Raw genomic sequence first — 144,179 nt, 5'->3', positions numbered from 1 at the left:
TAAAATGTATTTCAGACATACACGATTTCCACCCAACAGCAACGATAAACTACTAGTAACTACATCATCAATTTCTCCATTCTGCCATCATCAACCCCCATCCGCGCAACGTAGCTACTTTCTTTCAAAACACCCGTGTTGAAAAATCAAAGGAAACGTGCTTTTAGGCAAATATTACTCAAAGCTTGCATTTCCAATGAGTGGAGCTGGATATAGAGGCTAGCTCAGCTTAAAGTATCTATTTCCTGCATACCAGCATCTATCCAGCGCAGTTCCCTCATGCAGGCCCTAGGGTAAGACAAAAAAAGGAGTCATGCTCTGGGGAATGTTTTTGAGTGGTGCAACCACTCCTACAACCAGCTTGCAATGTCCTCGTACGTGTTTGTTTGTTTGTGTGTGTGTCTGTCTGTCTGTCTGAGCATGAGTATGTGACTTAATAATAGCAGTAGGGGGCGCCAGAAACAGTGAGAGGGGTAGTGACTCTAATGAGAGTGAGAGAGAGAGAGAGAGAGAGAGAGAGAGAGAGAGAGGGGGGGGGGGGGGGGGGAATTGCACCACTCAGTTCACACGTGTGTGATTTTTTTAAATCTCTGTCAGCTATGATTTCCATGCTCTCACACTTCCTTTGTAATTTCTTTGGCTGTGTCACTGTTATGTAAGCCCATGAAAAGTCAACTGTAAGGGTCACAGAATGCTTCTATCTATATCCCCACATTTAGTTGAGAGGGGACAGTTTTGGTTAATGGGGGTTTGTGTCAGAGGGATTGTACAGTGGTTTTTTCAGTGGTTCTCCAACATTTTCATGTCAAGGATCCCCGAATGTATAGGCCGCGCGGACCCGAACATTGCTTGTGCCATGGGCCACCATAAAAGTAGATTCATGTTAAAAATAATAATAATAATAATTAAAAAGGTGTAGATTATTCTAAACATAAATATTTCAAAAATAGCAGATCTACAAGCTCACAACACATTGCACTGCAACACGATGTGAGCTCGATCTGCTATTTTTGAATAGCCAAACTGTAAAACAGATTATATATTAAAGCAGCACTATGTAACCTTGTTAATTAATTAATTATAATTTCGTCCAGTATAGAGTATGTTAATAACTTAATACATGTTTTTAATGCTCTTTGCCGAGCTTATGCCATTTAAATAAAGGCTTTTTACTTGACTGTAACAGAGTTCCTTGGACCTTTTTGTGTATTACCATGTTAATATAATATTGGGGTGGTTGTATTTTGTCTCCCTGCTCTTCTATTGAGACATTCAATACTCAAGACTCAATTTATCCCCTGAGAAAGAAGGCATTATTCTCTCTTCGCTTAATGGTAAAAAAAAAAATCAGCACTTGTACATGAAACCATGTTCAATTCCCGGGAAGAAGAGGACAGTTCAATAGTGACGCTTTAACTAATTTATCTGGGGACCCCCTTGAACCCCCCCAATGACCCCTGGGGGTCCACAAGACCCCACTTTAAGAACCACTGTTTTTTTTGCTCATTTGTTTTGGAGAGGGGGACGAGAACGGAGGCCGTGTGGCTGATTGATTTGAAGCAGACATTGAAACAACATTACACGGACATGTGGGGCAAACAATAATAAGTCCCACAATGCAATGCCCCACACTCCCGCATAGCAGATGTCGGTTGTCGTTCCGTTTCACCAACTCAACTTGTAGTATAATTCAACTGAACACAATGAAGAAAACATATATTTTTCATTGTTCCTGTGGTTGATTTGGCATGGCCTACATTAGTTTCATTACATAAAGAGACTTTGAAATACACTTTGTTTGAATTAAATTCAGCATAAGACTCATTAATGTGGACAAAATAAACTTGTATTTCCCCTACCACATTTACAAAACACAGCATTCTAAAGAAAACAGATGTTTTAATGGTCTGCTGTTCTCCTCAGGCAAAGCAGTTATAGCTTAGATTCTCAACAAAAAAAGAGAAGAAAAAAAAGATAAACTGAAATAAGTAAAGCTCAAACAAAGAGAAGAACTTGGTCATAATCATATAAACCCTTTCATAAATACATAGAGTCATTGTTTGTGTTTTGTCAAAGTTCTGCTTGGCTGGGGCTCGTATATAGTTTTGTGACGAATGTCTGTGTGTTTTCATTGGCCCTGCAGACGGATCCAGACAGTCAGCAGTTTTTCGTGAGCAATGTTAAAAAGGAATGAAATCCAAGGTCTGGCAGCTGGCAGTTTTTTGAGAGATGGTAATCCCACCACCAGTCTATAAAGAAGGAGGCCCTGGGGTTTCGCCAGCGGGGGAGGGGAAGGGGGGAGAGGAGAGGAGCGAGAGCGAGGAGAGGAGAGGCCCAAACCAGCTTGTTTACTGCATGATAATCTGGAGCAGGCATCTTGATTGTGTGCTGGCAGAACAACAGCGGCCGTGGCACGACCGCATAGGCCGCGCGGCAATTACACTGCTCTCTTATCTGGATGAATAACAGGCCAGCGGCGACGCGTATGCATGCAGCAGCTAGCGGCTCACAAGCAACAGACACACACACACACATATATATACTGTATATATATATATTTATTAGTGCTGTCAGGCGATTAAAAGTTTTAATCGCGATTAATCGCATGATTTGTGTAGTTAATCGCGCGATTAATCGCAATTAATCGCAAAACCTTTTTTGCTCTAAATTCAATGATGAACTGAAAGAAAACGCTGTATTGTAGAGCTCCGATCAGGTAGCACAACATTAATGTTACTTTTTTTATTTACCTTTTTTCCACATGACGTATGAAAATTATTATTTTATGGCTTGCCCATTTTCTCTCTTTTGAATAATTCTGTGCAATTAGCACATTCAACACAAACAACTGTTTCCATAAAACAAACTAACATAGGCTACTTCTCTATAAGCAGAATCATGAATAGGCCTATTTAATTTATACAAAAGAAGAGAGAGAGCAATGTGTTTGTGGCTCAAACTTTGTCTAATATTGTTTTAGAGCAGTGGTTCTCAAACATTTTCATGCCAAGAGCAAAGGACCCCCAATATTTTTTCAATCTACAAAAATAATCCCAAAATCGCTTATAAATTAAATTAAATTACTTACTAATCGCATATTTGGCAACACTGGCCAAAAACGACCAGTGTTGCTTCTTTTTGTCTTATTTTGTATAGACCTAGGTGGCTTGTCTCTGCCATAGAGTTATACTGGCAACACCTCTGGCTTCTAGCCCTAAGCTTCTAGCTAGCTGGTGCGTCCATTAGTGTATGTCATTGTGTAATTAAGTGAACGTTTCGTTAACATTCTTGTAAACCATGTTTGTTCTGTTCTATGGACCCTAGAGGACGCAAAAAAAAACGGTTTACATTTGTTTTTCCCGCCCTAACAATATTTTATCACCATGGCAATACATGGCAATGTGTAGCAATATTCCGTGTCTGTCTGTATTTCTGTCAACATCATTTCTCCAAATCTGCCAGGCCGATTTACACCAAATGTGGTCCAGGAGTGTATGATGTGCTCTGGAAGACCCCATAAAACCACGATCGGCCCATAGGTGGCGCTACAGCACCAAATTCAAAACGAAATTCATGATTATTCACAAGGTTGTTGTACCATGGGCTGAAGCACAAGCCCAGAAAGTTTTACCACAATCCACCAATAGGTGGCGCTACAACAACAGATTCAATATGCAATTTCACAAGGTGCATAAGCTACCTGACCAATTCTCCACAAAAACCTTGAATAATCAGTAACGGACAGTTTTATTTAAAATCAAAGGGTTTATTTACGAACGTGTCATGCTCAACTGTACAAAGAATCACTGTAGGTATCATCGTCATCACTCTCAGCATCATCTTTTGTATGATTATCACATGAACCCTCAGCAGCCTCACATTTGCAGAGCTCTGTGCATGGAAGGTTATTAAGTTTGCAAGAACAGCGGCCGCTACACTTGCTGGCAACACATGCACACTTGACGAGTTCAACAACGGCCTCTGGTGCAGGTGGAACCTTTGAGACTACAGGGACACACCTTCCATCATCTTGTTGCTTCCATCCTAAAGAAAGTGGATCTAAAACCTGTGACTCAGCAACGATGTCTTGTGCCCATACATTGGCTTGCCAATGTGCTCGCAGAATGTGTTCGACGATGGACCCTTGCGTTGGACATATCTTTTCAACACCCTGATTGCCCTTGAGCTGTTTAAACATGTGCCACCGAAGTAATTCAGCTGATTCATACCCAGGTTTGAAGAGCTGACACACAAACTTTTCACACCCGGCTAAAGGCTCATACATAGTCTGGTTTTACGGTGGTGGGGTGAATCCTGGCAATGCGGCTGCTCGTTTGGGGCCAATGGCCGTGTAGATTGGTCTGAGTTTTATCGTCCGTCTTTGATCTCCTGTGCCCATGATGATTGCACTCTCTGGTTGAAGGTCTAGTACCCTTCGAAGGGCAAGTACCAAAACATCAGTGTCACATGAGTATATATGTGGCGTTTTACCTAAACGACTCACTGCTGCGGCATACATAACCAGTAACGTATCCGCCTCTTCTTGTGTACTTGTGATGTTCACCATTTTTGTGTTTGTGGACATGACACCCTTGTGTGTGTGTGTTGTGATTGGTAGCTTGCAAAGATCAACAGCTTTTTGTGCAAGGTAGAGGACGAGGTTGGCCTTGGTTTCCTTGCTTCCGAGGAAAGCCTTGAAGTCTTTGACTGGTGTGTTATCCTCTATTTTATACCCCTTTTCTTGTGCTCTTCCTGCTGTACGGAGATGTCTTGTTCTGTCCTTCATGGAGTTTGTCACTGTATAGTTGTCAAATAGCAAGTATAGATCTGTGTAGCCTTGCGCCTTTATGTCAACACTCCGAGTGAAACATTCTACATTTTATTTCACCTTTCCGAACAACCATCTCCTGCACGACAGCCATGCCGTCAATCAAGATACTGGTCAACACTTCTGCAGATGGGCTACTCTGCATGTCTATGGATTCTTCATTAGATTCCATCTCTGAAACCACTCCTTCCAAGAAATGGCACCTTCTCCTTTATGAATCTTGTTCATAACCAGATTAACACACCCAAGCATGGTGAAGCTTTAAGTTATTGTTGATTATATAAATACATATTGCTTTGTGCACTTTTAAAAGCAGTGTCTTCATCCTTTGTTTAATTTCATGAAAATCATTCTCCTAATTCGGCCGATCGTGGTGATCTTTTTTTGGGGTCTTCTACAGCATATCATACACTCCTGGACCAAATTTGGTGTAAATCGGCCTGGCAGATTTGGAGATGATGTCGACAGAAATACAGACAGACACAAAATATTGCTACACATTGCCATGTATTGCCATGGTGATAAAATATTGTTAGGGCGGGGGAAAAAAATGTAAACCGTTTTTTTTGTGTCCTCTAGGGTCCATAGAACAGAACAAACATGGTTTACAAGAATCTTCACGAAACATTCACTTAACTGGATTCTGCTACATAACTATAACTACATAGGGTGCGTCTGGCTGCTGCCTGCTGCTCGACTCGTCTCTGTCTATGTACTGTCAGTCCCAGCTCCGTGACTGGGAGATGGGACTGGGAGATCGAGATGGGACTGTGGATAGCCTGGATAGAACTTTCTGTTACATTTAAATCCATAAACAAGTACCACACAACTGAAAAGTATCGCGACTGTGACCGCAAGTTAGAAACGTGTATGGCTATAACGAGGCACAGCTGTTTACAATGTGATTCAACAGCGGGGGTTTTGCTTTTGCTTGGTCTGGATGGATGAAGCAAAACCTTTATGAAATGTAAATGGAAGGCTGTTACTCCACTTAAAACATCCTAACAAGGGGTCTGGGAAGGGAGTGCATTGCAGGAACCAGTTTTCCTCAACATCCCGCCTGCCAATCGCTGTGTCTTTTTTTGTTGCGTTAATGCGATAAAAAAAATTGTGCCGTTAATAAGGTGTTGCGTTAATGCATTAATAACTTTGACAGCATTAATATATATATATATATATATATTTTTTCTATATTGGAGAACTTGTACCCATGTCAAGAAACCCAAAGCCACAACAGCTACGTCGCTATTGCAACACCCACAACACCATCTTACACACTACACCCACACACACTCACACGGCAGTGACGTCACACACTTACCTTCGCAGTGTTGCAACGCTATCTCCTCCTATCGCGCCGAACGCCAAAACTCAACACCACCCGCCAAACACTGGCACTGGCACTGCCACCAAAAATGCCTCCCTTCCACACTCACGCCGCCAATGCATTTGTTTACTACAAACATTATCGCCCGAAGCACCCACACCCCCGGAACACTGTTGCCCTTTCACCACGCTAAATTCGCCAGGTCTATGCAAGCGAGCACAAATTACATGTGAGAAAATTCATTCACAAGCCCACAAATGCCATTCAAATGCCATTCAACACACACTACGACTCGCTTACAATTCGCAAACCTGGCAACACTGCCCTGTCTTCTAATAGGCCCACACTAGCTCTCAGAATCTGATTCTGATCTCCCGCAGGAGAAAAAACGAGGAAGGGGAGAGGAATTGTAGCCTCACGATTTTGCTTATTCCTTCTAAATCTCTGTAATTAAAATATCGCCCTCTCAGCGAATCTCTTAGTTACATCAACATTGTACTTTGTCAGTAGTTTGTTTGTCCCTAAATATTACGATTACACGGAACGCTTTGGCTATTTTCGCCTGCCAGCCAACTGCTGAGTACACACACCTGCACACACACGCACCAAATGAATATATATATATATAATCATCTATACCAGGGCTGCCCACACTTTCTTTTTACTTCAGAGCTACTTTCAAAACAACCAGCTCATATACCCACCAAATAAAACTATCATCCCATTGCAGAAAATAGTTACAAAATGTAATTGAGGCTACATACAGTGGTGTCCCCTTTGTCTGTACCAGGCTGACTTCTATAGGTTTTGAAAGGTACCTTTATTTATTTGTATTTTTTTTTACCCAGGGAAGTAGCTGAGCACAGGTGCTCATTTTCAGCAACGCCCTGCACATCGAAACACACACACACACACACACACACACACACACACACACACACACACACACACACACACACACACACACACACACACACACACACACCCACTGTGTAATACAATGAATGGACGGTAGGTGGCAGTAGTACAGAGGCCAGAGAAACTATAAGACAAACGCACATGGAATGGGAAATAGAGGGGGGGAATGGAAATGGTAGGGTTTTTATTTTTGGTATTTGACTTTGCTACTGATGATTGTACGCAACAACAACTATTGCATTGTGTGTTTGAGCTGACAGGCCCTTTTTTATGTCAATCAATCAAGTCATCTCAGGTCATCTCAAGCGGCAGATGCAAAAATAGTTTTTTATATTAAAATTATATATATTTTTAGGGCCATGTCATGTGCTCTACCTGCAAAGCCTTTGTGATCTATAACTTTTGGGCACCGCTTAACGTCAGATCAGGAGTTTTGTCGGCCAGCGCCAAAGATGCTCCCCGACAGCATAATCGGAGCAAATACCGGGCAGTGTGTATGAGCCATAACGTGTTGACTACACTACACTACACTAATAAGGACACATAATAATAACAATTTCCTTCTTCCCATAGTGCGCGGCAACGTAACTCTGGGATGAGCGGCCGCAAAGCGGCCGCGAAATTCTAGTATATATATATATATATATATAGAGAGAGAGAGAGAGAGAGAGAGAGAGAGAGAGTACATTCAAATGAATGGGAACAAGCACTATATAGCCTGTCAAATTTGTGGATCTGTGTGATTGTGTGAGGCTGGTTGGTTTATTGTCTTGGAGAGAGAGACATTATTTTCAATCCTATATTACCAGTAAGACCCCCTGAGGGCGAGAAGCGAGCACGAATCCGCCAGGGTGACGGCAGACTGCTGGGCGAGTGCTGGCGCTGTGGCATGGGGGGTCAGATCAATGAATTCTGTACTGGCCATATATGGAGTGTGTCTTGAGTGTACAGTGTTTGATGAGGTCAGATCAATGTATGGAATGTCAGAACAGGTCAGCTCCATACGAAGATCTAAGGGTGAGAGCTTGGGCACAAGAGCTTGTAGATCTTCTATTTTCAAATGTGGCTATAGGGCTGAAGTGGTTAATGTATGTTTTCATTGATTTGTAATAATTATTTTAATCAATTTTTTTTTGTAATTTTTTTAATCTTTGACCTGGTGTCAATTGCCTAAGCCAGGGGTCTGCAACAGGCGGCTCTAGAGCCGCATGCGGCTCTAGAGCACACCCCTAGTGGCTCCCTGTAGCATTAAAAGTAGCAATACATTATTTTTCATTTATGGTTTCTGTAGGAGGCCAAACGTGACAAGCATTCTTAATATTTATTCTACACATTTTTACAAAATTGGAAAACGTAACTAAACTAAAGTTTGCGTCATAGCATGCGACACACTCAGTGTCGTGCCAGCCAGGTGTCTATTATAAACAAACCAGTGGGTGTGTGAGGCTGCTGCCTGCTACGCTACTACGGCTTCTACAGGGAGAAAAAGAAAGATAGCCGACGAAAAACAGAGGATTTAACAGTTCGTGGACAGAGGCTGTGGCCTTCACAGCCAATGCAGATTGACTGCCAGTATGTTTAATCTGCAGTGAGAAGCTATCAAACAACAAAAAAAGTAACGTTGAAAGACATTTCCAGTGAAAGCATGCTAAATTCTGCTAGTTTTGTTGCAACCCGGGAGATGATAAAGCTTGGCAAGCTGCATTATAATGCATACATTTTCTTTGCGGCTCCAGATAGATTTTGAATTTATTTTTGGTCGGAAATGGCTCTTTCAACATCTTGGGTTGCTGACCCCTGGCCTAAGCTGTAATCCTGGGTGCTGCTCTCCCTCTGCCAACCTGGGGAGAGTCACAAACTGAGCTCATGCTTCCTTCATTGCCTGAGCAGGCCGCTTCTCATCACCTGGCGTACGGTAACGTACGCACTTCATACACAAGCACACACACACACACACACACACACACACACACACACACACACACACACAAAATAAACATGTCTACGACGTAGACATGCACAAGCACAAACACACAGACATGCAGTTGTGCTATCAGCTATGAGTTCACTGAGTACAAACTTAAAGCAGACCCTTCTCTGTAACCACAGCTTTGAAAGCTATATAGGCCTATACATTTTTGCCACAGAACGTATGGTTTGGGACTCAGACCTCAAACTTGGTTATGCTCAAATCTCTATCCGGAGAGTTAATGTATGAATATTACGTATTGCTCTCTTGACATGCAGGGGGAAGAAAACATGTGTGGAAAGAGATTTTCACTCTCTTTTACTTCCACCTGACACCTGTTAAATGTTTCAGACACTTTTAAGATGTCAACAGTCCGCTTGTCAGAACACACATTTCATCTCTGGCTCTCGCAGTGAAAATAACCTGGGCGTCTTGGGGTAAAGTATTATGTCCACCAGATACATCCCATTTTCAATCATTTAACTTTTACTCCACATCTCAAAGGCAAATATGGTAGCCTACTATCACTCCACTAATTATTTAACTTACAAGTTCTACTTTGTAGATTTATATTATTATTACAGAACCACTTCAGACCTACTTTGGCAATTTGAAAATAATCTTGCAATGGGTCTGGCGACTCTGGTCCACAAGAATCGCTAACCACCATGATACCCTTGACCTACAACACCAGAGGGAGTTCAACAAACCATGTGCAACCCAGATTCGGCACAAAGGCCCAAATTAATTCCGCTCCTATGCCACTAAAATGTGGAACGCCCTACCAACAGCCATTAAGACATGTGAATCCCTTGACTCCTTCAAAACCGCTCTCAAAGGGCACCTATGGACGGCTGCAATTCGAAACTGGCCCCCGTAAAATGTGAGTCCCCCAAACCCCCCCCCCCCCCCCCCCCCACACACACACACACACACACACACACACTGTGACACACACACATTTGAAATGTTTATTTATGTCCACATAATGAGAAGTACAGGAATACCTTGTACAAAGGACATAAACACTGCCAGTGCAGTTTGACAGTGGGAGAGCAGCCAGTTACAACGTGCATGGACGGCAAAACATTGTTACATACAGTACAGCTGACATGTCGGACACAGGGCAGCAGACATAAATCATGGATAAAGGAAACAACGCCTCCTCCAAAATTAGCGGCTTCCTATAATGGCTGAAACTGAGCAGTACCTCGCTAACTGCTTGGCTCTCCTTTTGGAAAGGCTGGCCATTTGTAAGCCCCTCACAACCAATTTATGCACATGCCCTCGGCTGCCAAAGATAAAAACTAAAAGTTTACATCTGTAGCTGTGAGATGGTCTGCACTAGCTGCTGATACTTCAGCACTTTGGTTAGAAAGGCTTCTTCCAGGCTATAGTCAAAGGTACAGCCGACCTCGAGAATGAACACCTCTCTATGATTTTCATTTACAACAATGACATCAGGGGTGTTCGCTGAAATGTTAGAGAACACAGAATCATCATTACACAGGTTAAACATCCTCTGCTTCACAGTAGAATGCTTATAAAGCATGATGGAGGACCTGAAAATGGAAGAGATGTCTTTCGATATCAAATCCACTATTCTGTCATGCCTACTTATGTAAAGGCCCCTGTAAACATGGCAACCATTTAAGATGTGGGACATGGTTTCAGCTATTTGTTCATGGCCATGATGGATACAGTGAGGAGCATGATTGCCTGGAAACCCACACCCACACACACACACACACACACACACAGCGGCGGGAGACACATGGTTAAATGCTAGACAGCTCGGCCTTTAAGGCCATAATAATAAAGTCCAACAGGGATTGCACACAAACCTAAAGTGCATTATGTTCCGTTTGTACGTTTTCAAAGCAAAGAGAAACCCGTATCAGGTGGTGCCCCTCGGAATGACCCCTGGCCTAACGAACTTATGAAACCTCTCCCACACAACATATTAGTGGTAATTGCTCCGTTGACCCTGGGGGGGCGGGGGCCATCGCTGTGTTCCTCCGCCGCTCTGATTAATCGAACGCCGAGCGGATCTCCCTCACATCCCTTGACAGATGTTCCTGTGAGTCATGTGTTTCCCCTTGAACCCGGGCACTAATCAACACCACCTGACGGACCAAGAAGTCACAGTGTAAGATGTTGTTGGCCTGGCGTCAACCATCTTGAAAGGTCTGTACACAACTACACACACATGTCCACCGCCCTCGCTATATACCCCCCGGCCCCCTCCCCGCCACAGGCACTGGCACTAGCTGGCAGAGTTAAAAGCAGACATCACAATTTCCCACAACCCCCCCCCCACCCCCCCCACACACACACACGTTTGTATTGCTTGCTATAATTGTCAGGAAGTCAACATTTTAACTCATTATGACCTGAGGCCGATACTACAAATGGTAGTACATTGGAACTATCCCATTGAGATGAGATGAAATGAGCACTTCCGCATTCCAATGTTACAATGGGAGTCAACGCTAGTGTCGCCACTCTCTTACTATAATACTCTGCCCCAACCATAATATTTTCCTAATTGTAAGCCTACCTGTATAGTTGTAGTATAGTTTTGTCCAGTTGTCTAAGTGTTGAATGTTTACTGGACCACAATGAAAACAGTCCTATCAGGCTTTTTGTCTCTGTCTTTTTTCTGGCATGTTATTAACTCGTACTGCCTGTACATTTATCAATCAGACAGACAGGCAGACAGACAGGCACAGTCGCACGCACGCTCGTGCGCACGCACATGCACACACGCACACACACACACACACACACACACACACACACACACCACTCCCGGTCATTCATTCAAGCGTACGTGGGCCGAGCTCTTATTTCTTAAAAGCTCCTATTTTCTTCTTTTTCCCCCCCTTTTTTCTTACAATTACATGATTACATCTATACAGTACTCTCTTGGTGGACAATGTAATCACAAGGAGGGTCAAAAGGACACAGATCAAGGTTCACCAGATGTGTACGCACAAGCTAGCATGCAACATGGGGACAGACTGGCTCCCTCTCTTCTGTAATTACCACAAAGTGCAGCGTAGAAGCTCAAAACAAAGTCTTTGTATTTGTATTCTGTAGAATGTAGCTGGAGAGGGGGGGGGGGGGGGGGGCTCCACCACAGCTATTAGATCATAACAGCTTTGACCTCCCATAATGGAGAAAGATAAATGATATGTTCCAGGGTCTGTGTTTAAACTGGGATTGTCTTTCATCTGGCACTGGGACTCTGCCAGGAAAGATTCCCGCTGTGGGGTTTTAATGCTCCCAGCTATAAGCCCAAACATGTTTGTTTATTTTTACAATTCAAGACCCCTCCTCCCTGTCTCTTTCCATATACCTCTCTTTCTTCCAGTGTCTTCTTCTTTCTCCTGTTCTCTTATGTGTGGGAATTCCCGTCGTAGAATCGTGAAAGAAATATAATGCCTTGTGGTTGGGTCGGGGGCGTGTCTATAGTGGTGGTATACGTGTTCTCTGGTTGGCCAGGCAAGGGTTAAACCCTCCCCTCTCCCCACATGCACGCGTTTGTTCCCCTGGAGGTGGTGACCTTCTATATAGACTAGGAACATCTGGATACCACTTGTGCAGCGTGTGGTTCACCAACAACTTATTTAATGCTGTGTTTTTTTCACGTCAAGGAACCCCCCAAATAATGATTTGGTTGCCGGCCCCATTAGAAAATAACATCTAGTTATTTAATGATCATATACACTCGTCGATAGACATGGGTTCATTAATAACCCAAGATTCTCAGGATTTTAAATTCCTCTTTAAAAGTTGCCAAAACACTCGCGCTCAAGCATCTTATATGCTGTGCACTTCTTTGCCACGCTGGCATGTCACAAAAGAAACAGATGCTGCGGTTAATTGATTCATGACGGGACGTTGTCGTCTCCATTCCTAATACTTAATTTATGCTCATATGTCACACGAAAGTGTCTCTCGCTGGAAATACTCGATCAGTCGATCTACAAGCTCACGGCGGCCGCGACGCCGTGTGACCTTATTGCAGGTCGGTTATTTTATGCCAGCGATACTGTTGCACGACAAAGCATATTAAGTTAGGAGGACAGGAGTGGCGCGTGCAGGGTCACCCGCAGCTCCTTCACCTCTCAAGTCTTTTCTCGTCTCCTCTCATCTGTTTCTCCTCTCCTCTTGTCATCGTGCTTTCCTCCAAGATCAATTTATAAGGCATGATCACGCTCTGCTCTTTGCTCTCTCTCTCTCTCTCTCCTCCTCCTCCTCCATGCGAGCCTGGGTTCCAGAAGGCTTTCTTTTCCAGACAGGCCCAGAGAGGAGCCCCCTCATGTGTAAGAGGATATCCCACCACAGGCAGCTTGCAGCAGGACTGCATGTGCGACGGCCGGGGAGCTCACTGAAGTGACTGGCTGCTGTAGGCTACCCGCAGCGCTGAACGCATAGCAGGACAGACACAGACACAGACACAGACACAGACACAGACACAGACAGACAGACAGACAGACAGACAGACAGACAGACAGACAGACAGACAGACAGACAGACAGACAGACAGACAAAAGGGAGATATGAAAACATCATTACTGCAACTTCAAACTTCATTTGAGGCCCCACTATACACAGACTTGCATGCGCACGCATGCACGCACACACACACGCGTGCATCTGTCTGGAGGAGGGATCAGCCACACAGCCACAGCCTGCCTCTCCCCAACTGTGTGTGTGTGTGTGTGTGTGTGTGTGTGTGTGTGTGTGTGTGTGTGTGTGCGCGTGCATGCGTGCGTGTGTGCGTGAGTGTCCGTCTGACCGTCCATTCTGTAAAATCCTAATAATGTAATATTATACTGTATATAGTGCATATAATGTATAGTGCATTGTGTGCACCATTTATGTAGGTCTCCAGAGTTTAAGGATATAGGGTGTCCTTTGTGTTAGATACATAGATAGACCTTTATATGATCCCATGGGGAAATCCTGGTGTCATCATCACTCACAGTACAGGTAAGAGTATAGGGCTAGAACTAAGATGAACGAAGATAAAAGTGCAGAAATGCAATAATGATAAAAACGGATGAAATGAGGCTATAAGCCAGACCCTTTTCAGAACCTGTGGAGTTCTGTGATCGTTTTTTGTTCATCCGTTATTATATTAACCAGAACCACACGTGAAGGGGGAGGTAACCTATACATCACAACAAAAATAACGTGGAACAAAGTGAAAATTGCTAACAAGCTCACAAGGTTCCGGGTTCTGGGTGGCTAGACATATACTACCTCCTGAGCAGATCATCTGAAACCCAGCCCTAGTGTATGGAAACAAATCCAGAACCTGTGAAATACTAATAAAACAAAACGGGGTACGGTTTGCTTTAGTTCTTAGTTCTGTAGTCGGAAAGAGCAATTGTGGTCTGATCTCTAGCCATTTGCACTGTCTTGGACTTACTGAGTTAATGTAATGATTAAACTAGAAAAAGTTGTGCCCTCGGGGCACAGGTCCCCACTCTCCACCAGGATAATAGCTTTTAAATGAGTTTTGCAAAAATTGGCCTCATGATGTCGCTATAATAGGCAGTAAGGCATACATCATCCTACAGTTTTGTAACCTCGCCTTGCTAAACAACAAGCTGCCTGTCATATGGTCTCTCTCCAACATCATCCCCAGTCTAACGCCAGGGCTCCACTGGGCGCGTCTGCGGCGCGTCTCCGTCAGTGTCGGGAATGTGCCCTTTTAATCAATGGAGGGTGGCTCCACTGCCCGCGTTGCGTCGCGTCTCCGTCACCATAAAATTGAACCGGTTCGTTTTTTGACGCACGCACGCGTGACGCACGCGTGACGCAACGCGCCCAGTGGAGCCCTGACGTAAGGCTGGGGACCTCTCAAAGCCAGACAACTACAGAGGCATCAGCCTGACGTGCATCACTGCAAAGGTCTACAACCGTATGATCCTGAACCGGATACGGCATGCCATCGACCCTCAACTGAGGGAGAACCAAAATGGTTTTCGAGAAGGGAGAACTACCATGGCCCAGATCATGGCCCTAAAGGAGAATCATCGAGGAGGTTAAATGGAACAACCTGACTGCCGTCTTGTGCTTTATCGACTTCAAAAAGGCATTTGACTCGATTGTCTGATATCCCTCCCAACTTACTCCGGGCAATAGAGACCATGTATGCAGGAACAATAAAGGGCCAAGGTGGTGACCCCAGATGGCAACAGTGAGGAGTTTGACATCTTGGCTGGGGTACTGCAAGGTACCCTTCCTCTTCGTCATAGTCCTGGACTACGCGTTAAGGAAGGCCATCAATGGACGAGAGCAGGATCTTCGCCTCACCATAAAACCAAGGAGGTCGAGATGACACACAACAGACCTGGACTACACGGACGACATCAGCCAGCTCTCTGACCATGTGGAACAAGCTCAGGAGCTCCTGACCAAAGTGGAATCAGAGTGTGCCAAGGTTGGCCTCCGGTTGAATGCCAAGAAAACTGAAGTTATCACCTATAACATCCCATCAGAGCATCCACCTCTGACAACAACAGGAGGCACTGCTTTGAAGGAAGTCAAGGACTTCAAGTACCATGGGCTCATGGGTCAACTCAACCGAGCAAGACCTAAAAGTGAGGAAGGCACTTGCATGGAGGGCCCTGAACAGCATGGCCGCAGTGTATGGAACTCCAACCTCCCCCGTCAAACCAAACTGGACCCTGAAGCCAACCCTGCAGAATTCTCTAGATGGGTGCTACACCTGAATGCTGCGTGCAGCACTCAACATCAGTAAGAGCACACATGTTACCAACACAAATCTGTATGATGGAATGCCAAGGGTGAGCCAGGAAATAGCAGCCGGGAGAATGAGACTAGCAGGACACTGCTAAAGACACCAAGAGCTGCCAACAAGTAATGCTGTGGGAAGTTACCAACACACGGGCACCGGTCACGAGGACGTCCCACATTAACATATGTGGATGTACTCAAGAACGACACAGGAGCGCAAAGCACCAACGAGCTGGCCAGATGTATGGAGGACCGGGATGACTGGAAGCAATGATGGAGGGCTCGCCTGAGGACGACCTATAGAGAGAGGACAGGTCCGTGTTGATCACATGATAATGTATACCGATTTGCGTGATGTATGGCTAATGCAGAAATTGGCCTCATGGTGACACTATAAAAGGGGCAGAAGTTAGTGGTTGGCATCCAGGGAGTGTGTGTGCACAGTTTGGCATCGACCGGGCCAACGGTGCCGGAGATTAGCTGTACACAGACGGACGGACACACGGACGGAGTGCAAAACCTCCTCTCCCCATGGCCATGCCTTTGACCTGGTGCAGACAACAATGTCCAGATTGACAGTGTGGATACTAGGCTGGTATGTGTACACTGTACAGTATCACCCACACCCAGCCTACACAGTGTCTATATAGATATTATGTACTGTGTATATACATAATATATGTAAAGTCAATCAACAGCAGGCATGCATAATGATCAGAGAGTACCATCGGTTAATGAGCAATGTACCATCTGTTAACAGTCAAACATTTACAGCAGTTAACCACTTTCAATCTGGCGTCTCTATTTTGGGCATGCATGCCATTATAGGCAACGTTTTTCAAACATTTGAGAGCAAAAGTAACATATCTACAATCTCCCAACATGTCACAATCTGACATAATTTATTGTTATCTTATATATCTGCTATCTTTGCCACTTGACATAGGACAAAGTAAACACAGCTTAAGTGGTTAATGGAAGAGAGGGCCAGATCAGTAGTTCATTGTATATAATACACATGATGACAAAGTTTAACTGTACTGTACTGTACTGTACTGTACTGTACTGTACTGTACTGTACTGTACTGTACTGTACTGTACTGTACTGTACTGTACTGTACTGTACTGTACTGTACTGTACTGTACTGTACTGTACTGTGAACCATGGACAATGTCCGGAGCACGTAGGTTTTGGACGTTTTGGGTTGATTAGTCTGATTAATCCTTAACACACTTCATTCAGGCCAGTAATCGCAGAGGGAACTATTAGAGCTATGAAGGGGTTTTACAAGGCAGGGCATTAGTAGCCTCACTAGTCTGCATGTGATAGCGATCAACCGACCCACAATGCAAATATTGTCTTGGTCTATCTTAAGTTTTTAAACCCCATGCAAAGCAAAGCTGCTTGTAAAGTTCCGAATCCCTGTCATAACATGTTGCAATGCGCATACTGTATGTGTATGACTGACATAATGTTACATGTTACGGTTTACTCTGCAAAAAAGACTAGCTCCGGTCTATTGTATAATTCAGTACTATTTTGGGAAAATACTCCAACTGGGTGGTACAAGTCCCCAGGCAAAATCAAAAAAGTTTTATGCCAACATTCATGAATGCCGTCGTCCCCATCCCGCACGCACGCATGCACACACGCACACATGCACGCACGCACACATGGCACGCACGCACGCACACACACACACACACACACACACACACACACACACACACACACACACACACGCACAGGAATGCAGAATTAGCACCCTAGCTGTAATATAGTGGGACCCAAATACCACAAATAAGTACAATTGTAATACTATTACTTGTGAGGGAACAAAATGTCCTGAAAGGAAAAGTGGAATTCTGGAAATAGACCAATTTCCTGGTCCTCCTCAGAAGAGAGAGAAATTGCTCTTTTAAGATTGAAAAAGATTTCTAGAGTTACAGTAGTATTACAATTAGCACATGTGCGAGTGTGCATGCTTAAGAGAGAGAAGAGAGAGGATATTGCAACATAAGGGGAAATAATGTGAAGCAACATGAATTATTGTAGTACAGCTGAAGAAATGCAATAGCAACGTAAATATTCCAGATGTTGAGGGATGATAAAGGCACCTCTGCAGCTGTGTCAGCTATGAAGAAAAAGCAAAAGGCTTTCACAATCTACAGGAGAGGTAGAGCACACAAGACAGTGGTGTCTGTTTCACAAGGTCTGCGTATGGAATGCAGACACCTTTGCTCCCACTCCCCTGGCATATCCAATGGCAGGACTCAACTGATGTTAGCTAAATAAAAATAGAGAAGAATACTGAATACGGTATATGCACAGTAGCCATTTTGGAAAGAACTCTTCCATCATCTTACTTCCGGGACCCTTCGCTACTTCCTTCACAGGTGTTACCACTATAAGGCTCTAGTTCATTTACTGTACAGTGGTTCTCAAACTTTTTAATTTCAAGAACCCCCATAACTCTGAGAGTGTACAAATGTACACTCTTAGAGTTACACACCCGTATGGGGCCATTTGGAACACACTCAAGGACCCACTGATGTAGCAGAGTGTTAATGAGTGCTAACATGCAGAATAGCAGCACCCTGACGGAAAAGAGCCTTAATTAGTATCATTGGTAATACCTGTGAAGGAAGTATAAGGAAGAGGCCCGGAAGTAGGAAGACTTATTCTGTGTGCATAGAGCCTATTAAAATGGAGGAGAATACTGAATAAGGAAAGAAAAAAGTCTTTAATATATAAAATGGCTTTATTGCTACTTCTTTTGAAATTACATTTTTCCTGTACAGTCCTCAAACATTGTCATGTTGCCTTGACATGAATACACATGTATTGAGGCGGACTTCAGGCTTAAATCAATTAAAACCAGTAAGATGCCCTGAGGGTGAGAAGCGACCTCGCCCTAAGGGCAAGGTCGCGTGCACGTATCCGCCTGGGTGACTGCAGACTGCTGGGCGAGTGCTGGCGCTTTGGCATGGGGGGTCAGATCAACAAATGGAATGAATTCTGTACTGGCCATATATGGAGTGTGTTTTGAGTGTACAGGGTCAGATCAACATATGGAATGTCAGAACAGGTCAGCTCCATATATGGAGATATAAGGGTGGCAGCGTGGGGAAGTGTCTTGAGTGTACAGGGTTGAGGGCCCACTATCCAGGCCTTAATTTACATACAAAACAGCGCTGCCAGGATCCTGATGAGGGTGCGTAAGAGAGAACACATCACACCCATCCTCAAATCACTTCACTGGCTCCCCATCGCATCCCGGACCGAGTACAAGATTTCCCTGCTGACACATCAGTGCATCCATGGTACCGCCCCCCCCCTACCTCAAAGAACTCATATCCCTTCAGTCATCATCACGCAACCTCCGCTCTTCGAACACCAACCTCCTCAAACCCGTCAAAACCAAATTGCGAACCATGGGCGACCGGGCCTTTTGTTCAGTGGCCCCTGACCTATGGAATGCTCTTCCGGAACAGCTCAGAGCACCACAGTCTACAGACACTTTTAAGAGAGGACTTAAAACTCACCTTTTTAGTAAAGCTTTTCCATAAATTAGTTTTTAACTGCCCTCTGCCTTAGCCTATATGTTATGTTTTCCTTTTATTGATTTTTGTTTTGTTTTCATTTCATTGTAGCACTTTGAGGTTCACTAGAATGTAAAGTGCATTATAAATAAAATCCATTATTATTATTATTATTATTATTATTAATTTCCGGGCCTGTTGAGAACTCTAGTTTTAAATAAGATATTGTTAAATGTTCTCAAATTCTGTATCCAAGCTGTACGTACCATTGAGAAGCATCCGTGTGACTAATTAAAAGATCCCCTTTCCAACAAGATTTTAGAATTTAAAGACAGCTGTATGACATAGCTATAGCTGTATGCTGACTCTGGTAAAGATATTGTGTGCCTCCCTGACATATTTATAACCATAACTTATAGGGTTATAAATGAATTCCATTGGTTTACTGGGGCAATTGTGTTATGAAATACCCTGAAGCCTGCTGGTGACGTGATCACCAATAGACTGGTCTTTTCCTTCCCTAATTACTGAAGGGGAAGTAAATGTTGGTTAATCATAAACACCCTCTGTACACTGTGGCTGGACTATCAACCTGTAATATTAAAGCCAGGCAAACAGCTTCACGAAACCGTGCACTTCGGACCGCTCTGTTTACAGTCAGGACATTAGGAAAGAGCAGCAACTAAAAAACAAGTAAAGGACAGGTATGATTAAGTTCAACTACATCTTCATCATTGTCACAGGTCTACGATGTAAAGAATTGGTGAACTTCTTTGCATAATTTGCAGTTGTCAGTGAAGGGGACAAGAATAGAGAAAGAACGAATGAAAACAGGTCAAATATTCAGGTCAAATAACAGGTCAAATATGAGTACAGTGAATATACAAAAAGCAAGGTGCATGGTTAAAGAAAAAGAAATGGCAATGAGAACAGGCAGTTAAAATAGAAGAAGATAATAGTACTTGATACTGTATAAAGTGCATAGTTAAAAGAACAATAGAAATAATTAGCAACAGATATGGAAACATCATCCCTTTGTGCTTATAGTCGCAAGTGCATGTAGACATCCTTTAGCAGCAGATATAAGACATGTCAGTGTAATGAATGATGACATGGCAGCATAGAACCGCTGTGGCCCGTGGGTGCATGTGAAAGGAGAGTGAACACAATGTTCGGAAATCCCCAGGAGCTTGCGCAAAAACTTGACAATGCGCCTTTATCCAAAGGTACTGGTGATCTGCAAACATTCTCCAACCGTTCTCCGGCAGTTCTCTCGTCCGTGTGCCTCCATGAGGCCAGCTATAGTCTCTAAAGTCTGAATAATACTTTGTATCACACACCAGAAATAGCCGATATACAAGCTCACAATGCCTCGCTCATGCAATGCGTTGTGAGCTTGTAGAGCTGGAGGATGGAACATAAGATTAGGCATATAACTAAGACGTAGTCTGAGAATGTTTGAGGACTGAAACCTCATCACAAAGGAGACGTGTTTGCCTGACCCTGCCTCCACTCCTCCAATCTATCAGAGACCAGGGCCCAGTTTGTTCGGAGCCCAGATGACAGTGTTTGCTCTCCTTTATGGCCTTTCTGTTTGTTTTCAGCTCCACTGGAGCGCTGCGCCACTTGGTCTGTGCAGCACTCAAGTGCTGCCATGGTTGGGGTCACCAACCTGGGGTTAGGCCCACCCAGAATGCAATGTGTCAGCCAAGGGAGATAAGAGATCTACTCGGGTGGTTTAGTGTGCAGGAACTCCTTGTTGCATGCACAAATGCTCACATGGACGCACGCATGCACACATGCACGCATGCACACATGCACGCACACAGGCAGGCTCACATACACATGCACACATGCACGGACGGACGCACACACGCAAGCACGCACACAGTCAGATAGACAGACATACATACATATAAGCATTACGCACCATTTATTGTGGCACTGAGATCCCTCATAAGATATCCAGATATATGCCATTAAGATATTTTGGGTGCATCGCAGGTCAGTAGAATTCAAGAATAAAAAAAATCAAGAGGGTTTATGTCATGCAGGTACATGCAGTGAAATGCCAAATTACTGTTTTATTGAAGATTTTAATGTATAGAATGCTCATTATGCTCAAAGGAATACGCCTACAAAGAAAATAATGTACTGTTAGACACCCTGCATTTACTTTTCTAAATATATTTCACCTTATTATTATGCCTCAAACCATTACAAAGTGAGTGACACCCACAGCCACAACACTACCGGTAGATCCCGAATTTAGGACAAATATCCATCCAACGATCCATCAAGAATAAAGTATTCGGCCCAGGCCGTAGCGTAACGGTCTGGGCACCGGACTGGTGATCGACACGGCCTTTACCGCATGTCATCCCCCCATCTCTCTCCCGTTTCCTGTCAGCCTACTTTCTATCCCTTAAAAAGTCAATAAAGGCGTAAGCCGCAAAAAAATATCTTAAAAAAAAAAGAAAAAAGAATAAAGTATTCAATAAATAAATAAATCAAATTGTTATTTAAAACAGGCTACAATAGAAACACTCATAAAAACATGTGTTATGTTATGTTTGTTATCTTTTATTGATTATACTGTAGCTCTAACAAGCACGTCTGCAAAAGCGCACAACAGGGTCCACAACCAACACTGGGGCGAGGCACATGCATACACATATAATGCACACACACACACACTGTAATCAAAAACAAAGATTGTGTCCTAGGTTGAAGTCACCTCTGGAGCCTGTCATAGAAATTGTCCAGACTAATTGAGAATCCTTTGAACATTGACACCTCAGAAGATCACACTTCTTGAGAAAGCGATGCCTTTCTGTCTTACTGTGACGTCTGCTCCTGTTCAGTCACGTCTAGTGAGATTAGCTTTATTCATTTTCCAATGAAGAAGTCTGCTCTTATTACACCTCGAACACCTGCCTGGCACTAGACAGATGGAAGGAGCAGAAGCATGGTTGATGGGATCAGACTCATAGTAATTACTTGCGCAAGCAGAGCGCGCAAGTAATAGTTTCGCCCGGTCCGTATGCCCTGTCCCAGCCAACCCGCCACTTTTGATGCGTATGCAAATAAAACAGCAAATTGTGCCTGATTTGCTGGGATCAGATTACATACATGACCATATTTCTTACATCATCATTGAGAGCTAGTCATACATATACTATATATATGTAATTTGTAAATTAAAATAGCAAATTGTGCCTGATTTGCTGGGACCAGAGTACATAACTAGCTCTCAATGATGACGTAAGAAATATGTGGATTAAAGGACCCAATGCCATAGTGTAATTGGTCTTCGATTGTGACGTAATGACGATATGTTTTAGTGTTGGGAGGATTAAAGGTAATGTTCCTGTGTATACATGTATGTAACCTGGTCCCAGCAAATCAGGCACAATTTGCTGTTTTATTTGCATACGCATCAAAAGTGGCGGGTTGGCTGGGACGGTTTTTGGCGCAAAGTAACCACAGTATACGGCTAATCAACTTACAAATTACATATATATAGTATATGTATGACTAGCTCTCAATGATGACGTAAGAAATATGGTCATGTATGTAATCTGGTCCCAGCAAATCAGGCACAATTTGCTGTTTTATTTGCATACGCATCAAAAGTGGCGGGTTGGCTGGGACGGTTTTTGGCGCAAAGTAACCACAGTATACGGCTAATCAACTTACAAATTACATATATATAGTATATGTATGACTAGCTCTCAATGATGACGTAAGAAATATGGTCATGTATGTAATCTGGTCCCAGCAAATCAGGCACAATTTGCTGTTTTATTTGCATACGCATCAAAAGTGGCGGGTTGGCTGGGACGGTTTTTGGCGCAAAGTAACCACAGTATACCGCTAATCAACTTACAAATTACATATATATAGTATATGTATGACTAGCTCTCAATGATGACGTAAGAAATATGTGGATTAAAGGACCCAATGCCAGAGTGTAATTGGTTTTCGATGGTGACGTAATGACGATATGTTTTAGTGTTGGGAGGATTAAAGGTAATGCTCCTGTGTATACATGTATGTAATCTGGCACCACTGCCGTATCAGGCACAATTTGCTGGGACGGTGCATACGCATAAAAAGTGGCGGGTTGGCTGGAACGGACAAATTACATATACATATACATAGTATATGTATATGTAATTGGTTGACAGTTTGTAGAGGTCGAAAGTACTTGCGTGCTCTGCTTGTGCACTAGTTGGCCATTTATGGCCTACTAGTGCAACAAGCAAGTATGCACTCGACAGAGTGCAGTTCTAGTTTGGGCTGTGATGATGTGGTCTGCTTGACTCTTCTACAAGCTCGCAGGCAATCAGAAAGTGTGATCCTACGCGAAATCGGTGCTTGAGTGCTTCAGATGTTCTTCAGTAACCTCGCCTCACCAGGCTTTCCACCACCTCGGAGGAAAAGCCTGGTCTCTGTTTCAAAAGTCTGTATGATCCGGTCGGGAGCGGATGATATCGTTACGTCATGTAAAGTCAGGAACAATCAAATGGAACTTATTTTTCCCTCAAACCGGAAGAATAACAATAAAAGCTCTCGTAGCCTGTAGCTTTTATTGAGAAAAATCGGTTTGAGGGAAAAGGAAGTTACCGCCCCATTGTTCCCATGACGTAACGATATCATCCGCTCCCGACAGGATCATATACCCTAAATGAAATGGTGCCCAGGCTAGTTCTTCAGTGGTTCTTTGCTCGTAATCATATTAGGGGAACCATTTTGGTGCTACATACTAGTACCAATCATCAAATGGTGCTATATAGCACCGGTCTTTAAAGGTTATGTACCTTTAAGCTATAAGCTTCTGCCTATAGGCCTACCTTTTCGATTGCTGTAAAATTTAATGTTTAATTGTAATGTCTCTCTGAAAAAAGATCGAAATAAAGTATTCATGTGGGTGCTGTATAGCACCTTTAACGATAGGGGCTAGCACCATTGTGCAAATGGTGCTATAGGCTATTAATAAGCTACTTATTGATGATGAACTAACATAATTCATGAGTGACATTTGTGCACCTGTTTTGTTTGAATTTGGGCAGGCCCCATAGACACACACATATACTCAACTCCATTACACAAGTCATTCTCCCCTCCATAGTCCATACAAATAATTAACTGGCCATTTAGTGACATCAGCAACAGGTAGTGGCATTCTACAAGTCTTCTGGACAACATGCTACAAAAATAATTCACACATTATTGTCTCCACCAGGCCGAAGGCATGTGGGGAGGGTATGTTTTGCACTCCGTCCGTCCGTGTGTCCGTCCGTCCGTTTGTGTGTCCGTCCGTGTGTCCGTCCGTCCGTGTGTCCGTGAGCAGCTAATCCCGGCCACCGTTAACCCGCTCGATGCCACATTTTGCACACACACTCCCTGGATGCCAACGATGAATTTGCGTCCTCACCTTCGTCTTCAATGTTTGGGTGTGTTCGGAAATGTGCACTGGGAGTGCACTTGCCTATTAGTTTGCATTGCACAGTGCACTCAGTGCGCTATTTCCGAACGCGCCCATTGTGTTACGCAATGTTTGTGTTTACACAAACACTCAAAATTGTCCATTCATTGTCAATGGGATTAATGTTTTTCTTCTGGACATAGGAGGGGCTATCGCCCCTTCAAATATTAATATAAAAAATATTAATTTAATGCTCTAATGCTTAATCCTAGGGCCAGCCCTGGTGCACAAAAACAAGTTGATAATAAACCAAGGTGTTTGATTCATCTAAACATAAGCAATACTCTTCAGAACAGGTGCCCTCTTTATAAACATGCAAGGGTACCCAACAACAGCCACACAGCTATGATTAAATAAGCTAATAACACCTACAACGGTTGTTGGGGGGTATTAGTTCAGCCTACTTGTTGGAGTGACGGGTCACATGAGCCCTAGGGGGATGGGCACAGAGTTTGTGAGGGTGGTGTGTGTGTGTGTGTGTGTATGTGTGTCTTTAAGAGTTTACTACCACCACCACCACCACATTCACTCACACAACTGAAAGTTTGGTAACTTTGGGAGGCCACAAGCGAGAAGTGGTGGGACACCGACCGATGGACTGGATGAATAGAAGAGAGCGAGAGAGAGCGAGAGAGAACACGGGGATATCAACAGAATGCGAAGCAGCAACGTGCCATTATCAACAGACCGAGAGAGTTTTGCTTGTAGTAGCGACTCGAGGACCGGAGTTGCGCATGATCCTGCACTAAGTGCAGCTTGACTCTGAGAGAGAGAGAGGCTTTAACATTTCTCAATGGAAGGGAACTTTGGTTGGCAGCGCTGGTGAAAAGCAGAGATTTTTTTTAAGGAGGCATGAACGACTCGGTTCGGTGTCATTTCGATGAGCTTTTCCTCGCGAATCTGCGAAGTAACCCGAGAAAGCGGACAGAGAGCCACTTTAAAAAGGACCGTAACAAAGTATGGGAGACGAACGCACGGGTTTTATTCACATTCACAAACTGAACGGTCGCAAATGGCTCATCGAAATCCAGCGAAAATAATAAAGGGGACGTTATTGATATTACTATGAACTGAACTCGTTGTCTCGCTTATTTAGATTCTCTTTTCCTGTATTGTTCTTCGGTTCAGTTTTGCTTTTTTTAAGCCGTCTTTTGGAATGTTTGCGAGTTGCGTCCCTCCGGTTTCATTCGGTATACTAGTGCTGTGCGCTCTGCTGCTCGCTACGGGACTCAGGGGTTCTGAACTCAGGGTTCGGGTTCGACTCACCGACGGTCTGATCACAGAAGAGGTGCTGGAAGCGGACAGCGACAAAGACATCATATCAGTAGAGTTCAAACAGGGAGATGGGACACTGATCACTTTTGTAGCAGACTTCAAACAGGTGAGGGGTGTGTGTGTGTGTGTGTGTGTGTGTGTGGGGGGGGGGGGTGTCCTGACATCAGAATGTAGGCTACTAATGACCCTTGGCTGTTGTTTTCGCCACCTATATTTACGTAAATTACATTCTAGTAAAGTGGAGTCAATATAGCTGCTTTTACTGCAGTGCCCAAGGACCCCCATCGGGTCCCTGAGTCGGTTCCAGGGGTGCCCCCTTTAAGTGACTGATAGTTAATCTGCTTTAGTTAATAACTTAATAATAGTTTAACGTAACCATTATTGGGCTACTGTGCAATTAAGTACAACTAAAGATAGTACAATAATGGCTTATACCTACATACATAGGTCTATGTCCTAAATACACTAGATACTAGTAAGGGATTGTGGACATACCAAGTCATGTCTCAGTCAGTCACGATAAAAATGTCCTTCAATTGGGTCCCAGAGTAAAAAGTCCTATAAATAATCGTATTAAATGGGGTTCCATAGTCTAATGCATATCAAATTAGGTCCCTTAAGATTAAAAATCACACCCGTGTGAAGTGAGGGGCGCTCTTATCATCTTACAACATCAATTACAACATAATTTTAAAGCAAAGGGTGCTAATGTTTGTTTAAGTCCTCAAAACAAACATTAGATTTATCTTTGTCTATGGCGTTTTCTTAAACAAACATCATTGTTAGCTAGCGCCCCTAAAAAATCACACCTGTGTGAAGTGAGGGGCATTCATATATTAAAGTCTAACTCATGTTGATTAGGTGATGTAAAACAAACCGTGCCAACACAAACATTAAGAGACAATATGACTATGAGTTACTTTATAACGTAAATTGTCCCTTCATTGTCAATGGTGTTTACAAAACGAACATTAAACCTGTGTCCCCTCAAAAAGAAGGTTCAAATTTGACAGCCACTGTCTTACAGCAATGACATCACTCTGCATTGTGCATGCCCATTTGGCCTGCACCAGGATATCAATAAGCTTTCCTCAACAAATCTAAGAAATGTTGCCATGTTGGCACTATGATTACTTTTCCACGTGGGTGTTAAGATGGGCACCACAAGTAGCCTACACTACAGGATGAAAAGAGTAAATGCTTTCTCTTTATTAGTCTGACTCTGACTTGGCACTAATATTGTGACTTCTAACATTTCTTTAGCAAATTCCAAAGTCTGTGAGGCAATGAGGCTTGATAGCCTTTTGAGTTAAGGAGAATTGTCCCATATGTGTCTTGGACACACACCAGCTGCCTGTCACATGAAAATGAATACAATTAATAGTGCAGTATTAAACATGCCTTTGTTTTTAACAGCATATGGTGCATTCAAGTACATTTTGAAAATACATGTAAGACACACACAACACACACAGCCCCTACACACCTATCTAAAGCCTAAAGAGAAGCTGCCCACAAACCTAGGACACATACTCAGCGTATGTGTTAGGTTTGTGGGCAGCTCAGAACCAGTAACTCCCACATGAACAAGTATAGCAGCTCACACACGGGACCCTATCTTGCGTGCCTTACCCTAGACCAGTGGTTTCTCAAACTATGGTGCGTGTGAGCGCCCTCTAGGGGGTGCACGACATGAAAAGGCCAATGGTGGTGCTATAGTTTTATTACTTGCACAAGCAGAGCGCGCAACTAAGTACTGTAATCGGCTGCGTTGGCCGCCGTGTGTGTGTGTGTGTGTGTGTGTGTGTGTGTGGGGGGGGGGGTAAGAATGGTGGTCTTGGCTGTTGATGGTGACGTAACTAAGGTACGTTTCAGGGTTGGTATAAGGTCAATAACGGGTCTAAAGGATTTAGAACAGAAAACATTAGTTAGTAGCAGTACTAACAGTACTCTGGTTGCGCACAATATAGGCCATATGTACATTGCCTGCTTGTGTGCAAAGCGCAAGTTGGCAGCTCGACAGAGTGCATTTATAGTTTTAAATATATTAACATATTATGCCGAGTATATGCAGAATACAGCCTATGCTGCTTATATATGCCATATTCAGGTTCATATATGTGGATGAATAAGAAATATATGTCTCTACATAGCTTATATTTCCATGTGGGGGATGCGTCAGCTGGGTCGGGACATAACAGGGGGTGAATGGCCAAATAGGTTTGGGAACCGCTGCCTTGAAATACCAACAGTCCTACAGTCATTAGTCAGACACACCCCATGCTGCACAGCTGCAGGTTAGAAATCACCCGTGCTGCAGGTTAAAAATCACCCATGCTGCAGGCTAAGAATTACGTGTGGCTTCCGACATTGTAGGACTAATGACTGGTCTAACCAATGACTACCGGTAGTCTAAACCAAAAACTGTCTAAACTAAGTACTGCACCCGGTTACAACTAAAACATGCTGCGGGTTAAAATCCACCCGTGCCTTCCTGTGAGGTATGTCTGACTGTCTAACTAAACGCATGCACCCGGGTTGTGAGTTGTATTTACTACAGGATCTGATCTTGCGTGCCGCCTTACCCGGCACGCAAGATCGGGTCCTGTGAGTGTCCAGAGTGCATACATGGTCACCGTCTCCCCCACAGATATGCACCCCACCACTGACTCCATAGCCTCAGTCACAACTCACGACCCAAGTACTCCCAGAGACGTGAGTGGGCCACCTTTAGCATTCTTCTAAAAGTGGTAGTGTGTCAAGTATCACTCACTGGGGGAACATTTCACTATCTCCTTCGTGATGGTCTGAAACCTGAGAGGGTTTTCTGTCTTCAACAATCACTACTACCACACGTCAGAGACACCTACATAAGTTATGCTAAGTTATGCTCCTGTGTCAGTGTCGCAGAACAGAAAATAGCGGATCTATAATAAGCTCACTACGCACCATACATTATGAGCTTATAGATCGGCTATTTCCGGTCCCTGCCAGTGTCCTACGACGAAGTATAAATCGGAACGTGAAAATGTCAGTCCCTGGGTGGACGCAATAACCCAATCACACACCGTGGTAGTCGTGGCACTCTGGCGACTGACGGTGCTGAAGGCATGTGTCTGTGATGGTTACCGTCACACTGCGGGCTGACAGGCTGGCGAGATGTAAAGGGGGGAGATTTACCAGGATTAAGTGGGCATGTCTGACCTTTTTGATCTGGACGTCTGCTTCACTAACCAAAACAGCTAATTTAGACTTGAAAGAGAAGAGGCGGCCAGGGCCAATCATTGGTGACACGCCAAGACAAAGACACGCCGGAGCAGCAGGGAGCCACGGGTTAGTTCTGAAGACCCAAAGGTTTTAGGGAAGTAGGCCTCGTAGGGGCGTCCGGCTTTACCGTCTCGCATGTGTAAAAACGCTCCTACAGATGGTTCGGGTTATTTGAATCAAGTCGTCTTAGATCACTTTGGTTTTCTGCTTCCTGATTTAGCCTATCAGTTCCACTCGCAGGCGTCTCTCTCTCTCTCTCTCTCTCTTTCCATTCCTCCATGTGGTTTTCATCCTGACTCTCGCAACAGTATCTCCAAGATTTATGGAAAGTTGGATGAACTGTGACTTCCAGCTGCCATGTGAAATTTACGGTCCAGAGGAGCCACATGTGGGAAGAAGAGTGTTTAAACAGGGACGTCAAACAATGGGGGAGGGGGGGGGGGGGTTCATAAAGAACTGTAGCAGCCGGAGGAGGGCAGTTGGTGGGGTGGGTAGATATTGCACAGGTCGAGGTTCTTGTCGAGGTGCGATATGTGTTTCGTCCCCCTAAATCAGTCGCTGTCTGACCGTGGTTAAAACCACTTTCACCCTGGGGCGATCGGATGGTTAGTGATGGGCTCTAATGTCTGGCAGTGAGTCCCCAGTTCGATTACTGGCCGGGTGGATCATTTGCTGCATGTCACTCACTCTCTCTCTCCCTGTGTTTCCTACTATATCAAATAAAAGCTCACAAAATGACTCAAAACCATTTTGTTTTCTTCACAAAATAACCGATCTACAGGCTCACATGTTGAGACCTGGGAGCTGGGAGTAGGTTGGCTATTTTAGAAAACATTCAAATAGAGCTCGAGTTGTTAAAGCAGTGTGTTGCATTACACGGCCCTCCCCAAGAATAATAATTCCGCTGAATGTGAGATTTGGTTTTTCCAGGAATCTTTGTGCACGCGTTTGATTGTTTTGTGCCACATTCAAAGCACTTAACAGCAGGATGTATCCCTGACCCTGAAAAGTACTTGATGGTAAAGAAAATAATGTGATTGGCGTGGAGTTGCTCACGGTAGTTAGTACACACAGTGTATATAGCGAGTGTGAATCATCCAAAGTTTGCTGAGTTGCTCAATGCTCTGTGGCTTCCCGTACGGCCGGCTCATTGTCCGTGGGCAAATGTGTAACGGCAGGCAGACAAATCCGAAAATGTGCTTCCCTTCCATTTGAAGTAGAGATTGTTTTTTTTCTCCCTCACTGGACGCTGTGGGAGGAATTGGTAACGCACACGGCTCTCTCAGACCTTGAACAGAACATAAACTCCTCTCTTGGAGGATAATCAAATGAAAATGTCTCGCATATTTGAGAGGTTTTAACAAATGGCTATTGGGTCTCTATACCTCTCCAGATGCAGCGACCTTTAGTCAGAGAGCTCTAATCATTCATCAGAGCGTTGGTGCGCTGGCCGTGTCATAACGCTGTGTCACTCAGACCCCAAAATACTGTGTTTGATCAATGCAGGAATGTTGGGTGACTTCACCGACATCCCAGATGTAAAGAAACTTCAAACATTTTCCATGTCTGAGGCATGTTACAGTAAATCTTAGTTTTATGTGGTTCCTTTCATGTATCTCTTTCCCCTCCAAATATTCCTCCTTTTTTTTGTTGTTGTTAAAAGCAGATGAGACAAAGTAAACGGACAAACCACTGCCACCACCCTATAATGATGCTGGTTGGGTCAGGTGAGCAACAGATGTTTTCAATCCACTTGACACTCAATCTCACACTATCATGTTGAACGTCTGGGGCTTTAACTGTAAACAATGGCGCAGAGCCGTGAATGAGCACATCACAGCTCTTTTAATAATAATCCTGTTTTTTATCTTTGCCTTACAAACCAGATAGTGTTTCAACCAGGACTTGTTTGGCCCCGAGGCCAGCTCATCCTATAACTGCATATATCCTGAGCTGGATGCTTTTTATGAATACAGTATAAGCTGGCCTGAAAATGAATTGGTGATTCTTTACACACGCAATTGTGTGAGCGTCTGTGTAAAAAAAAAGAAGAAAAAAGGCAGCAGAGTCAGGGGTGGGGTTGGGAGGTTAGGTTGGTTGGCCTTTCTGTGTGCCCTCCCTTTGGGATATATCTATGACCCACTTTGGCAGGTGCCCATCCCTAGTTCTTTCAAAGCCTTTTGCATGTCACCCGACAACTGGACAATTAAGTGGCTGAAAACTTGAACTTGTGATACTGTAGTGCTTTTTTTCTTTTGTGTAGGTGACTTATTTGCAATTCATGATATCCTTTTTAATTTGTGGAAACTAGCCCTCGGCGTGGAGTTTTTTCTTGCTCGTCGGTGAATCTGTTTCAAATCAGTGCAGTCACCATGTCGTATATGCTTTGTTTGCTGCCGTTCTTCACGGCCACACCTTGCCTCCCATCCTTGACACAACTCCCTCCCAACCCCCCCTCCCACCCCACTGCCTTTTGCACAAACTTGTTAAGTCCTTTTTTTTATGGACCAGTGTCACCGTTTCCCAGAAATGTCTGTGGTTTCAGATGCCACTGAGGACACATTAGATTGCAGAGGCACAAAAATCTTCCTACCACCCCCTGCTGCCGTGACTCATCCTCAAGTGACTAAAAGTCATTGAACTCTTCCATCCACCCGTGTGATAAGTAAAGCTTATCTCGGTTATAATTTTCACATTCCACTGCGTGATTGAATAAAAAGTGAACCTCAAAAATGTTATTATTATTATTATACTTATTTGAACAAGCATCATGATGCTTAAGACATTCTGTTATTAGGCCTTTAAGTGGCAATGGTCCTTGAAAGAGTTGTACTCCTACGCAGGTTTGTGTTGGCTATGGCTCAGCTGCATGTGGGGGAGAGAGGCAGGCAGGCGGGCGCTGCACAGATACTGAGCTTATTGCATAATGAAGCACAGAAAGCAATTCATGGGAATCTGTTGAGAGAACCGACTCTCCCTTTTCTACTGTCTGTTGGGAAAGGGGCATGGCAAAACGAACCATCTTAGCGTGTAAATCTGTTATTTCTTTGGTAAGGTGTGTGTGCGTGCGTGCGTGTGCGCAAAAGGCAAAACGAACCATCTTAGCGTGTAAATCTGTTATTTTTGAGTGGTGCAACCACTCCTACAACCAGCAATGTCCTGCGTATGTGGCAGTGGTCATGAGCACGAGTATTTGACTTATTAGTACCAGTAGGGGGCGCCATAAACTGAGAGAGCGATAGTGCTGTGTCTGCTGCCTGCTAATGAGAGAGAGAGAGAGAGAGGGGGGGGGGGGGGGGGGGGGGGGGGGGAATTGCACCACTCAGTTCACACGGGTGTGATTTTTTTGGTAAGATCAGTTTGTGTGTGTGTGTGTGTGTGTGTGTGTGCGCGCAAACTTTGTCCTAACACAAACATCAAAGGTATATTCAGTGATTTCACTCAAAAAACCTTAGGTTTCGTTTTTGGCTGTGGGACCCAGCCTTTCGTCCAATCGGGATAGAGAGTCAAAAACGAAACCTAAGGTTTTTTGACCCCCAGGGGTTAACTGGGGACAGGGAGGAACTCCTTATATGGCCAGCACACTCTATAGTAGGGAGGATTATCACAACAAAACAAAAAAATAAGTGATATTTGAATTAAGTGAAATCACTGAATATACCTTTAATTGCCATTGACAATTAATCGACAATTTTCAGTGTGTAAAGAAATTTGTGCCCCTCACTTCACACGGGTGTCATTTCTATGTTATTTTTTGGTACGTGACACCTGTGTGATGGAGAGTACAAATTAGCCCTAAGCTTGAACTATTTGGCACTTTGTGAGCCACACGTGTGGCGAGCTTCTAGATCGGCTGTTTTCAGCTAAATGGTGTGGAATACAAAACAAAGGAGGGGGCCTACTAATAGACCATTGGGGGTCTATGGAGTTGAACAGGTTGTTTTTGTTTTGTTAGAAACAATAAGGGTCTGTGAGATATCCAGTTGTTTTTCCAGTTTGTATTCATTTAAAAGAATGTGAGTGTATGAATAATAATTACTGGCTTTTGGCAGCGTGCAATATACACACATTATACCTGAAATAGCACATAGGACGATGATAGCCTGTTTGTTTAGGATGAAGACCGCTGGGTGGGTTTGTTATTCACTTAATCTGTTTCTGTCTTTTCCACATCGCTCATTGTCGAAAGACGGTTTCCGAACAGTCACTACAAGAGCCCTTTCTCCCACCTTTTGTTCTCTGCTGACTCTATATCACAGAGGGCCGGTCGGCTTCTATGGGTTCGCTGTGGCCCCTTGGAGGCCCCCACCCCCGGGCCTCCCGTGGCCCCTCTGGTTGATGTCTTTATCCTTTATCCCTGATCCCACCAGCAGGCCAGATGTTGGCCTCTCTGCTGCTGATAATGAAAAGGCTTCCTATTGACCCATTCCCACAATCTGTCCCAGGCGGGAGGTGAGAGAGGCCACGACACTCTGGGAAAGACATTGGAAGGACTTATTTCGGAGCCTCCCTCCTAGTCCTAGTCCTAACCCCCCCCCCCCCCCCCCAAATCGTCCCTGTCAAAAGATTTGGGACACCGTCCTTCACAGTAGTGCAGAGTGGCTGTATAGCTTCTGCTATACCTTATACTGGGACCACTCACCATGGCTTACAGACAGTTACAGATAAGCAGCCAATGGAGAAAGTTAATCACTTAAGCTCTGTTAGTTGGTTGGTGATTAGTTGGTTTATTTGAATTGCAAACCAAAAAGGATGCATGTTGGTTAAAGCAGTTAAAGTGGCTTGTTTCTATGAACATGTCAGATCAGTCTCATAGCATGTCACTTTTTGTGATCTATGAGCTTGTAGGTTTGCTATTTGTGAACATTTTGCAAATATATATATATATATATATATATATATATATCACTCATTCTTGAGATGAGGGACAAAAGTGGAAAAAACATGTCCCACACATAAGAGCCTTATTTATGTTAAAAATAAATGAATTCATAAAAATTAAAGCACTTGCAAAGTTAAATGTAATACAGTTGTGTATTATTATGCCATTAATTTCATTATAATTGTTTTCATATGCCATCTGAATTAGTTAAAAGCATGCACTGTACCCAAAAACGCCTGTATTTAGCCTGTCCCCAGCAAGTGGTCACAATTTCAAACTGCTAAAAAAGTGTCTAATACTGTCACAATCACATAAATATACATACTAAATTAAAGTAGATTGTCAACAACATAGCAAACAATATACACAGTTCATTTTAATTTTCCATTAGATATTTCATATCAAATGTGTGTCCCATGTCTCCCGTCAACTCCGTCAGGTTTTTTTAAAGTCTTAAATTAATCAGAAAATATTGTCGACAGATTTAGCCTGAAGACTCCTTTTCCAAGTCCCGTTTATATTTGTTGCAACAGTGGAGCACCTGGTCTGACAAGCATTCAATTGTTTGATATTTTAAACAAACAATGTTGATATCAATGAGGTCACAGCTTTTACATGTCAACTCCGTCAGGACATTATTATGATCTTTGTTAAGAATTCCAAAATAATGTTTATTATTTTAGTTTAGGGTTAGGTTTACAACAGAGGGTTAAGATGAAAACAAATGACATTTTGTCAACTCCGTCAGACGTCAACTCCGTCAGGTTTTGTGTCTGACGGAGTTGACATGTATCTGACTGAGTTGACAAAAGTGTTCCTAAAACAATAAAATTATAGTTTTTGAATAATGGGACGTATTCTAATTTGGCACACAGTTATTGGTACTTGGTACTATTTAGATTTGTCCTGTGACCATGGCAGCCATTGTTTTTCAAAATGGCCGCCACCTGCTGTTATTTTACAATAACTCAAGTTTTAGACCACCTAGGATCTTGATTCTGGCGACTAATAATAAATTTTAAAAGATGAGGAATACAGTGGTACTATTTAGATTTGTCCTGTGAACATGGCAGCCATTGTTTTTCAAAATGACCACCAACCTGCTGTTATTTTACCAATAACTCAAGTTTTAGACCACCTAGGATCTTGATTCTGGCGACTAATAATAAATTTTAAAAGATGAGGAATACAGTGGTACTATTTAGATTTGTCCTGTGAACATGGCAGCCATTGTTTTTCAAAATGACCACCAACCTGCTGTTATTTTACCAATAACTCAAGTTTTAGACCACCAAGGATCTTGATTCTGGTGACTAATCATTACATTTTCAAGGATGAACTTTCTCTGGGAGGGGTCAGGGCTTATTTCAGGTGCAGGTTGAGTTGCTACTGACAGGACATTAAAAGGAGGTGGGCTTTCTGGCCTTTGACTTGTCCCTTTCAGGTACAGACGCACAGTTTGACTGTCCACTGCAGTGTGGTGTTGTATCTTGGTGGCCTCCTGCCAGTGTTTCTCCATCCTTCTCATGAGCTCTGTGTTCTGGGGCTCTGTTATAGTCAACTTAGATTGTCTTGGCTGGAGATTGCTTTCCTGCAGGGTCCAGCCCAGTCTTGTGCAGATGGCTGCTGGCCCACCTGGAGGCCCCAACCTCACTTGTTCGGTTGGTGTGATTAGGTGGGGTGGTCTTCCCCAATCAGGATGAAGGGTTTGACCCTTTCAAACGGCAGTCTGGCCAAGTGTCTGTATTTAGTTGTGAGGCTAGATACAGGATACGATTGCTCAGCCCCAGGTGACTTGAGGTGAAGGCTCCTTTGATTTGGTAACATTGCTTTGGTTGACATGCTGGGGACACAGAACGACACTGATGCCTTCAGTGTCTGCACATCCTGCCTGATAGTCCTGAAGGCAGATCTTCTGTCTTCAGTCTTTTGCTCACTGTTCACTGCTCACTGTTCACCTCAAGCAGGTCTTCAAGGTGTTTGCCTTTGTACAGGCTATATGGCTAGGACTCGTGCTTCAACCACTCAGAGAACTCCAACATGGTGTTGGTTGCTCCTGGGCCGCAGAGCATTGTGCGGCAGAATTCAGCTCTTATCTCTGGTGGCAGCTTGTTGAGGAGTCGTGCAACATGTGAGCCGCATCTAAGTTCTGTGTCTCCCTCTGAGCCTAGGGTAGACACTTGCTATTTTCCGTAACACTAATTGGTGGGGCTGTCCAAACTTGTTGTTTAGGTGTCAATCGGGTCTCTGTTGGTGAAGTCGGGTCTAGGTGGTCTAGAAGATGAGTTAGTCAGGGGATATTAATACAATCTGGTAATAAATTCCTTATCAAGAATTTTCTTCACCAATGTGTTTGGAAGGGTGTCTACTAACATATCCCACATTGCTTTATATTCAACCACCCTAGGGGAACTTTTGACAGCTGCTGAAAGTTGGGGTACCATCAACAACCTATATAAGGCAAAATGTTCATTATGCTTTAAGTAGCATGTGACATGTCAAACTAGGGAGTTTTCATGATTCTGAATGCATTCCAAGCATTAGCTATGCACGAAGAACACTCCTTGGGCTGAAAACGGCCATAGCCGTCATCACAAAATGAGGTCAGCACATTTGGGCAAGTGGATATATGGCCGAATTTAGCCCAAGGGGTTTGACCCCTAGTTTGGCCATAGACTCCCTAGTTTGGCCATAGCCACTTGGTATGGTACCCAACTTTCAGTAGCTGTCAAAAATGCCCCTTGGAACAAAACAATATTAAAATAATTGTATTACTTAACTTGATTACTGAAAGCCATTATAAGATAACTGAGGACTTTATATTATTGTTGAAATTATCAAATTCAATTAAAAGGGATTTTAGTGTGTCTGACGGAGTTGACATGAATCAGGTATTAAGTGCATAAATGTCCCATTTTAGAAAGAAATGTTATGCGAAAAAGCTGTTCCTTCTCAAGATTGGTAGTTGAGACCTGTGTCTACAAATACATCTATTTGATTTGAATGTATCTTAAAAATAAAAATAAATCTAGTTTGAAAAAAGTTTTGTCCCTTATCTCAAGAATGGGTGATCAAGAATGGGTTGTCGGTTACTGGGAAGTACTGTCTGACGTGAAGAATTTCCACAGAATCTCAAGAGGAACTGTACCGGATTGCCTGGTTGAGTCACCATAATGATTAAATGTGCCCATAATCAATCAATGTCCTGTCTGCTCGCTGCTCGTTCATACATGTTCATACAGGTTGCAATGAACAACATCATGAGTTTAATCTGGAAGGTTAATTTCCCCCCACACCAAGACCATAACCATATCCATATCCCCCCCTCCCAACACAACAGTGGTCCCCAGGTTGATTCTCAGTCAGGGTGGTTGTCCCTGGTTCATAAGTTGAAAACCCCTGATATATATAGTTTTTTACTCTTAAATCTTTGCTTTGGGGGTCCCAGGAACTAAATCTTTTGAGATGGGGGTCGGCAGCCAAATATACATATAATTTTTGGGGTCCTTTACAAGAAAAGGTTTGAGAATCGCTGATATAGCATGTTAGGATTTAGAAGACAATTGTAGAATCGGCCTCAGGGCTTAACAAAGGGGTGAATTCCGCCAAGGCTCATCTTGTCCTTAAATGTCCTGTCTCTCCTTTGTCATCTCGTTGGCTATCTCCTGTTGGTTACGTGGAAGTCAGATGTGATTTGACCTGCTGTTGTGGCTTTTATAATGATAGTTTAGTTGCTTCTTCTGGCGCTAAACTTAGAAAAGTGCATAACTGAGGTGCAGCTGTTGTGTTACACATTTCACTTATGACCTTTAAGGCGTTTACAAAATAAAAGATAAAATCTATATAAAATCTATATAATTTAGTTGATGATGCCTCATTCCTAGCTTAATGCTGGCTTTAATTATTGAAAAATCAGCGTTGTTCCAAAATCCAAATAAGTGGCTTTATCGCCATTGCGTTCTGTGTAGGTGTATTCATGTCATGACAAAAACAACTTAGTTAGAAAAAACAAGTCAGAAAACATATATTTCCGGGTGAATTACTCATACTCGTACACAAAATAAAAGTCACCAATTTACACCCAGGTGTGAAAAAGAGGATGTATGTTCGGTACGCCCAATCTCACGTACCATTCACCAAACGTGTTGTACTGAATTCATAATTCTGTGCGTATCGCGGCTGTAGTTCATTTCACCTCTTTCCCAAGCGTTTCACCCGGTGTCGCCTGGTGTAATAGAACATCCACGCCCATTTTAGCTCCATACTATAAGGTAGGACCTACTGTACCTTATAGTATGGAGCTTTACTATATATTCACCTAGGCGAATACACAAAATTCCCATTGACAATAACTGGACAATTTTACGTCATAGTGTCTGAGAAAATAGACATGTTACGTCGTGATGATGTACGATGATATCACACGGGTGTGATAAAAATCTGCGTTATTTTGCTTGATGAATCGGGCCCATTGTGTCCAAGGACCTTAAGGGGTTTGTAAAAAATAGTAAATAGTATAGATTTATATTCGCATATACATCAGGAATCCTTTCAAATCCCTTACTGAAACTTTTTGTTAAATACAGTAGTAGAACAAGCGAGGGGAACTTTTTGTCCTATGCAGAGAATACTGTAGATAGCTTTTAATGCACTTGGTGGCAAATTGGCAATACTGAAGATTTGGGTTGAAACTATTCAATAAGAGAGTAATCCTCCAGTCCTGAGCTTATTGATTCTAAATAACAGGCCTTCTCACTGGTTATTGAACCCCAAACCTGGCAATCTTCTTAACGTATACAGCATCACCTCCATTGCTAAATCCCTGGAAAGGAGGAAGGAAGAGACCTGGGGAGTTCATTATCTTGTGTCCTCAAGGATATTGTGGAAGCACGCTCAAGGCTGTGTGATTTATCTTTTTGAGAACTTAAACTTTAGCTGATAAAAAGCATATGCTTGGCAATAAAAGAGCAGGAATACTCTGTAAAAACCCACCAAATTTATTTGACTCTGAGTGTAATCAGTCTCTGTGTAATATTATTCATGTCTGTTTTCGTCCAGAAACAACATTCACATGTCAAAACAGACTTGAAAAAGAATTTGACACATAAACAAGTTAAATCTCGGGAGAAAAGAGATGCCTAAATAAGTCCCATTTCATCATACCAAAGCTTTTTAATCAAAGCTAGATTTTAAGTGTTAATTGTGGTATTTTGTTTCCAAGGCTTTGATAAGAAATTCTTTAATTCCAGTCTTTGAATGAGATTTATCACCGTGTTCAATAGCTTGGCCGTACACTACTACAGTCATATTCATAGCAGGATATGAGTGGTGGACAGTAACCAGCAGTGGACAGTAATAAAGTACATTTACTTTAGTAGGCCTACTCTATACTTAACTTGAGTATTTGTATTATTGGTCATACTTATGACATTCACTCTACTACATTTCAAAGACAAACATAATATGATTTGAAGCATTTTGTTCAAAAAGTGCCACGCTTGCAAACTTTAGATGTCAATCTTATTCTTAGCCAACCATGATATAATATTAAAACAACATCGCACAGATCTGTCTTTATCCCATGACTATAAAGATCATGTGTACAGATTTGCATAACATTTTGGATAAAATCTAAGGACTAATCTTTCACACAAGTCGGCCTCCTAGTGATGCTATAAAAGACAGATTTGAGAAATGCAGGCCAGATGTTTTTCGTTGGCCTATAGGAAGTGTGCATACAAACCTTTACGCAGATTTGTGCAGTTATAGGTAAAACGTGACTTGGCCTCTTATAGCACCACCATGAGGCTGATTTGAAAATTGTCAAGTAGGGCACAGTTTCACCGCTGCGTTCATGATTTGCAGCATTTTGTTCTCAACAGGCCGGTCGTGCAAACTTTAGATCAATCGTATCCAATCAGGATGGAATATGAAAACTCTTCACAGATCCGTGTTGTTCACATGACTATAGAGATCATGTGCACCGATTTGCGAGAACTTTTAACACCTATGATTCTAAAGACGTGTCTTCTCTTCTCAAACCGGGATGTGCCTTGGACGTTTATATACACGTCTTTAGGTCCTTTTTAATTAATGATATAAAACGGGATCGCTGTATTCCATTTTTTCATAGGGCCGTTGCTAGGCAACGCATTGTGCAGCTCTCCCGGACATGTTATGCTCTGCATGCGTGCAGCCGTTCACTTCCTTGTTTACTCCCTGACAAACCTTGCTATTCTCTCTGAATCCACAGCGCTGTCCATGGTTTGGATCAGAGTGCCGTGGTTCTGTCCTCATTTCTGACTTAACCAAGCATCTCCTTTGGAATATTAACCCATTTAGACCTGAGGACGATTCTACAAATGTCTTCGAAATCATGAGTTTTCTGATAAACCTCTGTTTCTATGTCAGTGGTTCTCAAACTATTTAATGTCAAGGACCCCTAGAATTATATGTATTTGGCCTCCAATCCCCATCTCAAAATATGTTGTTCCAGGGACCCCCCTCCCAGAAGCAAAGCTTTGAGTTAAAAATGTTTTTCAAAAATAGCAGACCTACAAACTTGTAGATCTGCTATTTTTCTATGGAGAGTATGCACATGCATGATTTTCCCATCAGGACACGCCCCCCTCATCTAGACTTGAGTGGCAAAACATTGAGCAGCATGGAGGGTTGGAGTTTGGAAGCGCTCGTTGGAAATCACTCAACCGTCCTGCGTACCACCTGTTTCTAAATGTCACATAATGTAGAGGCAGCAAAATTTTGTGTTATTGAAAACAAGCACTTCCAAACTCTGACACTTAGAAAAATAATCAAATGCAGGGCATTTATTGACAGAAAGTAGCTCATAACGTTTCTATGGTGGATTTTTATTAAACAAAAACTTTACAGATAGAGGATAATTCAAGCTTTTCGTACAGCTGCAATGTTGGTGAGTTTAACATTGTTTAATGCAATCCGACAGGACTTTTCTGTTTGGATGAATGGCCAGAAAGTAGTTTTTTGCCACTCATAACTTATACTAAAGCAGGGGTAGGCAACCTTAGGCACCAGTGCCAACATTGGCACAAAGGAGGGTGATCACTGGCACACTGGCAAGTGTGTGAGAGTATTTTTGGTTTTAAATAAACTTTTAAAAAAAATGCAGTCAAAAAAATCCCTCACATGAGTGTGTAAATTACATCCTGCATTCTGCATTCATTAAAACTTAACTCTGCCCTGAGTCTAATGATCATTATAACAACGTGAAAGAAAATATTTAAAAAGAAGGAAAAACTTTATATTTGTTGACAATCAAAATAAGTTGGAATTTTTCCTGTGGTGTCATTAAAATTAATTAATGTTGATATGGCACACTGACGATCTAGAAAATGAAAACATGGCACTTCATTTAAAAAAGGTTGCAGACCCCTGTACTAAAGTATAACATAATGCTTAAAACACCAAAAAGGGTTCCTGCCCAAAATGGGTTAACGCTTCTAAAGAGTTAATAGAATCCGAAGGAGTAAATAATATAAGTGTGCTGTGCATACAACGTTTTACACAGATCGGTGCAGTTATAGGTAAAACCACCCGCGTGAAGTGAGGGGCGCTCTTATATCATCGTACATCGTGCATCATCTCATACTGGCTAATCAGAATGCCTGTTGACACAAATTGACGTCATATTTGGGGGACAATTTCTCCGTTCATTGTTGATGGCAAATATGAGACGTGTGGGGACAAGATGGCGTAAATGTTCCCTTCATTGTCATTTGATGTTTGTGTTGCGGACATTTTGTGGAGACAAAAGCTGTATATAGGAGGGGCCCCTCAAAAACACAAATCTGTTATAGCGCCCTGCACTTTTTTTCTCCAAATCAGCCTCAGGCATTAATGGCCTCTGCCTACTAGGAATGTGAGAGTTTGTCCACGGAAATCGAACGCTGTGTTCATGATTTGAGGCATTTTGTTCAAAACGGACCAATCCAAAACTTTGGATGGCGATCTTATAGCCTATCGGGATAGGATCTGGACAATCCGAGAGATCCATGTTGATCAAATGACTATAGAGATGGTGTATAGTACTGTTAGTAGTCATCGTTGCTGTTTATGCCTCATCTATCGAGCCTCATTTCCTTGCTGGTTAGCATACACCAGTTTGTCTTTCTCCCCCTCATTTCCTGCATACAAAGTGTCCCAAAACAGTTTGGGCTGTCTTGATAATTGAAGTGAATGGATCCCTCACACTGGCTTGCCCATAACTCCCACAAACACACAATAAGTACTTAAAGGTCTGGAGTCAAGGTTTCCACCTTCTATGCCGGCTATGTAGCAAGGCAGCCAACTCCTAAGGGCATAAGAAATGCACCATAAAATCCTGAGCATTGGTTACTTTACAGCTGCAATCCGGAAATTGTTTTAGTCAATACAATGCTATTTTCACCAATCTGTGTGGCACAAAAAAGTTCGGAAACGCAACTTCGGTCGATTTTTTCTCCCATTTAATAATGCCAATTGGTATCATATTTTAGATAAATATTGTCGTTAGTCACCTTTATAACGATGTACAGGTTGTAAGGATTGGGTATTTGTGGAATGAGCAACACAGCTCAATACGGGTCTTCCACACACTACTGAATTGATGCCCCTGACACTATATATGCACAGTTTTTTCCTTTATTACTGTGAGAGAGTGCATCCAATCCACCAAGCAACTGAAAACAAGGGTGAATACCAACGGAAAAATATTGCAGGGGATTCTGACAAAAAAAAAGGTTTAGCAAAAGCTACCCACACTATAGCTGTGTTGCTCATTCCACAAACACCCGAAGCTGTGCCTCGTTTTAAAGGTGACTCTATAATTGCGAACGCAGTGAGCCACTTACTATGACAGCAGGGGCTGAGTGTCTGTGTGTGTGTGTGTGTCACGCTGTGTGGTGTCACGCTGTTACACCACCGGCCCGCCACCAGAGGGCGCAGCTGTGGCACGCACGCACGCACGCACACACACACACACACACACACACACACACAGGGCGCAGCTGTAGCACACACACACACAACCACACACACACGAGCTGCGTTCGCTTCACGCGTTTGCGCGTCTTACTTGTATACAATACCATTTGGTATTATTAGTTGTGGATCTGCAGTGGTACTGGTTAGAGGTGGGTTACACAAAGACAATTGACATCTCTTTTGGGACAATCTTCTGGACACTTTCCACCCATAACAACAACATTTATAAAATGTTGCCGCCAGGTTGGAAGTGTCACCTGCTGTGTGACATCAGAGCTTCCATTGTGGTGAGGAGAGCAGCGGAAGGGAATGTCTTCCATTCAGAGCCATGTTATCGTCTGTCCACTCCACTCCCACTGTTTACTCGTTTGCCTGCTCCTCGGGAAGGCCAGGTGTGACCAGTCCCTCAAAGCTGACTCCACATTCCTGGCGTCGGAGCCTCTGTAATTAGCCTCAACTCAAGCATTTCTTCTCAGCCACAGGACAGGAGGAGCTTTTCTCTCACTCCTTTTGTCTGCTCCCCCCGGTTTCACCCTTTTCTCCCCCAGTCTCCTCCCAACCTGATCTTTAATCCCAAGCTACACCTGTGCCTTTTCACTGGGGTCCCCCCTCATGCACCAAGGTAAATACCCCCCCCCCCCCCCCCCCCCCACACACACACACACACACACGCACACACACACACACACACACACACACACACACAAACGCACCATCGCCAAACGCATGGTAATCCCTCCCCCCTTGTGTTGTTTTTAAGGGGGAATCTGAGACATTAGGAATGTGTGTGGAGGAGGGATGCCGAGAATGGACAATTTAGTTCCTGTTTCGTTGAACAAATAAATGGTTGAAGGACTCGAGTGGAGGGTTGTTCCAACTAGCCATAGTTTCTGGCCCCCTATTGTGAAATGTGCTTTTTGATATGCTACTTTTGAAAGGTTTTGCCAATGCTAGAAGGATTTAGACAATAATGTCATGCCCAAAAATAGGGACACCAGGTGGAGAGTGGTTCATTTGTCTCAATAATCTTCTATTAAAATCTGAGTTTTAATTTAATTTAATAGATAATTTCCTTTCCAATCGCCCCTCCCTCCCACACACACTTTCAGAACCTGTACACTATAGTGTGCCATCTGTCTGAACAACACATGGCTTCACAGATGAGGCCGTCTCTCCCCCCCCAGCCCCCACCCACATAGATCACATATCAATCCTTGAAAAGATTGTATATGCACCTTGTACAGTTTAATTAGCCACACAAAGTCTGTCACATAGATTTATAGGCACGCTGTAATCCTTTTTAATTAGTCATCAGAGCGTGGATGACCAACAGGCCTCCGCAGTCAGTCCGTCAGCCTTATCAACAGACAGGGTCTTAGAGGGGATTGGAAAACAGGAAGGGCCTCTTACCCCGGGGACCGCCTCTGGCTGTGTGTGTGTGTGTGTGTGCGCGTGTGTGTGTGTGCGCCTGTGTGCGTGCAAGCGAGCGTGAGTTGGCATGGTTAACATGGTGTCCAAAGTGAGACTTTAGTGTCTGGGAACATTCACTTCAGTGGAGTAGCTGCTGAACCTTCGGTGAAAACAACCTGCTCTCTTTTCAATGAGAGCCCAATGTTTTGGCTCCGCACGCACGCACGCACGCACGCAGCTCTTATTTTCACAGCCAATAAACCAACAAGTATATTCTCTCTGCACTCAGGGTGTTTGGCTAGCCTGGTTACAGCTACCAGGATGGAGAATGCTCACTGTAAATGGCACCTTTTGACCATCTGAATAGGCTTTTGTGCACCTCTTTAAATAATCTCTCCCACCAAAGGTAACCACCCATGAAATGGTCCGCTAGTCCTAGGCCTGTGTAGTGGGCAGGGTTCAATTTCTAAAACAAAACACCACACAAACGTGCACACGCAGACATGCATGCATGCATGCACGCACGCATGCGCAAACTAAAGCCAGTGGCTCTGAATCCTTAGAATTTTGAGTACCAAATTTGACATGCATTGATTAGACCACGGACCCCCATCTGATACCATGTTTTGAATCTCTTTAATTTCAATGTAATATTCTCAGTGGTAAATTAACGGGTCCATTTGGTTCCACACGCACTCTCTCACAGTACATTTGAACAGGAATGCATTATTTGTCTATGGGACCTGGCGAATACCGGCGAACAGGCGATGGTCGAACAGTGTGCGGAGCAACGTCGCCCGAAAAGATAAAAATAATTCATCTTTTCGGGTGATTGGGCGATGTGTCGGCCGATGCTCACCCGCTGTTTAAAACGTACTGTCAGAGTTACAGACCCGTAAGGGGCCATTCAGATCTCGGACCCTGGTGGTCCCCGGAAACGACGTTGAGACCCAGTGACTTAAAGCCTCAGTTATACTTGGTTGCGTGCCAGTGTTGATAACAGATCTATACAAGCTGCCAACGCGTCGTGTAACTTGAGTATAAAGTTAAGTATAAATCAGGCTTTTAGCCGTGTATAATAAGTTGTGCAACAAATAGTGAAAATCCAACCCTGGTAACTCTGGGTTTGACCCATTACTCAGGTGGCATGAATACAGAGCACACTGTGTCTGGCTGTTGGCCAGCAGCAGTGGTTTGTCTACCAAGTCTTATACTCCCTGGTGTCAAGGAGCAGCGCTGAGGAATCTCTGCTCCGGCGGTTGTATTCCTTGCTGAGCTGACATTTACACAATCCCGGTGGCAGACTCAAGGACCCATACCACCGTTTCTTTCTCTGCATGAAATCATCTAAAATTTTTTGAGAAGGGAAAATATCCTCCCTTTTTAATTTTGAATGTCCGCTGCTACATGGCGATTTCCTCTTGAATGTTGGCCTGTTCAAAGCCTTAATTTCATGTAATTATGTGGAAAGGTCTTTCCTGGGGGTGACGCACTTTGCTGATATAGGCCTTATATTACTACTTGAGGAAATAAACGTGACTGAAAATGACCCTGGGGGTGAAAAGAAATCACTTTCAACTTCTCTGTGAAGTAGTCATCATTTTTAAACGGTGGTTACTTGGGGTGCATGTAAGGTGAACTAAACTTGCATGCAGCATTAAAATTGCAGTATCAGGACACTGACATATGTGTTTTATATTCAGAGTTGCCGGTGTGTGTTCTCTTTGGGCTGTATTTTGCGTGTCTGAAGTACCAGGTCTTATTACTTAACTTAAGACCTGGAGGCGTGATCAATGCCATTTGGCTATTCTGAGTGGCCAAAGAGCATTGCCCACGCCTCCAGGTCTTAAGTTAAGTAATAAGACCTGCTACTTAAGACACGCAAAATACAGCTTTGAGTCTTGTGATTTATAATGCGGGTCGTTTGGGAGCTCCGCTGTCCGCTCTTGACAGAATCTGTGTTTTGTCCCCACCGTACAGTGGCAACGAGGACTGCCAGCAGGAGATGACACACGCACGCACACACACACACACACACACACACACACACACACACACACACACACACACACACACACACACACACACACACACACACACACACACACACACACAGTCACACACACACACAGTCCTGGCATGGGCATTAGTTAAATTATCCACTTGGCATAACACTGGCATAAACTATTTTAGGCATGTCATACATTTTCCAAAAATCTCAAATTCTCTCAACTTAAAAAGAAATTGCATATTTATTTAGTTACTTTTCAGGATTCAAATACAAAAATATATAGCAGTTCGGCAAGTATAGCCAACCACTTTCCCAACCCGGAAGAAGTGGAGAAGACGCCTCATGCGTTGGGTGAGCAACTCGGTGCAAGTGGATGTCTCTATTATTTATAGCTCTATGGTAGGGTCTCTGAGTTACCGCCCGGCTGTCGGGAGGCATTCACCTGGTGGTATCTCTATCTCTCCCCCTCAAAACATTAACCAACCTGCCTTGGCAGCTCATTTCAAAAGAGAATGTTTTCTGTTTGATCAGTGAAGTTAAGCACTTTCCCTCGCTGTCTGGATATTACGGCAGCAGGTGAATCCTTTGATTATTCATGTTTCATCAACACACCCAGCGTGTGTGTGTGTGTGTGTGTGTGTGTGTGTGTGTGTAAATTGCGAGTTGTAACAGAAGGGCAAATTGTATGTACTTGTGAGCACCAAATATCCAGGAAGTTTAGTAGAATTTGAGGATTGTTTGTGGTTCTTCACAATATAAATTATTATTTATTTTTTGAGTAGGCCTAAAGGTCCTTTCAGACGCCATCGATTAACGCAGACGACGTCGCCTGGATCAATGACGGCTATAGGTCTCCAACAAAGCTAAACAATGCTTTGTAGATCAGCTCTTTTCTGTAAGAAATTGACAGGTACATTTGCATTCATAACATTTCTGTCCTATAAAAAGAGCAAATAGTTTATTCAGCGATCTGACTTATTTTAAAGCTGAAGAATGTGTGTGTGACGGTCAGGGCTCCAGACTAAGGGGGTCCCTACTTCCTGGGGACTATAAAATATCTATTTGGGACTTAAATTGATCTCAGCTGGGACGGTTTCGGGACTAGAGGAGTTTTTGCACTGAAAATGTGCATATCGTGCGCCCCTACGGGCAGCATGAGACTAGCAGCGCCGCATAAATGTTGCAGCGGCACGGGCAACACATCAGCCACAAACTATTACTGCAGAGAGAAACCCGCACAACAGGCGCAGCAGCAGTCTGTACCCTCATGTAGCAGTCAGGAAAATGCTGCGTTGTTTGAAGAGGAGAAAGATTTTTATAAAACAATAAATAGAGGCCCAGGCCGTAGCGTAACGGTCTGGGCACCGGACTGGTAATCCAGTCGCAGTGTGCCGCGGGTCCGACTCCCGGACCCGACACGGCCTTTACTGCATGTCATCCCCCCATCTCTCTCCCGTTTCCTGTCAGCCTACTGTCTGTCCCTTCAAAAATCAATAAAAGGCGTAAGCCGCAAAAAAAATATCTTAAAAAAAAAAAAAAAAAAACAATAAATAGATAAAAAAAAAACGAGAGAGAGAAACAGACGGAGACGGACCATTCACACAGGCTCAGCGCTCCCTGCAGCACAAGGAGATGTACCCTTTCCCACATAAAAAAAGATTTCATCTGATAACAGACAAAATTGGATGGAACAATGGATGGTGGATGGAACTATGTGGTGGATGCATCTTGCTGTTGCTAAGATATTAAGATCCATGAAAATATATCACACACCTAACACCCCACAATGACAACTTCGACCTGCAAGTGAGGCGATCACACTGGGCAAGTTGAGGCTGTGCATTGATCAGCCCTATATGTGTCTGAGCCTGACGCATGTCAGAAAGAAATGTCAAAAACACACACACACACACACACACACACACACACACACACACACCAGCCAGCCAGCCAGCGTGCCTGCCAGCCAGTGATGTGCCGCTATTAGTCCCAAAGTGACTGCAAAACATTGCTATTTGTTCCAAAAAAGCTTTATACATGTCAGAAAGAAATGTCAAAATCGTGTGTGTGCGTGTCTCTCTCACACACACACACACACACACACACACACACACACACACCAGCCAGCCAGCGTGCCTGCCAGCCAGTGATGTGCCGCTATTAGTCCCAAAGTGACTGCAAAACATTGCTATTTGTTCCAAAAAAGCTTTATACCACAATATTTGTGTTTACAAAATGCTCCAAATCCCTCCAACTATATACTTTACCCGATTTTCAACAGTGTTTATTATATTCTTAGTTACACTTGCTTTGGCAATGTAAACGTATGTTTTCTCATGCCAATAAAGCTCCATTGAATTGAAGTGTTAGTTGGCACACTAGAGGTGACAGGCAGACAGATGGGTGTCTGGTCTTGTCCAAACAAACAGAGCCTCGATGCGACTGCTTTTAGTGCAGATGATGTCATTGTTATTGCTCTGTTTGTTTTTGAAGAGCTCACGTTCATTATTTGAACAGCACTCGAACCCTCCGGACATTCACGTTATTATCATAATCGTCATTTTTATTGTTTTTAGCCACTTACCTCTCCCATTCCATCGACGGCTGGAGCCTGGGAACTGTTCGTTTAGCTCACAGTTATGCATGTATGGACGTCCTGTGGTTCTCGATAGCTTTCCGGGGCACCCCACAGGGTTCCTTGAGGGGGTTCCCGTGCGTCCCCAGGTAAAAGAATAGAATGAGGAACAGAATGAACCCGTAAGGTTCTCTCTCTCTCTCTCTCTCTCTCAGATTGATTCTGATATTAACCTGAGGGCCACATTAAGTGAAGGTGAGGGCCGTGTGTGGCCCCCGGGCCGCCTGTTTCCCATGTATGTTCTAAATCATAACAGTTTTCGGAAAAACGTATTTGTCTAGCCCTAAGCAGTGGTGCTAAGGGCTGTCCCAGACTCAGGATTTATCTAGTCGAATCAGTCGGGAGTTTTAATGTGTATTTCAGAAACTTTAAGTGCTGATTTAGAGCACATTACATAGTGAAGTGCAACAGAGCCACGTACTGACCCCCATCTGAAAATATTTTGTTCCAGCGACCCCCAGAATCAAAGATTTTAAGTAAAAATGTTTGCTTAAATTATATATAGGCCCTATTCAAACATTTGTACACATTTTCACTATTATTGAATTGCCAAAGAAATTTAAAATGACAAAGATGCTCTCTCGTTTTGAATAGAGTATTGGCTCATGGCTCAACGGTGATATTGAACAGGACTGTTTGCATACAGGCTCAATTGAATTCACTGTCTTGCTTCAGGCCAGCTCTCGTATTTACTTGTTGCAATAACTGGTTAAATCTAATATACATGACATCGAGTGTTGCTGACTGAAGTGTGCAATGTGCATGTGTCACAAAGGTCAAGAGGAAATCAATGCAGGTGCGTGACCTGAATGTGTGGCAGCACGTAGCAGTGTTTGTTTAATGATATGACTGTGAGCGTGAATCCCCTTTCAACAAGGAGCACGCACCGACATCTGACTTTTTGTTTACGTTTACCCATTGTGTGTGTTTGTCTGTGAATCTCACAAACCACTAGACCCATCTGCGCCATATTTCATGTGCACATTGCCAGTAGGCCACAGAAGCATGTATATTTTTGTGAAATTGTATTTAGCTTTCCATTTCAGAATGGAAGTCAACAGGGCTCGGATTGGACTGAAACCTTGCGTGACGTGACGTCACACAGGCTGGCCACAGATCCCATGTTGTGTGAAGCCATCCCCATGTGGGGCTCAGTATACGTGAAATCTGAATATGTCGTTGCTGTCGGGCAGTAACCTCTCATCTCCATATTTTAACAGTTTTTTAACAGTTTTTTTAAACAGTTTTTTTCATGAATGAATTCATGCCCTACTTGACTACACTACAGTGTCACACAAAAGCATTAACCCATTTTGGGCGGGAGAGCCCCTTTTGGTGTTTTAACTAAGCATTATGCTATATTTTAGCTATTGACAAATAGCAGATCTACAAGCTCATAGCGCGCCACCGAGTGGCGCGCTACAAGCTTGTAGGTCTGCTATTTTTGAAAAGTGTGAAAAGAAGTGGCCTGCTCATCCTTCATGCATTGAAGGAAGCTCAGTTCGGGGCTCTCGCTAGGTTGGCAGAGGGAGAGCAGTGCCCAGGATTACAGCTTACGCAATTGGCACTGGTAGAAAACACCTGGGCAGAAAAATCGTGGGATAACAATAAAAATCACTCTTGACATTTTTGAATTTTGGTTTCCACCTGACCGACATGGTATGATTTTCCGTAACTTTAAACTAAATACAGACTCCTATAGCTATGGAGTGGAAACCTTGAGCCACATAGAACTTTCAGACAAATTCTTCTTCCGACTACAAAAGCAGTTTATTACCAGAGTCTGTCACCACCACCCACACACCCCCTCTGTTCAGCTCACTGATGTATCACTATGGCTGTGTCTTTGTATCCTCCAGCAAGGACATGGTACGGTAGAAGAAGAAGGCCTCTTATCTCCTTCACTATATCTATTTAAAACCATGTCTGTAACTCTGACGGTATACAACTAAATAGTTAGTTAGTTTCATTTGTATACTGTCAGAGTTAAGGGAAGACTTTGAAATGTAATGGTTTGAGAACAATATTGTTTTAAGACACACACTCTGTATAGGCTAGACATGCCACAGTATCTATCCTCTGTCACCAGCAGTTCAAATTTTGTTTTTTTGCCAGGTGCTAAACCTGGCTTACAATCACTATTGGGGCTTGTATAGTGACGGTAAAAAGGACTCTAAACATGACCCTCCTATGTCCAGTATTGTTGGTTTGCAGTGCAAACACTAACATTGTCCTAACACAAACATTGAAGACAAAAGTGAGGACACAAATTGTGATTGGCTGAAATGAGATGATGTATATGATGATGATTGATGATGATGATGATGTGTCCCTCACTTCACACAGGTGTGATTTTTAACCATACCTGTGTCATTATACAGTATACGTGTATACCATTATATACCCCGGGGAAGTATGTAAAAATAGATACCACCTAGTCTAGCAGTGGTAGATAAAGTACTTTTACTTAAGTAAAAGTATCAATACTGCAATATAGAAAGTTCAAATGTATTGGCATCAAAATGTACCAAATACCAAAAGTGAAAGTTTTCAAATGTATAAAAATCTTTTGAAAATAGCCGATCTACAAGCTTGTAGATCGGCTATTTTCAAATGGTTAAAATGTATAGGGCTCGGCTGAAGTGGTTAATGCAGGGGTTCCCAGACCTTTTCATGTCAAGGACCCCCAAAAGGATACTCATTAGCCTGCGGACCCCCATTTGAAAATAGGACCCCCCATAAGAGAAGACTTTTACGCCTCTAGCTTTACTCAAGTAAAGTACAAATACCTCAGAATTGGACTTAAGTGCAGTACTTAAGTAAATGCACTTAGTTACTTTACACAACTGAAGATAGTGTGCTCATAAGACACCAGGTGATCAGAAGTCGCACACACACACACACACACACACACACACACACACACACACACACACACATATCACATCACAACACAGTGGCGGTGGTTGAGTGTTGGAAGAGTTATTGGTGTCTTCAGCGTGTGCTACCGCATTGGAACACTGCTCGCCTCCTCTGTAATTACCCAGAAAGCCCTGGGGCAAGCTGTGTGTGTGTGTGTGTGTGTGTGTGTGTGTGTGTGTGTGTGTGTGTGTGTGTGTGTGTGTGTGGAATGCCCTCCCCCTCCTTTTTTGCCTCTGCCCCCGCGCTCTTACACACATGCACACGCACACACACAGTGCCGCAGCAGAATGCCTTGTGTGTGTGTGCTGTCTGGGAGGTCCACAGGCCATGGCCTCCCCGTGTGTGTCTCCTCTCTGGAGGTCTGTCGGTCTTCACTGTGACGCGTCCACGTCTTCTCACTCATGCCTCTCTTTAATCATCCCTGTGTAGTGTTTCAGTTGTATGAAGATCAGTGGAGTAGACTCTTCAGTTACGTCTGACAACACTTAATACTCTGTTGCGCTGCAAAAAATAGCCAATATACAAGCTTGCGATACGGCGCGTTTCAACGTGTCGTGATCTTGTACATCGGTTGTTTTCAAGGCCCAAGGCGATGCACTTTGATCCGTCTTATTTTCCCTTTATTTCCGTCTGTCTCTCAGCCTGTGTCTGCTGAGCCTGTCGACGGGGAGGTGTGAAGGAATCCTTTGAAGCTATAACGTTGCCGCCGACAACTATGTCAATATTTGCTCCGGTTAGCTTTTTCCAAAGGTCGAGTTGTTGGAATTGTGTTTTTGTGTTCCTCATCATAACTAGTAAGTTAGTTCGTTGGCAGAATTAAAAGCAGTTGTTCAGAAAACGGAGGGTTCGTGCCAGGTAGACTAGAAACGACAACAAAGGAAATGAACGTAAACGAGCTCCGGGGCACGTTGTATTCGCTTCCTCGCCAGTGTTTACAGATGCGCGTAGAGGAAGTAAGAAGAACGAAGAGTGGTAGCGGAAAACAAAAGAGTTTTTCTTTGGCCTTTTCTTTATCTGAGTTGTGTGTGTGTGTAGTTGCTCCGGGCAGAGGCGGTGAGTGGAAGACTTGAAGCCTCTCCTACTCTGTCTGCTTCATACAGGCCTGTGAAAAGCGGTGTGTGTGTGTGTGTAGTCGTCCTCTCTGCACTGTCAGAGCCTTCCCATGATGCTTTGCATGTCCTCTCAGAACTCTTAACCAGTCCTAAAGCCTCTGTTGTTAGTGAAACGGATCTGAGTTACAGATCCGTTTGAGATGTACTTGTCCTACTCCTTGGTACCTGGTACTCACGAACATGACACGTTGTTGCGTGTCCTCAAAGCCCCCCCACTAAACAAAAGGGGGGCGCTGAGGTTCAAACGGTTAATTTCCCAGAGGCCGTCAGCAGACTCTATCTCATGCTAACTCCTACCAACATTTTCTGGCTAATTCTCACATCATTTTCATTTATTGCCTTTTGCGTTCTGTGTTTGTTCCACAAACCGCTTTTGAACCAGCGTCTCAAACGATTCAGACACTGACTGGGGACACCCTAGAGATGATGTTGTGACGATGATGTCATTGTCCTCAAGATGCCCCTGTCTTAAAGCTGCAATCCGTAACTCTTATTTTAGTCACGGACTAAATTTCTGCCACGGCGACAAATGGTTCTTATGAGCTTCAGGCCGTACTACATTAGCAACAGCCAGTAGGTGGGTGGCCTACCTGACACCAGGGGTCTAAATGTCTCAATGGAAGAGTGAGGAGACCATCTCCAACCACTTATATTGTATTAACGCACTAGGTTTCAGTCATTGGATCACTGGAAGTCACTGGAAGTTCCAGATTGCAGCTTTAAAGCACTACATTGACAGCACAAATGAGCAGAGCCAGACTGGAACAATGCTGTCAGAGCAGGCCTGCAGATGAATAAAAAGCCCATCCTCAAACTGTCGGATGAAGCACTGTTATTAAGAATGAACATAAAGTGCTCTCTGCCTTTTTAGTAGACAGTTGTTTGAACATCCATCCATATAAACTCCACATATTGAATTACTTTGCGCGTCTGGAAAAGTGAGACCTTTAAGTATACAAATGGAAAGCGTAGCCGCTATAATCAGTCAGGGGGCATATCCACATAAATTGTTGCCTAGCACAAACCGCGTTTAATCACGGCTCCATTGCTGCCTTGTTGAAAGTAATTTTATTTATGCACTCAACCTCCTCCTCCTGCCTCGTCTGTCTTGTCTTCAGGATGTGAAGATATTCCGTGCGCTGATCCTGGGGGAGCTGGAGAGAGGGCAGAACCAGTACCAGGCCCTCTGCTTCATCTCACGTCTCAACCACAACGAGATCATCCCCAGTGAGTCCATGGCCCGCCTCAGACAGGTACGCAAGCATATCATATTTCTATTTGTTTATTTATGTTTAATCATAATAAAGGTGATATTTAAAAATGACATCCTATTAAAAAAAAGCACCATAGTCAACTGTCCATCTGTACATACTGTAATAGTGAATGAGTGCTTATAGCAGTGCTTGAACTGTTTAATATTATGGCAAAGATAATTCCAGTTAGTTATACCACATATTGAAATGCATATTATGCATATATGCAATATGCAATATGCAATATTGAACTTTGGCCGATATCCAATTACTGATTAATAGCGTGGTCAAATCAGATACCGATGTTGGCTGCGATACAAGTTTCCAGTAGTGGGGTTTACTTTACAATTTAGGCATTTAGCAGACGCTCTTAATCCAGAGTGACCAGAGCAACATCATGTATGTCTGGGTCCAGACCTCTAAAAGCCTTATCAGGCCTACCGATGCACTTAAATGTGGTATTTATGCTACATTTTTCCAGCTTGTTGGAAAGCTTCCCCAGAAAACACTGATTAAATCTGCAGCCTTCATCTCAAAAAGGCGTTTTCAGATTCACATTCAAACTAAATAAATAGTAAATAATAATATATTGTCTGAACCGATATGTCATTTTGATATCTGTTCGATTCCGACATTGTATTTTTAAGGCCGACATTGCGATACCGATATGATGACTGATTAATCGTGTACCATAGTCTTCTTCATGTTCTTAGGAGTATTCAACACAGACAGATCACTGCTTGTACCTGTATGAGAGACAAATGAACACTCTTGAAGCTGTGCATTTGAAGAATGCTAAATGGGATAGCAGACAGCTGGCTGGGTATACTCTATTAATGGAATAGATTGTCTCTGCTTCGGTGGCTACAAGTGGCTACATCTCTGGTGTGTAGCCTCGCTCGACACCAGAATCTATTTACCAAGTCAGATTCCAATTTGTTGTCACATCCCAGGTTTAACAACGTGGGTGAAATTCTTACTCATGCAAGCATTTTCAGTTTCAAAGAATGTAAATGTTGTAAAGAATGGAGAAAGAATAGCGAATGAAAGAAACAATGAAAAACAGATCAGAGATGACAAATATCCCGATATAACATGAGCAATGTCAAATTAAGTGCATAGCAGGCAGATATATGTATAGTCTTTTGTGCGAGTGAGACATCATTTAGCAGCAGGTATCAAACACGCGTGTATGAGCGAGTAGAAAGATAGAAGATGTAGTTTCGTTGCATACCCCCAGTAGAGAACATTATTATTAGAGATGCACAATATGATCGGTCGCCTATCGGAATCGTCAATATTGGCAAATACCATATCGGTATCGGATCGGTCTCAACATAATCCAGATTATTTTCACCGAAATTGATGACGCAAAAATAATGTGACTGTCACATAATATATTCCCCCCCCACATCCCCATGGCAGCACAAATACAAACAAAATCTTATCAGGAAATGTTTTGACAACAATAAATACAGAACAAAAATAAATAAATAATAATAACAAGAGATGAGACATTTTAGCTAAAAGTCGCCACAATGGGGAAAGTTACGTCTCGGGTGGAAACCTCATATGTCCAAAACTGTTACTTTTCAGGATTCAAATTAAATAAATTGCATTCAAATTAAATAAATTGCAAAAGCAGGAGATCTACAAACTCATACGTTGTCGCTTCCCACCGCGCTTTGAGCTTGTCGATCTGATACTTTTGATGCTTTTGTGTGACGCCGTAGTATATAATGAAATCAAGTAAGGCGTTCATTTACTAAGAAAAGACTGTTTAATTATGGAGATAAGAGGTTTCTGCCCCGACACTAGCGACGATAAGTATTGATTGACCGTGGGTGGATGGATTGTTTATTTGTTTCATTGTGCTCTGGCAGAAAAACCCTCAAGCCATCCGCTTGGCAGAGGAGCGGAGAGGACTGGAGCAGCTGACCATGAGCGTGGCCGTCAACCTGAGCCGGGCTTCGCAGCTCAGCTCCCACCTCCACAACATGTGCAGCGAGGCCCGCGAGGCCGTGTACACCCGCGAGACGGACGTCAAGCACTGGCTGGAGAAAGGTCAGCAGTGGGGGGGGGGGGGGGGGTCACAGTGGTTTCCAAACTGGTGCGTGAGCGTCTTCTAGGGGGTGCGCAACATGAAAAGGCTAATGGTGGTGCTATGTTATTTTAAATATATTATGCCTATAAATGGGAAGTATATGCAGAATATAGCCTATGCTGCATATATATGCCATATCAGGTTCATATTATGTGCATATATATAGGAAATATATGTCTCTATATAGCGTATGCAATTTATATTTAAAGGTCGAGGGGTAACAGGGGGTGCATGGCCAAAAAGGTTTGGGATCCGCTGTATTACATAACAGTGTGTGCTGGCTGGCTGGATGCCGGGCATGTAAAAGCTGCTTCTGTTTGTGGAGTTTTATATCAGATGTCGTTACAAGTAGAAGCCCGTCAGAGGATAGGTTGTTGGGTTCGAACCCGATTTGTGGAGTATCCTAGACCTAGACCACCGATTTACCACTGTTTTGACCAATATTTAGTAAAAGAAAAAACAAAGAAAACAGGAAAATAGTGCAAAGTCTTTCAATCAATTAGAAAAAATAAATAATTAAAGTTTCTATTGGAGAACATGAACTATACAAGGAACGAGCAAACTATTAAATAAACCCAGACACTTGAACTTCACTTGATTTGACCACTTAAAGCCTTAATTAAGCCTTATTCAGATTTTTTGGGGAAATGGCAATGCATTGTGAGATTGTAGATGGTTTTATGTAAAGTGGTTAAAAATCAAGACACAAAAGCTGCATAATTGTGTAATGTTATTTAAAATAATGTCTGAACCAGCGAGGCCCGTGAGACAATTTACACCACAGATGGAGAAAGGTTAGTGGCCATCAGTGTCACTTTCACTATGCTCCGTCGTACTGGAAGTGGTGTAGTAGTAGTTGGGAGCTTGTAGATCGGCTATTTTCTGCGAGTGACACCATCATACATGCGACTAAGTATAAATCAGGCATGTAACTATATACATATTAATGTGTGCTGGGGGTTTAAAAGTGTTTCAGGATGTTGTTGCAAGTTCTGTCTCTTCCATCAGTCACACACCCACGCGAGCGCTGCAATCCCTCTTCGTGGTCTCCCCTCTGTCTCCTTCCTGTCCAAATCTCCTCAACACCTCTTGAGACAGTATCTTCTCATTGTAGTTTAATGATACGACTTCAAGTGTTTACTTCGGTTGCGCGGTTCCTCTGTGAAGTGCAGACCAGGCGGACTCACTCCGGCTCTTTGTGGATAAGATTAGACTCTCTCTTATCCCTGCCCCTCCCCCTTATCTGTGCACATACAAAAGGCTTCCTCACAGTTTCCACGTATCTCTTTTTGGAAAAACACGTTTCATCCTCAAGCAAAAGGATAAAGACCCTTTTTCCCCCTCCTTATTCCTTTTATGATCCGAGCACTTGATGTGACCCTGTTCTGCTTAGCCTGATAATTTTAATAAAACATAAATAGAAAAAGGTTCTGTTGATAAAATTGCTGTTATTTGCAACAAGGCACTGCATCGTTACACCAACAGATTGGCAAATTATGGGGTGCGAGGAGAATCTCTATGACAGCTTTATAGTACTGTGACAGCACTATTATCTGGGAAACAATGTTGATGGTCACGGTTCAGCGAGCACGCTGCTGCTCCGCTATCTTCACTGTGAATCACACAACTTGCATCTCCTTTGCATGACAAAGTCCCCATTTCACCGTATCGCCTTCCCCAACTGGCCGTTTGGTTGACCCCTCTTGCCGCTTCTAGAGTGTGTCATTGTCGATCGAAATCCAATGAGTGAACAGTCTGCTGTTTGATTTGCACCCGGGGTGCAACAGTTAATCAAACTAATCAATTTGGTTGATTATGAAAAATAATAATTTGTAATTAAATGGAGGGGGTATTACGTTTCTTTCTTTCTTTCTTTCTTTCTTTCTTTCTTTCTTTCTTAAAAACTCATTTACTGCCAAGGACTATTTTGATGACTTTTGGATTTTTGTATTGATAATGTTCGATCGCTAATTTCACCACCGTTCGGATGCTTTTCAGTTAGGTCCCTATTTTAAGGCGAAAATTAACCCAGGTTGTGGAACAGAAGTTAGTAAAGGCTAACGGATCATCCCGCAATCTTTTTATAATTAAAATAACAACCAAAAAACAGACACTTCGATTAATTAAAAAAATCCTGGATACAATAATCGTCAAAAAATAAATAAATTGCCCAAATGTGCACATCTTTTGACCAGACTGTCCGTTTTCCCTGTGTTTCGCCGAGGCGGGCATGGTTTTGAGGTCAGGTTTAGGCATTGTTTCTCTGAGGTCAAGGTTAGGCATAGTGTTTGTGGGGTTAGGATTAAGGATAGGTTTAGGCATAGTTTTTGGGGGGATAATCATTGCTAAAGCTTATGGTTTAAGCATATAACACCAAAGAAAGAGGGAGTTCCATCTCTTGACACCTCAAAGCTCCGGCGTTGACCTAGCTGTTCTGTGCTGCCGTGCCCTCTCTAGGTGTGGAGGGCTCCATGTTCGAGATCCTGCCCCAGCAGACCGCCGAGCTTCCCGGCCTGCCTGCCTGCCGCGCCACCAACGACCTGTGGACACCGTGCCTGTGCACGTACAGCCTGCGCCTGGAGTGGTACCCGTGCCTGCTCAAGTACTGCCGCAGCCGCGACGCCACGGGGAAGGGCGCTCCCTACAAGTGCGGCATCAAGAGCTGCAGCAAGGGCTACCAGTTCACCTACTACGTTCCACAAAAACAACTCTGTCTGTGGGACGAGGACACCTAGCGTTTGGTCTGGGAACACTGGGAACAAACTCCACAAAGCTTGACTCAGATGCAGGTGGATGGGGGCGGCTGTGAAATCCATACACACAGTACTTCAGTGGAAATCAGTTCAGGTTCTAAAATGAGACCAAAACATTGTTGGGAACGCAGCTGTACAAACCGAACATGTACATTCTTAAGTCGAGACGAAGACTTTGAAACATATACCGTATAGGGGGGGGGGGGGGGGGGATGAATACATAATTTCCGTTTCAACTTCATGAACCCTACCCTAGCGTCCCTGTTCTGTCATAATAGGCGGACATTAGGTGAAAATAGCTATACAATACAAGCTTGTGAACTTGTATATCGGCTATTTCCAGCGATTGTTTTTTTTTGTAGAGGGAGGGAAAAAGGAAGGGGACCATGTACAGACCCCTGGGGCACCCCAGTCAAGGACGTATATGGGATTTAATTGGGTAATGTGACTTTGCCAAGAAACTGTCACTTCTGTGCCTTTTATTGGTGTTGGGCAGGAATCATCAGAGTGAATGGAAGATGTCAACAACAACCTCTAATACAAACTTTTTTTTCTTTCTTTCTTTTTGCACAGAGCTGGACAGAATGTTGTCTTTTGACATTTCTGGCCAGTTAATGTCAGCAGAGGAAGGGATTGTGGGTCATTCTGTGTTTTGGAGGATCTGTCTCATCCGTGTAACAGTACGACTCGGTCAGTAGTGACACAGCTTTAGCCAGCTGAAGTCTTGTTTATTAACGACTCAGGTTGGCTGACAACGTGGACAAGATGCTGTCTTTATTTATTGTAGTTGCAAATTGAAATTATGGATGATTATTTTTGTACATTTTGTCAACTATAACCTCGTGTAATTTTTTGTCCTTTTTTATGTTTATTTTCATTTTTTTGGCTCTCGTACGACACTAGTTATAAGCTCAAGTGTTTAAAGATCATCATCCAACTGCTCCCCCCGATTAACAAGAAGTGTGTTTGCGTAGCAAAAAAACATGTTGAAATGTGTTGCGTGTTTGATTTAGCCATGCTGTCGTGTTGAGTCCCATCCGTGTATGTCTGTGTCGTGCTACGTACCTTGTTATCAAGTGTTGTATGTTTTTAAAGAGGGTGTGGTTTACTAAAACGTCTGTGATCCACTTTGAAGTGGGACCAATTCAGCCCCACTCCTTGAGCCCCCCCCCCTCCCCTCCCCTCCCCCCCCCCCCTCACCTCTCCCATGGCACGAAGCTCACTGATTCTCAACCCTTTTCATTTCAAGGCCCCTCAGTTTGATGTGCCCTCGGTTTGATAGGATGGACGCCAAGCTACGCTGTAAAATCCTTGAACTCTTGAGAGTGTACAAACAAGAAATGCCTTTCAACAACGAGGCCATTCAAAAATGTTTTACATAAAGCTCTAAGCATCAACACAGTAAGACACAGAGTACAATAAAAAAAATACACTTTTTGATACATTAACAGGTTTGAAAAATGTTAAAACTTACAAGCATAACCCAAAAAGCCCCGTGGGGATTGTTTCCATTGTGGTCCATTGTAGGCTACTCAATTAATCATCATGACATACAAAACATACGTAACATGCATAAGTAAAATGATTAATGATTAGTGCAGTAGAAATTATAAAAAAAAAGTCTTCTGAGTTGTAGCAGGCTTGCAGTTTTCTGAGTTTGTTGTAAAGGGTCCATTTCGTTCCATTTGTACATTCTCAGAGTTATGGGATCCACAAAAAAGGACCCCCAGGGGTCCTAGGACCATGCGTTGAGTACCTGTGACTTGGCTCACATTGTCTTTATTTTACAGATTCAAGTTGACCAAAGTGAGTATTCTCAAAGGCTGTCAACAGAATTGCCTATAGTGCAGCGGTTCTCATACCAAAATAATCATATTTTAACCCCCACTAAGACAAGCACTTGGAATTGTACGAGTTGAGGCATTGGGTTTTGTTTGACTCGGTTCCACAGATGCATATTGTGAAAATAGCAGATCTACAAGCTCAATAACTTTGGTTGGCAGCTTGTAGATCATCCGTTTTCTAAAATATTTTCTTAGTTAATATTTGACCATTTTTATAAAGTCCTTAAATTTCCACTTTAGAAATGTGCAGATACCTTATATAGACTAATCCTCCGAGCTCATAACTGCGCAATCAATTCGGCTCATAATGAGAGCCGAAGAAATAATAATAATTGGGGACCCCTCTGGGGGTCCTGAACCACAGTTTGGGAACCACTGGCCCAGCGTTTCAATCCCTCAGACAAGGTTTTACAGTAGATTGTGTCAAGTTGGAACATTATGTACATACATAACTATAGAGTGTGGTCCACTGCAAAGTCTATACTGCCATCTTCTGGACGGTACATTCTCTTTTTTTTTATTCCCTGTTAATTTTATCTTCCTATGTTCAAATTTGGTGTTTTGTGTCCGTTCATTTCAACAGTTGAACGTTATGTCATGTGTAACATGCAACCAGACAAAATTGATCTGTGTTTTTATGGTCTAATTCAAGGGGCGCCTCTGGGAATCTGTGGGACCAAATTCCATATATTGATTGACAGTAGAGTCAATGGTAAATGTTGTGTTTAATGATTGATTGATTGATTACGTTATTAACAGTTTGCTAAAAGTACAGAGGTACTGTACAGTTATACAATAATGCTAAAAGGATAACACAAAAAGCCATTAGGGCTTGTTTCCATTGTGGTCCTGTGTATTCAATTCATAAAGACAGACATACAATATTATAGGCCTACAAGAAATCATCAATACTAGGAGCAATAAATATTTGTATATATATTTACAGAAGCGCTGTACAATGTGCATTGCATTCACACACAACGGTAGTGGAGGAAACTATGCAAGGCGCCAACCTGCTCATCGGGAGCAGTTATGGGGTTCAGTGTCTTGCTCAATACGTTGACATTTAAGCCAGGGTGAGCCGGGGATCGAACCGGCAACCTTCCAATTCCCAAGCGGCAGCTCCACCTCTACTGAGCCACTGCCGATGGCCAATAGTGTGAGTTGTGTCTCCCTTTTTCCACAGATCAGGACTAACTTGTCTTACATAGTTACATTTAATTCATTTCACTCTTGACTGCCACATCAATGTTCACTTTAGTGTGTGTGTGTGTGTGTGTGTGTGTGTGTGTGTGTGTGTGTGTGTGTGTGTGTGTGTGTGTGTGTGTGTGTGTGTGTGTGTGTGTGTGTGTGTGTGTGTGTGTGTGTGTGTGTGTGTGTGCTCCCAACTGATAAGCCAAATGAGTGAAACATTTCAATGTATGGCCTTTTACTGGTGTTCAAGTGCCTTAACATTTCCATTGTTTGTCTTTCTTTTTTTTGCTATGTAATTCTAGAATACATTGTCAGACATATTTTTCTATAAAAGTTTTGTTTGTGTTGTAAATACTTCTCGTGAGTAAATGAAGCAATTAGCCCACAGTATGTACTGGTCGAGTTGTGTTTTACATGAATTGTTGGAATAAAGTATCTTTTTTGCACTGCATCATCACGTCGTGGCTGGCTTTTGATGCTTAATATAGCCTATAGGGCGTATAGGCTATATGTAGCCTAGTTGGAATTATGTAATTTTGTTGTTCGTCGAACAGTAATTCCTGATTAATTATTAATGTATTATTTGATTACCTCCATGTAATTTCTTTTTTTTAATCGGTTGTTGGACTTTGCACTGCTGTCCTCTGCCAATACAATTCAAAGGGCAATTCACACTGAGCACTACTTGTATTGTAACTTGTAACTCACCATTGTATTATTTTTTCAATAGTTGCTGTGAACTCTGCCAGCCACTTGACTTAGGAGTTTTATGTTTATATAGTTATAGCGCTCAGTGTGGCTGGCCCTTGGCCTTAAAGGGACACTTCACCCTTTTTGCAAAAAAAATATATCAATATATATCAATGACCTTTATAAAATTTAGAACACTTTCCTGGTGTTATTATTTGTGTAATCTCTGGTTTTAGATATTTTAGATTACCAGAGTGGCTCGCTCAGAGCCACGCTTCATTGGCATTGGAAACACATTCATGGCCAGAGCGAGTGTGAAATAAAACATGTATGTAGCCTACAATTAAAAGGATTATAGGCCTAGGCCTACTATATGCTCAATAAATTAAAACAGATGGGTAACATTGCACCATTGTATGGCGCATAGCCGCATACAAATACAAATCGAAATATTGTAATTTTGCTGTAAATAATAATAATAGAAAAAACATTAAACATGGGGACAGTATAAAATCTAGTCTATTTTGGTTTGGTTGATTGGAAAATGTATTTCAGTTAATGGGTACAGTCAATGCTCACCAAAAAATGGTGTAATTTTAGTCATTCGCCGTGGGGTGTCGCTACTTGTCAAAAAGATACCACAACACCCTCCCATAGCTTACGGAAGCTTTTCCTGTGGGATGGATGGAAACAAACGGGCTTTTGTTAATGATTGTTGGCCGTTGTGTGCTATTCCATTCAGTTCACATCAGTCCACTGTTAACACGTCAGTAGCATCGTCCCGGACCGGTCCACCCTGACCTGGTGGCTTTAAGATCCATGTCGCTGCCGCTGACTGACTGACTGCTGTGGTTGGATAAAGATGACAACAACATGATGCTCGGTGATCGTGTGAGAGCAGAGACCCCACAAACATCATGCTTGTATTACAGGACACGAAGGGGCTGATGACGAGAGAGGGGGAGAAGACATTGCAACTGGTCAAATGTTCATCGTCAAGGTGGTATTTTTTATTATTATTGTTTATATGTTGTATTTGTGCGATGGGGAAACAGATTGCGATTATGTCACTTAAACCGTTCCCAGTTCCACACTATCACTATGGTAACCAAATACGTGTGATGATCGGTTCTAGGGCACTCTACAGCTTAATGTATGTATAGTATGTACAGTATGTAGGCCTATAATACTCAGTCCGGCCAGTCTGTCGTACGGTGTTGTCGCTTGACGACAAGAATAGATCTACAAGCTACAATGCGACGAGTTGTTGGCTTATAGCTCTGTTTTTGTCGGCAAGCGACACCTATACGGGGTATATAACATGTGCAGGCCAACATTGACAGGTCAATGACAACCACCTTCAGACCTCCTTGACAGTTTAATACTTAAGAGTTAAGACTATTCATTTTCCTATAAATGTTACAATCAGTGATCTAAAAAATGCCTTTGGGATGTTTTTATTCTCTAATCTAGAAGGTTGCTCTAGTGGTAGGTAGGCCAATTACAGACATAGATTTAAATTGTATATATTGCTTTATTTTGAAGTTGTTGTTCATGTTCGTTTTGTTTGCCGGCATTGGAGTAACACAGACCTACATACTGTAGGCTATGTATATTATTATGTTCAGATCAGATCTGGATTGGGCCTTGTTTACTGCCTGTTGCACACAAGACAACACTGCAATGACTACTCTCTCATGGGAACTGGGTGTCTGCAGCCCAATACACAATAACCTCTGCTCTGACTTTGGTTTCGAAAGTTCCTGAGATTAGTTTGTTTGTAGGCATGATTCATGAAGGATCCTGCTGCCAGTGTTGGGTGTGGTGTGCAGCTTGTCCGTCTCTATGGTCCCATCTCCTAGGAACAAACGTCACACAAGACAGAGACATCCCCCTCACCCCACACCAGATTCTTCAGGCCAGCCAACTGTAGTGCTATTATAGTTCAAGCAAAGGCTAATTGTTGTTCGGTTACAAAGGATCTCAACTGAGCGCCTATAGATGGTAATTTATTTGATCTTGTGTGTGCTGTAAGTAAATCAAAATGCTATGCTCTATCACAGAACAAAATATATTTAGATTCTGATTCTTTCAGTTGTTGTTTTGTTTTTTTAAATGTCAACTCAATTTTGCTCCATGATGAACAACTTGTTGGTCCGAGACCGAGAGAGACAGGATTTTTTTTCAGTTCTTGATTTGTTCTGTTGTGTGACTTGTGTCTTTATAGCTAAGGGATGGCACTGCTGGTTGTCGGTTCTCTGCTCTGCCTGTGTGGCTGGAGCCTTATCTACTGTGCCCTCTGTGCCCTCAACGGGTCCCGGGGGTATGAATGGAACTGCCGTCTTGTCACTCTGCTCCACGGTGTCCTGGTGGTCTGCATTACAGGATACATCGGCTATGTGGACGGACCTTGGCCTTTCGCATTTCCAGGTATGCATTTATCTTCTGTCGACCTAACTCAGCGTTTGCATGAAGTCATTTATGTAAATATTTGGCTTGGCATGCAAAAGCTCATGATAAACGGCTATGAAAATGATGGTCAAATATATTATACTACTGCACACTGGGTTGCTTTTTAAGGCCAGTCCACACCAATGAGGCGCGTCACGACTCCTTGCAACATGCAACTATACTTGCAACCATTATCCCAAACGGCAGTTGCAAGGAGTTGCATTGATGTGGACTGGACTGGCCTTTAGACTTTAGACTTGTTTCTGTTCTCCATGCCAATGGAAGTAGGTGAAGACCTTATGCTATAGAAACCTCTACTCTGCTTGCTACCAAGAGCTAAACAGATCCAGGATTTAGTTAACTCAGTGTAATGTACAATGTAATTACATTAGTTGTTGGTTCAGATGTGTCATGAATCAGAATAAGCACTGCTCGGCTGAAGGAAGAAAAACAAAGTTTTTAAAATCATTAATAAAATCATTGCCTCATAGCTGTAGCAACAACCCATGTTGTGTAAACAAACTATGTTGTAGAAGTTGCGAAAGTCTTCTTTGCCATGTGTCTCCTCAGTATTTATGCTTTTACTAGACCTAAAGCCCTGTTCTCTTTCAATGCACATTTCTTTTAACACTATAAACTAAATCATGTTTATTTTATTCCAGGTACGAAGAACTCAAACCTGCAAATCAGTGCCTTGGTGCTCAGTCTTGGCTACTTTATCTTTGACATGGGCTGGTGTGTGTACTTCCGCACAGAGGGCCCCGTGATGCTGGCACACCACACCATGAGCATCCTTGGAATCATGTTGACCCTGTCGTTGGGCGAGTCCGGTATAGAGGGCTGTGCTGTCCTTTTTGGCAGTGAAATCACCAACCCCCTCCTGCAGACTCGCTGGTTCCTCAGGCAGACGGGACGTTATGAGACACGTCTTGGGGATGCCGTCGATGTTGCATTCGTGCTGCTCTTCGTGTTCATGCGGGTCTTTGTGGGAGGTGCGATGCTGTACTGTGAGTTGATCTCCCCCAGGCCCATGTTCTTTATCAAGTGTGGCGGAGTGGCCTTGTACGTCCTCTCTTGGCTTTTCGTGGTGGATATCGGTCGATTCGCGGTTCGCAAGAGCAAACGGTGGAGAAACCAGCGTGAGGAGAAGGCAGCAGCAGTGGTCAATGGCCAATTGAAGATGGACTGAAAAGACAAGAAAATGTGTCTTGCTTTTCTGAAGATATCCACATTATAACTGCTAACCTCATCTCTAGACTTAAATGTATAAAGGGAATACATTTGTAAGCGGTCAAAGGAGAGGTCAAAGTTATTGTCTTAAGACCTTTTGATATTTGTCTGTAACATCAACACCTTCTCACTCCCAACTTGTCACTGATGGATGCTTGGTCAGGACCTCTTTGCATAATTTTTCAACATGCAGGATAGTTGGATAGACTTCTTTAGAACTCCCACAATGTCTATTTCAGACATGGGAGATGTGCTGCATGTCATGTGACTGATGACGGAATGCAGACTTGAATCAGAACAAGGTAATTTTGTCATTGTGTCGCTCTGCACAAGCACTCGACTATGCTCAACTCCAAGTTACTTGTAGTACGGTGGGTATAGGTTATGATAATTCTGTCGTCATCAACATTGGACTTGAAATGGCGTCCTTTGCGTCAGCACCGGACACCAACATCAACATGTGACAAGTGGGGAAATGAAATTGGAGACTTGAAAAAGGTGTAATACAGTACTAACCTTTTCCTAAATGGACATTTATTTAAAAACAACTGGGACAATAGCTGCTCTCCTTGAACACCAAAGAACATACTGCCAACACATCAACAGATAGTGTCTCTTCCACAGACTTTCTTGCAAATGATGACCCAATCATATGCTTTGGTCTTTACCCAAGTGCACATCTTTAGACCTTGTGAGAGACACCAGCATGTAATATGTTAACCATTTCAACACTGTTGCCAGATGTACAATAATTTGTATGAAACCTTTACCCTCTGTATGATGTGCCAAAAATGCCCAAATGTGCAAAAAATTCAACATGCATGAATTTACTAAATTCCCTGGCTGCTGATTTGGGACCCGGTTTGGCTGTTCAGTTTTCACAATAAATAAGTAAATGTGACCATAGAGCTGTACTTGGACTTGGAGGCATTCAAAACACTGGTTGTGTGTGTCTTTCAAGTCCAGTTCCAGGCTTTTTTTTAGTAAGGTCCAGGAAGTTGCCTGCCTACACAGCGTATGTGGTGTATTTGTGTGTTAAACAAGGTTGATTCTCGTTACAACCTTATTGGTACAGTAATACACTATTTTTGTGAAATTACATATTTACACCTGTGATTTATGTTTTATTCTTTAAAATACTTCTACAAGATCTACAAGTAGTGATTTGGTCTAGAGGGGAAAAAGGAGGGGGCCAATCCAAGGATAGACCCCTGGGGGCCCGTGTCAATGAAGCATATGGGGTGTAAGTGGTTAAAGGTATGCTCAGGGATATAAGGTCATATGAAGTACACATAGTGGATGCCAGAGGGACCTTCATGTTCCGTCATTTGTTAGCACTGAGGCTCCTAGGGGTCAAGCCGCCTAGAAGGGGCTAATCTCACAAATCACTGGACTGATTGATCAGCGCCAAAAAAAAGAAAACAAAAAGTGCATGCTGCCAGAAGGCCACGGAATCATTGATCATTTGTTTCTCACAATTTTCACATTTTGTGAATTCAGAATCTCGGATCCACAGTCCCCGCTGTCGGTAGAGCAGGTCATCCAATGATCCCTGGGTCGGCGGTTCGAATCCCGGCTCCTCCTGTCCACATGTCGAAGTGTCCTTGGGCAAGACACTGAACACTACATTGCCTCCAATGAGTCGGTCGTTGGTGTGTGAATGTGGGAAGTGAGGACGCTGGCGTCGACTGTTGGCCGCTTCACCTCCCAATGTATGAATGAATGGACCATTGTAAAGGGCTTTGAGCACTTGGAAATGCGCTATAAAATGCAATTCATTATAGCGGCCCATGATGTCATGTTCAAACAATCATGGCAAGAGGCGATCAAGAAATAAATGTAATCATCCATGCTGGCACAAACATGTCGGTCTAAAAGTGTAGTGATACCTGCCAAACAGCGCTGCCAGGGTAAACAAAATGACACTTTTAATTTTAACAGTTTCTTTAATACGTTGTATTATTTTATTGGTAAAAAGTTAAATTGCCTGTTAGAACAGTGGGCTCGATAAGAACCTGGCTCGATAAGCCTGATCGATAAGGTGATCGTTATCAATAAAAATTTACGAGCTCCATCCCTACTTATCAGTCTCCTTTACAAAGTTATATTCAAATAAAGAATTATATATATATATATATTAGCAGGCATCATAGATCTATGGAAACTTTGAGCTGTTTATAATGATTAATTAAGAGCAGTATCATAATTTGTATCTTGTTTTTCTTTTTTTTAAAGAAATATTTTCCATTTGTATTGTAAACCTCTCCTCTCCTTATTGTGGAAATGTTGCGTGCATTTCAAAGTTTTGTGTAACACATTGATTGTTTGCTTTGGATTTTAATCGTCTTGTGCTTGGAGATATGTGATTGCATAACACTGTAATGTTCTTGCCAGATCATGAATCAGTCGGTGCAGTGTCACACAAGTGCCTGGACCAACATTAAGGAAACATCATCTACATTCTACAGTGACAGTGGTTCTGGTGTTTTCCTTTATTTTTATTTTTACTGTGAAATTGTTCTATGACAGCATTCTGTGTGTATTAAACAATTGTATTTAATAATTTAATCACAAGGTCTATTTATTTTGTGGTGATGTGCGGTGCAGCATTTAACTGTTTAAGTGCCAGGGACGTAATCCCGTAACCGAGACGTCTTTGCAATGAGTGCCAAAGACGACAAGACGTAATTTCAACAAAAACAATTTCTTATTTAATTTTTTTTTTTTTAAACGCCCTCTCTTTTTTATAATGGGAGAATTGGCACTCAGAGCCTAAACTGGTGACCACCAGGTGGCGCTGAAGGAGTCTGCATTCTGCATCAATGCTGTGAAATTCTGGAGAAGCTGACTACAGTAGCTTGCGCCTTGGGAGTTTTTAATGGCATTGTCGCGGTGGCCAGACGCGAATCTGACGGCGCAAAGAAAACCTAAACGAGTGTGATAATTAGTATGGCCAAGCCAGGCTGTGCTTTAATGCAGTTGTTTTTTTTGAGTGGTGCAACCACTCCAAAGAACAGCAATGTCCGTGTTCACCTATGTGTGTCTGTGACGTTAATGAGCACCAGTACATGACTATGAGTACGAGTAGGGGCGCTGTTGTGCCAGAAACAGAGAGAGTTATAGTGCTGCACTGTTGCCTGCTAATGATAGAGAGAGAGAGAGGTGAGAGGTGGGGGGGGAGTTGCACCACTCAGTTCACACGGGTGTGATTTTTAATTTGCTTTGTGAGGTAACCAGAGCAGGGTATATGTAGATTTATTTTGTATTTGTTATTTTATGTATTAACTAAATTGATTGTATTGAATACTTGCAGTGAGAAATGTAAACAGCACAAGGTACAGTCAGACATTCCGAATATACAGCATGTTCGCAGATGACTCAGCACTGCTGGTCTCGGACAGGAGCAAACTGCAGGTTGAAAAGGCCCTCAGCTCTGAACTCGGTAGAATCTGCACCTGGCTCGCTGATAACAAACTATCTTTACACCTGGGAAAAACTGAATCCGTTCTATTTGGATCAAATAGTAATCTCAGCAAGGCAGATGGCTTCTTGGTTAGAGTGGGTGACAATATTATCACACGAAAAGATGAAATGACCTACCTTAATCCGGCAGCCGGGCCTGTGGGGTGGGAAATTTGGTATATAGTCTTTTTTTATTGGCCTGAAATATTGTCTATATACATACCTTCATCAATCCACTTGCTGACCGGCTGTTAATTTTGTGTTGAGAATTTAACTAAATTAGGTATAATGAATGGCCTATAAACATTCAACCGGACCGAGTGCAGTATGCAATTACTGTGGGGTATTTTGTTCTTGTAAAGGTGGTTTTAGGTCATTGATATGCTAATAGAAAATAAACGTGTAAAATAAACTATTAATGTGTGCAACTTGTAGTCCAGCTTGCATGACGGTTACAACATCAGCTTTTTTATTATTGCTGTGATCATGTTCCCAATCATTATACCTGCCAAGGAATTGTGTAGCCTTTGGCTTATTTTTGTCAGAAGTTACTTTGGAACTGGGTGCAAATGGCTTTATTGATATGGGTGTTGTAATAATGTTCACTATCAATCTCAATGTCTCCAATCTCTCTGTATATCTTCTTTGATATTGCATCAATTGCTATGTCTGTGATATCATCACCATTGGTAAACATATGTAGCATCTTTGCTGCATATGATTTGAAAAAAGTATCTGTGCCAACCCAGGGGAATAAAACATAATGAGTTCTCAAGTAATCAACTAGCTTTGATACCAACTTTTTACGAGCCAGGATGGTTCCACCAGCATCCTCGTATTCCTCGTATAGACTAATTGAGGTATGCATGTTTGATCTATTTTTTTTTCTTTTTTTTTTATCCCACGATTTTGTAACCCATTTTTCACCCCTGTGTCAATCATCTAATGTGATCCTGGGCTCTACACACCCTCCACCAACCTAGTCCCCATATATGGGGGACAAGGGGAGAGCAACGGACTTGAACTCACGCTTCCTTCATGCCTGAGTGTCCAAGTTGCTCCTTTACACCTGACAGGGGGGAGTTTCCCTGGTTGGACGTAGCGCGTGGAAGGAACACGTTATTCCAACCAGTTCCTTTCCCCTCCATCAGGCGCCCCGGCTGGCCAGGGGGAGGCAGTTTAGTGACCATGATTACTGCATGTTTTTTGTGAGGGTACCTACCCTAGGGGACACGGGGAGAACATGCAAACTCCACACAGAAAGGCCCTTTCGCCAACCCCGCCTTCGGGTATGGGCACTGATGACGCGGAGGAGGAAACACGCCGCCAGCGCCCACAGCGTCCCGAGCAGGAATCAAACCCAGGATCTCTTTTGAACAAGAAATGTGATAACAGAAATAAATGCTGTGTCTTTTGGTTCTGTGCTATTCAGTGTTAAAGGAGAATTCCATACTAAAAGGCTTTCTTACCTTTCTTTGTAGTTGTTACGAAGAAAGGTAAGAAAGATAAGAAAGCATTCTAGCATGGAATTCTCCTTTAACGTTTGCCGAATTGCAGCTTGAATGTTTCTTGAACACATGAATTTGGCTTTACAGTCAACGTGATACCTTATGCCTGCAGAATGCAGGTCAAAAGGAACACCTGCAAGTCTGATGTGGATTGCGTTCGCTTCTTCATTATTGACCATGTTGCAGACACCTACGATAGTCTCCTTTAGACCGTTTTCATCTTCTTTGCCATTCTCAATATGCCATTATCCATCGACTTGGATGTTTAGGATCTTTCTTTATTTCACAATTATCACCACAAAACAGACAGTGTTGGTGAGCAATGAACTTTGATTGTACTAATCGTCACTTTCTTTGGCTCAACAACTGGAGGACCAACCCTATCCCTCTTTATTATTTTTGGGTGAGTATTTACACACCTGTGGTGAACAGGTACAGTTAATTTCCATGTAACTGTTGTTGCACTTCCAATCCCTTGTGTTTACCATCACCATACTTTTTGCTGGCTTTGACTATTCTGGCTACTGATGCTTCTGGAATATTGCCTTCTAGTAGCAGGTTTTCTCCATATCTGCTTGACTCCAATGTTTGTTTGACTCTTCTTTGTGACTATCCAATACCAACAGGTGTTGCCAAATGTGAAGTGAGGTATTTATCAGCTGTGGCCAAAGGCCAATTAACCAGGTGGCCAATCGTAAAAATATTTAAATTAATTGAAAATGTACATATTATGTACATATTTCTCTACTTTCTTTTTGTTGCAATAATTTATATTTCATCCACTAGGCATATGGATTACATTTCAATAATAAAAGTTGTAGAAAACTACATTTCAGAGCCAAAGAAAATTCATGTAGTGTATTTTTGAATACAGAGATATGGTCACATATAAACCCCTATAAAATAATTTGCCCAATAACTACAGCCGGTCAGCAAGTGGATTCATGAAGGTATGTATAGACAATATTTTAGGCCAATAAAAAAGACTATATACCAAATTTCCCACTTTAAACAAAAGAAGCCTGTCGGCATCCTGGAGGCAAATCTTTCCGGTGATAAAATGGCCACCAACGTAATCAAAAAAGTCAACCAAAGAACAAGATTCCTATACAGGATCTTCTCACTGGTCAACAAAAACACCTTGAAGACCCTAACAGGAGCCCTCATACAAGGTTTACCTCCTGGTACCACAGCACCTCTAAGGCCCTTAAAACAAGGCTCCAGACTTCCCAAAACAAATTGGTCAGGCTATACTATACTTGGCCTCACTCCCCGAACCCACCTCACCCCTGCCAACTTTGACAGGCTGGAATGGCTTAGGGTTGACGACAGAGTACAGCATCTTGCAATGGGTCTGGTCCACAAGATTCGCTACACCACCAAGATACCCACCTGTCTAAATACTTCCTTAATGTCAACAAACCATGTGCAACCCAGATTCGGCACAAACAAGGGTCTAAATTAATTCCGCTCCTATGCCACCAAAATGTGGAACGCCCTACCAACAGTCATTAAGACATGCAAATCCCTTGACTCCTTCACAACTGCTCTCAAAGGGCACCTATAGACGGCTGCAATTCGAAACTGGGCCCTGTTGAATCTGAATCCCCAACCCACCCCTTTTCCCCCTCACTGTTTCTTTTCCCTTTTTACCTCTATGATGATTTCCTGTTTTGACTATTTGGTTGTTTATATTCGTACGTCTCTTGTTTTGATGAATTGAAAATGGTGGACCCTCTTTTAAACAAGTGTAATGCTTTATGGTGTCGTCCACTCACAGTTAACAGTTTTTTGTATTGAGTTGTACTTGAAATGTACTGTAATTCTGCAAACTGTTAATACATCAATCAATCAATCAATCAATCAATCAATCAATCAAACTTTCAAACAATCAACTCAGACTTTTATATTGAGTGCTAGCCTGGATCCAGCCCTGAATCGCTAGCCACGCCCATTAAGAAAATATGTTCTGGCAAAACGAAATTAAAATTCAGTGTCAGTCAGGCTAATTGAGTGCTACAGTTTATGGGCTGTGCACTGGCACTGAGATTGAAGTTACCCAACCTGTCCACATGGTGGCATTATATTAGCATTGTATTGCAGTATAGACCTCTCCTAGTGGAGAACAGGCAGGCAGTTATCTTATCTGACACTGCTAAAATAATACATTATGAAGAATTTGTTTCCTACTTTGAATAACTGGGGGGGGGGGGGGGGGGGTATGCATTTCAGTCCTCCTGGTGGTGGTCTGTGCTTTACAGTGGTCCTGGTTCGAATAGAGCCTAGAATTAGGGAGAATTAGGACTTTTGGTAGATCTACATTGTCATCTCAGATATACATTTTAACTGCATATCTAAGGATAATTGGCATGCTTTCATATAGTCTTGGTATGCACAATAGTTGCGAGTGAAGATCAAGCCATGCATGTGGAACAGTTTTCAGCAATTATGATTGTAAGCAATGATTAAAGCTCTGGGATTAATTATTCCCAAACCCATGATGTCATACTAATGCATATTGTATATGCCCCCCCCCCCCCCCCCCCCCCTAGCTATAGCTAGGCCTACTTGTACATTGTGAACACATTTTGTTTTTACGGACCCCCTTTTTACCTGCACAGAATCTCTTCGCCTGAACCAATCTACACAGGCACGGACTGGCACAGAAGATCGGCCCTGGCATTTGTGGTCTTCACCGGCCCAAAGACCGCTCAAAGACGGTCTTTTTCATTAGTTTTTATTTTTGTTTTGGCTCAGCCTCAGCCCTGGCCCCATGATTATTGACTGCCCATGCAGCCCTTCTGGCATTTGCCAGATGCTGAGATGCCTCGTTATCGGATATCATTGCCATAGAAAGGGACAAAGGAACAATGTGATTTTTGTATTGCTACATGTCTGTAGTTTATGAAATGATGTGACAGCAATGTCAAAATGGCAGCTGATGATTAACTTGTTTTCGGCCCTGATGAAAGAATTGGTATATAGTGAATGGCATGACTCAGCAAATAATGGGCCGATTTGGATGATTCTGCTATCAAAGTTGCTGAGTTGATTTATGAGGTGACTGAAACCATTCAACTGCAGTGTCATGTGTCAAAGGTCAATGTCAAGGTCATTTTGGATCCGAAACGTCCTATAACTATAATACTACATTAAACCGTCTTGGACTTCTTTTGATCACGTTTTCACCTGTTGTCCTCTGATCCAGAACCAATAGATTAACTCACAGGTTGCGGAGGAGCGCCCGCCCTCTAGCGTAACCACTGAAAACACCAAATTACATTTTTGTTTGTAGAGGTCTGTAGAGGTCTGTACATCTTAACCCATTTCTGACTACATCTGGTGCATGCAGGGGCTGTGTGCATCCACTGAATTGCTAACTGCACCATCAACAGTTGTTCATCCACTCTGTATGCGATCTGGTGGTGCAGAATGGGTGTCAGACGAACAAAATTATACCACATATGTGGTGATATCTCACCCGGCCCAATCCGTCCTGTCGCAAGATCTTTACTAAATGTTCCCACTTGGATGCTGAGGTTCAAGTCAAGTGGTTAATTTCAAGTGACCTGCACTTCTTCTTCAAGGTCTCACTTCTTAAGTTCTTGGCCGTTGCCTGGCACAGCTGACTTGAGGATCAAAGGTTTGACGAATGTATTTGGTATTTATTGGCTGACTGACTGAAGAAAGTATACTGTGCCAGCAGTGCCACATTAAACAAACAAACACATCGACGCACACACACACACACACAGGCACGCACGCACGCACGCACGCACGCACGCACCACGCACGCACGCACGCACGCACGCACGCACGCACGCACACACACACACACACACACACACACACACACACACACACACACACACACACACACACACACACACACACACACACACACACACACACACACACACACACACACACACACACACACACACATTTCGATTTCTTTATTTGAATCCACAAATTACAATACATTTTACAAGGAAACAAATATAACGGGGTTGACAGTTCATGTTCACTTAAGGATACACGTACATGGCACCTCCTTCTCCACACAGTCAAACTGCCACTCATGGTCAGTTTATGCACATGGCCCAGGCTTCCGAATATCAGTATGGCAAATCTACAGCGATACACACACACACACACACACACACACACACACACACACACACACACACACACACACACACACACACACACACACACACACACACACACACACACACACATGCACACACACACACACAAAGGGCACACCCATGGAGAAAGACAGGTACACATGCAGGTATGCTCACACAAACAAATACATGTGCACTTCTTCTACACGCGCATGTGCACATGCGCATGCAATCTTGAGATGGCAAATTCCATGATTATTTATTTCTATTTCCCAAAATACATTTGTATCACTCATGCATATGTGCATCAACCAAATTGATTGTTTGGAATGGATAGTAAGCTGATTCATATCAATTTGTGATTTTTGTACATTTGTCCGATGATTAAACAGACTCTTGTGTGTGGTTAGCCTAACATTTAAAAGGATGAAATCTGCACTCACTCAATAAGTATTTGAGTGCTAGTAAGTAGGCCTACCGGTATTTAATTCAAACATTTGTAAGTCCAATGTTGTTTGTCCCACATGGTGTAACGTAACTGCTTCACTGCTGTGAAACCTATACTGCTTTAGAGAAAATACTTTAATCAATGTTTTCCATTCAGGTCTCACCCGACCCAAGGAACCACATTTTCAAAAACACTATTATCCTGCCGGCCAACCTATTGTCATGAGTATTGAGTAACCGTGTAGGCCTACTTAAACTGAAAACGTTTAGGCTACCCTGCTTTTAAGCCATTAACCTACCAGCATCGAGGCCTATAAGCGGTTTGGTGTAAACATATACTGTATGCCCTCCAAAGAGACATCATCTATCTATAAATGCACCAAGTCTCTCTCTCTCTGTGTGTGTGTGTGTGTGTGTGTGTGTGTGTGTGTGTACAGTACGCACGTCTGTAATCCACGTAACTCGAGAAAAGTTCGTCCCACCGACTTCAAATTCGACACACACGTTCCACACCCCCACAGGAAGTGCAGTGCCTGGTGCCGAGTCGCTCGGACCCACGGTTGTCCAGAACCATCACAAAAGTCCTCTGCCCGGGCTCAGGACCTGAACTCCGTATGGAGCTGTGCTGTTCTTTTTTTTTTAATGTTTTTTTGTAAATAGGGAGAGAGATGGGGGGAAGACATGCAGTAAAGGCCATCGGGATCGGGAGTCGAACCCGCAGCACACTGCCAGGCTGGATTATTTTACTATGTGAAAAAACAGTCTTAGGAAATAATTTAAAAAAATAACATATGATGTTATTGCTTTATTTTCTTTTAATAAAAAAAGTATGAATACAATACACATATAATGTATAAGTATAATAAGTACAAAATGTATCAGGATATTGCAATAAAGAAATAAACGTATCTCTTGTTTTCTGATGTTGATGATGCACAAGGCTGGAAAGGAGATGCACTGACTGTTGCTTTTCAGCTTTGTTGACTTGTTCAATACTGAAAATCATTGAGTTTCAAACTTTTATTTTCAACATTGTTGTTGTTGTCAGAGACATATCTATGGTTGTTGTTGTTGTTGTTGTTGTCAATGTTGTTGTTGTTCTTTATTCCTATGTTCATTGTTGTTATTATCAGTTTTAATGTGTTGTTTCTCAGAAACGTGTTTCTAATCCATATAATCTTAAAACATAAAATATAATAACTAATAATAATAATAATAATAATGCAGGGTTTTCCAATAGTGTTTTCATCATCATTCCCGGCGGAAGTGGTCAGTGCGTGCAGCGCTCTGCTCCGCTCTGCTCTCTGCCTGCTGTTGCTTTGCTTTGGACTAGTGGGAACACGGCTAGCTGCTACAGGGCGTTGCTAGCGGCACACAAACTAAAAGTGTTTCTGGGAAACCTTTTTTCCACAACTTCACCTCCAACATTATTAATATCACCACGAAGACGAACGCCTGGCGTACTCGGGGCGGAAGAAGGACTGCGTCGGCTGAAGCTTCGAAGCGCTCGGGTGGTATTTGAGTCGCTGTTTTTGTGACTTTGTTGTGTGTCCCGTTAGCTAGCCTCAGCCAGCCACGTAGCTAACGCGGCTAGCCCTCTTCTTGCATCCACACACAAGCCCAAGTGAATAGTGTTTTAACATGGAGTCAATCTGATGATTCTGCTGCTACTTTCTGATCTACAAGCGCAGGAGACTACCACAGCACCAGGACTAACCCGGGGTCCACAGACTCCACACACACATGCAGAAAGACATTTTTAACGCGTCGTGCTTGGTGTACATTTGTGTATTTTTCGGTGGTTGTTGTGGGAGCTTCGAATCGTCGTTGTGAAGTTTGATTGGGGTTTTTTATGCACTCCTCGGACCGACCGCCGGAGCAAGCAACGCGAAGCAAAGTTTTTTTAGTAGCTGGAAGAGAAGAGAAGCTCTCATCTGTTTTGTTGGAACACGAGAGCCACGGATTCTGTGTTTTCTTCTACCATCGACCCACCCAGACACGCCACAAACTAACATAATTGTGACGCTATTAAAAACATCAACTCTTTCGGGTTTGTTTTTGCAAAATAAACCTCCGCGGCCGCTCTTGGTTTTTTCACTAACTCGTTTGTCGAGATTCTTCGTCTTCATGGTCACCAGACAGGGAATAATAATAAATACCAAATGAGACTGAAGGAATTCCCAACATCTTCAAAGATCTTCATTTAAACCCCCACAAAGGCAATTCAAGCAAGACCGGGGGTGGATCCACCACCAAGGCCAATGTGTTGCTTTTGTTTACATAAAGGAATACTATAGCTCACGTTACATATGTGAGATAACATCAAAGAGGAATCGTTACAAGAAGGATAATATTTGCACCAGAGTGGAGGAACGTGTCGATATTTCATTATTCATTCATAAACCAAACCCCTGTGTCTAGCCGGGTGTGGGATATCTTGTTTTTGCAGTGCTTGGACGTACGTAGCAGCAGCAGCCTAAAAACCCTCCTTATATTTGATTGTTTACACACACAACTCGCCTGGCGTTGCTGAAGACAAAAAACCAAGAGGACACTCCATCACGCTGTGGAAAATGTTAATGGGATATAATCTGCTGCAAATCTAAAACCGGAAGCCCAATGAGTGACACACAGTCCAGTTTCACTGACAGGTACAGTATAATATTACATTACACACACACACACACACACACACACACACACACACACACACACACACACACACACACACACACACACATAGTGCCATTGAAGAATGTAGCATCAGCATGCATGCACACTGCCCATGATGTGAATTTGAAGTCCTTCATCAGACAGTTTTTAGGGAGCCCCTCTGACTAAAGTCAATGTCATTATAAGCCAAATTAAAATAGTTACGTCAATTTAGTGCCATGACATGACTAAAAGACAGATCGCACAGTGCTTGATGGAATTATTTTTGTGAGTGTCACAGTTTTATGCAGTGATGCTGCTGCGCCTGGTAATAACTCTGCGACTACAATCTAATTACTAAGAAGGGTCATCGGGGCGTTGATGGAAACTGTGCTGATCTCAGCATGGATAAATGGAGTCCTTTGCAGACAGTAAAGTACTACTTGTACAAGGGGATGGGAAAACCTGCCACTGTTTGCTTGTGTTGTAGGACAGTGGTTCTCAAACTTTTTAATTTCAAGGTCCCTTTATAACTGTGTGTACAAATGGGACCAAATGGTTTCTATTTGTACACTCTGCTGTACAGACCGGGTGAAGTTAATTTGGAGCACCCTCAAGTAATACAGAGGGCCCCTGGACCTCACTTTGAGAACCACTGTGCTAGGCCCTGGACATGGTTAAGCTATAATGGTCCTTGTACACCTTCCAAAAGCTTCCTATTAAGCTTTTCAAGCCAACGTGCTGCTGCACCTATTAAACGTATCTGTGGATTTCACCAAAGCCAATAACTCAGCTAATCACCTTACTGGTCACATTGGATTTGAGCTATTGATACTAATGGATTTAACTGGTGTCCAGTTAATTGTGGAGCACAGCGTTACAATGTGAATTACAGTTTTTACTTTTCCACTATTGTATTATTGCAGTTCAAGTTGTCAGTATCTCTGTCCACCGAAGGTAGCAGGACAAATTCCCCCTTTAGATTTATTTAGTGAAAAGGCGGTTATTGTGACTGTTTCTCTTGCGTTCTGGCATGGTAACGGTCACTGAGAACCGAAGCTGTGATGTTGTGTCAAGCCATCCCTCTTGAATCCCACTTAGGCCAATACAGTGGAATGTAGCCTAGATGCTAGAAGAAAAGTTTCGATCCATTCTAATAGACAATTGAATTGTTATTTGAACTTATGTCCAGGACATACATTAGACGGCATAAATGGAAGCTTCCTTGGCGTAGTCTACTCTAGGCAACCACACTTTTACAGGACCACCATTGTAGTGTATCATAGCATTATTTATTTATTTAACACAACACACTGCATGTGTGGAGCTGAAATCAATGCATTTTACTGGTTATGTTCCCCATATCACTGTTGTTGGAGCATTGATGTGAGCTTGTAATATAAATATATTGATGGTTCTTTTCTGGTTTTCTCTGGTTGCATATGAATATGAGGTATTGAACCCCACAGTGAAAGTCTAAAAGGTTGCTATGCTATCAAACATGTAGCCCTACAAGTCAGAACCCAATGGTACTGAAGTTTCTGACATTTTTGAGACCCAGTAGCCATGGGGTCCTATTCCACCTCTACCCTGCCACCTGGTACGCGGACATAAATAAACATAAATACTGTGGATACGTTGTTTCTGCGCCGTTTGAGGGCTTCTGTTCGTGTGAGTTATTCTGAATGTGTGAACTAAGTACCTATAAATACCGCTGCGAATTCACCTGTGCCGCGGAAGCCGTTAAGTATTTTGTTTGACCGATTTGGTCGCTTTGATTCTTCTCTTCCTACCTTGTTTATTGACACCTCATTGTACCGCCTATCTGGCTAGCTAATGGCTATAGCTATGACAGAGCAGATCAGAGGCAGTAACGTAGGGACACATAGCTAGCCAACCGCACAGCTGGAGGCGGTACAATTGGATGTCAATAAACAAGGCAGGAAGAGAGGAATCAAAGCTTCCAAATCGGTCAAACATAGATTAAAAATACTTAACGGCTTACGCAGCACAGGAGAATTAGCAGCGGTGTGTGTTGGAAACTAGAGTTCACACATTCAGAAGCCCTTAAACGAACAAAAGCCCTCAAACAGCGCAGAAACCATGTTACCGAAGGTATTTATGTCTGCGTTCCAACATTTCCATACGAAAACACATCACCGCACAGGGACCCTACGGGTCAGCCCGGTTCGGTTCGGATTGGGCTGACCCAAGGGGTTCCGAGAGGGGCTATCAAACATGTAGCCCTTAGTGCAGTTTAGGACATTTATGTATACCGGATTACCGGTAATCACATTTCTTTTTTGCGGCTTGTGTCTTTCTTAGTACATTGAACTTGTCAGGTCAAGGAACGTCAAGACAAATAACCGACAAGACAACTGAGACAAGACAAAGACCGAATAATACGTTTCCTTTCACCATTAACTACAGTTTTGGAAAGCAAGTTGAATGCAATTTTTGCAGTGAACTGGATTGATTTCATTTGTTTCATCAGCTATAGTCCCCCACTGTTGCTTGTTAGTCCAGTAGAATGATTGAACATAGTCATGTAGGAGCCATTGTGGTACTGAAGAACAAGAATACAAATGGTATAACATCATCCTTGGAAGAAGTGCTCAATTTAGGTGAAAGCTGGCCAATGGTCTGAATTGTTATCAAGGTTATAGGTCGGCTTGAAAGATTCCCATCCAAGATGATAGATGTGCAACCTTATTGATTAGTCATGATCCGTGCCCTCTTCCATTTCTCTCTCGCCTCACCCCTCTGTGGTGTGTGTGTGTGTGTGTGTGTGTGGTGTGCATTTTGTTTTTGTTCGACTTGGCTAGGGACGTGTGATGCACCACTAACATCCAGCCGGTGGGTCAGTTTAGTGTGCTGCTAGCTCTTTGTCATAGAGTTCTGCTGATCTCCACGTTTTTCCCACCCCCCCTGAGGCCCTCCCGGGAAGTGCTACTAGTGACATCACTAATGGTAAACAATAGCTTTCAGTGGCTTTCACTCTGTATGTATGAACCCCCCCATCCCCACCCCCCCTCAGGTCTGCCACGCCAGTCTAGTCCAGGTATTCTCTCATAGACTGGCGGGAGGATGTCTGGCTATTAATGAATGCTGGAGTCCCCCAGGGCCAACATTCTGAGAAAATAGAAGCTCTACAAAATCATAATGTGCCACAACCCGTTGCGTTGTGAGTTTTTAAATCAGCTGTTCTAGGCACAAAAATCAGGACGTAGTGGAGGGGAAAAAATAAGTGGGGAAAAAATAAGGGGATAAAGTATAGAGCTCTGAAATGATATTATTGAATCATGTAGCATTCTTTTGCCAGTGATTGTCTGTGTATTTGATGTACCAAACAAGTAATCTAGGTCTCTCTGTAGATGCTTTGGGCTTCTTTCTGTCATCCAGTGCTTCTACTGCAGCCAGTCAGTCAGTGCTGCTGACGGTGACGATAGTTATGTCAGCTGCAGTGCTACTGATGATGAAGAGCGAGTGATGTGATTTCGGCTGCAGTGCACTGCCTGAACATTGACAACATTCAGAATCACCACAGAGAGAGCTTTGATCAGAGCAGGTGCATGGTTGGTTTTCATGCAATGGAACATAACATATTTACCACTATTATTGGATGTGCTTGTTATAATTGACTACGGTATTTCCCCTATGTTTGACCAGTCCCACATAATTAGAAGTCAGAGTTGACTGACTTGTGAAAGCAATAAACCAAAGTAAGAGGTCAGTAAGTATAACGACAGAGAGAAGTAATTATGACGCACCACACCAACTACAATAAAGATGGCAGTGCGTCTAGTGCCCACTCTGCACGGGCAGCTTCAAATCTACAAGCTCAAGCTGCGTGCTTGTACATCCGCTATTTTAAAATAGCTAATTTAAAATATATATATATATATATAGAAACGTCTTCTGTGGGTACCTAAGCTGGCCTGAAAAAATATATTTTTCAGATGGGAGGCCGTGGCCAAATATACGGTACTCTGAATTTGGGTGTTCTTGGAATGACAATGTTTGGGAATTGATTACCTAGTACCTACATTTCTCAAATGGAAGAGTGGGGGGAGACCACCAACGACCTCTTCAGATCATGATTTACTAGTTATATTGTAATAGAACATAATACTCTGGCATGCAAGTAGGTTAAAATAAACAACATTGTATTCAATAAAACGAGACCCGAATTGTAGCTTTAAGAAAGAAAGGATCGTTTGATTACCAATCTAATATGTAAATATTGGGCAACAAACAGACTTACATGTAGCCTGTTGGGAATTGAAATAGGGCAGTGACATTCAGGCATTGTGATATTGCTGTGGGTTTGTTTGATGTCTAGAGTTTCTTAACAGTATTTTAACTCTTGCTCATTGTAATAGAGGGCTTTGACTTTCCTCACGACCAGTGACACAATGTGCCCAAATAAATCATGTTCCCTTCCTTCACTCACAATTCCGAGCAGCGTTGCAGTCAGAAAAACCCCTTGGAGTGATTTCCAACCATACTCAAAAACATAATTATAGTAGCCTAAACACCCAAGCTTGTCATTAAAACAGGCCCGCTTTACAGCATGGCTAGGTCATGACAACAAATCCTAAAGTATGCTACATATATCACCCACCCCTAAAGGTTCGCCCTAGTCTGTTTCCCACGGGCTACCCGTGATCTGTCATCGAGATTATAGTTGTTTAGGCTGCTGCTGTTTAGGTCACAGGACCCTTTCTCTCTGATTTAACCCTTCTCCTTCTCAGAGTGTGTGTTTTCCTCTCCCCCGCCACAGAAAACATAAATTCTGTTGCGTCACTTCAGCTCACCTTCAAACCCCCCCCCCCTCCCCCCAATGCGCGCTCTCCGCCACCCTCCTACTGTGTCTGTATTAAGCAGTCTGATTCCTCAGGGCTTTAATTGTGTAGGCGGCGGCCGCCCACGGGACTGAACTAGAAGTCATCAGAATGTCACTGCAGTGTAAATGAAGACTTTTAGGAAGAGTCTACTCGCACCTGGATGTCACTTTGGCAGGCACACAACAACAGTTACAGTGTTTACTGTTCTCTCTTTCTAGCTCTCAGGTATATCTCTCTCCCTCTTTTGTCTCTCACTCTTGGTCTCTCTTGATCATGAGTCATCGTTGTAATTTGTAGTATCTGGTCTTTGCTGTTAACGGCCTTTTTGTATTTGACACTGGAAATGTGTGCATTAACTGTACTGTATGTAGCCTTGTTAGGCCTGGCTAGAAAAATAAATGCTCTGAGAAAGAGAAAACGAGGAGGGGGAGGGGTAGGGGGGGGGGGGGAGTGATAAACGGGACAGTGCCTCAAGGGCTGGTTGTGTTGTAGTACTGTGTTGGTGGAGAATTGGGTACGATCCAGGGGGGTGCTGCTGGCGTGCCGGGCCGCACTGAGGGGTCTATCAACCTCGTCTTTGTGATGCTGATGCTGGTGGACACCCTCTTCAATCCGTCCCCATCCGCCAAGAGAGCTGCAGGGCGTAACCATTACTCTCACTTCACAAAAGGCGACGTCCTACAATGGAAGAGAGAGAGGGCACCGGGGTGAAGAGCGCTGCTGTCTTGCCACAAAGTGTCATGTCCTCGCATGTCTACGCTAGGGGTCCTTTTAGCAGTGAACTAGGCTAGGTCCTTCAAGTTGAATGTGCATGTGACGCCACGAGACCCCCGCAACACTGCACCACGGTGGCCTTAATTGATTTGTTGGTGCTTATCGCAGCTGCCTCTGTGTTTATTGTGCTACAGACCGGCGACAAGGAGTACTTTTCCCCCACTTCCTGCTTTACATAGTTGATCGTTTAATGTGCTGTTTTCGGTGTAAACGGTAAACGCACACATCGTTTGTTTGTTGTGTCCGTTTGCTTCTGACCAAGCCAGCTGGAAATGCAGGAGGCAGGCAGGTTGAGATGCAGCATCTCTGCAGTGGCTGAATTGGATTTGTGTTTCAAAAACACACACACACACACACACACACACACACACACACACACACACACACACACACACACACACACACACACACACACACACACACTCTCCCTGCATCTCATAATTTACAGTAATTGAATGCAGTTGTGTGTGTGACTGTGTGTGTGGGAAGGGACCAGAAACCTGCTGGTGCACAGAGATTAATTAATCTTCTAATGAATCTTCCCTGCAGATTCAATGGTGTCTGGGGCACACAAGCAGACACACCACTATTCTCTCTAGACAGGAATCGGTGTCGGAATACAGATTCTGCCAACGGCCTCTTGTCTCCCGCATGCAACAAGGACTGGCTTCTGTACTGAAATGCCTTTAAAATAACAATCTAGTCGATGCAATATTTGCAAGTGAGGGATTGGAGCTTTCAACAGAAATGTTGCCAGATGTTAGACTGTGGAATGTCCACTTCAGTGAGAAGAAAGGGAAGGGAAACGACAATGAGTAGTGATGATGCAAGAATCTCAAACCAAAAGAAATGAGCCATAGAGCATTGGTTCCCAAAGTTTATTTCCTTTTTTTCTTTTTTGTTTGTTTGTTTCAAGTACCCCCATGACTCGGAGAGTGTACACATGGAACCATCCATTTATTTTGGTTCTATTGGTACACTTTCAGAGTTAGAGTGGTCAGGGTCCATTTGGAACCCCCTCAAGGAACCCTGAGAGAGTCCCTGGACTGCACTTTGAGAACCACTGCTGTATAGACCAGGGGTGGGAACATTTGATGATGGAGAGGGCCACTATATTTCCACACCCACTCCAGAGGGCCACATTGCATATACTGTTGGGCAAAACCTCTTCAACGTTCAAGCTTGTAGTCTTGTCTCCATATTTTAACTTATTTTCGTAAATGAATGCACTACTTCATCATTCTATGTCACACAAAAGCAGCAAAAATAGCCGATCTACAAGCTCAAAATGCATCGCAGTGCGACGCTTTTAGTGCTTAGATAAATATGCTATTCTATATTTGAAATTTTGAATTGCAATCTTGATTTAGTTTCTGCTCTTTTTGAATTGGAATCCTGAAAAGTAAACATTTTTGTTAATTTCAAATGCACTACTAGACCGGTGCCCGGCTGTAGAGTACCGAGTCAGTAACAATGGAAGATCCATGCCCCACCCAGCTATGCAATACCTGCCCGTTTTATGGTTTTACCTGTGTCAGAGACTAGTACCTGTTCCAATCCATCCATCTGGCTGTGTCCCTTTTATGCCCACATATGGAGATTTCTGGATCTGTCTCTCTGTGTCCCTTTATCCTATATATATGGAGTTCTGTGTCAGGCATGCCCAAATATGGAGTGTCGTTATGTCAGAACAGGGCCAGCTCCATATATGGAGTTATGTACCCTGGGCAGGGGCCTTGTCCAGAGCCCGGGCAGAGGCCTTGTGTGGCGGTTTCTGGACAACCGTGCATGGTCTGACCGACTTGACACCGCCGGGCACTGCACTCCCTGTGGGGGCGCGTCGAATTTGAAGTCGGTGGGGCGAACGGTTCTCGGAGTTACGTGGATTACAGCGTACACGTACGTACATACGTACAGACAGACATGATGCATTTATATATAGATTTACTTATGTTAACTTTTTGAGCTTAAATACAAATACATGGACATAAAAAGGCAATACACTTTTAATGGTCATTAAGGCATATTTGGATTTCTAAAAGCTGAATCAATAATATATCAGTATTCAGATTAATTAATTGTGCGAGGAGTGTCAATATGGAACAATGAACATTCTCAATATGGAACATTACGAAACATAGTCTTTGCGAAGGTTGCAAAATGAATTACCAGTAATCTGCATTGTCTGCCGTCTGTGTCAATAACCCTGGCGTCCCTGACTGACTCCCATTAAAAATCATACAAAAAATGACATAGCCGATCGATCTACAAGCCCACAATGTGTCGCTTCATGACATGCTGTGAGTCAGTGAGTGTGAGCTTGATATTGATCGCCATGATCGTCTATTTCCAGTTGTGGCTAAGAAACCAAATACTTAGTGGGGATTCCTGCTGTGACACTGATACGCATGACGAATGTTCCCACACTCAACATATTAGTGGTGTGGTCTGTGTGCTGTCTTCTGATTGGCAAGCCGGTGCAGATGTTAAGTCATATGCTTTAACCCACTGGTTCCCAAACAGTGGGTCAGGACCCATTTGTGGGTCGTGGACACATTGTTATGGGTCCCCTTAATTTTTAATTATTTCAAAACATTAAAAAAATAAAAACATTCCCAAAAAAGGCAAAACCTTTCATGAATTAAACCAAAATCAAAGATTTTTTCAGTAACTTCAATGCCATAGATTAGAAGAAAAGAAGTAGTGAAAATAAAAATAGCAGATCTACAAGCTCACAACGTTGGGTCCCGGGAGAATGTCTAATTTCTGTTTTTGGGTCACAGGCTAAAACGAACCACTGCTTTTACCCGTGTCACCCAACCAACTTCACAGCCACGACCACTAACCAGCCGCAGCACAGTGTTGTTGTTGGTGGGGATAAATGTATGTGTGAGGACTTCAATGATTGACTCTAGTCTCCTCCTTGCCTTTAGAGCTGGACCTGTGGACGGCGTAGGCCGAGCCACCACCTCCTCCACCTTCCCCTCCTCTGTTGCAAGACAGCAGACAGCGTAGCGTGAAGAAATGTCTATCCCCCGGCCCCTCATGTCAGGAATCCTGATGAGGTTTATTGGGGCAGAAAGGGCACCGTTTTCCCCCTGAGGCTGTAGTGAGAGCTAGGGAGCTATCTCCATACACCACACCTCCCCTGGCTCTCTCTCTGCGTCTCTCTCTCTCTCTCTCTCTCTTGCATACTTGAGCTCTCTTTTATGTGAGTTTAGCTTTTCTCTCTACTCTGCGCAAGTGCGCGCGCACGCAACTGAGGTCACGAGTTGGGACACCACCAGTGTAGGCACCAGTTAGTGAGAAGCAATGTTTGTCAGACAGGGCAGACTCTTAATCAGGAGGTGGCTCTAAACAGAAGTATCACTGTGTGTGTGTGCTTTCCCCTTTCTCAATAACAGGGAGTGGAAAGCAGTGATGTCATGTTGTCTCTGCGTTTGCATGTGTCTGCACACACAGTGCAGCTAGTGACTCAGGTATATAGATTAGATAACAGACAGTGCGTGCTCTCTCTCCCATTGGCAGGCTGCAGGCGTGAGTCAGGCCCCTGTTGAAGAGCCCTGCATCATTACACCATTCAGAATAGAATCAACAGCCTTTGTGGAAAGATGCTATGAATGGCTGGCCCGGGGTTGCTGAATAGGGAACCTTGCCTCTTCCATCCATGGTCCATTTGGCACAGACCACCACTGCCATGACTCAGCACAAGGTCCCCAACTCCGCGTCAAGAGATTGTGTCATCGTAGCCAATGGAATGGTGCAACAAATCGGGGGGGGGGGGGGGGGTGGGGGGGGGGGGGGGGGGGGGGGGGGGGGGCATAGCCAAAATAGCAGATCTACAAGCTCACAATAAGTAGAATAATTGCTAAGAAAATAAACGATAGTTGCAGCCCTAAAGAAGATGCATTGTGGGAGTCTGTGCCAGTATCGTTGTGAATATTTCACCTCTTGGAAGGAACACACCCCTGCCTGTTAGCTCTGGCCTCAGGGCCAAAAAGGGACAATCCAATCACCTTCCACTGGGAGATTGGCTCCTCCCCCCCCCCCCCCCCCCCCCCCCTCACCCGAGCCACAACACCTGGGTGCTGTGTTCTCTGTTACTGTTACTGGTTGGTGGAAGGGCTCAGATAGTCTGTGTTCTCTGTTACTGGTTGGTGGAAGGGCTCAGATAGTCTGTGTTCTCTGTTACTGGTTGGTGGAAGGGCTCAGATAGTCTGTGTTCTCTGTTACTGGTTGGTGGAAAGGCTCAGATAGTCTGTGTTCTCTGTTACTGGTTGGTGAAGGGCTCAGATAGTCTGTGTTCTCTGTACTGTTGGTTGGAAGGGCTCAGATAGTCTGTGTTCTCTGTTACTGGTTGGTGGAAAGGCTCAGATAGTCTGTGTTCTCTGTTACTGGTTGGTGGAAGGGCTCAGATAGTCTGTGTTCTCTGTACTGTTGGTGGAAGGGCTCAGATAGTCTGTGTTCTCTGTTACTGGTTGGTGGAAGGGCTCATATAGTCTGTGTTCTCTGTTACTGGTTGGTGGAAGGGCTCAGATAGTCTGTGTTAGTGTGTTCTCTGTTACTGGTTGGTGGAAGGGCTCAGATAGTCTGTGTTCTCGGTTACTGGTTGGTGGAAGGGCTCAGATAGTCGCAGATATTCCGTTCGTTCAGCAAGTTGCAACATCACACGGCGGGGGGGGGGGGGGGGGAACTCTTCTGCTGTAGTTTATGTGGGATAGGTTTTTGACATCTGGGTTTCTGGGTCTGGCATTCAAACTTAACTCCTTCGTCTGTTTTGTTGGGTGATATTAACCATCTACGCTAAATGTTCAGTTTCGTTGTTCATTCATGTTGTTGCTATTTGGATCATAGGGGAACAAAAAATATGAATCTCAAATCCTGTCTCGGTCGGTCTTGTTCCTCATATAGTCGACCGTTTTCCGTACTCCTGTGCTGTTTTTGAGAGTCCCTTTTTCACAGACATGGCTCTGTGCTGAGTGGGCTCCCATCAGGGTGTTTGTGTGACTCCTTCCTTCTCTCCATCCTTGGTGTGCTGCTCTCTCTGTCTGGTCTGGGACCAGGCCTCCCCCCCCTCTCTCTCTCTCTCTCTCTCTCTCTCTCTCTCTCGCTGCAGCAGTTGGCTCAGCTCTGCCACAGTTTTCCATCAAAACACCAAACCTCAATGGAGCATTCAAGCCCTGGCCCGCCTCAGCACTGCCCCTCCCATCCCACCCTGTTCCGACTCAGCCTCTCTCTCTCTCTCTCTCTCTCTCTCTCTCTCTCTCTCTCCCCCCCTCCCTTCATGGTCTTGCCCAGAAGGGAGCCCCCAGCTCATACTGGAAGACTTTTATAGCTAGGCCTGACTCAAGGAAAATGTTCATAAAGACACAGTTTGCATTGGTTTTGATGGTCTGCATTGGTGACGTCTGGTGGACGTTTTGTTTTGCAATGTTGCTCCTAGCAATTTAGTGATCAGCCACTGTCCCAAACAGCCTATAACTTTACCCTAAATTGTACGGCTATGATTAGCTATGTCCCTTTTAGGAGAACGATTTATGGCCTTCTGGCTGCATTTTCTATGTATGCGTGTGCCTGACATAGACACTAGATTCTGAAAGGCCTGGTAGTGAGGGGAAAACAATATCATAGAGAGGATCCTCCTCTAGTTCTCTCTAAATTCATTACGGTCTTATAGTTTTCACATTTCGTTTTTCCTTTCTACTACAACATTGCACAAACACAAAGTTTTTAAAATGTACTTTAGCTAACATATCAAACATGGCCTTCAGACAGTGGTTTTTGGATGACTTGATGGCAAAAACATCATCTTTCACAGAGAGAATTGAAATTGTCTTTTAACATGGATATTTGAGATTGAGAGCATTTTTCGTTGTGGAAAATACAAATGAAATGATCGTGTAATAACACACAGTCAGTCAGTATGATTTTACGTTGAACAACGGGAGCCAACTAGGCTAACGGACACCAGGCTACATGAAGCTTGTACAGTACTGCAGTTACAGTGTGCCATTTTAGTTAACATAGCCGTGAAGAGAGTTTATATGCCTTCTCTCTTTCCTCTGCACTGTGCAGTGACAGTTTTTGTCCTGCTGTCTTTTCAAGACTTTAGTGCAGAGAGACACTGAGATACAAAGCTATGGTGCACAACGTGCACGGTAAACAATGTCCACAAACTTGTTTATTTGTTTTACATTTCAACCATGAGGCAATGCAAAGTGCTTTGCAGTTTGCATAATACATTAAGACATTAAGAAGGATCTATCTTATCACTCATATCATTATGTAATGCCAATGTTATGACAATGACACATCCATCAATCCATGTCTATATTACCTTCAGGCTTTTAACTTAAACCCATTCGGGCTGGGAACCCATTTTGGGGTTCTGTACAGTATGTACAGTATTAAAAAATTACACTATATAAATATTTGAAGTTTTTCAGAAAACTTAGGTCAGGGTTTAGAAGGATTTTTGGAATCGGCCTCATGCTTAAATGCGTTAAGCACTATTATTGTTGTATGACGAATAGCAAGAAATAGCCGGTCTACAAGCTCAAAACGTATCGCATCGTATTGGACCAAGAAGCGTTGCAAGCTTGATGATATGCTATGTTTTGGCCTATGATAATAAGAGTGTTTGGGCGTGTCATTATAGGCAATTGAATCGCAGATCAACAAGCTTGAAACGCATTCAAGTGCTTGCAACAGATTCTAACGTCATCCACGTATCCGATGCTCTCTGTGGCAGTGCTGCCCCGATTTGTATCGACTAAGAATGGAGCTTTTAATCTCTCACAAAGCTGTGTGTGTGAGGGAGAGTGTCGAGTTCAGGAGTAATGTTGTTTGTAGCCACTGTTCTCAACATCAGGTCCGGGGACCACCAGGTGGTCCAAATGGAAGTCTGTAACTCTGAAATAGAGTTCTCAAATTCTGCACGAACTCGACCCTACCCGTCGTACTGCACCGGACGCTTTCGGGCCGGCGGGACTAAAAGTATGCTAATTAGTCAGGCTGGGCCGAGCCCGAGGCCAGGCCTTAATTTTCAGGCCTGTTGAGAACGAATGGAACCAAATCCATTTAGTTCCATTTTGTAAACTCAAAGTTCAATTAACAAAGTCCTGAAGGGACATATTCTCTCTCTTCTACCTGTTCTCACTCTCACGCATCTCCTCCAAAGACTACTTCACTGCTCACCTTCCCATGATCTCTCCATCTCCTGCCACCTCTGCCCTCCTGTCGTTTTAGTCACCAAGCATTTAAAAACCTCAAAGGGCCTGCGGATGTAGCTTGTCCATCGGCGTCGCTCTAATCTTAGTCTTATTTTAGGCTCCCTCGAACAACGGTGTCGCTTGCTGTCAAAATCTGTTCTTCTCAGCAAGCGGAACAATCACACAATCGACTTCATAATTGAGCTTCAATTTTAAAATGTTGACTGTTTTGGGAGTTGAGAGTTACGGCCCCTGCACACTGCTGCATTTTTCAGTCTTTTTAGCAGCGTTTTTCTGAAATTCTTTCGGGAAATCGCGTACAAAGACCTTTTAGGCCTTATCTCAAATAAAAGGATTAGTTTTTACGTCCAGATACCCCGTCCAGGACGTGCCTCCTCAGGAGACATGGCTCAGATCTGAACCCATTTGATTTGGCGTTAGGACCGCATGCCCTCGCTGACGTCAACCCCAGGCAGTGTTCGAACCCACAACCTTCTGCATGAAAGGCATATGCTCTAACGTCTAACCACTACACTAGGGCCGTCTCTCCTTATCTCAAATAAATAAATAAAAATCTATATCATAATGACATCGCTAGCCGGTTGGGCAGAAACTTTGTTAAAACTGCTGCTTTGCGGGGAATGGAAGAAAATGACCTGTGTTCCAATGGATCCAATGTAGATTTATTTAGTCACAAGCTCTTTTTAATACTTTTAATTGGTTAAATTAAATATTTATAAAACCCACAAACAACCTAAACCACTACCAACCGGGCATGCCATTGTAGGCAAAATAGGCAAAATATAAAATAGGAGAGTAATTTATGAAAAGAAAAACATAAAATTAGGAAATATAGAGATATTTTACATTTGTTTCTGCTCGACAGCAACCATATTTATAGACACAGGTCACGTTAGTTTGACACTGTAACACCTCACACTGTGTCTCACACTAAGTCTCGTTGCCTATGCTGGTCATGCTTTCATTTGTTCCTGTATGGTTAACCAAGAACAACATCTCGCCCGCTCGGTTTTGCCTCCCTTAGGCCGTCATACGCGGGCACATGTGTCATCTCAGTATGTGCTTACTTTTCCATCTCTCAATTTCATTTTCTTTTTTCAGTAAAGCTAGTTAAAGCTAGCAGGGTTTTCTGCTGCAGTCTCTGGAACTTATTACAGTCGTACTATAGGGCATGTTCATGAACGGGCCATTCAGGTCCGGCCACTGCACGGCTCTGAATGAGCACACTGTCGCCAGGAGAAAGGGAGTTAATGTGGGCTAGTTAGCCGTGAGAGCTCCCCATTACGGAGGACTTAAGTCTGCGCTCATTCTTAACCGTGTGTGTGTGTGTGTGTGTGTGTGTGTGTGTGTGTGTGTGTGTGTGTGGGGAATTTGAATGTCTTTCTTTAGGAATCATTCTGAGTCTCTTGATACCTAGGGTAGTAATTCTCAACCTTTTTTCATTTCAATGAATGATTTTTTTTATAATCTATACTCTGTAAAATCATCAATGTTTGATCTCAGTTATGGACCCATGGTGGGCCCCGGACCCGACATTGAGAAACGGTGACGTAGTAGCAGGGCTGGACTGGCCACAGAACGTACCGGGCATATTCCCGGTGGGCCGCTACCGTAGGGGGCCGCCATCATAAAAAATAAAACAAACATTTTTTTTTGGACAGGCAGGCAGGCCAATAGGCGGCAGGCCACCAGGAAAGGTCCGGGCGTGCTGCCATTCTGCCAGTGCCATCATGATAATTTCACTGTATCAGTGAGTGACAAATAATTTAAATAAACCTTCTACAACGGGTTGTGTAGTTGTCTGTTGGTTTGTATCATTTATGTTGTTGTGTAAAAGTGGTGGTATTAGGACTTGTTTGTTTGTGTGTGCCTCGACGGTGTGGGTTAGTGGTAGAGTTTCTGCTATCTGCACGCTGGTTGTGGTGGGCCGGTCTGGGCCAAATTCACGCGAAAATGACTGGGCCAAATTTTTGTCCCAGCCCTGCCTAGTAGGGGTGCATCTGAAAGTTCTGCTACCTCCTCGTCTAAAGCTTGTTCGTTTCATTTTATGCTGTTCCTTCGTTGGCAACATCAAGTCTTAACCCATTTTGGGCGGGAACCCCTATTGGTGTTTGTAAGCATTATGTTATACTTTAGCTATTGAAAAATAGCAGATCTACAAGCTCATAGCGCGCCACAGAGTGGTGCGCTACGAGCTTGTAGGTCTGCTATTTTCTTTTATCGTGAAAATTTGGCACACATCTTTGAATATATTCTTTCAGAGCGAACGTTTTTTACTCAAATCTTTGCTTCTGGGGAGGTCCCTGGAACATATTTTCAGATGGGGGTCGGAGGCCAATTACATATAATGTTTGGGGTCCTTGACATGAAATATTGAGCACCACTGATGCAGAAACATAGGTTTTTCAGAAAACTGTCAGGATTTATAGACATTTTATTAATTTCGACATCGGGCCTAAATGGGTTCCGGTTGTGCTTTTGTCTGCTTTTTACGAGACTCAAAGGAATCTAACTTATCGACTAAAGCCTTTCCGTTCTCTCTGTGCTTAAAGGTAGAGCTCGGCTATAGTCTATTGACCTGTAATGGGATACTCGACCCGCGGCTCACACCGCCTGCATTTTAATGCTTTCTAAATGTGCCTACATGTAGCCGGTCAAACCACACACTAATCCATAGCGTCCTGGAAAACCTCCCTTCTTCCAACCGCTGGGGTTCTGTCGCTCATTTCGTCTCTGCCATCACTCAAGCACTAATCAGACCGGCTTGTAGGAAACGGACCATGGATGAGATTAGGACATGATTGTGACAGGCAAGCCGTGATCTCTCTGTGAAGAACATTACACACATGTACTCGTACACGCACGCGTACACACACACTTAGTCTGAGATCTCGGGTGGATGACATTTGACCTGGAAAAGCCTTTAATCTTCTGCTGCAGGAGGCTGATGTTTGATCAGGATTACTACTACAGTATGTTCAGCAGCTCTATAGTGTCGGGAGCTGCTATAGAGTAGCACAGTGGTACTCAACCTTTTCAATTCCAGTCACAGAGTGATCGCCCGGTTTGATATGCATTAGGCCACAGGCATCTATTTCATACACTTTAGTTTCTATTTCTGGGACCCTGCTCTGCACTGTAAGAGATGACTGTGTTCATTTAACTCTTGAGTGTATACCATTTGTACACTCTCTGTATTAGACTATTTCTGTACAGTTGAAAGACACAGATGACCCCAACGTGAGTTTGACTCAGTCTTATTGCAGTAATATTTTGTGACGGACACTCAGTAATGATTTCTTCTGTCTTTCCTTGCAGGTTTCCCAAGAAAGCAAACAGGTATATATATTTTTTGTGTTTTTAATCCAAAGCATAAGCAGTTGGCTACTACTATAGTTTTGTGTGTGCGCGCACGCACACTCACACTCACGCACACACACACACACACACACATGGACACACGCACATATTGCATACACAGCTGCTGCAATGCAATGCAACACTGTGGTGTGGTCTCAAGAGTTTGGACTGCCCACCTTCCATACACATAACAGACACAGTGACACACACACACACACACACACACACACACACACGCGCACACACACACACACACACACACACACACACACACACACACACACACACACACACACACTCTGTGCGGGACAAAGGGTTCCCTCTTCTATGCACGGCCATCTCTGCCTTCCACAGTGAACAGAACAGAGGCCTTTCACAGTGGCGGACGGTATCGACAGAGACGAGCCATACATTACCCCGCCGAGGTTCAAGCCGGGGTCCGGCTTTGTGGGCACGTCCTCTTGGGAGCGTCCCTCCTTTTCTTTCTTTTTTTTCTCTTCCGCTTCTCTGCTGGCCCTGCTCTCGTCTCGGGGCACTCGGCTGAACAGCTCTCCACATCCTCTGGCTTGTCACATTATACAGTACAGACACACACTCGGCATGATTCATGAACTAGGAGGTCCCCTTCCCTTTGCCTCATTATCCTCCATGCTCCGAGTGAACAATTGCAGGGTTTGTGTTTGTCAGATGTGATTCCCCTCCCTCCAGAAGAGAACCTTCAATGTACTCCTGCATGTGGTATACAGATACACACACACATACGTACAATATGTCTAAGTACGTATGTGTGTGTACTTACATATTATGTAAGTACACGCATGTGTATACATACATGCATTCATACGCATGTATGTACATACCGTGGCATACAGGGTGTGTATGCCAGTGGCAAGATTCTTACTGGCATTGCAATTTGAATTTACATTGCCTATAGAAAAGCTACATGCAATTACCACAATACTACACGTCGGTGCATTGTGTGGTTGGTTGGTAGTTGGAGATGGGGACACGGGGTGTCTCTCTGTCATTTAACCAAAACATGTCTGATGTTTGACACCTAATCTTTTTGAACGTCAATTTAACCAATTTCACTGAATTCACTGTATTTTTTTTCTTTTCTTTTAGGTTTTATTTATTAGCACACAAGTTAAAAACAGAAGAAAGGTACATACATATTTATATTGTGCAGGAGAAGTTAGAAGCCAAGGGGCTTAACGAGAACTTCCCCTATAATTTGAAGAATCGGACATAAAAGTACACACATTCAATAGATAACAGCATAATAACAGAACATTCTTGGATTTTGCCCAATATGCATGTTGCATGCAATAAATGTGCTGCTCTTCTATGACCCCGGCCGCTAATGACCGGTCTCTCTTCTCCGCTAATGACCGGTCTCAAGGTGCATATTGGGCAAGATCCAGAAGAATGTTCCGTTATCATGCTGTTAACAAGAGTTTGTATCGGGACGGAGTTGTGATGAGAGACTACTTGTTTTCCCCTCTTCTCCAGAACCAGCAGCATTCTCAGTAAAGACCACCCTCCAGACAAGAAGCCCAAAAGTGACAAATCTTCACTTCCCTCTAATGAGTTTGACCCTACAGGTAACGCCTCGCTTTCACTCTGTCTCTGTCTCACTCTCAAACTCTCTCTATCTCTCTCTCTGTCTCACTCTCTCTCTGTCTCACTCTCTCTGTCTCACTCAAACTCTCTCTCTCTCTCTCTCTCTCTCTCTCTCTCTCTCTCTCTGTCTCTCTCTCACTCACAACCACACACACAATTATGGTGATAATGATGGATTGTACAACAAAGGCACGATGGGGTGGTGAAAGGTGTTACGTGTGTATTATGCTTTGTGCACTCTCTCTCTCTCTCTCTCTCTCTGAAATCTGCACACGTGCCTACGTACCCTTCTCCTTGGCCTGCGGTCTGCCCTGGTGGTCACAGGGAGACGACAGCGTCAGCGTGAATGGAGCTCACACACACACACACACACACACACACACACACGCACTCATCTTTTCCATTTCCTCACACATCACTGCTAATGGACTATCTAATGTGTCTTCAATCTTCATTGTCTAAAGCACGTATAAGGGCGATATAGCACACTTGGTTTGCATCAATCCTTACGTCTCTTAAGTTTCTCTTGTCGGTTAAATAAATAAATACAGATGGATTGACCATAGGAACCGTGAATGTTTTGAACCCATTTTGGGTGGGAACCCCTTTTGGTGTTAGCGTTATGCTATGCTTTAGCTATTGAAAAATAGCAGATCTACAAGCTCATAGCGCGCCACTGAGTGGCGCGCTACGAGCTTGTAGGTCTGCTATTTCTTTTTTATCATTTCAAGACATTTTTAGAATCTGATCTCAGGTCAGAATGGGTTAATGTCCCCATGTGCCGTTTCACATAAATTGGTTCGTTATAGAGCCCCACCCCCCACTTCATATTCAAAGCTGCCAGGTGGCCTCTGTGCGCACTCGGAATCTCGAAAGAGGCCTTCAGCGTTTTTTAAGCCAGAAGTGTATCGCAGGGTGAAATCGGAAGGGCTCAGACTAGCTTAAATGCTTGATATGGCGACACTCCTTGTGTTGGTATTTTGTCAGTAGCCGGGGCGGTATGACTTGAGGTATGCCCCAAGAAAGCTGCTGTATTCAAAACAAGAGACCCAGAAAATCCTCTTGCCTGCCTTTTGGGCTTATCTTGGTTTGACGATGCAACAAAGCATGGTCAAGATGTGTCCTGTCCTCTGAGCGAGTTGCACAAGAGACATGCTCTCTCCATTATTGTTTGTATCTGTCTGAAGTCAATCCTTTCTATCAGTGCGTTGCTTTGAGGTGAAGGGTTTACGGTCAGATTCAGTCAATCAGTAATGTCTGCATCAGCCACAGAGCGAGAAGAAGCATGTCCCACTCTTTATTTGATTTAAATCGACCTTCATTCATCCTCATTGAATTTTTTCCTATTATTTTTTAGACAGGCCTCATCTTCTGATCTCATCAGCTCTCTCTCTTGCATGCCATCATTTTTATTAGTTCACATCTTTTTATCTGTCCATATTCGGCTGCTTGCTAGCAGTTGCATGATCTTCAAGCCACCTTTCCCCCACATTGCTCTCCTATAGAACTGCTTATTCTTATATGCATGATTTTGAAGAGTGACATTTCTAAACACAGCTATTCAGTTATCAAATGTATATTATTTTTATGCAAGCAGTTGAGACGAATAACCATAGAAGTCCATAATTTATTCTGACCTCTCCCTGAAAAAGGTCTATCTGCCCTGACCCCTTGACCATGATTTATACATTCTGGATCATTCTTATGGTTATATGCCTCAACTGCTCAATTAATTTATATGTAATTGTATGTATTATGTAGTGTTTTTGCAATAATCATTTAGTCATGTCGGCTTCCAGCCTTGCAACAGAGACCAGCCGACACAGAGTATATTATGAATGGTACTTGATTTTGATGTCTGACATGATCTGACAAATGTAACCTATATTTCCCTCAGTGACTAGACTGTAGACTCTGTGGTTAAGACCTTACAATCATAGCCCTGTTGAGTCTTCATACAAAACGAAATAGTTCTCTTTCCGTAGCTGCACTCCTGTCAATCCATCCCATTGCTTTTCTTGTTTTGCCTATATATTTTAATTAGTTTACCTTATTTGTTCATTTTTAATATCTCTTATCCCATTGTAGTTTTCTCCTCCTCCTCCCCCTTCATGATTTTCTCTTTTTTCCTGTTTTGTGTTTGTTTGTTGTGCTTCTCCTGTGCTCTCTGGTCTGGTGATGTGTTCTGTCCCGTGGCGGCGGTGCGGTGCGGTGTGTGTGTTGCTGTGCTGTCGCTTGGTTCTGTGCCTGCTCTGTGTTGCTGCTGCTGCTGGTGGTTGGGTGCTGTGGTGGGCGCAGAAGCTCTGGTGGTGCAGAAGAGTGGCAGCTGCGGCAGTGTGCTAGCGGAGGGGAAGCAAGAGTCCTGTGGTAAGATGACGCTCCTGATAGGCCGACGACGCCCCGGTGGTGGTTTTCAACCCTTTTCATGTCGAGGTCCGTTATTTATTGCCATTTGAGCATACGGTACCGGATATGATGAGATTTAGCGCCTCGTATCGTTGGATACGGTTTTGTCCACAATTCCATGTTGTATTGATGTGGTACAAGTAACTACCATAGGAGAGATAACGGGCAAACCATCAAAATAACAATTCTTCTACATTCTCTATATGTGTAGACTTCATATAAATTATGTACTGCAGATGTTTAATGGGTTCATTTGGTTTCATTTTGCACCCGCGAGAGCTAAAGATATGTAAGGGTTAATTTGGTTACCAACTTCATTAATTAGCTGGGGACCACCTGCAACCTTAATTAATTAGCTGGGGACCACCTGCAACCTCCCCAAGGACCACTCGTTGAGAACCACTGAATGAGACCACTTTAGACGATGTGGGGGGTTTGCAGCAAGAACACAGTCTAATCCAGAGGGATTGTCGTGGTTTATCCCACTGTTTCTCAACGTCCAGTTCGGGGTCCACCACCATGGGTGGGTCCAAATGGACCCTTAACTCCCATTTGGTTCCACTTGTACATGACTATGAAGTTAGACCTGTAAAGGGTCCATTTGTACCCCCTGGTGGTGACCGGACCAGGCGTTGAGAACCATTGATTTATGCTGTTCTTGTTTAGTATTAAATAAATAACTGACATTGGTAAGTGGTGCCTTCATCCAAAGCACTTTACAAGTGTGCATTGCCTTCTTCACATGCATTCACACACACACACACACACACACACACACACACACACACACACACACACACACACACACACACACACACACACACACACACACACACTGACGACGGACGGTGGAGGAAACCGTGCGAGGCACCAAACTGCTTGTCGGGGAGCATTTGGGGGGTTAAGTGCCCTGCTCAAAGAGTCTTAACATTAAGGAGGAGTTGGTGATCGATGCAGGAGTCTTCAGATTCCAAGTAGCCATAACTGAGGCACTGTTTCCAAAACAGTGGGTCGGGTTCCTTAACATTTTACATTACATACATTAGAAAACGAATGTTTTAAGTAGTTACTGAAAATGGCTGATCTACAAGCTCACAATGCAGCATGAAGCAATGCGCTGTGAGCTTGTAGATTTGCTATATTCACTAGCTTGGGTCCCAGGCAAACGTCTAATTTCTCTTTTGGGTCACAGGCTAAAATTGTTTGAGAACTACGGTCCTGAGGCACTGCTGCCCGATTATGCCCGATTCATACTATTTGCATGTTGGTGTTGCATGCCGAAAATAGTAGATTTACAAGCTCACGACACATTGTGCAATTGACTAAGGAGTATTTACGTTTGCATTTACTTGTGATCATAGTAGCCTTAATATATTTCAGAAAAGTAACGATGGAAGGCCTCCATCAGTAAACAATCCTTTATATTGGGGTTTAAAATGATAGGGACACATTATTTTTAGAGGTTATCTTAAACCCTGTATGTTGCATTACTCATATCTAAGCCAAATTATTCCATTATGTGCCTCTAGGTGAGTCTTTAAGTCAATAATCCTTACACTATACTTTTTCTTAAGCAACACAGTCGTACTACAGCATATAAATATTGAGTGTAACAGTGCATTATGTACACTATGTTGTTTATTATAGGTCAACTTCACCCCTTGGGCCCATATCCTTGTATTCCATTGCACAAGTGCTGACCTGGGATCGGTTCTAACCTGTAAATAATACATTTGTGTAGATAAGACATGACCGATCAGCGATCAGCTCCCACTGGAGATGGTGATGACAGATAGCTGACCTCGACCTGCTCCAACCTGTTTAGCATAACACTGCAAAGGCCTTGAATGTAATTTTTTTCCTCTGAGACACGGGAACGAAAAGGACCCATAACAATGGACACCTTTAAATTAACCTATATATCCACGGTAACATAACACGGAGTGTTATAATGTAACAGTAACTGAGACTGTACCGATTTCTTTGTAGTCTCAGAGTTGCTGCCTGCACTGATTCCTTGACCGCTGGACCTCCCTCCCTCCCACTTTCTCTCCATTTTCCATTTGCCCTGCCCCCAGCCCCCAGGCGTTACAGTTCCCCTCCCCCTGTCCCCCTCACCCCACCTAGGAGAGATTTAGCCTCTGTTCCGTTATGTAAAGGCTCCAACCCCCAACCCCAACAACAACTCAAATCCGCTTTGGCTTCTCCCGCAAACACCTCTGTTTGACATCACACTTGCGGGGGAGACCTTTGGACATGCAGGCTAGAAGCAGCTTGATTCATGGGGTCACCAACACGTCCCCAGTGTCCATTTAACCCCCCCATTGTATACAAATGTAAAACGTGTATAGAGGTGTCGACCACTATATCTAGGGGACCGTATTCTCAAAAACCAAACCTGGGACCGATGAACAGAATAGAACATGATAAAACTCTACGTATGACAATGTAATAGTGCATGTTGAAAACCGGGACATCTTAGTGTTTTAGAGGACTTTGTCAGCTTGAAACTGGGACAATTCTGGTCCAAACCGGGGCGTCCAATGAACAATGACCAAAATGCCAGGTCAAGCATCCTCAGATGTAAACACCCTCCTGCTCACAATAGAGCGCATGCATCTTTATAATTTATTTTATTTTATGTCCTGCACATTCTACTTGTGCTATGTATGTACTGTAAACTTTATGTATTCGGTATATCCCAGGTTGCTCATTTGTGACCCCTCCCAGCGCATAGCAGATCACAACACACTTTGCAGTTTACAGGATAGCAAAACAAAACCTTTCTGCAAATTATTTCGGTAAAAAATGAATCCTCAAAATACTTATCTATCATTCACATACAAGTCAGAGCTGAAATCGCCATGCAAATATGTAAATAATGCATAATCAACTGACGCTGGTCCTCCATTGTTTTATCACATGACTTCCCAGTGTTGTTTACATCATGTGAGCTGATCGTTTAAAAGCCACTTAGCGTTACACCTCATCTACACAGTCAAGGTGCGAGCGCTCCGACGACGATATCACACGAAAAACTGTCCTGATATGGAGTGTCGATCATTGCGTTGCAACATCAACAAATAGCCAATAAATAGTAGCGTGTAGATCTCAACCAATACAAGTGCTTGAGGCCTCGAAATCTAGCTCAAATAGAGACTCTGCGAGTCGAGAGGTGTGGACGACGCCGCTGCATGGCGCATTGTCGCTCGCACTACAGGACAGTCACTGAAAAACATGTATTCTAATGAGATTTCATTGTTCGCGTGCTCGCATCGCTGGCAGTGTAGATGAGGTGTTGCAATATTATTCCCTTTCTCCGAGTTAAATTGACACGAGGACTTCTCTGTGCAGAGACTCACTAATTAAAGTCAGTATTTATGAGTCTGATTAAAAAAAGAAAAAATATACTATTTAAGTGATTCATTGACTGGAGCTTTATTTGATTCTGCCTTTGTTATTGTAAACAGCAGGTAATGTTGTTTTTGTTTTGCAAATTCAGTTTTCATTTGTCTCTATAATAACTGTGGTCTCTGGTCTGTTCTCGTCGGTCTAGTGGAACCAGATAAACCCTAATCTCAACCAGACTCTGATCAGATCTCTTTAGTCATTATGATGAAACGACACAAAGAACTAGAAAAGTAACGTTCCTCCTCCGGTCACAGTCACAGGCCCTGTCAAAACACTGCTTTGAACACTGAACACACACTGAACACAGATTCACAATGTCCATTTTCAGGCAGAAAATGTATGCTTGACCAAATATCATTTAAATCACCGTTTTCCCAAACACTGGGTCGGTCGCGGACACATTGTCATGGGTCCCCTTAGTTTCTATATATAATATTATTTCAGAACCTTTTCAAAACACATTCCCCAAAAAACATTTCAAGAAATCAACCAAAATTCAATGGGTTTTTTTCTCAGTAATTTCATGAAGACATAAAATAAATCTTAAGAAATTCCATGAATCAGAAGAAGTAAATATCCGATCTACAAGCTCACAACGTGGCGTGAAGCAACGCGCTGTGAGCTTGTAGATCTGCAATTTTCACTAATTTGTGTAATAACTTTAATAAGTAAGTAAGAATGTGTAATTTCTGTTTTGGGTCATGGGCTAAATAGTTTGGGAACCACTGTTTAAATGATTCATTAAAAAAAAAAAAATCGTATCTACCCTAAGTAAACTGTAAACGGTGGCACACGACATTGATAAACATAACCAGTACTCCATGTTGGTCAGTCTGCACATGGAAGACATATGCCAGTCTGCATAATGGAAAATATGACAGACTGCGTATGGAAGATATGTCAGTCCGCATGATGGCAGACATGATTCCATTGTCGTCAGACAACGAGAGCTGTGTCATGCTCACTGACCTGATCGATTAATCCCTCTCTTCTATGAATACAAATGTCATCTGCATGGCCTCATAATAACAAGACCTGATCCTGCCTAAAGCCTAATTCATACTCTGTAGTATGACAGTGTTGCTTGCTGAAGATAACAGATTTTCAAGCTAACAACGCATTCCTTCCAAAAAGCAACACCCTCGTTCAGTGGAATATGGCTATGCATTCTGGATAGGTATTGATTTCCCTTAATCGGAAATATCTTCATAATGCAAGCCTTTGTTATATATATATATATATATTTTTTTTTTTCTTCTTTTCTTCTGTTGACTGTAGAGCAAATGATATGAAGTTTAGAACTGTAAGGTTTAGTATAGTAAAGGCTGCAAACGGTAATGACACAATCAGCAGTTAAGACAGCTGTGCTACTTGTGCATCTGGAAGTCACCAGTCACTGCTGTTATCGATTTAGAAACGGTGCAACGATCCAGTCAGTGCTCCAGATTAGAATAGTAAGTCATTGTTTAGTTCTCCAAGAAGTTACAAGTTGGTGAAACGGCCTCAGTGAGTTTAGTTTTTTCTAAAAGACTCATCTTGGTCTCATTAAAGATGTTGTCATGTCTCTCTCTCTCATTGCCCCCCCCCCCCCCCCCCCCTCTCTCTCAGGTCTGGTCCAGCGATGTGTTATCATCCAGAAAGATGTAAATGGCTTTGGGCTCACTGTCAGCGGTGACAACCCAGTGTTTGTGCAGCTCGTCAAAGAAGGTAAGATGGAGCCACATCCTGTCCTAGAGATGATGATGATGATGACGACGACGACGAGGAGGAGATGATGTAGTTACCCCCCTCCCCCTCCCCCTCCCCGCCTGCTCTTCCAAACATAACCAGATGGTTGTATCCAGATCATGTCTGGCTGCTAGGGGACAGTAGTGTCACACAAGGGGATCATTACCACTGCTTCTGGCCTGAGAAGACATAATAATAGGGTCCTCTTTTTGCAGCGCACACTGATATCTAACTGTCCGGTGTCACTGAACTCACACACATATGTAACAGCAATGGGCTCTTTGCACACACGCCATTTTGGAAAGAACTTGGGCTCCTTCCCTATTTCGGTTAGGTGTTACGGATGATACTAATGAAGGTTCAGCTGTTCCATTCTGGTCAAACGGAGTCACCGTGCTGTTATTGTGCATGTTGGCTCACTGGAAACACTCTGCTGCCCCAGTGGGTCTCGGTGTCCTTGAGTGGTTTCCAAATGGCACCCATGTGTAACTCTGACAGTGTACAAATGGAACCAAAGCCATTTGTACTCTCCAAGTTATGGCGGCCCTTGAAATGAAAAGGTTTGAGAACCACTGCACACTAAAGGGAACAGAGCCTTAATTAGTATTATCGGTAACACCTAGAGAAATTAGTATTATCGGTAACACCTAGAGAAAGTAGGGAATTGTCCCGGAAGTAGGAAGAGTTAGACTGTGTGCATAGAGCCCATTGGGACTCTGGGCGAGAGTGCTGCAGTGCATGTTGGGGGAAGGAAAACCACACGTGTCAGACGCTTGTCGCATTTATTTAAAGGAGTCAACACTGAAGCCTTTGACTCAACTCCTTTTTTTTTTTAATCTTCAGCAGTTGGACTTGTTCTTTTAGCTTTTGCCTTGTCATTTTGTCTTAACAACTTAACCACATGAACTCTAGCATGCCTGTTCTGGGCGGGCATGTCATAATTCGGCGGAAATAGCAGATTGTCTATTTTCGACAAAGATCTGGTTGAGAAGAGAAAGCAGGAGGCCAAGTATAGACCCCTGGGGGACCCCGGTCAACAAAAGTATATGGTTTAAGTGGTTAAACCACACTATATATATATATATATATATATATATATATATATATATATATATATATATACATTATACACGCATAACAAATGGTGAGTGGGAGGTGTTTGGAGCTTATGTTACGAGACTATTTTCACTATTTGTTTAAACGTTTTGACGTTTTGTGAAGACTTTTGACTATGATGACATGATGGGCACACCACTGCAAAAGTGGTTAAGTGACGAAGTCACAATTTGCCTCCATATGATGAACCAAATAAAGGCCTAAATGACAACGTATGGATGATGGCAGGTCAGGACATTGCGTGACATTGCGTCAGGTTCACACCTCATGTGTTCAGGTGCAGGTGTGCTGACGCTGGAGTTCCTCCACGCTCTTAGATCTCATAATAACCCGTCTCAGACTCTGTCCTAAATCCCTTTGTTTGGGGTGGAGCTGGGAAATGGGTCCTCCTCGTAATATAACCACTGTTATGGTCTATCCTAAATGGTAGTCAAACGGTTGCGTGGCAGCGTCTCCGTACTGTATGTGGTCAGACGATATGGTGTGCCATAATATGAACCATATTAGCCTTCCTTTCCCCCGGGCCAATACACTCGTTTCCCCTAAAGTCTCTCCTTTTCACCTCCATGTTGGGTTTTGGCTCATGTTGTCCTCTGTGTGTTTGCCAGATGGGGCTGCAATGCGGGCAGGAGTTCAGACGGGCGACAGGATTATCAAGGTACTGTGTTCATCTGCCTCCATATTCTAAAAGTGCAAACATCACAGCTTTTTAGTCCAAAGGCTGACAGCTAGTATCTATGCTGCCACCTTGTGGTAAACAATAAAACACTAGTCACAGCTCTACACACAACTTGCCTGTGTGTATGTGTGTGCGCACGCTTGTGTTACTTGCACGTGGGGACCAAAAATCACTCTGCGTTCACACGGTCAGATGTAAAAGATGCAAAGCTACAGTGTATTTGTATCTGTTGTAGCTTTTGCAGCAGCTACAAACATTGAATGCATCTTCATGTCACTGGCTTCCATTGACAATGAATGGTAAACTGTAGCTTTGCATCTGCCTGTGTGAACGCTGCATAAGGCCTACCAAAATGTACCTTATTTATCTAATAAATAAATCAAATCAAACCTGTTCTGGTCGCCTGGGCTACCCAAGTTCTCAGTGTTTATGATGGATCACGTATGAATGGTTCTAGGTTGCTAAGCAAGCAATGGATACAACCTGAAAAGACCCGCTAATGAAAATGTTGTCTTCTTTCCAGGTTAACGGGACCCTAGTAACGCATTCTAACCACGTTGAAGTGGTGAAGCTCATCAAATGTAAGGCCGACTCTGTCTTGACTGTTATGTTTGAAAGAAATCATAATCGCAGTGGTGGAAAAAGTACTCCCAATGTTTTATTTAAGTAAAAGTATAAATACTCCAATATAAAACTACCTACTAAAGTAAAAGTCCGGAATTCAAAATTTACTTGAGTAAAAGTACAAAAGTATTGGAATCAAAATATACTAAAGTACCAAAAGTAAAACTACTCATTGTACAGAATGTCCCATTTCAAGTTTTCAAATGTATAAAAAAATCTTTTGAAAATAGCCAATCTACAAGCTCACAATGCGTCACCAGCATTGTCAGCTTGTAGATCGGCTATTTTCAAAAGATTTTTTTATACATTTGAAAATGTTTAATGTTAAATGTATGTTTTGTAATAATAGAAATCTACAAAGTAACTAAAGTGTTGCAGTTGTAGTTGTTGTAATGGAGTAATAGTACAAATTTCGGACCTGAAATGTTGTGTAGTAGAAGTCAAAGTATTGGAAATTGGAAATACAAATACCTCAAAATGGTACTTAAGTAAATGTAATTAGTTACTTTCCACCACTGTTGGGCTATATGCACACAGAATAACTACTACTTCCAGGCCGCTTCCCTACTTCTTGGTTTAGGGAAGCTACCGATAATACTAATTTAGGCTCTGTATTAGTGTGCAGTGGTTCTCAAACTTTTTAATTTCAACAACCCCCATAACAGTGTACAGATGGAACCAAATCCATTTGTACACTAATTTATTCCACACCTGCATGGGGCCATTTGGAACCCACACAAGGACACTTTGAATTGAGACCCACTGGGGTAGCAGAGTGTTTCCAGTGAGCCAACTTGCACAATAACAGCACCCTGACTTGAGTTGTTTGACCAGAATGGAACAGAGCCTTCGTTAGTTCAGCGGTAACACCTAGACCAAGTTATTTCCAAAATGGCGTGTGTGCATAGAGTCCATTATGCGTGCTTGAGAATATACATTATACATTTCTTTTGCCTCTTGGCGTGCACTAAGGCGCCTTCATGCTGTCTCTTTGTGGTTCCTTCATTCAGCGGGCTCTTATGTGGCCCTCACGGTGCTGGGGCGCCCCCCCGGCCTGGCCCAGATCCCTCTGTCGGAGGCAGAGTCTGAGATGCTGGGGGTCAGCATCTCCTCTCCTGGCTCGCCGGCAGCAGAGCGGCCCTACAGTCCGCTGGACCGTGTCTCCTCCTCACTGTCGCCTTGGGTACTGACCGTTTATTAGTATATCCTAACCTCCTACCTCCATATTCTACATTTTGGTGTTTTTTTGTTAGTTTTTGTCATCTATAGTGTCATTCTGATATCGCATTAAGTCCTATATATTTTGTTATATGACAAATAATAACAGCAGACAACAGTTAATTGACATATTTTTGGAATTGTAAAATAAATACAATAAACAAATAATTTTAGAAAATGTGCCCAAAATGCAGAAACCAGGGTTAATGTGGTCATTTTCTTTCCGTCACAGGATGAGTTCAGTAGTTTCCACAACCAGAAAGGTGACATCTTGAAGTTGCAGGTAAGGAAATAATCAGTGTATCGTAAATGTGGTTTTCCTGAGACGATGCTGGCAGTGTTCTCCGTTGGAGAACATTGAGTTATCTGTGTTAAAAAAAATGGATTGACATTGAGAGGCAAGTAATGTTTTTCACTGATAAGACAACTGTCTTTCCTGTGGGTCTGAAGAGACTGTAGCTAGGGTTTTCTGTCTAATATACACTGGCACTCATAATACTATACTTAACACTCCCCGCCTCTCCAGGCAACTTCGCTTCCTCTTTCCCTCCAAATGTCTCCCCAAACCGCATAGAGTTGTGGTTTGAAAAGCCATATGTCAGGTTGCTATGGCTACTACTACTAACAAAGACGATGCAAATTGTAAAGTCTAGCTTATACTCCGTCCGTAGCTATTGTGTTCGGCAAGTGGCACAGTTGTGCAATGGAGCATAGTTTGAGTGTAAGCTGGTTCGTTGATGTGTAGAGCTACAGAGGCAGCCAGGAAGTTGACACTCCAGTCATATCATAATGTAGAGTTTGGCAACGTAAGAGCGAAATCCGTAGAGGTTGAGCCAGGCGTGTACTGTAGGTTCCATCCAGGAGAATTGCTTGAGCCGAGAGTCAATGTACTTCCTTCTTATGGATGTTGAAGTGGACCATTCATTGCTTGTTCCAGGAATCAAGGGTCCAACTATGGTCCAATTCTAACCTCTCACTTGACGTGCAGGCCATGAAGGAAGAGTACAGCAGGAACCCCTCCCAGGGTGTAAAGGGCTCAGATCCAAAAAGCCAGATTTTTGCATCCGATTCATACTGATTGGTTGCACCACGACGGTCTCCATGGAAGCTCCTGAACATTGTTAACAAACGTTTAATCTAGCCGTTGTAAATGTGATATGAATCAATATTGAACAACTGCCATGGCTTATTTCTCACCCAAAATGTTAGAAATTGCGTTTGTTGAACTGTACAGGTTAAATATGGATGGTTTCCACTAGACAGCGTTGCCATTAGCTTTAACTTGAGCATTGTTACATTGAGGGGGTCCTCTATCTGCAGTGGAAAACTAAGCAAACGTAGAGTGGAGAGGACTCAGAGGAGTTGCACCGTCCGGTACATGCAATGTAAAAGCACCATGCCTTAAAGGTACGCTAGGCAAGTCTGTGTGTCTATAAAACACCCTTCTCTGACAGGCATCAACAGGTAGCTATCTTTGATGCTTTAATTGATTAGAGAGAGCATTAACGAGCACAGAATGGGTTTCGACACTTTTAATACCCAAGCAATCAACTCTTTGAAGCCACTTTGAAGTTCAAAGAGATCTGTCTGAGCTCTCCCCCTCGCCTCACAGAAAAACACTGCAAAGCATGAATGTCAACATAAACTGAGGTAATGTCAACATAAGCAGTGGAACAAAACCAAAAATAGGGATGTGAGGGATGTGTCTTTCTGCAAGGAAACGCACCACCACAATAATGTAGTGGCTGATAGGTGGAAATAAGGGCAAAAATATTTATATACATATATCTATCTATCTAACTATAAATGCACCAAGTCTCTGTGCGTTTACGTACGTCTGTAATCCGCGTAACTCGAGTACCGGCCACCCCACCGACTTCAAATTCGACACACTCATTCCACCCCACACAGGGGGTGCAGTGCCCGGTGTCGAGTCGGTCGGACCCACGGTTGTCCAGAACAGCCACAAAAAGGCCTCTGCCGGGGCTCTGGACAGGGCCCCTTCCCAGTGTCCATATATGGAGCTGGCCTGTTCTGACGTCATTCTGACGTCTGCATAGACTCCATATTTGGGCATGCCTGACAAAGAACTCCTTTTTTGGGCATAAAAGGGACACGGACATAATAGCTGGGTTGGGCATTCATTTCCAACTTGCATCGTTCCAAGTAGGCCAATGCCCAACGGGCACCGCTGTAGCGGCTCAGCGGGCACCGCTCTAGTATTTATAAATAGGCTATAATGTTACCTACGGCACCTTTTTGAAGATGTTTCTGGATCGATGTATAGCACTACAGGTTTCCACTGGAAAACATTTTGAAACGACTTAAAAATACTTAAAACTTTTCTCAAATTGTCTTTTGTCCATGTCACCAATTCCAACCTCTCGCTTGACGTGCAGGCCATGAAGGAAGAGTACAGCAGGAACCCCTCCCCCAAACTACTGAAAGACATCCAGGAAGCTAAGAAACACATTCCCCATGGGCTGTACGCTCAGCTCTTTAAAGCCACTGGAACCGCACAGGTAACTCCCAAGGACCAGTTGACCCTGTTCGGTGCAGTAGTCACGTCCATAAAAGATCTAGTCTCCAGATGACATGATTCTATTCCCCGCTTGCTTGGCTTTGCAACAGTCTTAGCTATGATTGATACTGTGTCTCTTTGACAAACATTAATCCTAATCCCATCCCATCAGGCTTTCCCCTATGCGTGAGGGTTTATCTCATAAGCGTCAGATGCACACAGAACCTATAACCATTAGCTGGTGATGATCACACCGAGACAGCGGCGCTGCAGATGAACGCCCCGCAAAAAGGCGCTGGCCGTAAACAGCCATGGTGCGCTTGTGGACCGAACCTGCAGTGGGTGAACCTGCATTAGTGAACACATTTGGAATCACTAGGGACAGAATGGGATATTAGTCTTGAGACTAATATCAGACTGCATTTGTCAATGTTGACAGTTGAGAATATTGTAACTTTTATACACGTCTTTAAAAGAAAATACGCTAGAAAACCGTGATTCGTGGATGGAGAGAGAAGCACGTGGCAGGCACACTAGATAGACAATGGTTTTGCTTGCGAGGTGTGATCAGTGATTCTGAACCTTTTTTTTATTTTGAGGACCCCCACATTTATATGCATTAGGCCACAGACCCTCATTTGATTAAAAATAATCTATATCACTATATCTCTGTATATCTATAAAATCCACAGTGTTAATTTACCTCCGAAGTATATACAAATGGAACTTAAATGGAAATTAAATTACGGATCCCTCGTGATCCCTGGACCCCCAGTGTTTAGAAACGGCGTACGACTCCATACAAAGCTAAACAAAAACACGTTGGGCGAAGAATCATTGGCTTGCCAGTGTTGTTTGACAATTCAGTCTTTGCTAAAGTATTGACTGGGTGTACGTTTCTGCTCATAAGTGGTAACTGTGCGGTTGTCTGTATGATTTCCCAGGATGCCGCTCCAGTGGGAGATGGAGATGATGGTAGCATGTTTGAGACAGAGCACACTCCTTCATCTAAAGGAGACTACAGCACAGACGCGTCCTGGAACATTTCTCCTGTACGTTAAAACCACCAACATCACACCCAGGGTGTCCGTTAAATAGCCTTAAATTCATATAAAAATGGCCCAATTTCATTTGTTTTTAAAAAGGTCTTAAATATTACTTGACACGATGTATTCTCAATTTAGACTACGTGGCACAACTGAGTTTTGCCAAATGATAAACAGAAAGAAACCAAACGATGGAAACATAGTTTCTGTATTTTGATATGCACCGGCAGGAGTTCCCAGGTGTTACTCGCTATGTTAACAAGGCAACCCAAAGGTTCTATAGTAGTACTGTACTGTCAGTAGGAGAGATTCTGACAAGATGACTCGTTTCTTTCTGCTTCAGTCGGATCCAGTCAAGCAACATAAACAATCTGTTATTGGTTAAAAATACCCCTTTCTGTAAATAAGGAAGTAGCGACAAACATGCAGGAAGAGATTTATATCCGACTGTAAATGTTTATGAGAGCGGAAGAAGAAATACATTCACAATCATTTGGCTGCGGTGTGCACAAAGTTTTATGCACATTTCCCTTTCCATGTTTTCATCACAAGTTTGGTCATAACTGTAATTCTTTTAATGTCCTAAAGTCCTCAATTTAACTTTCTGCAGACACCCTGCTCACCAACGGTACATTGGAATTGACCCTTAAAGCCCCCTTCAGTGGTTTCATGTTTTCCTATGTCAACCTGTAGTTATTCTATACATTGATTCCAGAACCACCATGAACTATGTATGACAAATATTTGTATTCAGAGTGCAAAGATGAAAAAGAAAATCCTTTTGAAGCAGAAAGTGTTAATTGTACCATTAGCCTCGATGAAATCGACTTTGAGAATGACCAGCTTCGTCCACCTGGTTGCTCCTGTATAGCCCATGCTACGGCCATTTCAAACATAGATTGGTGAGCAAGGTATGCGGAGGAATAAGTTGAATAACGGGAACTAAATGAAACGGATTCTATGGATTATAGCAGAAGGAGAAATACTGGCCAAGTTACATTCGCACATACAAGGAATGGCATGGAGTTGCTTGCTTGTTTGTCCAAAAACGACACAAGCAAACAAAAACAGATGATATCATTAGACTTACAGAATGCTTAAATCACTTGGCATCTACTGTCATCATAGCTCTCAATATAGACCAGGTCCAGAGACTCCAGACAACACCGTCGCTACATTGAAAGCTATCATTACTGTCTGTCTCTCCATTCTTAGGTTTCTCTTCCAGACGTTTCCCTTTTTGACGCTCGCGTCCCACGCAAGTTCCTTTCCTTAATTATTTTGCCGACTGCCGCCATAAACTCTCGTTGTCTCAATCCTCCTCCCCCTGCAGCTTTCTCGTGGTTTTGGCCTGGGGTCTCCAGAGGGCCTTTACCAAAGAGGGTCGTCCTGCCCCAGCCCAAAGGGCACGCCCAGGGACAGCTTCAACTCCTGTCACTCCCCCGAGGCGGAGGACGCCACTGACCTGGTAAAAGGAAACCACGTGGCAGCCTAGCGTCTCTGTTGTATGCGTGTCATAATAACAAGGGTTCCCAGAGTTTTCCGGTCGTGATCGCCCCAATGTAATCGTATTTGAACTGCGGAATTTGATGTAGTTACATAATGTGAAAATAACCTATTTTCACTTTCTCTTTCTGACGTAATACTTGACAATTTGGCTAATTTGGAATAAATAAAAAAAGCTTTAAATTAAATTATTACATAGAAATGTGCAGATACCCTGTATACATTTACATATGACGGCACTAGTGGTAGTAGGGCTCTTTTCACGCTGTTTCACAAATCACAGATTAGGACTAACAAAACGTGAGATTTTATTTAGCTTTAATCCATGCACATTTGTTTCCCCAGGACTCTCTGTCCCCCACCACGGTCAGCAGCCCCTCCTCCTCGTCTCGAATCGTCTCGCAGATAATCGGCGCCGAGGACGATTATTTTGATTCGGACCACGAGCAGCAGGTAATTTAACACGGGGAAATTGATGACGTTCATACAATAATTTAAAGCTGCTATCAGATCAGTCAAAATTAAAGATAATTTCTTTAACCGCATGAAAGCTGGCATCCCCATTCTGTGCATATCATTATAGGCAAACCATTTCAATATTGTTCAATTTGAGTGACCTTGTAGATGTGCTTGTAGATCAGCTCTTCATTATTCACTGTGTGACGAATTATATGTGGCTTAAAGCCATGTAAACACCATATACTTTGCTGATCGGAGTCCCCCTGAGATCTATACTAGGCCTCCTTCTTTCAGTCTGCACCAAATATCACCTGGAAAATAGTCGGTCTCCAAGCTCGCAATGTGTTGTGGTGTGTTTATAGCTTGTATATCAGCTACTTCTGCCGAACGTTCGCCCCCAGCATAAGGGCACTAGGACTCAAGTGGTCAATTAGTAATTCTACTCTCCACAATTATAATTTACAGTTTAAGCATTTAGCAGACACTCTAGTCCAGTGTTCTTATCTAGAGCTCTCTGCTTTGAGAATGAGGTCCAAACCAGATTTGAGAAAAGTGCGCTGACTGACTGAAAGGTCAAGCAGCAAGTGAGTGTTCTGTAAACTGTTGTATTTTCCTTGTGTTGCAGCAGACTAACGGCCAGTGTAGCAGCTTCCAAAGCATCGAGCTGCTCAAGTCTCGTCCTGCTCACCTGGCAGCTTTCCTGCATCATGTTATCACACAGTTTGACCCTGCTCCACTGGTAAAAGCACTGTCCTCTAAACCATAAAAAAAAATATATATATTGGTTATTAGGTTCATTGGCTGATTATCGTTTTTGGTCGATACTCAAGCTTATTGACTGCTATTGGTGCTATTGACTTTCACCAATGCCAGTGGCCGACTGATTTCAGAATCAACTGAATCAGAATGAAATGTATCTGTCGTTTCACAAATCTGTATGTTCAAATGTGTGCTTGAAAGGCGGAAAGACTTTAAAACGGCTATTTCATGAAGATTTATTTCATTCCAAAATGTTACTCACTCATGTCAGTATCGGCATCAGCCAATTGGTGCATCCCCTATTGGTTAGACAGTCTTAACAAAGTAGAAACGTTGCTATGTTTCTGACCAGTATTTGCATCCTTAGTTGTGCTACCTCTACGCTGACCTGTACAAACAGACCAACTCCAAAGAGACCAGACGGGTGTTCATGGACCTTCACACCTTCTTTATTGCCGGGGGGGCGGTGAGTACACTTCCATTTGTAGATCTGTGTTTTTTTTGTAGTTGTTTGCAACATTTGTAGTTTAATTTATGAAGCTCTTCACTGGACCTGTAGAGCAGTGCTGTTCGAAGTTGTAACAAATGAAACGATCTTCTTTCTGTGGTACAGAATTTAAAAGTCGCTGTTCCCGAATGCATCTCTGCTGATCTTGGTGAGTATGTTTGGTCACACTTTCAATTCTCTTGGGTTAACCCTAAGCCTCGTCTACCACTTTCAAACTGACATCCCTGTTTTGGGCATGCCATTATGGATGCGAAAGCAATGTCTGCATCCGCCATGCTCTTATTTTTGTATCCCTCATGACAGACCGCCGGCGGACAGAGTTGATCCCAGAGGAAATAAACAGACAGCATGTTCAGACGCTGCAGGACTCTCTCCTTGTTGACATCCAGAAGAACCTGGAGGACTTCAGGTAAACTTCTTCATTTGAGTTGCGACAGTGATCCAGCCTCTTCCTCAAGGGCTCACACATAACTCTCCCAGACGTGCTCAGGCGTGCCTGCCCGCTCAGCCAGCCGGCCCGGCCGGGCCTGGTCCACCCACTGCTGTTTAGCTGGTTGCTTTTTTCCCCAAGGTGTCGTCAATTTGTTTTCAAATGGCACTTTGGGCGGTGTGCATTCAGCATTATTATAGTGAGCTAAAACTAATGAAATTAATTAGTTTTTACTAAAGTAGTAAGTTAACTAAACTAAAATAGCGGATCTACAAGCTTTGTGAGCTTTCTATATTTTTCAGCATGCAAGCAAGTATAAAACTCTAGATTTAGTCAACTAAAATCATACGATATAGCCAAAACATGACGAGTAGAATATGACTAAAACTAATTGTCATTTTTTATTCCAAAGACTATGACTAAAAGTATTAATCTTAAATCTAAATGTGCTGTCAAAATACACACTGTTTGCAGGCACAAGCGCAGTATGGGCCTGACGCTGGCTGAAGTGGAGCTGGCCAGGCTGGACCAAGAGGGAGTCAGAGACCGCGGAACACTGGAGAGGGAGCGCTCGTACGCCGAGAACATCGTCACCAAGATAGAGGACGTCCTGTGAGTAGAAGCGCCGTGACGTGTGTGTGTGTGTGTGTGGGAACACCACTGGTTCCCAAAGTTTTTCATGTCAAGGACCCCCAAAATGATTGCCCTGTTAGGGCAACCACACTAATTGATTTTACAACACCGTATGTATTGGGGTCCCGGACCTAGAAATGCCATTAAATAGGGGGCCGTAGCCTAATTCAGGTCAAACCGGGGGCCCTAGAGAGCCATAAAAATCTCTCTCTTATGGGGGTGCTTGGCATATATTTTCAAATGGGGGGTCCGCAGCCTAATGAGTATCATTTTGGGGGCTGCAGGGCTGAATCATTCAGGCCTGTCAGGGGTGACGTGACATTGTAATTGGCTGGTAATATTAGTGGGAGGGGCCTATGTAAGCGACTGTGGCAACCACACTGCAATTTTGAAAAATACGACCTTTCTAGTTTAACTCTGAGAGTGTACAGCTTTGCTTTCGGAAAAAATAATTACTTGCAAAATAGACAATTCTGCCTTTCCCAGCTTGGAAGACTTGTGTGCCTCAAGATTGTCGCACATGTGCATGTACGCACAAGTACATGCACATGTACTATGTATGTATGTATGTATGTATGTATTACTATACTTAAAATATATTAGCATTTTATTTTACCATCGTTTTTTCCATTTGTAATCTTAAAGACTGAGTTATACATAGCTGTGTGCCGATGTCACGCACTGAAAATAGCTGGTACTATACTACCACAAATAGTACCAACACACACACACACACACTCACCCAGAACCTTACACCATGAAGTGAAAAAATGCTGCCCCTTATTGTCATGTTTGTTTGTCTTGTTTCTAGGTTGACAACTCAGCCCACAGAGGAAGAGAAATGGTAAGCGTGCTGCCCATGCTGTGGAGGCTTTGGAAAGACAACTGCTCAGGGGCTCTGTGTGGCACGAATGCTTCATGGCCACGTGGTGTCACATGGCCTCTCCAACCATCTGTCATCGCTGTGTACATGAAGTCGTCTGTCTTCACAGTATTCTCACACTAAGTGGAGCTGAAGCTCTTGTGTCCTAGTAGCACGCACATGTCGAGTTGTTTCTTTGAAAAAAGCTATTGCAGTTATTTTTAATTTGTATGTGACATGTGTATTTCTTATAGCTTACAGTTTCCAGGTCCCTTTTGAAGTTTGAACAGGTCTAATGACTTAAGAGCAAACACACTTTGCGTGGGTGTCATCCATGCCCCTTTCCACATCACAATCACTTTAGAAACAAAGTGCTTTCTTTGGTAGTCTCTTAAGCACCTAAACCCTATCCCCTTTGTTGTACAGAAAATAGCAGAGCTTTTAGATTTTTGCCAAACGTTCACCTATTTCTGCTGATTGTTCACCTATTCATGCCGGAGCCCGGAAGTGCACCTATTTTGACATGGCCTGAATACAGATACTGTGGTTCATGCGGTTACATTCAAGATGGCATGTCTGCACCGTGTTCATATATATATGCATGCAAGACTGAATGCCATATGGTTGCAGCATATATACCAGATGGCAGTGGTGGGAGAAGTACTCAAATTGTTTTATTGTTTTTAAGTAAAAGTATCAATACTGAATATAGAAATACTATAATTATAAGAAAATGTCAAAATGTACTGTAATGTAAAAATGACAAAAGTACTGGTATTTCAGTTTTGAATACAGGTTTTATTATGTGACGCATTGTGAGCTTGTAGATTGGCTATTTTCAAATGGCCGAAATGGTTAACCCATTCTGACCTGAGATCAGATTCTAAAAATGTCTATTACATCCTGACAGTTTCATTATTAACCCATTCTGACCTGAGATCAGATCTAAAAGTGTCTTCGATTAAAAAAAAAATAGCAGACCTACAAGCTCGTATCGCGCCACTCGGTGGCGCGATATGAGCTTGTAGATCTGCTATTTTTCAATAGCTAAAGCATAACATGATGCCGACAACAAAATGGGTGCCCGGTCAGAATGGGTTAATATATGTTTTGTAATAATAATAAATCTACAACGTAACTGGAATTGTAGTAGAGTAAAAGTACAGTATTTGCCTCTGAGACGTAGTGGAAATACTCAAGTAAAGTACAAATACCTCAACATAATTAAAAACAGTACTTAAGTAAATGTACTTAAGTAATGTTACTTTCCACCACTGCCAGATGGTATGCATGCACAGAAGACATTAAAAGGGGTTTGTACGGCATATGGTCCCATTAAGTCACATTGTAGCAACTTGTATTCATTCTCTTCCGTTTTATCACTCTTATCGCGTTGTCAACTTGATTACTAATTTGGGATGCACCGAAAGGGAAATTCTCGGCCGAATACCGAATATAGGAAACATTTGGCCGAAAACCGAATATCCGAATATTAATATTTATATATTTTTTCTACCATTGCTGTCATGGCTGTACCTTAAAGTTACCGGATTTATGGCAAAATAAATGGTTATGGCAACACTTAACTTAAATAATAATCACTATGGGTCCATAAAACATGTATTCAGCTCTTTTGAATGCATTAATTGCATACAATATTCGTTGATATATTTTCTGCCTATTCGGGCCGAAACCGAATAGGCCGAAAATGCTTTTTTAGCCATTTTCTGCCGAATATTTTCTGCGGACGAATATTCTGTGCATCACTATTACTAATACAAAAAAGATAAATACTAATGTGATGATTGACATGACTGTGTGATTTGTTTTGTAGCACTACTATGCAGTACGTCATCCTTACATATATGAAGCACCTTGGTGTGAGGGTCAAAGAACCACGTAGCCTTGAGTCCAAACGGGTCCGCATCAACTTCCTTCCCAAAATCAAGGTACCTCCTCGACACACCACCCATATCCCCATTTGTACTGTTGTAGAGAGCACCGAAGTCCTGACGTCACTCGCTCATCCCCTCGATTCCCCTGGTTCACGGAAGTATGTTATATGAGGCGATCTAAAATCCCCCCTGGGGATTACAATGCAAATAAAAAGTACATGAACCTGTGGATTTGCACCCTCTACCGATATTGACGTCCGACTTCGGTGCTCTATACTGTTCCCTCCTCCCCATTTCCCTGTTCGTCATTTAATGTAACTGTCCCAGTTCACTTCACCTGCTTAACACGCTCTCTCTCTCTCTCTCTCTCTCTCTCTCTCTCTCTCTCTCTCTCTCTCTCTCTCTCTCTCTCTCTCTCTCTCTCTCTCTCTCTCTCTCTCTCTCTCTCTCTGTGTGTTTTGCTCAACAGAAAAGTATCAAAACTGAGAAGGTAGAGGGAGGAGAAGAGAAGAAGAAAGCCAGGTTTCCCAGCATCATACCTCAGCGGCGGCCCAGCCGTGTCGAATCCGCGTCAGGTGAGACTTGTGCTTTAGAATAAGGGAAACACACACAGGCTGTGAACAGGCTTCGCAGCGTAGCAGCATAGCGTTGACGTGCGTGAAGTGCCACCCATAAGCACCAACAGTATGCGGTGCGCTGCCACGCAGCTGCCGATTTGTAGTGGGATGTTCCTTTAGCGTGCATGGAGTAGTTGTGTTGTGTCGGTCATAAACGAACAAATAAATGAACGGCGGCGTTGGTGAGACTGTTCCGACTGCGCCAGCGCGAGCTTTAGCACACATAGCCCCCATAGCACACAGAACAGCTACTAGACTAGAGTTGCAGAGGAGAGGGGGGTGGTGACTGAATGGCCGAGACCGAAATGGATATATCGTTCTTCGTTCACTCTGAACGAAGTGCTGTGACCGCCCGGTCTGCTAGCCAAACTAACTGTGAACGAATGTCCGACTTGGGTCTGACCGAGTCTAATATTGTATGACTGACTGACTGACTGGAGCCCTCTGGTTGCAATTACTACTTGCAACACGTGCAATGCAAGACAATGAACGGGTCTTTTCACAGAACGATAGTTCCCATTAAAAATGTCTGGCCTTCTTTGGCCCTAGGTCGTGGAATGACCTACAGTCCAGACTCCAGACTAAAATTGCAGCTTTGAAAGTTCCCTTGAGAAGTTTCAAAATGATCATCTTAGATGTACAGTCCAACACCTGCACATGTTTGGATATATATTTATTATTTCGGTTTATATTTTGTATATCGTGTATTTTTCCCCGCTCCTAAAAGATTAGGACTTTGGTGATTTGTTGTATTTATTTCATAGGTACTTTGAGATGTATTATGTATGTTTTATTTGCGGTTCCAAAATGTGACATTTACGATGTAGTACTGAAGTGTCATTTTATTTCTGCCTCTTGGCCAGTTCCCACTTGTAAAAGAGACGCAATGTGTTTTTACTGGTTAAATAAATGAAAAATGAAATCACCAGCACGGAGGGGGGTTTGACTCTTGGTTCTTGTCTCTAAACAGTGGGCAAGGCCCTGCAGGAGCGGCCCAGACCTCAGAAGCAGTTGTCTCACCCTACGTTAGGAGCCAGTGAGCAGCTGGACGGAGGAGGACGTCTGAGAGGCAGCCAGTCCAGCGAGGGCTCGGAGCTCACAGCGTCCCTCGCCACCTCCTCACCCATCAGCGCCACCTACAGCTCGGATGCCAGCAGAGACGCCGACTTAGGTGAGCAAAGTAAAAAAAAAAAAAAACAGCAATGCCACAAATCACTGTGCCAGAATGAACCAATTCAACTATTGATTATTTTCTTTGCAATTAGGCTATTGATTAAATTTTCAAAGTGCAGTCTTTTGTGTGTGTGTGTGTGTGTGTGTGTCAGAGCATGTGAGCGGAGCGGAGCGGCCGATAATTCCGCTCTTCGCTCTCGGCAGCTTTTGTTACGCTCGCTCCGCGCTCACGTTCATCTCCCCCCACGCCGCTCCCCACTCGCTCAGCGCTCACCTTCATTTACGCATCGAGCGCTCCCCGCTCCGTGCTCTCTCCGAGCTCCACTCAGATGCCCGCTCCGCTCAGCAGAAAGAAATGACGGGGGGAAAATAAAATGCTGTTTTCCTGAAATTGGCTAATTAAACCTGAAGGCCTTCGTTTCAGACCGCATGTTGCAGCAACATGCAGTCTTTTTTGGAGCATGATGTAAATTAGCTTGATTTCGTTATTTAAAATATCATAGAATAATTAAAACAGACCCAGTTCAAATGTATCAACCGAAGTATGGCATTTGTTTTAATGTACCACTGCGAGCACCATGCCGCAAGTTTGTAGGCTACCCATCGCCATGTGTCCAAATTCAAAAGAACAGATATGTAAACTGTCGACACGCAATGTCTGTCTATTCTCATGGACAGTCCGTGAAGCAGATTACGGGTATGGGCTTGAGAGCAGGCTCGGCGCCAGGATGAAAGACTGAGGGGGCAATTGAGATTTTGAGGGGGCACAAAAGGCAAAGAGGTTGATTTAAGGGCGCAAATATCCCCTTTGCCCCCCCCGTGGTGCCGGGCCTGCTTGAGAGGCAATGCTTGATGTAAACTGCTAGCCAAGCTTGCACAGTGCCGTGCCGTGTGCACTGAGCGGCTCGGAGCGGCTCAGGGCGGAGGACAGTTCTCGCTCCGGAAGTCAATCTGACCCATTTAAAAACCCGCTCCGCGCTCACGTCAAAATCCCCTCGCTCCGCTCCTCGCTCGCTCCGCGCTCCGCTCACATGCTCTGGTGTGTGTGTTTATTTATTTCTTTATATTATTTTATATACTTTTTTAACTCATTCGTCTTTTGATGCCTTTACCAACTTGGGCTCTCATCGCAGAGATCGTCTTTTGACAATACAAAATAATAATAAATAATAATGAATTAAGACACCAGATGTCGGTGTCTGTGGTGAATGAGTTAATATATCGATGAAGCAATTAACCACTTTAGCGTTATTTACTTCATCACACTGCTGTTGTTGGAAAAATAGTTAAAATAGCTGATCTTCGAGCTTATAGATCTGCCATTTTAACTATTTCTGAATTTTGTTAAAAAAAAAAAAATTAAGCTTTTTGCCTATGACATTTGTATCAATTATGAATCATCTGTTTAATCTATTAAATCTGTATTAACGATTAACATTTGCTCCCCCAAACGTTTGACTCATCGCCCAGGTGGGACTCCAACCTCTGGCCCCTCCAGGCTGAGTGGCGGCATCCAATCAGATCTTCTGGATGGCCTGCCGGACACTTTGGACCAATTGCAGGAGGAGGATAGAGAGAGCGACAGGTGTGACATCATCCTCACCTGGGGGATGGCTAATTGATTAACCCATTTTGGGCGGGAACCCCATTTGGTGTTTTAAACATTGTTATATTTTAGCTATTGAAAAATAGCAGATCTACAAGCTCATAGCGTGCCACCGAGTGGTGCGCTATGAGCTTGTAGGTCTGCTATTTTTGAAAAATCGTGAAAATATTTATTTCAGAAAACTGGAGGATTTAGAAGAATTATTTTAAATTTCTGAGGTCAGGCCTAAATGGATTAACTACAGTTCTCATTGGCATTTCTTTGCATAACTAAGTATTTGTCCTTGTGTGCAGAATACCTGAAGGAACACCGAAGGCCACTAGAAGGTGAGGATTACCTCCATCGATCAACGTTTGTCTCTAGACCTCGACCCAATTACTGATGTTTTCACCTGTATTTAGTGAAATCTATTTGAAAAACTAATGTAATGATTTAAATTATATATGAATAATATATGAAGAATGTTTCACTTTAATTATACACTGGACAAGCAAGTATTATACGCATAAGTAAATATAAAATGCTCACATAACCTAAACTAAAGACTTATTCAAACAGTTTCCTGATATACAAGCTTTGTTGCGAGCTTGTAGAGGTGCTATTCCTTTAAAGAAAATAAGCATTTAATGAACTGCCGATATTGATACATGGGGTCAGGCTTTATTTTTGTCCAGTATAATCTCTAATGTTTCTCATTAACCTTTTTTGCTGTGCAATCCGCTAGGCTTGAGGGGCTGGGCGCCGCTGACGTCCAGAGCGAGGACGACCAGGGAACGGACTCGGAGCTCGACCCCCCCAACTGGCAGCAGCTGGTGGGCCGCGACGTTCTGGCTGGTCTGAGGCCTCACGAGATCAAGAGGCAGGAGGTTATCAACGGTGAGGAGATGTGGTTTATTCCCATTAAGGCAAGATTCTACAAATGCTGCCCACCCAATCAGAAATGATAAACTGTTACAGATTCTTTGTGGATTTATTTTTATATTGGCTAGAAATATTCCCCATAACTTTTGATTGGGTGGGCAGGACGCATGCTATTGTGTGGGCTCTGCCAGCCCCCCCCCCCCCCCCCCCCCCCCCCCCCCAGAACTGGCCCTGTGTGTAACCTGCCAACCATGTGCTGGCAATTCAACAACATGAAAATTCAGGTGTCAGGCTATTTCATACCCCCTTTTTAGGCAATGTGTCCACTAGAGGGCAGTTTCGACCCAAATGCTTTCTGACAACAAACTAGTGCTACTGTTTTATTCAGTGGGCTTTTTAATTCACCGCCCATCTGCTTCCAGCTGTTCTGTCATAGCTTGTTTGTCCCTGTACCTGGGCAAAGTGACATTGTGTGTGTTTATGTGTTTCTCTCCAGAGCTCTTTTACACAGAGCGTGCTCACGTACGCATGCTGAGAGTTCTAGACCAGGTGTTCTTCCAGAAGCTCTCCAAAGAGGCCATCCTTCCTCCTGCTGACATCAAGAACATCTTCACCAACCTGGACGAGATTCTGCAGCTTCATGGTGAGAGACACGCACACATGACGCACGCACACACACATGCACACATGCATGCACACACACACACACACACACACACACACACACACACACACACACACACACACACACACACACACACACTCTCCATTAAAACTCCACTAGAAGGATAAAGTAAAGAGTTTACTCTTTCTCTGTTATTCATAATCCTTGTTAGCATGCACGCACACATGCACGTGCCCACACACACACACACACACACACACACACACACACACACACACACACACACACACACACACACACACACACACACACAGCACCTCTTTTATTGACTTCTCTTTGTATTTCAGTTTCAATACAAGATCAGATGGCAGCCACTCAGAAAAGGAACGAGTCTTCTGTAATTGATCAGATAGGAGATGACTTGCTCTGCTGGGTAAGTACAGTTCCCACGTTGAAATTCGAATTGAAAATCGATTAAGATGATGACTGATTTAAGAGACTATACGGTACACAAGTATATGGAAACTTGAAATGGCTTCCAGGTGAGCAATGTCTGCTGTGCATAATAGTCTCTGGAGGCTCACTCCATTTTCAAACGCTTCGGTGTGACTGTCTGTACATCACAAGTAGGGCTGTATAACTAACCATTATTCTGACTGTCTGTACATCACAAGTAGGGCTGTATAACTAACCATTATTCTGACTGTCTGTACATCACAAGTAGGGCTGCATAACTAACCATTATTCTGACTGTCTGTACATCACAAGTAGGGCTGCATAACTAACCATTATTCTGACTGTCTGTACATCACAAGTAGGGCTGCATAACTAACCATTATTCTGACTGTCTGTACAACACAAGTAGGGCTGCATAACTAACCATTATTCTGACTGTCTGTACAACACAAGTAGGGCTGCATAACTAACCATTATTCTGACTGTCTGTACATCACAAGTAGGGCTGCATAACTAACCATTATTCTGACTGTCTGTACATCACAAGTAGGGCTGCATAACTAACCATTATTCTGACTGTCTGTACATCACAAGTAGGGCTGCATAACTAACCATTATTCTGACTGTCTGTACATCACAAGTAGGGCTGCATAACTAACCATTATTCTGACTGTCTGTACAACACAAGTAGGGCTGCATAACTAACCATTATTCTGACTGTCTGTACAACACAAGTAGGGCTGCATAACTAACCATTATTCTGACTGTCTGTACATCACAAGTAGGGCTGTATAACTAACCATTATTCTGACTGTCTGTACATCACAAGTAGGGCTGTATAACTAACCATTATTCTGACTGTCTGTACATCACAAGTAGGGCTGTATAACTAACCATTATTCTAGCCATTCATTTTTCAATTGCAAACCTTTTCATTGGCTATTTTCGCTCTTCGTCGTAGGACAAAGCATCTAGTGGCTAAAAGCTCAAACACGTCGAAGAATAAAAGCATTGTTTGGAAAAGAAAACATCCGAGTTGCCTTCCCCGTAACAACGCATGACGTGATAGGCATACATATCTAAGTGGAATTGAGCTAAGGAACCTCAACAGCCACTCTCCACTGTAAATGGGACCACTCACACAAGTAGCCTAGATGGTGCTGACGTCTCTGTATCCATCAGGGCAGCCCCGTATGGGCCTGACAACCATGTCTCTATATGTGTGGCTTATAAGTAGGGTAAACAACCCCCTGGGGCTGCAGGCATTGATTTTACTCTACATTTAAGCTTAAGCTCTCTCTGCATTTGGAGCACTTAAGCCCTGCCCACTTCTGTGAGCTACCCCCCCCCCCCCACACACACACACTATATCCCCAATTAATGGTTGGTTACAAGAACCGGACGCACATATCGACTGACTGCAGCAATCCCCGCCTCTCTCTCATGTTGCCTCTGTCTCGTGTGCTTCTAGTTCGGCGGTGGACAGGAGGAGAAGATCAAGCAGGCTGTGGGAACGTTCTGCTCAAACCAGCCCTTCGCTCTGGAGATCATTAAGACGCGGCAGAAGAAAGACGCGCGCTTCACCTCCTTTATGCAGGTACGAATTAATTCAGCTCCACTGGTCACTTAAAGAAGAAAGAAAAAGAAGAAAAATATATACGTACTATAGACATGTAGCATGATAGCAATCGTATAAAGCAGAGTTGTCGACTCCCTGGGGGCAGGCAGAAATGTGTTGAGAATGTTTTAAGGTCATATTTCAAAATAAGTCAACATAGCTTTACTGAATAACTTGTAGAATTCCGTCAAAAGGACAACATGTAAAAATTTATATGGTATGAGCTCATTAGGAGAGGTAGGGAGAGGTCCGAGTGGAATAGTAAGAGAGTGGCGACACTAGCGTTGACTCCCCTTGTAACAATGTGAATGCGGAAGTGCTCATTCTATCGCAATGGGATAGTTCCAATGTTTGGAACTATAGCCCAAAGCGTGTCGCCACTCTCTTACTATTCCACTCGGGGAGAGGTAAGGATGTCTGTGGAAAGGAAGGTCAAGTTTTAATTGTTAATTACCTGTATGTATGAATGAATGAACCATTGTAAAGCTCTTTGAGCACTTGGAAAAGCGCTATAAAATGCAATTCATTATTATTATTACCTACCTATTGACTGTATTTGTGTCTTCCGCAGGAGGCGGAGAGTAAACGACAGTGTCGCAGGCTGCAGCTGAAGGATATGATTCCTGTTGAGATGCAGAGACTCACCAAATACCCTCTGCTACTGGACAGCATTGCCAAGTACACAGGTACAAATACCCTCTGTTACTGGACAGCATTGCCAAGTACACAGGTGCAAATACCCTCTGTTACTGGACAGCAATGTCAAGTACATACACTTGCATATCTCCGCGGTCCCTTTCCTCAACTGTGAACTGTGGGCTGCTGCGGAAATCGAAATAGATTTTTCTTTCTACGCCCTCCAGGCAGAGGATCTGTCCAACCGATAGATCAAGCTCCAACCCCACTCTCTATTCATTTTATGTATCACAGTATTTATTTAATAGGCCAGGTTAGCCTCATTCTCCTATAACTCACTTAACCCACTCCCACTGTATTGACATGAATGGTGATGGTGTGCTGCTCCTAGCTGAACAGCTCATCACACAGACAGCCACTGATACTGTATATACTGATACAGTATACTCATAGCAGCAGAACTGATGGGCAGTTCTGCAGTTCTGCCAGTCTAGTGAGAGTCCCCTCTCATTTTTAATTCACTAATAAATTAATTATAATTCATAATTTGTTAAATTGGAAAAGGGGCTTCGTTAAGACCTCCATATTATTATGGTCAATGCCTGTGTGAAAAGTGGGAGTGATTCAGACAGACATTGACTGAATTATAGTATGATGATGTGGTTTGAGATAATTGGATTTGAGTCAAACAGATACAGGAATCTAACTCTGACCTAACAACAGAAGAGAGACGGCGGGGGAGAACCAAATTAAGTCTAATTTGAGCTGCGTTGTGTGTGGGCGACATGCCAACCATTGTGACAAATGGACAGATTATCATTGTAATGGTCCGGGGGCGTTAATGCACGCTTTGGGAAATGTCTTCTCCTTTATTTATTCCCATCATTTAACCTTTTTCGCAGTTCTGGGTTCACACCATGAGAATGCTAAAGTATAACCAGCTATTATGGGATCTTAATGCTCCCTTCTGCTGATCTACTGTATCATTATTTCTGTGGACAACGGTACATCATTTTAACACCCTGAGCGGCATAAACAGAGTTCTCCGTCCTATCGAATCGTAACGCCCAGTGCTCAGGACGGAGATTAATAAAAGGACGGAGATATCAAAACCGATCGCATCGCTGGGAGCGTCTGTTGGGCAACATTTGATGTAATTTCCGGGTTGGGACGTCATTCAAAATATTCCTCCACATTTTAGCGGATCAGATCAAAAAATCTTAAAACGTGAATAACTTCATCTAAATCATTCCGTCCAAATCTAATCAAAGATTATGTTTTAGACGGGCCATCGCGGTCCCGTCGCTAGTCGCGTTAGAATGAATCATACCTCCCGTTGTTGTCGATCGCCTCGGGGGTTGTTTTGGCTACATCTAGCTACTTCAGCTACATCCGGGATAGCACCTGGTGCATCGCTAAATGTGCTCCGCTGCTATAAATCACTGGGCGCTCTGATTATAGGTCCTAAATACCCCCGGGCGTTCGGGGTGTTAATGTTGGCCACGGTGTTGGGTTCACGCGTGAGAAGGCACTGATAATAAAGTATTAACAGTTATTATGAGACCATAATGCTCCCTTCTGCTGTATCATCATTTGTGAGCAGGACGGTGCGTTAATAAATGGAGGAAGTCTGCCAGATGAGCACCCCCCATGCACAAGCCATGAGGCTTCATTCATCATGTGACGTACTAATGTCTTTTCAGACAATGCTGTGGAGAAGGACAAGGTGAAGCAAGCTGGTGACTGCTGCAGAAAGATCCTCAATCACGTCAACCAGGCAGTCAAAGAGTCGGAGGACAAGCAGGTGTGTTATAGTCTCTTTATATTCACTTGCTCGTATACATCTCCCACTCTTGATGCATCATGTTTCACAATGCCTTCTACAGGGCAAAGCTCTTACTGTAAAGCTTATGTCCTTCAAGCAGGTGTGCTAGTCTTTTTGTATGCACTTGAACCACAAAAGGATGAGAACCACTAGATCTCCCTCTCTGCTGTCTTACTTGTTGCACCATGCATTTTCACCATGCCTTACTTTATATTTTTCACAGGAATTCCCCAGGGATATAGCCATGTTCAAACTGGCACGTCTTATTTTGAGTCATCATTGATGTTATAACAGCAACAAAGCCACATTGAAACTGACTGTAACTTTTGAGTCAGACCTGTGCCACATTCTTGTGCCATATTCCTCGATGCTTTGAAATGCATTACAAATCTGATTTCTGAAGAGGTCTTAAAATGGTCTTAAAAAGTCTTACATTTTACATTCAAAATGGTGGATGAGTGACTCCGTCGTACTATAACAGGGTTCTTCCCCTTTATAGTACGACAGAGTCACTCATCGAAAATAGCGTTGCAACGCATTGTGACGGCAGAGTATGAATTAACTTCAACCCCAGCATCCGTACTGTGGGGAAGGAAGGCTTTGGCAGAAAATAGCCGACGGACAAGCTCACAGCATGTCACTACGTTGTTGTGAGCTTCTGGGTCTGCCATGTTCACAATAACAGAAAATCCACTAGCATTTAGCCCTGATGGACTCCGCTCAACCATACAGGGTTTTAACGGTTAAGCATTACTCCCGCTTGTGTCGTAACCAATTCAGAAAGGGTCAGTGATGTCTAAATGCACAAATCTGACCACTCGCATATAACGGCGTGGACAGCCAGTCCTAGAAATCATATTTTGAGAAACAAATTGGATTTGTTACAGTCTGAACAAAGCCTTATTAATCTCTGAATCCCTCTCCTCTCCCCCACCTCTTCTCTCTCTCTCTGTCTCTGTCTCTCTCTCTCTCTCTGTCTGTCTGTCTGTCTCTCTCTCTCTCTGTCTCTCTCTCTCCAGAGGTTGGAGGACTACCAGAGAAGGTTGGACCTCTCCACTCTAAAGCAGACTGACAACCCCCTCATCCTGGAGCTCAAGGTGACTTTTTTTTTTCTTTTCGGAAACATTGCCAGTTTTCACCTCGAAATTAGAAGACCCACTTCTACAACATTGCTTTTAATTGATCTTTTATTTTTTGTTATTCATGTCCTCACTGTATTGCATTACTGCTTGTTTTTTAATGTCTTTGCCTTGCTTTTATTTATTTTTCTCCGTTGCTCTGTAAAGCACTTTGAGCTGCATTTCATGTCATGAAAGGTGCTATACAAATAAAGTTTTATTATTATTATTTTTATTAAAAGGGGTTCCCTCCCAAAATGGGTTAAATGTGCCCCTAGTTAGTATGTCTTCTTTGTAGGGCTGTCCCCGACTAAGGATTTGTATAGTCGACTGATAGATGAATAAATTTGCTGTTAGTCGACAAAAAAATTGCCCCAAAAAATTGTATATAAAAATACAATATTTACAAAAATATACAAAGATATTGTATTATTCCACTAGGTCTGTGGGGGACATAAACACATTTGAACATTCTGACTGTTCAAATCTTTTTTTTTAACAACTGAGAGGCTTGTCATTAGCCAGATTGAGCACAGCAGGTGAGATTGAGATTCTGGAGAGTCTGGAGCGCACTGTGCGATTCAAGTCACAGGCAGTGGCACATTGCCACACAGGCAGACACACTCCACATGCATATTGGAGATTTGAACAGTCAGAATGTTCAAATGTGTTTATGTCCCCCACAGACCTAGTGGAATAATACAATATTTTTGTAAATATTGTATTTTTATATACAATTCTTTGGGGGGGAAAAAAAGAAAATTATTATTATTATTATTATTTTTATGAACATCGACTAAGAGGTGGTCAGTCGACTGAGACCCGTTCCGATCGATTAGTCGACTATTCGACTAATCGAGGTCAGCCCTACTTCTTTGTATTTCTCTGCGAAATGCCATTTTGTGGTCAGGTGGGGGGACACCTGTCACCACACTCTATTTTGAGCATTCACTATCGAAGAAAGTAATGCTACTTGGAACAACGGCTCCATTGGTTAATCCATTCATTTTTATTGATAAAGAATCTTATTGTTCATTATTATTTCCAGAACCTGGACCTCACTAAGAGGACGATGGTACACGAGGGACCGCTGTCGTGGAAGGTCAACAGAGACAAGAATATCGGTACGTTAACCACTCTTTACAAGTGTTTCTCCCAAACGACCTATTCCTAATCTATAGCAGCGTGTTATCGTAAACATGTACTACTCCCTCTGTCTGCGCACAGAGTTGCACTGGTGTAAAGTCACTAAGTACTGTACTTAAGTACAATTTTGAGGTATTTGTACTTTACTTGAGTATTTCCAATACTTATACTTCTACTCCACTACTATTTCAGGCCCAAATATTGTACTTTTACTCCACTACATTTATTTGAAAACTTACTTTAGTTAACTTTGTAGATTTTGATAATTCTTTACAAAACATACATTAATCACTTCAGCCCCATATACATTTCAAAAGATTATTATACATTTGAATTTTTTAAATGGGACGTTCTTCATAATGAGTATATACTTTTGGTACATCTTGATGCCAATACCTTTGTACTCAAATACATTTTGAATTCCGTACTTTCACTCGCAACAGCGTAATCTCTACATTGCGGTATTCGGGCATTGATACTTTTACCTAAGGGAAACTAATGCGAGTCCTTTTTGTCCACCGTACAGAGTTGTACACGCTCCTCCTGGAAGACATCCTGGTGCTCCTCCAGAAGCAGGACGAGCGTCTGATCCTCAAGTGCCACAGCAAGAACCTGGCGGGCAGCGCCGACACCAAGCACCTCTTCAGCCCCATCATCAAGCTCAACACGGTGCTGGTGCGCTCCGTCGCCACAGGTCAGTGATAACAGTACACACATCCATAGTCTCAACCTGATAAATAGTTATTAGTTAACCCATTTTGACCTGGGAACGATTCTATAAATGTCTTCTAAATCCTGACAGTTTTCTGCGCCGGGCTAACCTGAGCCCTCTCTCTCTCTCTCTCTCTCTCTCTCTCTCTCTCGACTCTCACACACACACACACACACACACACACACACACACACACACACACACACACACACACACACACACACACACACACTCTCTCTCTCTCTCTCTCTCTCTCTCTCTCTCTCTCTCTCTCTCTCTCTCTCTCTCTCTCTCTCTCTCTCTCTCTCTCTCTCTCTCTCTCTCTCTCTCTCTCTCTCTCTCTCTCTCTCTCTCTCTCTCTCTCTCTCTCTCTCTCACACACACACCCCCCCCCCCCCGATATGGGGGGGCGGTCTCTCTCTCTCACACACTGCGTCTTGCATCAGCCATATGGACTGCCTTACGCACCGCCTGTCTCTCTCTCTCTCTCTCTAATAATAATAAAACGCATCACAGCGCGACAACTTGTGAAGATTAGATATATTCAAAGAAACTAGTATTTAGGAACCACTGGAAAAAATAACAAGTATCCGTGCGCAACTTGGAGCTCTCCAATAGCCACATTCAGAAGGCATGTGATGTCTTCGTCACCACCATGATGAAACTTTCATCTCATTAATCATTGACATAGCGTTATTTAGGCTATAATGATCAACTTGTATGGGTGATCATTTTATGTATATCAAATATTATATTAACTCAAGGGAATTAATGCTACAGCTCTGAATATAAATGTCGGAACTGGTGTAAAATGGAGAATAAGCCTGTTGCAGTGTTGCGCACTGAAAACCAGAACAGGTACGCTCGCCCCTTTTCCAACTCACCCCCACGAAAAGTGAAGAACGGTCGCCCTGGAATTTCGAAAAGTGAAGACGGCTTGCCCCAAAGCCATGAATAGCTCGCCCCCAAAGTGTTGTTCTCGCCCCACAGCGTGGATATCTCGCCCCAAAGCACGGATATCTCGCCCCATGTTTATTTCATGTTTATTTTACCTTATTTCTCATATTAGAACCTTTAGAATCAATGTTGTATGTCAAAGGAGAACATTTAGAACCAGTTTGTTGTTGTTGGTCAAATGAAAATGATGCATGGTACCCAGGGGGCAAACCACCCTTTTTTTAGGAAACCTGCATTTGCCATGGCCCATGACCTCAAAGGTTGTCCACCAGAAATAATATCTATGACCCCATAGGATCACAACCTATATGGACAACTGGGTCAAGGGAGAGAGGGAGAGAGAGGGCTCAGGTTAGCCCGGCGCAGTGGCGCTAGACAGGCAGTGGTAACCTGTGAATCTCCAGGGCTCCGTGCAGCGGAGCCCTGTTCAGCACTTAGCCGTGTTTGAGGCCATGTCAGCTGGGGGAGACGGAGAGCATGGAACTCGTCACGCGAAATTGCGATTATGCAACAGTTTACCCTAAACCTTACACGTCAACTCAATGTCATTGTAACAAAGATTTTCGAGATTTTTTCAATTACATTTATAGCCAATATGACTCTAAATGTGACACCAAAATAGTAGCATAAGTTGCTATGCTACTACGGCCACCAAGCCTGGCGAGCCCGCATAGAAGTCGATGGGGAAAGCTTGTCACACTCGGACGTCAGAATCATGATAGCATTGTTTGATAGCCGTTCTTATCTCCCGAGGGGCGTGTCAGCGGCCCTTTAAAAAACATTCGCTCTGAAAGAATATATATTCAAAGATTTGCGCCACATTTTCACGATTTTTCAAAAATGGCAGTAGATCTGCTATTTTTCAATAGCTAAAGCATAACGTAATGCTTAAAACACCAAAAGGGGTTCCCGTTCAGAATGGGTTGAAGTAAAACAAAATTATTTTTCTGCCATCTACGAACATATTCGGACCCCAGACTAGCTAGGAGGGGACTTTTCATTATTTCCACACAAGATCTCTATATTAATGACATACCGGTAGTTCAATGTTGAAAATGATTTCTATCGCCCTTTAAATAGGCTCTATATTCCGATATATAGTAATCAGTACCGGGTGTCCTCCCCATCTCTCCGGCTGTTAAGTAAACATAATTATCTATACATACAATTGAGAGAATTCCACGACCACAATCCTCTGTGGCGGAAGCGCACATTTTGTGGACGTAGCTGTGAGAATTCTATTCTAGTAATATACATTTTCGGGTTGGCATACCAATTTTATCCTATCAGGAGATGCATACATAATGTTTAAACAAGTGAAATCGGAAGGGATGAAACTGAAGAAAAAATTATATGATCAAACAAAATTCTCTATGAAATTGAAGCTGATAATAATCTTTTGAGTTCTCGCTCCTGGTTGGCTAAAATTGGCATGACCTCAAAATGTATATTATTTTTACTAAAGAGCTGGATAAATGGGGAGACCCCTGTTACTGAACAAATAGCCTACATAGCAATGAATACTATTAGAATATAGAGCTTTAACCTTAACCAAAATATATATATCTTTTTTGTTTTTGTTAACGAGAATATATCACTTACACCACATTGTACTCAAATCATGTAAATGCCCTGTACTAATCCTAGCTCATGTCTCTGTCCCGCCAGACAACAAGTCTTTCTTCGTCCTGTCCATGTCGGAGAACGGCGCCCAGATCTACGAACTCATGGCGCCCACCGTCTCCGATCAGAGAACGTGAGTCTGCCTCCTCAAGCTGTGCTCTAGTGTAGTGATGATGTTCCCTGGGTTTTCCATGTACCCATGGAAGTAATGTGGTTCCATTTGTTAATTCTCTGCGTTACAGACCCTTAACAGGGACCATTTGGTTCTTAAGTATCAATCATTTAGTTATTGAGCCCCTGGAACCCCCGCAAGGACCCCTGGGGGTCTGCGGACCACACTGTGAGATCCACTGGTCTAATTATTCCCGTCTTCTCTCCCTCGCTCCGCCAGGTGGCAACGCCTAATAACCCAGAGAGCCGACGCCATGAAAGTCAAGCCTCACAGCGTCATACCCTTACCTCAGACAGAGTACGTACTGTATGCTGCGTTATCCTGCTCAACCAGCTGTCGAGTCAAAAATAGATTTTCACATTTAACAGAGCTTTGTGCCGAACTGAACCGTTTCTGTTTTCCGTCCTCCAGTGGGGACAGAGACGGAGTGGAGATCATCACGACGGGCGTTTCCAGACTCACTAAAGAGGCCGACCGCACGTCCACCGGTAGCACCCGTTCTACTGGTAAACTGGAGCCACGTTTATCCATTAATGCGCCGCCGTTGTGTGTTTTAAATCGATACAAAAAATCCTCTCATATGCACCCAGCTTAACCCATTCTGAACGGGAACCCATTTTGGTGTTAGCATCATGTCGTGCTTTAGCTATTTAAAAATAGCAGATCTACAAGCTCATATCGCGCCACCGAGTGGCGCGATACGAGCTTGTAGGTCTGCTATTTTTGAAAAATCGAAGAACGACTGACATAGAAACATAGCTTTATCAGAAAACTGTCAGGATGTAGAAGACGTTTATAGAATCTGATCTCAGGTCAGAATGGGTTAAGGCCAGGTTTATGCTTCAGCACAAGGGTGTGTTTGGAGTTGCATGGGCCATAGAGGCTTTTATAAAACACGTACTGTATAAATGTTAATGTCCAAAATGGAGACCCCAGGGATAAATGGGTTAATAATGTTGATCTCGTCATAACCCTCACCCCCGCAGATAAGGAGAGCAGCCCCGCCGCCCCCAGTGGCGTGGCACAGAGCTCCCTGCCGGGCAACAACCCTTTTGAGGGCGTGAAGATGGAGGAAGAGGACGAGGAAGGCTTCGAGGACCCGGAGCTCCCGTACCGAGCGACCGAAGACGCTGGCGAGGGCGACTCCTTCGACCTGTTCCCCTCGCGGGCAGACGAGGCACTGAAGACATGTGAGTTGGAGATTGTGTCCACACTGTTTCACATCTAGCTCAGTGACTCTAGACTAGAGCAGTCAGTGATTCCCAACCTGCGGGTTTGGAACCAGTTTGGACGTGTTTGGACCTGTTATACACGTCTTTGGCAGTCCCAGAGTGTATTACGCTACAGTGCACAATGCCATGTCAAAGTGATGAATTCATCTTTCTACCCTGCCTTTATACCCGCAGTGGCGTCATTGAAGCAGGTGTTGGTGACCCAGCTGATGTCCCAGGAGGCCAGCGAGCGCGCCCAGCGCTCCTCCGGGGCCCGCCTCCTCAGGACCACCTCTCTGCGGACCCCCGTGGACAGCCGAGCCCGGGTGCCGGTCCACAACGGCTCGGAGAAGAGCCGCACGCAGGGCGAAGACCCGGCTCAGGACCTGGGCTCAGGGGACACGGGCTTCTTCGATTCCCCTGAGGACTATGGTACGTCTGCACTCACCCTCTGCAGTGTGTGGGTGACTGTGGTACAGATAACGTTTGATCTTGAAGGTTACTAATGAAAATGTTATTATAATGAGGTAAGAATATAGCATTTGGGCATGACCAGTTCCAGATGTTTGCGTCCGGTGCTGATCCCAATTTTAGGGACCACTTTACTGATGTTTTGATCAATATTTTGTCAAAATGTACAACATTAGTTAAGGTTAAAATCAGGCATTGCATCAAGGCTAAAACACATTTTTGTCAACAAAATCAACTGTAGTTGAGTCGACTGAAATCTTAAGACATTTAGTCAACTCAAACTAGACTAACACTAATGTATTTCAGGTGATTTAAACATGACTAAAACAAAATGAAATTTTACTCAAAAGACTATGACTAAAAACCAAATAAAAATGTACTGTTCAAAAACTATAACTATAAACCCGGTACTACTTATCCTCCACACTCATGTCACACGTGTCAGATCAGACAACACAGGGACGCTGGCAGAACATTCACGAATACACACGCTCCACATGTCCCAAACTCTTCTCCCTTCTTGCTCCAAAACTGTGGAATGGACCCATTGCAATCAGAACTGCAGACTCAATCCCAATCTTCCGCCGTAGTCTGAAAATGTAGATAGCATTTTATGTAGACATAGCATTCTATAGTGTATACGCATAGTCTCATTGTACATACAGTATATTCTACTGTTAGACAGATGTTAGGTTATTAGTTTACTTATGATTCTTGATGACTATTTATTACCCCTTGATGTTCTTGCTTACTGTGAATCGCTCTGGATTAAGAGCGTCTGCTAAATTGTAAATTGTGTGTTTCTGATTCCACCACCAGCGGGGTACCTGGTGCTGGAGGGCTACGGGGGTCCGGGGGAGAGCACCACGGACGACGACATCATGGCGATGGCGAGCACGGGGAAGCAGCTGAGCAGCGCGTCGCGGGGCTGCGTGGCGGACTCCGGCATCAATCTGAGGTTCTCGTCTGTGTCGGCGGGCGGTAGCCTCTCCTCGTTCAGCAGACAGGTGCTGTGTCATCTCAGAAACCTGCAGTCCGACCTCAGCTATCTGAAGGTAACACATTAAAAACACTAATGCACACACGCGCGCACACACACACACACACACACTAAGGCCACCGTAAACAGCTAAAACCAATTCTGCAACTAATAAAAACTAAACTAAAACTAAATGTTGGTGACTTTTAAAAACTAAACTCAAACAAGCAATCTGAAACTGAACTGACGCGAAACTTGACAAAAAGCTCTAACAATGGGGCATTTTCTTCTCTTGCAGGAGGTTGAATCCAAGTATAATAACATAATAAGCCAAAGGCCAGAGAGGTCACCATCAGATGCAGATGGAAATAAAGGTATGTCAAATATGTTATTAAAGAATAAATTGCTGATCTACAAGCTCACAATGCATTTTTGCTATTTGTTGTATGAAAAAGTATATAGCTCTTAAATGGCTATGCCTCAAACGTTGTTGTACGATGGCGTCACTTTGCCAAAAAGAGGAGCAGCAAAGGGCTGCAGCTGTGTGGTTGACACAGAGCAGCGGCCAACGGTAAAGGCCTATTCATAGTCCGGTTTTCGGTGAAGAGGTGACCACCGAAAACTATGATGTCACACCGTGGTGGTCACCGCTCACACAACACATGTCTCTGTTTATGCTAACCACCGTTTCGGTGGTCACCTCTTCACCGAAAACTGGACTATTAATAAGCCTTAACCCATTTAGGCCTGACCTCGAAATGTAAAAGAATTCCTCTAAATCCTCCAGTTTTCTGAAATAAATATTTTCACGATTTAAAAAAAATAGCAGATCTGCTATTTTTCAATAGCTAAAGCATAACATAATGCTAACACCAAAAGGGTTCCCGCCCAAAATGGGTTAAGCGAGCTCTGAAGTTGGCATGGACCTAGGCGTTTACGCTCAACACCACTTGAGATGGACAGAAACATCTTACTTTAGCAGTTGTAGACCATAAACGCATACTATGTCAAGGAATGGCAAAACATCGACCTCAGTACCTCCTGTGATAGATTTCACACAGCGTATCGAAGATGATAGATAACGAGTGTGAGGGGGGGGGGGGGGGGGGGGGTCCTCCGTGAAAAAAGGTAGAACATTTTTCTTGTCATAGTTTTAGTCGACAAAATCAAAACTGGATTGGGAATCCGTCCTGAACTGAAAAGACTGCTGTTCTGGTGGAGTAAGCCGTTCCCTTTTGAAGTGGTTAAGGAATATTTATACTGCTTTTCAAGAGTGACCTGAGCCTTTTTCATTATTTTCCCCCAGATAAGAGATAGTGGGAACTCCGACGCCCAAGTCTCCTCCTCCGGCTCTGGTCCCAAAGAGGAAGTGTTAAACGACGAGCAGTCTGTTTTTGTACTTCCTGTTGTCCTGGACTTCCTGGACGTTCTCGATAAGCTTGTCCTCTCACTGCTGAGCCCCTCCCTCCATCACAACCGTCGCCCACACGGTCGTTACCGCCACAGAGAAACGAGAGAAACTGAGCATGAGCAAAACAAAAAAGAAAAGAAATGAAAAAGAGACGGTTTTGGAGGGTGGAGGTGTCCTCTGGACGCCCCTCCCCCTCCATCAGCACAAGGCAATCAGGGAAGTGGGATTGCCCCCCGCCCCAAACCCCCCCCCCCCCCTCTTCCATCTCTAGCTCCCCCACCCCAAGTCCCCTTTCTCCCTGCAAGAAAGAGAACTTATACCAAAATGTACAAAGATGTGTGTTTAGAATATATATATATGAAACACAAAACAAGAAGAAAAGGAAAATTTTTAAGATAATGTATTAAGATTTTTTTTTATCCCAAGATGTATTTATTTTCTTTCTTTTCTTTTTGTTTTCTTTTTGTTTTTTTTAAAAGTGTTTCCCACATTGCTTGCATGCTTTTGGCCATCGGTCTTGTGACCTATCGGGCTGCATATCCTGCTTAAAAATGTAAAAAAAAACAAAAAACAAAAAAAACACACAGGGGTAGTGTGTGCGTGTGTGTGTGTGTGTGCGTGCGCGTGTGTGAGTGTGACTGCACACTTAGCATACTAGCACGTTAGCCTAGCTTACCCTGATCAAATTAGCAGGAATATTATTCGGACTGAGAGAGGGAGAGACCAGAGTTGCACTGGTGGACAGATAGAACCTGAAGTGTTACAACTCTTTAGAAACGTGTTTTGTTTTTTTTAAGAAGAGGAAGAAAAAGTCTAGAATTTCACATAAATTCTGGGATGGTGTGTTAACTAGAATGAAGAGTCCGAAGGCTCTGATCTGGTCCTGTTGCATTTCCGTTAGCCGCTGGCGTTCACCTGCTTTCTCCTGCCGTCTCCCCATCCTCCTCACGCCTAATTTATGTTCCGTCGTGCGGCGGTGCGCGGCAAAAATAGCAGATCTACAAGCCGGCAAAAGCAATCGGGGGAATTTTTGCCGCCCGTCTCGTCTCGCTTCCTCTTCAGCTCTCTTCGTCCTCTCCTGTGCTCTTCTTTCCTTGCTCCGATGTGTGTATCTGGTTTCCTTCTCAACTCACTGAAGCTTCAATGTATCCTCCGGGCCGTCACGCGGCGGGCGTCGCTTGCCGACTGATCTTCAAGTTAAACATCGTTTTTGATTATTTTTTTAATCTGTTAACCAGCTCTAGTGCAACGTGTGACAGTACATGTTAAAGTGGAACTGCTCCTTTAACAGCAGCTGCTCCTTGTGTTTTTCTAGTCTGGCGTAGCCGGTTGTATCGGAGGTCTCTGGTTGAAATTAGATCTCTAAATTCAGGGGCTTAAACTGGGTGGAAACAATTAGGCGATTTAACAACTTTCAAGCTGGTGTCCATATTTTGGGCATGCCATTTTAAGGCGACATGCAAGCTCCCAGTGCGTTGTGAGCTTGTGCGTCTGGTTCCCCCCGTGCACCACCCCTTTGTGCGATGACAACAGCCAATGCAAAGACTTAAGGTCCTTCTTATTGAGATGGTATCGGGATTGGTTTTCAAAGCGATTCGCCGTAGGTTTGTTAGCGGCCGTTTGTCCGTTCCATCAACTCCATTGGATTTAGATGTGGCGAGACGTCGTTCTGACAAACGCAAGTCTTTGAGACCAGAGGCCGTGCATGAATATCAGCTGTAGTCGTTAGTAAGTGACGCCGTCGTTCTACCGAGTGTAAATCAGGCTTTATGGGTGTCATTCTCACCATAAGCCCTTAGTGGTTTTAATGCTTTACTTGTCCCTTCGTCCACACACCGTATGTGTTGCTCCCTCCCCCCCTCCCCCCCATGTGTTCATGGGCAGTGGTGGAAAAAGTACTAAATTGTTTTATTTGAGTAACAGTATCAATACTGCAATATAGAACTACTCCTACATTATGCAGAATGTCCCATTTAAAGTTTTCAAATGTTTAATTATATTTTGAAAATAGCAGGTCGCATCGCGACGCATTGTGAGCTTTTAGATCGGCTATTTTCAAATGGCCGAAATGTATAACGGCTGAAGTGCTTAGTGTATATTTTGTTATAGTAATCAAAAATCTACAAAGTAGCTAGTAACTAAAGTCAAATAAATGTAGTAGAGTAAAAGTACTGGACATTGGAAATATTCAAGTAAAGTACAAATGCTAAGTACAGTACTTAAGTAAATGTACTTAGTTACTTTCCACCACTGCTCATGGGTGTGTTGCCTGCTGTCCCCCTCTCACGTCGTGACGGAGCGGCCATCGTCCCCCCCCCCCCCCCCCCTTCTGCTACTGCCGTGGAACGCTGAACTGACTGATCTTCTAATAATGTCACAGAGGTCAAAACATATACTGTACAATGATCAACATGGAAGGCTATGCATACACTTTAATAAATAAATAAATAAATGGTGCCATGACACATTTCAAAAGGACCTGTTTGCATGTCTGTTTTTTATACTCTTGAACTCTTGACATTAATTTAAAGTGAAAAACAAATTAACAAATCTAGCTCGGGGATTAAAAAAAAGGCGTCTGTGTGATTATGTCAAGTTAAATCGTCACAGTTCAAAATACATTTCTTGATTGGGAAATGGGAATTAGAATGTCGTCTGTGTAGTCGTGTGTTCTCATGTTTTGCTTTCACTGTCAGCGCTGTGATGTCATTCTGCCAGCATGTATTGTGAAACTAAAGTCGAATTTGTTTTTTAATGAAGTGGCACAAGACCTAAATAAGTGACACAGATAATGTAAATCAGTTTAGTCTAGATAACTGCACCAGTAACGCCTAAATACAGTACTGTACATTGTAGTCTTGAGTGATTCAGCTTTCAGCTTTCATTCCGAAACAAATTGAAATGGCTAAAATAATCATGAATGTGCTGACACATTGACAGTGAAATGGAGGAATACTTCTCATCCACATTGTTGGTGCTAAAATAGGCTTTTAAATTAGAATTGATAAGACAAGTAATTTTCTATAGTGTGCTCGGAGGGTAGCAGGGGTCGGTAAACTTTTTGACATGAAGTGCCATGTTATTATTTTCTTGATGGTGTGCCATGTCAACATTATGTTGAATTACGAGTTACGACACTACATAAAAATAAGAACAAATATAACTGCAAGCAGCGATAAGGCAGGACCGAGAAAGAAGGCAATAAGAACAATATGCACAATAAGCCACAGAATAAGCCATAGAAATGGAAGACTGAACTTGAGAAAAGTTATTGTGACCGGGTCGGTTTAAATTCGGTCCAAAGGCAAGAGCTCTACCTACTCAGCCATCTGGACACAATCAGTTGTGTCATCGTTAACAGTAAAATCATTCAGTGTTTTTGATGACAATGATGCGTGTCCTTATTTTGGGCATGTCACTATCCATTACTACAGTGTGTTCTCTGTTCATGTTTTCACATACAAACTTCTCTTCAACACACATATGTGTAGCAAAGTTTCATCGCCAATGGTCAGACGTTTCATGAGCTTTGCGCGTTCAAAGTTTGCATTTTCAATTGAGTGCTATAGCGCCACCCTTTGGTCAATGGTCATGGGCTTCACATAGTCACCATTTGGCACGGCCCTCTACCAGATTCCCAAAAACCGACTGCATGGTTCAGCCAGAACTGCCATTTTTGTTGGAAGAAGGAGGAGAAGGAGAAGAAGAAAAAAAAAAGACAAAAACAATAAGGGACCAAAGTCCCTTCGGGACCTCTTGGTCCCTTAATTAGAAATAATCCCCAGTCAGAGTTCAGGTTTAATGAATATAGAATTATGTGCACGATTTGCATGCATTTGAGAGAGAAACATCCTCTCTCATACAATGTGCCAGTGATCACCCTTCACTGTGCCAATGTTTGCACCCGTGCCTAAGGTTGCCTACCCTGCCATAATTCACATTTCCCTTAGAAACCGGAGAAAGTCGACCAGTGAGTCAACATTTATTCCACTTTGAATATGCTGACATAGTTTACCCAGCATCCTAACATCATGATTTATTTAAGATGTATTTGAGAAGGAACTATACCTAGCCTCAGCTGTACCAACAAGAAAGCAGAAAATATAGCTGCAAGCAGCGATAAGGCGGGCTTAAGAAAGAAGACAATACGCAATAAGAACAATATGCACAAATAAGAATCATGGGCTGCATTGTCGGTACCCGGATATGAACACACAACCTTGTGGTCTAAGGCCAAGAGCTCTACTGACTGAGCTACATGGAGACAATCAGTGATCACATTGTAAACAGCAAAATATTCAGTGTTTTGGTAACAAGTATGCATGTGTGTCCTCATTTTGGGCATGACGTTATGGATTACCGCTGTTAGCTACTGCTGATTTCAGGTAATGTTCATAGATTGTGTGTAGGACGTTTACGCAGGTGTAGACGCAGGTATAAGCATTTATACTGCTCAAAAGGTGCGGAGCTTACTTATCAAATGTGTTCCCCATGAGTCAAGGAACATGTGGAAACAAGTGCCATGACAAACAAAGCATGAGTTATGACTGTTCAAAGGATTCATTTTCAAAACATTGCTATAGCGCCCCCCTTTGGCCAATTGTAGTAAGACTACTTCCAGTGCTATTTGGCATGACCCTCTACTATACTGTAAAGTGACATAAGCATATATAGCTGCAGGTATGTAGCCTATTAGAGGCAGAAGAAGAATGTTCACAAACCAGCAATTTTCATTGGCTCATAAAAACTTTTATGAGCTATTTTATGCTATTGCCATTGAGAATACATTGGGCGTTTAAGTTAAATAACTCAGTAACTACAAAACATTTCAAAGTACTATAGTATCTCATATTCTATATATATATATATATATATATATATATATATATATATCTCATATAGAATCTGCCATTGACCCCCATGTTTGCCTTTTCAGGCAAACATGTCCACCGTAAGATGAACCTAAATAGGTTTGAATGGTGTTTCTAGGTGTAAGTATGTAGGACTAGTAGCATGCCAAAGTTTATGCTATTGTCATTGAGAATGCATTGGGCGTTTAAGTTAAATAACTCAGAAACTACAACACATTTCAAAGTAAAACGTTCCAGCATGTGTCTCCACAGTAAGCTGAATAATGAAAAGTGTGAATGGAGTTTCTAGGTGAAAGTGATTTTTTGACGTGCCAAAATCTGCCATCGAGCCCCATGTTAAGAGTCTCAAAATTGAAAGCACTATATTTCTAAAACTATGACACCTTTCAAAGATTCCTTTTCAGGCAAACATGTCCACCGTAACATTAACCTAAGTAGGCTAGAATGGGGTTGGTAGGTTTAAGTATGTAGGACTAGTAGCATGCCAAAGTTTGTGCTATTGCCATAGAGAATGCATTGGGCGTTTAAGTTAAATAACTCAGAAACTACAACACATTTCAAAGTAAAACGTTCCAGCATGTGTCTCCACAGTAAGCTGAATGATAAAAAGTGTGAATGGAGTTTCTAGGTGAAAGTGATCTTTTGACGTGCCAAAATCTGCCATTGAGCCCCATGTTAAAAGTCTCAAATTTGAAAGCACTATATTTCTAAAACTATGACACCTTTCAAAGATTCCTTTTCAGGCAAACATGTCCACCGTAAGATGAACCTAAGTAGGCTAGAATGGGGTTGGTAGGTTTAAGTATGTAGGACTAGTAGCATGCCAAAGTTTGTGCTATTGCCATAGAGAATGCATTGGGCGTTTAAGTTAAATAACTCAGAAACTACAAAACATTTCAAAGTAAAACGTTCCAGCATGTGTCTCTACAGTAAGCTGAATAATAAAAAGTGTGAATGGAGTTTCTAGGTGAAAGTGATTTTTTGACGTGCCAAAATCTGCCATTGAGCCCCATGTTAAAAGTCTCAAATTTGAAAGCACTATATTTCTAAAACTATGACACCTTTCAAAGATTCCTTTTCAGGCAAACATGTCCACCGTAAGATGAACCTAAGTAGGCTAGAATGGGGTTGGTAGGTTTAAGTATGTAGGACTAGTAGCATGCCAAAGTTTGTGCTATTGCCATAGAGAATGCATTGGGCGTTTAAGTTAAACTAGAAAGCAGTTCCCTGCAGAAACTGCGTGGGCTCGCCAAAAGACGCAATGTATATAATGTACAGTAGAAAATGTATTAAAGCTGAAGGAAAAGTTTAAAAAAGAATGTATAAAAATTGGTAAAAAGAATAAGCATAAATAACTGCATAAAGCGGA

At 43.1% G+C, this 144,179-nt stretch overlaps 3 protein-coding genes and 1 long non-coding RNA gene across 12 annotated transcripts; all 4 read left to right on the top strand.

Annotated features, from left to right (window-relative positions):
- The first annotated feature begins 25,470 nt into the window (after positions 1–25,470).
- On the top strand, positions 25,471–61,276 carry oafa (OAF homolog a). The gene is made up of 4 exons (XM_083772608.1): positions 25,471–26,234; positions 54,486–54,620; positions 56,504–56,684; positions 59,182–61,276. Exons 1-4 carry the CDS (start codon positions 26,010–26,012, stop codon positions 59,457–59,459), a joined length of 819 nt encoding a protein of 272 aa, XP_083628734.1. The 5' UTR covers positions 25,471–26,009; the 3' UTR covers positions 59,460–61,276.
- A 191-nt stretch (positions 61,277–61,467) lies between these two features.
- On the top strand, positions 61,468–62,966 carry LOC310864288. The gene is made up of 2 exons (XR_014569728.1): positions 61,468–62,274; positions 62,327–62,966. It is a non-coding gene; the product is annotated as an uncharacterized lncRNA (long non-coding RNA).
- A 929-nt stretch (positions 62,967–63,895) lies between these two features.
- Positions 63,896–67,574, top strand: tlcd5a (TLC domain containing 5a). Of its 2 annotated transcripts, none has more exons than XM_083772908.1 (3): positions 63,896–64,205; positions 65,433–65,635; positions 66,319–67,574. In XM_083772908.1, the coding sequence occupies exons 2-3, from the start codon at positions 65,440–65,442 to the stop codon at positions 66,843–66,845; spliced, it is 723 nt and encodes a 240-aa protein (XP_083629034.1). In that variant the 5' UTR covers positions 63,896–64,205; positions 65,433–65,439; the 3' UTR covers positions 66,846–67,574. The 2 variants fall into 2 exon arrangements, with proteins under 2 accessions (XP_083629034.1, XP_083629035.1); XM_083772909.1 differs by having other exon boundaries at positions 63,896–65,209.
- Positions 67,575–77,772: 10,198 nt separating this feature from the next.
- On the top strand, positions 77,773–140,631 carry arhgef12a (Rho guanine nucleotide exchange factor (GEF) 12a). 8 transcript variants are annotated; one of them, XM_083773754.1, is made up of 42 exons: positions 77,773–79,084; positions 95,257–95,277; positions 96,424–96,462; positions 96,811–96,902; positions 99,220–99,288; positions 104,347–104,445; positions 106,191–106,240; positions 106,785–106,842; positions 107,896–108,068; positions 108,336–108,386; positions 110,503–110,625; positions 111,569–111,676; positions 113,004–113,138; positions 113,522–113,629; positions 114,264–114,374; positions 114,762–114,860; positions 115,008–115,050; positions 115,206–115,311; positions 115,807–115,944; positions 116,777–116,809; positions 118,662–118,776; positions 119,192–119,297; positions 120,310–120,510; positions 121,983–122,097; positions 122,412–122,444; positions 122,843–122,994; positions 123,476–123,622; positions 123,952–124,037; positions 125,532–125,657; positions 126,250–126,364; positions 128,018–128,118; positions 129,159–129,236; positions 130,306–130,381; positions 130,930–131,097; positions 133,741–133,828; positions 134,087–134,164; positions 134,279–134,373; positions 134,854–135,057; positions 135,274–135,510; positions 136,369–136,604; positions 136,827–136,902; positions 137,835–140,631. In XM_083773754.1, exons 1-42 carry the CDS (start codon positions 79,053–79,055, stop codon positions 137,843–137,845), a joined length of 4,332 nt encoding a protein of 1,443 aa, XP_083629880.1. In that variant the 5' UTR covers positions 77,773–79,052; the 3' UTR covers positions 137,846–140,631. The 8 variants fall into 8 exon arrangements, with proteins under 8 accessions (XP_083629880.1, XP_083629879.1, XP_083629881.1 ...); XM_083773753.1 differs by having other exon boundaries at positions 114,261–114,374; XM_083773755.1 differs by lacking the exon at positions 96,424–96,462 and having other exon boundaries at positions 114,261–114,374.
- Positions 140,632–144,179: the final 3,548 nt, after the last annotated feature.

This window comes from Protomyctophum parallelum (assembly GCF_964188405.1).
Source record: "Protomyctophum parallelum genome assembly, chromosome: 9".
Taxonomy (NCBI): Eukaryota; Metazoa; Chordata; class Actinopteri; order Myctophiformes; family Myctophidae; genus Protomyctophum; species Protomyctophum parallelum.
The sequence above is the reverse complement of the archived record's forward strand: the minus strand, read 5'-3'. Positions and strand labels throughout refer to the sequence as shown.

Bases quoted from the DNA above. Each gene is read 5' to 3' on its own strand.
- oafa (XM_083772608.1), top strand. From the start codon at position 26,010: ATGTTTGCGAGTTGCGTCCCTCCGGTTTCATTCGGTATACTAGTGCTG. The intron at 26,235-54,485 runs GTGAGGGGTGTG...TCTTGTCTTCAG, and splicing joins TTGTAGCAGACTTCAAACAG to GATGTGAAGATATTCCGTGC. The intron at 56,685-59,181 runs GTCAGCAGTGGG...TGCCCTCTCTAG, and splicing joins CAAGCACTGGCTGGAGAAAG to GTGTGGAGGGCTCCATGTTC.
- arhgef12a (XM_083773753.1), top strand. From the start codon at position 79,053: ATGAGTGACACACAGTCCAGTTTCACTGACAG. The intron at 128,119-129,158 runs GTGTGTTATAGT...CTCTCTCTCCAG, and splicing joins AAGAGTCGGAGGACAAGCAG to AGGTTGGAGGACTACCAGAG. The intron at 133,829-134,086 runs GTGAGTCTGCCT...TCGCTCCGCCAG, and splicing joins ACCGTCTCCGATCAGAGAAC to GTGGCAACGCCTAATAACCC.
- tlcd5a (XM_083772908.1), top strand. From the start codon at position 65,440: ATGGCACTGCTGGTTGTCGGTTCTCTGCTCTGCCTGTGTGGCTGGAGC. The intron at 65,636-66,318 runs GTATGCATTTAT...ATTTTATTCCAG, and splicing joins TTGGCCTTTCGCATTTCCAG to GTACGAAGAACTCAAACCTG.